The 119452-nt window shown below is 40.4% G+C and overlaps 2 protein-coding genes across 8 annotated transcripts; one reads left to right on the forward strand and one right to left on the reverse strand.

Moving 5' to 3' along the window:
- Positions 1-638: 638 nt before the first annotated feature.
- LOC309817711 (BCL-6 corepressor-like) lies at positions 639-60416 on the forward strand (the record flags this gene model as incomplete). Its single annotated transcript, XM_082646973.1, is given in 13 exon segments — positions 639-895; positions 10285-10420; positions 18484-20981; positions 20983-21289; positions 22357-22540; positions 26016-26255; positions 27105-27418; positions 27755-28013; positions 38966-39131; positions 56655-56800; positions 58534-58611; positions 58827-58983; positions 60128-60416. Coding segments are annotated over 13 exon segments (5031 nt in total).
- A 10144-nt stretch (positions 60417-70560) lies between these two features.
- LOC309817678 (lysine-specific demethylase 5D-like) lies at positions 70561-115148 on the reverse strand. Of its 7 annotated transcripts, none has more exons than XM_082646945.1 (28): positions 114947-115148; positions 114652-114820; positions 113414-113491; positions 112283-112405; positions 111665-111835; positions 110716-110850; positions 107178-107301; positions 106888-107072; positions 105137-105295; positions 104622-104741; positions 104348-104506; positions 103632-103748; positions 92935-93116; positions 92678-92840; positions 79788-79907; positions 79471-79665; positions 79017-79198; positions 78810-78934; positions 78537-78684; positions 77315-77411; positions 76395-76753; positions 75831-75969; positions 74975-75154; positions 74686-74820; positions 73917-74507; positions 73560-73638; positions 73231-73430; positions 70561-73119 (listed from the first exon to the last, which is right to left on the reverse strand). In XM_082646945.1, the coding sequence occupies exons 2-28, from the start codon at positions 114799-114801 to the stop codon at positions 72748-72750; spliced, it is 4788 nt and encodes a 1595-aa protein (XP_082503071.1). In that variant the 5' UTR covers positions 114802-114820; positions 114947-115148; the 3' UTR covers positions 70561-72747. The 7 variants fall into 7 exon arrangements, with proteins under 7 accessions (XP_082503071.1, XP_082503072.1, XP_082503073.1 ...); XM_082646946.1 differs by having other exon boundaries at positions 110716-110847; positions 114939-115148; XM_082646947.1 differs by having other exon boundaries at positions 106888-107051; positions 114939-115148.
- Positions 115149-119452: the final 4304 nt, after the last annotated feature.

The raw sequence follows: 119452 nt of genomic DNA on the forward strand, positions 1-119452 counted from the left end.
GGGTGAGGGCCTTGCCCTGGCTCCGATGACTTGGCTCTGATCGCAGCTCCCTTGCCAGACCTCGCCTGGGGTTAATGATTGATTTACTGGCTCCACGTGGCTGGCGCCATCCCAGCTACTAGTCCAAGCAAGAGGAGCTGTTGGCGAGCAACAGAAAGGCCGCGAGTGCTGGGGGGTCGCCCGGGGAAAAAAGCAGTGGTGCAGACTAAAACTAGCGGCCAGTTGCCCGAATGTGGGTCGAACCCGCTGGAGAGAAAGGGAGCACCGGGTAGCGCCACACGTGTTGGCAGCTGGTGATTAGGCAGCCCTGACTTGAGTCCTAATATGCCTCCCAGTGGCCCCTGCTTACTGTGGACGCAGCGCGGCGGGGCCCGGGAGATGTACAGATCTGGGCAGGACACATGGCAGGATATCCTGGGGTAATCGCACTCCCCTTATTTCTCACCAGAGGCAGTACAAACACCCTGAACTCTTTCCAACAACCGAAAACTGCAAACATGAGGCATCAATAAGGAGTTCTCCGTGCAACGAACGAAACACTTGCTTTATTTTTATGCAGATTATGCCCCCCAAAAGATCTCGCAGGTGGGGAAAAGGGGCAGGGGGATTAGAGAAACCGAACCCCCAGCTAAGAAGAGATGACAGGGTCGAAGTTGCCAAACCCACACTCAGAGACCGTCACGGCCTCGGGCGAAGCAGTACTCAAAGCTGCAGGCTCTGGCCAGGTCCGACCCGCCTTATCTCCCCACCGGAGCGGTCAAAACTGTGGCGCCTCAGCGTGCCAGCAGAAGTGTATTAGGGAGGCAGCGAAGCGACCTAAAATGGAGCTCCAAGACCACGTGCGATTGCCAGGATCCATATTAGCAGCGGAAAGGCACACTTTGCTGAATAGCAGGTGGCGCGCCAGGGTAGAACGCCGCTGGAGGGCTCCGACACCCCGGCCCTGGGCTTGCCGTCTCTTAGATGGGGAGACTGGCTGTCACTCCCCGCAGTTTGTAGAGTCGCCCCAAAAACGTCCTAAATGAATGTGGATGATATGATCCAGCCCCGAAAACTAGTTTTCATCTTCTTTCTCCTTTACACCTACATTTCCTTCTCTGGGTACTATAAAGGAGGCAAGTGCAGTTGTGGATGAAGAATGCCAACAAATCCTTAAAATCATACACCTGAAACCCCTTTCCATTGGCAGATACAAAACCGGAGTGTCCGTTACCCTAAATAGCCAACATATCTTGAGAAATAACAAAGTTGGAGGTCTCACACTTTCTAATTTCAAAACATACTGCAAGCCTACAAGAATCAAAATAGGGTTTGACTGGCATAAAGACAGACAATAGATTAAGAGAATAAAAAGTCCAGAAATAAATTCTCACAATGGTGGTAAAACCCGTGCAATGAGGAAAAGACGGTCTATTCAACAGTGTTGTGAAAACTAGATACCTAGGTGGAGAAGAATGACATCGGACTCCTACCTTACACCACACCAAAGATTAATTCAAAAGGGATCAAAGACCTAAATGTATGAGCTGAAACTATATAAATCCTAGGGGAAAAGTGGGGAGAAAGCTTTATGACATTGGATTTGGCAAGGGGTTTGGGCACATGACACCAAAAGCATTGTCGACCAAAGCAAATAGACAAATGGTACTACCTTACACTTAAAAACTTAGTGCATTAAAACCCCACAATAATCACAGTGAAAAGGCAAGTCACAGAATAGGAAAAAATATTTGCAAATCATTTATCTGATAAGGGGTTAATGTCCAGAATACATAAAGAACTCTTACAGCTCGACAACAATAAACAATCACAACAACAAACGATTAAAAATAGGTAAACAGACATATCTCCGAAATAATATAAGTCAACATATGAAAAGATGTTGTACATCACCAATCATATGGGAAATACAAATCAAAACTGCAATGAAATTAGGATGGCTAATTTTTTTTTTAATAACAAGTGTTGGTGAGGTTATGGAGAAATTGGAACCCTTGTGCGCTGTTGGTGAGAATGTAAATTGCTGCAGCTGTTATAGGAAACAGTATGGGAGATACCCTGGTGGTCCAGTGGTTAGGACTCCACACTCCCACTGCATGGGGCCTGGATTCAATCCCTGACTGGGGAACTAAAATCCCAGAAGTTGTGCGACACAGCCAAAAAAAGAAAAATGAGTAGAAAACAGTATGGCAGTGGGGGGAAGGGATAGTTAGGGATTTGGGAACTGACATGTACACACTGCTGTATTTAAAATGGATAACCAACAAGGACCTACTGTGTAGCACAGGGAATTCTGCTCAATACTGTGTAACAACCTAAATGGGAAAACAATTTGAAAAAGAATAGATGCATGTATATGCATAACTGAATCCCTTTGCTGTACACCTGAAACAAACACAACATTGTTAATCAACTATACTCCAATATAAAGTAAAATATTTTTAATAATTTAAAAAATAAAACAGTCAAAAAAAACTAAAAATAGAATTATCATATGGTACAGCAATTCCACTTCTCAGTATATATCTAAAGGTATTGAAAGCAAGTTTTGAGGAGATACTTGTAAAGCCATGTTCATTGCAGCATTATTCATAATAGCCACAATGTGGAAGCTACCCAAGCATCCACTGATGGACGACTGGATAAACCAAATGTGTTTCATACATATATACAATGCAATATTATTCCCCGTTAAAAAGAAAGGAAATTCTGCGATATGCTACAGCACGGATGAACCTCACCCATGACATTATGCTAAGTGACATAAGCCCATCACACACACACACACACGCACGCACACACACACTCATACACTACTGTATTATTCCTCTTATACAAGGTACTTAGAGTGGTTAAAATCATAGAGACAGAAAGTAGGAATAGTCCATCACTAGAGGATGAAGAAGAGGGGGGAGGGGGTGCTTCCCTGGTGGTGCAGTGGTTGGGGGTCCAGCCTGCCGATTCAGCGGACACAGGTTCGTGGGCCGGTCCGGGAAGATCTCACATGCTGCGGAGCGGCTGGGCCCGTGAGCCATAGCCACTGACCCTGTGCGTCTGGAGCCTGTGCTCCGCAATGGGAGAGGCCACAACAGTGAGAGGCCCGCGTACCCCCCCACCACCACAAAAAAAAGAGAGGGGATGGGGAATTACTGTTTAATGCGTTTAGAGTTCCTAGTTTACAAGATGAAAGAGTTCTGGAGTTGGATGGTGGTATGGTAGCACATTATGAATGTATTTAATCACTCTAAGCTGTCCATTTTAGATGTTATATGTGCTTTTCCACAATAAAATTTTGGATAAGTAAATAAACATTTATGTAAACAACATATGTATGTACACACACACATAAGAGTTGAGATTTTAGGACATGATTCTTCGTGACATTCTGAGTTTAATTCTTCTACGATCTCCAATTTGCTTTGGTTGCACAACAATGTGAATATAGTTAACACTACAGAACCCTATACTTAGAAATGGTTTAGATGGTAAATTTTGATATGCTTTAAAGAAAAGAGAAACAGTTAAAACAAAAAACAAACAAAAATGAGTGTCAAAAATAAAGATAGGTATCAGCTGCAGAGATTGAGATCACCCAGTGCCCAAAACTGGATGCTGACTGACACAAACTGTGGGACTCCTTTTACTGGTCACAGTTCCTCAGGATTAATTTGCTGGGCCACTAAGACTTCTGGAGGAGAGAGGGAAAGAGGGAGGAAGTGAGGGTGAGTGGCAGGTAGGAGGGTCTGTTAGTTTGTGGTTCCCCCCAATTTCTGCTGTGTTGCTGTGCAAATTTCCCTGACAAAACTTTGGTTTAGGAGACATCAGTACAAATGCAGATGTTCTGTGTAGAGTACAAAATAATAGTGAAAAAGATGTGTGAAGCTGTGGAAAAGTGGAAAGCAGGGTGTTAAAATTGAAAAGTCCAGTTGGGCTGGTGGCAGGCAGTTGCTGCAGTCTCTGCCAGCATCTCACCTGCCTAGAAATAGTCCTCCTCCATGCTGCCTGGCTGTGTGCACTTACATTAGTGTAAAGAGGGTTGTCTATGTTGAACTCCCCCAGTTCTTCCCATCCAGGAGATCAGGGATGGGGTGGTAGTAGTGTGACAGATAAGACAGGGTGTGCAGTGAAGGAATGAGTGAGGATGGGGAATGTACCCATTAATATTTTTCCACTGGTAGCTGATTGTTCTGTGAGGGTGTCAGCACCACCAGGACCTAACGAAGCCCCATACTGAAGGTTAGTTTGAGGCTGAGGTAAAAATGAATACTCTCGTTTGCAGAAATAGAAGGCTCCCACAGCAGGTTTCTGCCTACTTTGTCTTAAACAATGCCCTCCTCTCTTGTAGCCTGATACTGAGGCGGCACGTCCTCAACCCTGGGAAGGATACCTGGACCGCTAGCAGGCAAACCGGCTTGGAGCTGGATAACCAGACAGAGAAGCCAGAGGCCAAGATGGGTCGTGCTTCACCTGGAGCTTCAGAGCTCCATTTTCTCTTCCACGTCTGGGCAGTTTTTCCTGGCTGTGCATCACTATGTGCAATGCTTAGGAGCTAGTGTTCCATGACATGAATGCAGATGCTCTGCGGCCCTCGCCTCCTAGCCCCTCCTAGCCTGGAGCTTGATAGAGGGGTTGTATGTTGGGGTGGGGAGGTGGGGAGTAAGGTGGAGAAGATGCCTGGTCCAGTAGCAGAGAGAAGGCTCCCAGCTTAGATGGTTTAAACGGGAATTGGGCTGTTGCCTGAGGCCAGGGTGGGGGGGTGCCGTGTGGCTGACCTGAAGGCCAGCTCCTGGTGGCACAAGAGCTTATGGTTTCCTTAACTGTGGCACATCCCTGGTTCCGTTCAACCTCAGTAAACAACAGTCTTATCCCCCAGGAGAACATCTGAAACCCAAACCCCGTTGCTGAGGTGCTGAGTGGATTTCCTTCTGACTTCATTCCCTCTCCCCAAACATATCCTTTTTTGAGCAAGGCTGGGAGACATGACATGCTGTAAAATGTAAAGATATATGGAAGGGTCTGCAGACACTTAAAAAAAATTTTTTTTAAAGATGAATGATTTAAAAAATTTAAAAATCTTATTTTGGAGTATAGTTGATTTACAGTGATTTGTTAGTTTCAGGTGTAAAGCAAATTGATTTAGTTGTACATAAACATATATCTATTCTTTTTCAGATTCTTTTCCTATATAGTTTATCACAGAGTATTGCATAGAAGTACCTGTGCTAATAATGCAAACACTTTTTAAATGGTGTTTCCCCGTCTAAACTGGTATATTTAAACACCAGAGTGAATTGCATTTCTTCCCATTCAGTTTTTTTCCTGTGTCATCCACAGGCCTTTAACGGCCAGACTTCCAGGCGCTGTGCATTATGTGTTAGCTCCTCCTTTGATGCACACAGTGTTCTGTCCAGCCTCTAATACAATAATCTTGACAACCCCTGACCGCCATCCACTCCCTGCATGAGCAAGAGCTTTGCTCTTGGCTTCAGACTTCCTGAGGTAACCATCCTGTGCCACTCACTTCTGTTGTCTTTTGTGAGTGAGTTACTTGGAGACATGCCAAGGTTGTATTTGCTGGCTGCTAACTAATTCCTAACCCAGAAGAGGTTAGGAACATGGACACAGGGCTGGCAGAGTCGTCTGTTTTTCTCCAGTCCCAGAATGGTGCTGACTAAAAGTCTAGGGATGGTGCCTCTTTGAAGAGACCCTGCGGAAGTAGAAGAGCAAAGATAGGTATAGTTGGCCTTAGTTGCCCCGTCTCCTGAGGTTCCCATTTACTGCCCCCAATACAGTACAGGAGTACTGGTCTGAGCACAGCAGATTCCAGGGGCTGGGTTGAGCAAAGAGATCACCTCCTGAGTCGCCACACTCACTAAATTCCTGTGCAGCCTGTATTTACGTCCACTGAGCTGACACTAGAACTCTTGCCTGACTCTGCAGTATAGACACCAGCTCACCCACTGGTGCCTCAATTTGGGGGCACTAAAGGTCTGACATTAAAGTAAGCCCAGGCCGGAAATTCTGAGACAATATTACTGATACTATTTTGGGCCTGCCCTTTAGGGCCTCTTTCCTAAAATGCTCAATAATCCTTCAAAAAGGACAGACAGAAAGATTAGCCTTCTTCTCCCTAGTGACCCCCTGATTCCAACAATTTCATTCTCTGGGCCCCAGATCCAAGCTCTAGACTAGGCTCGTTTCCCAGGAAGACAGTGACCTTAGATACTTCCTGATACAGAAATCCCTGAGAAAGACTAAGTCTTCAGATATTATTTCATTTACCAGGGAAAGGAAGGCAAACAAAACTATGCTTGAAGGTAGCTGGCAGGTGGAGAAGAAGACCTGGGGTCAATGGATCTTTTAGTGCCATTCAGTAGCTGCTTACACTTCTTTTACAAAACGACTGCAAGACTTTCATTGTGTTTGTCTTGTTGTCTTATATTGCTGTTTCACATGAACAAGCTACTTTATACTACGTAAAGTAGAAACACAATATCTGTAGTTACCCAAATCCTCCTGATGAAGTACTGGTATCTCCGAGCCCAGAGCAAAGCTTCTGGGAAGGACCACCGGACAAGCCTGTGAGGTTGCCTATCACAGATCAACCCCAGGACAGAGTTGGGAGCCACCGGTCTCCAATATAACCAGGGTAAGGGCCTTACCACAGGTGTAGTGGCCTCGCCCTTTAGCCTGAGAGGAGCGAAAGGGTCCTGGCTGATCTTGGCAACATCAGTGTGGTATGAAAGCAGTAACTAGGATAGAGAGGCCTGCATACAGTAGCATCAAGCAGAGTGTAAGAGGGTTAGAGACTGAATAAGAATCTGCATGAGGAAAGTACCTTAGATGGAGCCATGTTTTATAATCACAGGATCTTTTGCCTGTGGAACCTCACATCTTTCTTTTTTCCTCTGCTATCTGATGCCCTCTACTCCCTCCACCTTGCTGATTGTAGTTCTCTAGTTCTCTCTGTCTCCTTCAATTTCATGAGAGTTTCCCCTTTGCTGAGTGTCAAGTAGAGCAGTCTGACTACCCTCTCAGTTTTTAAGGGGCTAGCAGAGAGTTAGGATGCAGAGAGAGAAAGGGAGAAGAAGGGTCTGGTGATGCTGCACAATAAGCAGTCTATAAGGCCATCGTGGAGAAGATCAGCCTCAGTTCCTTGACAGTGGCAGTCGTCGGAGATGGCGTATAAATTGTATAAATTGTTCTTTTGCAGCTTTGTGACTGACTTCTCTCAGTTTCACCTAACCAGATGCAGGACTAATAGCAAACTGTAAATATCTCAAATGGATAAAGAAAATCTCACATTTTAATTTCCATTAAATCCCATTCAATCCTTTTTAGAATTTCTCTCTCTCTCTCTCTTTTTTTTTTTTTTGCCACGCAACGCAGCATGTGGGAACTAAGATCCGACCAGGGATCTGACCAGGGATTGAACCCAGGCCCCCTGCATAACCATGGAGTCTTAACCACTGGACCACAAGGAAAGTCCCTAGAATTTCTCTTAAATCATTCCAAACTCTTTAGAATGTAGGATACAGTTGGGTTTCCTTATAATAATGCTTTAAAAAGTCAATGGAATTGGAAAATATATTCCTTTAGAGATGAAAAGGAAACACTTTTAATTCCACCAGCCTGTGCAGAATACAATGGAGCCAGGTTCACTTTTTTTTTTTTTTTTAAATTCTTGGCTTATTTATTTATTTATTTTTGGCTGTGTTGGGTCTTCATTCCTGTGCGAGGGCTCTTTCTAGTTGTGGCAAGCGAGGGGGGGGGGCACCCTTCATTGCGGTGCGCAGGCCTCTCCTCCCCTGTTGCGAAGCACAGGCTCCAGACGCGCAGGCTCAGTAGTTGTGGCTCACGGGCCTAGTTGCTCCGCGGCATGTGGGATCTTCCCAGACCAGAGCTCGAACCCGTGTCCCCTGCATTAAGCAGACAGATTCTCAACCACTGCGCCACCAGGGAAGCCCCAGGCACACTTTTAAAAAGGATGGCTTAAAGAGCAAATTACCTCAAAGGCAAATCTACTGGCCTGTTTGTCTCCAGCAACAATTTATTTTTCCATAGTCAGCCCTCCTTGCACGCTTGCCCTCTTTAAAATACTCCCTTCCTACTCATATTACCTCCAGAACTTTGAAAGGTAGACAAACAGGCCCTTTTGTCAGCCCTACCCCACCCTCACTGCTAGAGGCCCTTGGACTCAGAGAAGCAGCAGGCTCCAAGCTCTTGCTCAGTTCTTGGTTTTTCCTATTGTAATTCTGGGGAAAGCCTGTAGCTTGAGGAGGAGTTGAGGAAGCGAGGGGTGGAGGAAGAGGTTTTTGCATGCGCATAGTGCAGCCTAATCCAGCTGGAAGAGGCTGGCATGACCTGTGCTCACCCAGGTCAGCGCTCCTCAGCAGCTCAAAGAGGGATAGCGCTTCCTTACCTGGAGGCACATTCAGAGGATTTCCTCAGAAATTCCCAACTCAGTCATCTGGTTATTTTAGACTTGTTTTGAATAAAAGGAGATGCTTAAAAATAAGTGATGTTATATAATACAACAAGAGGCCTTTCTGCGTCTGTAACTCGCATTCGGTCTAAGAACTTTTAATATTTGGACGAAAATGTCTTTACAAAAATTAGCTGTCTTTCTGCTTGTTACCAGGGATTTAAAAAGAAAAATGCGTGGGTTAGCTTTCAGAGACATCCACCCCGCCAAAAGAAAATAGAAAGGTATGTATTCTCTTTTGCCTCCTAGGTGAAAGTGTGCGCAGTTGCCTGCATTGGCAGTCCAGCCCAACTTGGGTACTGGTCGGAGGGCAACTGCCCAACTGTCTTGTTTGTTTGTTTGTTTAATTGGGGTATAGTTACCTTACAATGTGTTAGTTTCTGCTGTATAGTGAAGTGAATCACCTATGTGAATACATATATCCCCTTTTTCGGATTTCCTCCCCATTTAGGTCACCGCAGAACACTGAGTAGAGTTCCTTGTGCTATATATATAGTAGGTTCTCATTTTGCATCAGTGATTATAAGCAGGTTTGGACTGTGAAGGTGTAGCTGTGCCTTAAGTTTACGGTTTCAACAGACAGAGATGTTTCACTTCTAAAAGACCTGTTGTTATAGCTATGCACTGAGAAGTAAACAGAACGAATACTATCTAACCTAAATCCCGCTGTGAATAATACTTCGAGTTTTTAAAGGTAAATATGTGGTACGTAGAGCTGGTTTCAATCTTGATCTTGACTTAGGAGTCAACTTACTATTGATTGTTTTTAGAATGAGGACACGCCCGGGTATTTTAAAACTTTCAGTGTGGATTCACAAGTTACTTCCATTTCAAATTGATATTCTCATCGACCCTGCATAATTCTGTCCTTAGGCAGGAAGAGAGTTCCCGACCCCGGCATAAAAAGACCTTCAGGAGGAGATGACTGGGACATCTTTGTCAGCGATGTCCTTGTCTGCAGCCTTTGAGGCTTAAACTGGAGCACTCCTCCCCGCGCGGAGGAGGTGGGAGCTTTGCCTCCCTGCTTTGCGCTGCCGCCTACCGGCTCTCGCCCTTGCTCCGTCCCCGGATCCCTAGCAGCTGAGCAAGAGGGTCTCAATACGTGCCAATAAAATCGATCCGCACAGTGCAGGCTACGCATGGAGCTCAAGCACAGATCAGCACCACCATACAAGACGAAAGGTTATTAGAGAACACTGTAAGCCAAAAATTGCTCCGTGCCAAGAAAAAGAAAACGCTGAAGAAAATTTCCCAAGGCCGGGGATAGGAAGCAGGGCAGATCCAGCAACCATCTGAGGTGCCTGCGAACGGTGAGAAATTAAGGCGGATTTCCTCTACTCTGTCATCCGCTCACCTAGTGCCCCCACGGGTATTCCCCCTTCTCCTCCCCACTCTTTAAATAATTACTGTACGATCAAAACATCCCAGGAATTCGGGCGTTGAGTTCGGGGCACCGGCTACTATTTTCTAGGTAGTGTTTTCTTGAGCACTTGATAGGGAAATGCGAATGGGCGCCACTGGGAGGAAATGGAGATCTGGCGTGAGGCTTGGCGTTGACGAGCACTCGCCAAGTTCTGTGTAGTCCCAGAGAGGACTCGAGGCCTGGAGAAAGTAGCGCAGGTGACAAGAGACTGCTGCCGATGGTATCTGGTAACTCTGGCTGAGTGGAGTACTAGGTGAGTTACGGCAGCTGTGGTCCTCTACAGGCCTTCTGGATAGCCAGGGGATCCTTGGAGCACGGCTAGGAATGCGCCCCACTAGTCCCCTGCTCAGGCGCCGAGGGGCAGCTCTCGCCGCAGTTGCGTACGCGTGCTGCCTACTTTGCCTGGTGGGGGAGGGGAGAACTGGGGGAAGAGGAGGAACGCCCCGGAGTGGCCGGGGATTGCGATCAGAGATACTAAACGGGTCAGGCTGCCGACGTTCCGGGAAACTCAGGTACACCTTCCCTTGTGAATCACCCGTCCTGAAAACCCAACCACCGAGGAGGCCGAAGTGAGGGAAGGCTGGGGGAAGATCAAAACTGCAACTGGAGGGCTTCCCTGGTGGGGCGGTGGTTGGGGGTCCGCCTGCCGATGCGGGGGACGCGGGGTCGTGCCCCGGTCCGGGAGGATCCCACGTGCCGCGGAGCGGCTGGGCTCGTGAGCCGTGGCCGCTGGGTCTGCGCGTCCGGAGCCTGTGCTCCGCAGCGGGAGAGGCCAGGGCAGTGGGAGGCCCGCGTACCGGAAAACAAAACAAAACGAAACAAAACAAAAGAAAAACTGCAACTGGAGGCGGTGGCGGGAGGGCTTTTGTCTCTCCAGCTACGTTTGCCGGGGCGGCGGGGGTGGGGGGAGGAGAGAGGGCGTGGGAGGGAGTGGCTAGTGGGAAAGGAGGGCTGGCGGAGGGAGTGCAGTTAACCCACGAGGAAGACGCAGTGGGATCGAGGGGTGCAGCGGCCGAGTGACTGAACTCCGGATCTTAGCAAAAAGGTGAGGCAGAGATGCACTCCTCGTTGAAGGCAGGCGTAACTTCGCGGCCTCGCGGCAGAGGCGCTGGGGCTCGGACAGCCACCGAGCGCTGGAACGAGGCAGAAATCAGAGGGGAAGCTGATGCGGCTTCTGGGGCCCCGCCTAGTCGCTGGGTCCTGCAGGGTCCCGTAGGGTTAGGTCACTTGCCTGAAGTGGCGGAGCCCGCTGCCTCCACCTCTGCCCAGAGCCCAGCCCTCTACTAGTCGGACCTGACAGCACCTGGCTAAAAACAGGTGACAGGGGCGAAAGCAACGTCGGGCACTCGGAGATGGCAAACTTTGCCGCTCCCGAAGCTTCCTCAGCCGGACCCCCTTCGCTTCTTAACATACCCCTTTCCATGACCCAATTACGCAACTTCCCTCTCGACCCACTTTTCGCCAGTCCCTAGTTGAGGACTTCAGGTCAGCGCCGGAACCCTCTCACTCAGGAGGCCGTAGCTTCATACTCTTTTTAAGGCGCTTCGGGCTGTAGTTGGCTGCCTTTCCTCGGACTCCCGCACCGGTTTCTTCGCGGATTCTTTCACGCATCCTGTGAGGCTTTCTCCTTCGCGCGTCCCTTTGGCTGCATTGTTCGCTCTCGTTTTTATTTCATAGCTAGAAGTAATTAAAACTGCAGCCAACTTAAGCAGCGCCGCATGGAAACCGGGGAAGAACGGGAGGGTGTGAAAGGGGCCCCGCCATTTGCCTGGGGACTGCGCTGCGGAAGACGTTCGCCTAAGGGGAGAGAGCTAGGCTGGAAGCTCTGCTGCATTCTCTCGAGAGCAGGAAAAAGAAGGCGGCGGATTTCCACGGTTTTCTTTTTTGGACTTGGTTCTCTGAAGACACGCCGCCTCCCCGGCCTTACCTCTTGGCGGATGGATAGTTCCCTAGAATTAGTGCCACGGCGGGTGCGTGTTTTAAGATTACGTAGCGAGCGTCCAGGACGCGGCGGAGCGAGACCTAGGGCAACGGTAGCGCTCGGCGCGGCATCTCAAACCAACTGCCAGGAAACAGAACAAAGTAAGGGGTTCCCATTCGGTTGATCCGCCGTCGGGTTAGACATGTTGATAAGTAAATACAGTTTAACGGTTGTCTCCATTCTCAGGCGTTGCTGTTCTGAATTTTTGGTTATAAGTTCCTGGGAGTGGAAGAAGAATATCCGTGTGCGGCGTGAGGTCGTGGGTTGGGGTTTGCGGGTGGCTACTCGGTTCCCCTGTTGTGTGCAAGGTGTGCGGCTGGACGCGAGCGTTGTTCCGGCTGGCTCACCGCCTGTCGCTTGCCAGACGGCACATTCCGGGGCTCTGGAGACAAACACCTTCCCTGGCTTGTAGGCTCAGGGTAAATTTACCATTAAAGAGGTTTTTCCAGAAAGTTCGCGATTTGCAACTAGACGCTGAGTGCCTGTATTGGCGTTCGGCGTCTTAAGGGTGGCGGTTGCAGAATGGATGAGGGAGGGGGAAGAGGAGAGCAGAAGGAGAATTATTTGAAGAGGTGTATTTAAATACGCGAGGGCTGTATTTTAAAACAAAGCTCAGAGAGGAATTAGCTCGCTTCAAGTAGGTATTTGTATAGAGTAGTGTGAATGAGACAGCTCTGTGTTTTAGCTGCATTTGTCCCCTTTTGGGGATGAGGCTAGGGCAGGACAAGTGGTATTGCGTCCCTGGAGAAGCTTCTTGACATGGGACTAAAAATGAGGAAGAAACAGCATCATCCCAGAAAGTGTGCTGAGTGGCCAGCACAGATATATTTATTTCTGACACTTGCCCTACCCTCTGAAAATGGACGCTGCGTCTGTTGGATTTCTTTTGCTGTGACAGAATTCCGTATGTGGAGGGCATTTAAATGGTAGGTCATTAAATAGGTGCTCATACTCGGAGATTTCAATTATAACTAGCTTCTCCAGCCTTCGCACTACACTCCCACCCGTTGTGTGGTCTGGATTTTCTCATGTTTCTTATCGTATTTACTTCGGACACTTACTTCACTGCTTAGAGGAGCGCAGGAGATGGCGATTATTAATAGGTGGTTGATGTTTATTCCTAGACTGGTCGCCCTTGTGTAACTAACTATATGCCTTCCTAAGCCGGGATTTCCTGCGTTGGGAAGTAGGTCCTGAGGCTTTTTGGCGCTTTTGGCTGGGACTGTGTGGGGCACATTGAGGTCCTTTGAGGCCCTGGGTGCCTGAGAGTTAATAAATGTTCTGATGAATGAATTCGACAGGTCATTGGCCATTCTCTCTAGACTTTTGAAGTGAGGGCCAGTTCTGTGCCTCCTGGGCTGTGTCCCTGAGGCACCGGTTGAGAAAAGCTCCGCTGGCAAGTGGAGGGTTACTGGCAGTGAGGACGGCCATGAGGGTAGCATAACTTATCCCGACTGACGCGTTATACGCTGCGCGTAAAGGCCGAGCACTCAGCCCTTTGTTCCCGCTCTTTGTCGCCTGGACACATGTCTAACTTGCTCTGCTTCGCGTCGCTGCCGACCAGCTCCTCCTTGCCTCCCTCCCTAAACTCTTGTCGAAGCGCTACGCCTGTGCTCCTTGCCCGCTTGGGGATTAGGCAAGAAAATAAATAAGTAAACAAACTTTATACATAGACTACATACGTGTGTGTATATCCTAGAATGCAGCACTGTGACTGCGCAGGCAGCCAGGCTGGCCCGGGAAGGAACACCTATGCACTAGTGCCTTCGGGTGCATGTATGTCCCCGACCCCCACCACGTAGGCGTCATCAGGGTTCCTTGGTTGTGTCCGCCGTGGACTGTACTGCGCCCTCGAGGGGATTGTTGGTGTGCTTGTAATAGATTGGTTCGACAGAAACGGACACTCCTTCTGGCTGAAGAAGGGGGAGAGGAGGAAGACTGGTAGCTGGGGGAAGGGTGGGATGCAGAAGCGCTGGCCAACACCCACTAGCAGGATTGTGCAACCCAGCCTTACAGGTCTCATGGAGCAAAGTGGAAGGAAGGCTTCTGGGTTTTCTTTGCTCTTAACCCTGTAGAGGTACTGGAAATTATATAATGGACAAGGTGGTGGAACAAAGTCTGATGGATATTCCTGGAGGCAGAGTATCCTCCATAGGGAAAGGATGGCAGTCTTGGCCTGCTACTTTCTTTTCTTTTCTGTTCACATCCAGGTGCATGGGGTTTAATTCTTTGACGTACCAAAAGCAGGTGCTAGAGTGTCTAGTTTTACTTGGTCATTCTTAGTGGGGTAACAGTGAACATACACAATAGGCATGCTCCCTTAAGGAATGGAACTTGACGTACTAACCCCAGTATTCAGAGAAAGGATTCATGCTGGTCTTCAAATACAGGAAAGTCTGCGTAGAGCTCTGTGGTTGCGTAGAGACCCTGACCAATGTTTATGCAGAAGGAAGACCTAAGCCTAAAATACCAGAGCAGTGTGTACAGGTAGCCACTGGAGAGAACAAAGAGGACCTTGAGTCATATGTATAAATAGACACACCTTCAACCATGACCTTTTGGGGGAGACAGATGAGAAATGGGCAGGGAGACAGCCTCCAAGCAGGAATTGGAGACTAATATGTGGATGCTTTGGAGCCAGTATTGGATTGGTCTAAAAACTTAATATACTGATGCAGGTATTTGTCTAGTTCTTTCCAAAACTTGATTTGAGTGGGTGGGTTACAGATAACACATTTTACACCCTGGAAATAAAAGTTGCTAATTCTTGAATCTACTGTCTCTTTTTCCCTTGTAAACCTGTGTTGTTCTGGCTTGGGAATGTGTAATGTTATAGGCAATAGGCGGAACAAAAACGCCATAAGGACCTAGAAAGCTGTATATGTTAGGAATATTTAGATTAAGAAGTTCCCCTGATTAACATGTGCTGGAACAAATCAAGACAGGTGGACTCGGATGATGTACCAAACTAGAGATAACTGGCCAATTGAGAAGTAAACATGGGTATGTAAATACAGAGGACATAAGGTATTGCTGCATTCTAAGACGAGATACAGGATTTTGTTGAATTGAAAACTGGGCAGAATTTTTATAAGATGTTTCTAGAGACAAAAGTCATTTAAAAAATGTGAAGAGGGTCACTTGGAAACAAAAATAATTCAAATACAAATATTCATGGTTAGATACACAGTCTGAATGACAAAAATTCCTCAGTGCTTGACAAAAACTTTCCTGCTCAGTGAAAGCAACACAGGCAGCGAAGCCTGGGCCCAACTATTCATTCACAAACTCACTTACAGTGAAGTAGTGCATCTTTGGCCAGGAAGGGCAAAGTGTTCTAGCTAAGTAGGATGGCCCTCAATTGCTCCTGGTTATATTTTCTTCTCTCAAGCTGGGGATAGGGTATGTGTTAAATATAAAGGAACACTTCTAAGAGATTTTGAGTTATTGACCTTTAGTGGATGGATGGTGGTGGAAAAAGAGGAATATCTTTCTACTTTGTGGTCATGGGGAGTGTATATTGCTTGTGGTTCTGTTGCTTAGGTGGAGCAGGGCCTAGTGGACAAGGACAGAACTGAAAGAAGTACTGCTTCTGGGAGGAATAAATGGTAATTATTGCCTTTTAATTTGGGATGCTTTAATTTTTTTTTTTTTTTTTTTCTGGAGGAGACCAAGGGAATATGGCACTTGTAGGGTGGATTAGCAGGTGCCTGACAACCCTAGAGGCACACTTAAATTCCAGCCTGGTTTGCCTGCAGAGTCTGTTTGCCTCTGTTTGAGCCCATCCCAGCATTCCAGTTTTTATTGGGAGGCTCACACATGGATGAAGCTTGTGTGGGATCAGGCAGTGCAGGGAACAGTGGGATGCAGTGCTTCCCAAACTCCAGCATTGCCGGGATGGTCCTCATGACATTGCTTCATGGAGGGCAGTGGGTTGACTCTTCTCCCACTGTCCTAAGGAGGAAAGGCCCTTTGTTTGTTAGGCGTCAGGTCAGATTGGTGCCCTGGGAGCCTCAGATGGGAAGGAGGGTGGTGCTTTCAGCAAATACACACCTTCTCCTTGCTTCAGGGCCCTAGCCACTCCCTCACATGGTTAGGGCCTGGAATGGAGGCAGATGCTGACTTGGGCCACCCCAATTTCTTTGCCAATGTTTATGGCCTCTGGGAGTCTGTCTGTTTGCAACTGTGTACCTTGCTGACTCCTAGGTTGTGGCCACCACAATGAGAAGCAGCTGGGGCTGGAGTGATGGACTCCTCAGTTTGCCCAGGGGAGTGAGTGATCCATTGACCTCTCCAAAGTCAGGCCAGGCTTGCTGGTTGTCCCCAAGGTGTTCCTTGGGAGGAATATCTGATTTTTTGTTGAGTAAGAGTTCATTGAGGGTAACAGAAAGTAGAATGTTCTTCCTTTATTTTTTTTTAAATTAATTATTTATTTATTAACATCTTTATTGGTGTATAATTGTTTTACAATGGTGTGTTAGTTTCTTCTTTATAATAGAGTGAATCGAGCTGTGTCTCCCAAGCTAACACTGGCACTCGGCACCTCTGTGTTGCACACCCGGTGATCAGGTGTGGGAAGTCAGGTTGGAGAAGGTCCTAACAGGACAAAATATAATTTGTGAGCCAAAAGACAGGAGGCGAACAGTGATCAGTTTACCCTGATTTAGGATTAGGGGACGATTTAGATGGTGATCGTCATAATTGATTTACATGCAGTGGTCATGCTAAAATTAAAGACCATAAGCGAAATTAAATTTGTTTAGGTGCAAACAGAGGGGAGTGGATAATTCAGGTCAAGATGGCAGGGGCAGAGCAGGTGAGAGGTCCAAGAACTTCTGGTGGTCACAACTTTGGGAGCAGTCTTTGCCCTGTGCAAATGTGGGGGTGGTGTTGTAGGGGATGTTTATAGGGTCCTAGGATGCGTCTTTTGGCAAGTGTTCTAAAGTGAGTCTCTATTAGACAGCATATAGTTAGATCCTGTGTTTTTTTTTATCAAGTCAGTCAATGTATTTATTTTGACTGGAGTTTAATTAATTTACATTTGAAATAATTACTGATAGGGAAGGATTTACTGTTACCTTTGCTGTTTTCTGTATGTCTTGAGTGTTTTGGTCCCTTATTTCTTCTTTTAATGTCTTTGTTTTGTCAACTTTCTGTAGTGATATGCTTTGATTCCCTCCTTATTTCCTTTGTGTATATTCTATACATATTTTCTTTCTGGTTACCGTGGGGATTATATAAAACATCTTTCAGTAGTAATAATATATTTTAGATTGGTAGCGTCCATGGTGTATAAAAACTATGTATTTTTAGGTTCACTGTCTCCATATAGGTGTCAAAAATTATGTCTTTATATATATTGTATCCATTAACATAGATAAAATTTTTTTGTTTCATAATAGAGTTAAAAGATGGACCCACATTACAGTGGTACAAGGTCCTTTATTTACCTGGGTATTTAACTTTATGGGAGAATCTTGTAATCCATGTAACTTTGTGTTGCTATAGAGCATCATTTTGTTTCAACTTCAAGGACTCCCTTTAGAATTTCTTCTAGGGAAGTTCTTGTGGTAATGAATTCCTTCATCGTTTTTGTTTTGTGTGTGTGTGTTTTTTAATCTGGGAAAAGCCTTAATTTTTCCTCCGATTTTGAAGGACAGTTTTGCAGATGTTGTAATGTTGTATTCTTGGTTAACAGTTATTTTCTTGCACACTTTTAATATTATCATCCACTGCCTTTTTGCCTGCAAGATTTCAGCTAAGAAATTGGTTAATAATTTTATAGAGGTTCCCATGTTTGTGATGAGTCACTTTTCTCTTACTGCCTTTGAGATTCTGTCTTTGGCTCTGTCAGTGCCATCAGCTGGATACATTTCGAGCCTTTAAGTAGACCCTTACGGTTTACCTTTTACCAGTAAAATATGAAACACAGGACTATCTTCAGATACTAGGGAGAGGAAATCAAAAGATGCAACCACAGTTTGACCCTTAGACTCTTCATTGATTTAGAAATGAGACAGGTAATATGCCATGTTCCAGTTGTCCAATGGAAGATTGTTTCTGGTTATATTGATTTGTGCCTTCCTATATCCAGGAAAGAATCCCTCCCACAACCCTGACAGGGCTGGGGAGGTTTAGTGTGAGTTCTGAATCCCATGAGGGTAGTGCAAAGTGGTGGAGATGGTGTCCTCTCAATTGTAATATAGAATTTTTGCCAAGAAGGTGAACTTCTCAGAGTTAATAGATGACTTAATTAATGTATATTAACTCTAAAGGGGTAAACATTTCACATGCTTTTAGAATGCTAGTTGAACGGAGCAGTGAAGAAAGCAGGCAGCACATTTCACTGCCATGAGATAGGATTTATTTGTAGTAGTGGAAAAAGCAAACCCTGTGAGTATTTTTTTTTTTTATTTTTTTTTTATTTATTTATTTTTTTTTCCCTGTGAGTATTTTATTTTTAGTTCATCTTTAACCATGGATGCTCTAATGTTAGGCTGCTGTCATAATAAATTAACTTGCAGATTTTCTTTGGGGTGGGTACTGCTGCTTTGAAGGAATGGTAAGTAACACCCATGTTCTTTTTCTGTAAAGGTGGATGTGACTACTGCCCACTGGATTGATGGCGTGGCAGTGGTGAGCATGGACCGCAGTGGCCAGATTCCAAAAGAGCTCTGTGTACCTGAAGGCATTATATCTTCTGGCTTGTGTGAACTGGGCTCAGAGAAAGGTCAGGAGGCTGCCATGAGCTCTTTAGGTGGCCCTGGGTTTTCTTCAGAAAGAAGTCCAGAGATGCAGTTCAAACTGAATATACCCGAGACAGTGGAGGCTTCTGCTGTCTCTGGAGAACCCCCAGATAGCTTCAGTGCTGTTTACAAAACACCACCTAGTATACAAAAAAGCGTTATACCTACAAGAGAAACATTGGGCTTAGATAGCTCTGCCAGTGCCAGATACAGCCCTTTCAACATCAGGGGTGCTAATTACCAGCAGATGCCCTGGGTCAGTCCTTACATGGAGCAGGCCATGCCAGCCATCTCTCCTTTCCACAGCTCACCAAATAAGTATTCACTGTTCAGTGAATACAAGACCTTGCCACTTCAGCAGTCTCACAGCTTAGCCCAGCCGCTGTATTCTCCAGTTTTCACAAATGAGCGAAAACTGTCAGTCCCTCACTCTGTCAGTCCCTACATCCCATCATCTCTTGCTTCAGCTGTGAGGCTCCCAGTGCCTTCAGACTCTCCACCTGTCCCGCCTCTGGTCCACTGTGCAGACAAAAGCCTGCCCTGGGAGATGGACGTCAGTCCTGGGAACCTGTTTAATTCCCACTCACATTTCCACGTTCAGAACAGTGAGCACTCTAGGGTGCTCTCTGCCAAGGTAGTCACCCATGGCCAGCTGGAGGACACAGCTCCTCTACTGCCCCCCTCACCTTGGCCTTTACCAAGAGTCCGCTTTCCTTCCCAGCCCAGTGCAGACACCTACTCTGAATTTCATAAGCACTATGCCACGATTTCCACCTCGCCCTCCATTTCCCTGTCAAAGCCATATATGACCGTCAGCAGCGAGTTCCCCGTGGCCAGGCTCTGCAGCAGCAAATATCTGAAGACTCCAGAAGGAGGCAGAAGTACTCAGCCAGTTCCTGAGCACATCTGGAAAACAGCAGGTGAACACAGAAAAGCTGTCTGCTCACCTCCTGTGTTGGAGAAGCAGATGGTTACCAAAGATGTCACTAATAAGCCCCTAGACTTGTTTTCTGAAGTGGTGGGCGTAGATGCTTCCACAGCTGACCACATGAAAAAGATGGCTCCCAAGGTCCTGGTTTACAGCAGAACTGGAAGTGGCCAAGTGCTCTCCAGAAGTGAGATTCCGAAAGAAACACTGTCTCCTCCAGGAAACAGCTGTACTGCCTGTAGATCTGAGATCACTAACATGGCTACCTCATCCTGGGTGGTGCCTGGACCAAGGTGTAACAAAGAGAACAATGGCAAAGGCCTGACACTGAAAAACAAGGCCTTGGACTGGGCCATCTCGCAGCTGCACAGTTCTTCACGTCTCCAAGTGGGAAACACAGGTACTGCAGTCACTAACGTTTCGGGGTCAGTGCTGAGCACGGGTCACCCAGCCTTTGTGTTGCCAGTCCCAAATGCCAGTGCAGATGGCAACAAGACTAGCAGGAGCTCCATGGATTCCATGGCATGTTTTAATCAACACATGGGCCAGCCCCTGGCCACAACTGCCAAGCATGGCAGTGGCATCAGCAGCAAGGGCACCAAAGCCAGCAACCCAGAATCGAGTTTCAAAGCAAATGAGAATGGCCTCCCACCAAATTCAATATTTCTATCTCCAAATGAGGCGTTCAGGTCCCCACCAATTTCTTACCCTAGGAGTTACCTCCCTTACCCAGCACCTGAAAGCGCGCATCTGAGTCGCGTCTCCTTACATGGTGAGCGACCTATCTACCCTCACCCAGTTTTGTTGCCAAACAGTACTGTCTTTCCCGGGCACCTTGCCACAAAACCTAGATTGCCCTACAGGGTACCCTTGGGCCAGCCAGAGTTTGTGGCCAACCAAGATGTGTTGGATATGGTGCAGCCCATTATGCCCACTAAAGAAGAGAAAACAGAGAAGTTGTCCTGGTCCCACGACAGAGCCTCCTATGAGGACTCAGCCGTTTGGAATCAGTTTCCTGAGGTGTTGGAAGCTAACAGCACCACGTTACATCCACAAGTCTCCACTGAAAAGAACCTAAATGCAAGCCTTATCTGGAATCAAGGGAAAACTCTCATCAGGAGTGACAGTCTTATCTGTGTACATCTTCTCAAGGAAGAGCCAGGTGCGAAACCTGATGCAGACCTATCCAAAGCCAGGTTCATGGCTGAGAGTGTTGGCCAGAGTGCTGAGCCCACTAAACCCCCAACTGGCCCAGCCCTGCAGCCACGCCAGGATTTTATTGCCCTGAAAGAGGAGTCGGGGCAGATCAGTGACTTTCAGGAAGCTTGTACTTTCAAACAAGCTCCAGGCCAGTCTGTCTTCCGTTTAAGCACGGAGAATATTCCAGTGGGAACCAACAAGGAGAACCTGGCGATGTCGGTCTTTATTCCTGGAGCCAAGCCTTGGGAATGATGGCCCTGCGGTAACTTCTGGTGAAACCCAAAAGGATCCCAAACCACTTTGCTTGGGCAGTGCCCCACCGAGCGTGGACATCACCCCCATTTATACCAAGGATGGAGTTGATGAGGCAGAATCAAACAATATCAAAGTTCTGAAACCAAAGCCATCTAAGCTGGCAAAGAGAATTGCAAACTCTACTGGTTATGTGGGTGACCAGTTCAAATGTGTCACTACTGAACTGTATACAGATTCCAGGCAGCTCAGCCGGGAGCAGTGGGCATTGCAGGTGAGCCCCCCACCCAAATTTCAGGAGGTTGAGTAGTTGTCAGTGTTTTAAATGTATGAAGAGGATTGGGGGGACATGGTAGGGCAGGACAGTAGGCAGATTTAATTAATGAAGCTTATGGTAATTGAAATGTTTGAAAGGTCTCCAGTAAGGGGAGTACATGGTAGGACTTAGGAGGTTCGTGTATCTGCATACTCCAAATTATTGTGTAGACTCTAAAAGGACTTCACTCAAATGCTAATATCAGAAGTTTTAATAATTGCAAAGATTGTGTGATGTTTACAAGTTGCTTTAATTTCTGTGCTGTTACTGTATGTTAACAGTTATACCTAGAATTGCTGTTCAGAATGCCCTATGTGGTGATAGTTGGTGGAAGTGTGTGGGAGCTGCATGTCTGTGGCATTCGTGCAGCCTTCACACACACCCCTTGTATAATGAGCTATAGCCTGTTACTAAACTCAGTAGTGAATTATCATTCATGCAGGAATTTATCAAGATTTTTAGCATTATTTAAAAGATGAATAAAGTCAAATTATTGCTGTAAAGTCATGAAAAAAGTTGGCACATGTTTATAAAAATGGATAAAGTTATGTAAATGACTCATTGAATGCCCACCTTAATTACATGAATAGAAGGATTGCAAAAGGACAGTATTACATCTACCTGGCTCACCATCAATTCTGCAATTTTCTGTTTTTCAAATTATTTTTACTAGAATATTACATAAACTTTTAGAATTAAATTTTATTACAAAATATTTGAAGGGAAGCTTATAGCTTACGCCCATCTTTGTTCATTGTGCATCTCTTCTTACTACTGTTTTATCTTTGTTTTTATCTCCAAAAGAGAATGTATTTTTGCAATAGTGTGTTCATGAATATACATACATGCAGCATATGTATTTGCATGCCAAATTTTATGAAAAGGATACGGTAAAACAGCTTTATTTCATAAATTGTATTTGTTTTCAGGCAAACCGTTTTTTGGAGATACTTTCCTTTAAGATAAGGCAACTAAAACGTCTTTAATGGTAAGCTGTACTTTTTCCATATTCATTCTCTTTCTAGCATGCAATGTTGCGCTTCTCAGAGATGGAGAGGAAAGAGAGAAAATGTGGCCACCCTGCAACCAAAGACTCTGAGGTGTGCAAGTTCAGCCCTACTGACCGGGAAAGGCTGAAAGGAAATCAGGGCAAAAAGCGGAAAAAGGTAACCCTGGAGGCCATTGACAACCAGAATGATAGTGAGAGAGGTAAGTAGCTTGAGTGTGGTACCACATCTATGAGAATGGGGTTGAGTCTATTCTCAGAGTTGAGAGGAAGGAATTCACTCTGCAGTTTGGTGGCTGCAGGGGGAAATAGGCTGCTCTTTCAGTCTGCAGAGTGAAGGGTTGATTGTCCTTTTGAAAGCTGTGGCATCCAAGAAAGAAGCACCTAGGGTGGGTTATTTCTTGGGACATATATCCTTTTTCAAAGAAGCACTGGCCCTGAATTTAGAAATACTCTAATATGGTACGTCTCTGGGTACATCTCTGTGGCAGTGGCCTACAAAAAGGTGAATTAACTTGAAAATGTGGTGGTCAAGATTTTCATTTACTCCATGATAGTATAGGCAGTTGAGGTAAATTTTCACTTTAGAAGACAACATATGAGTTAGGTTCTTAAAACTAGGACGTGCATAAATAGGAACCATCAGTGGGAAGGACAAGGAGGCATTCATCCCTTCCTTCTCAAACACGCAGTGACGGTCTTCTTTGCCAGCTGTTTGGCTGGGTCAGACTTAGGACCTGCTCAGTGGAAATGGCTGGGCAGGAATTGGAAGAAGGCTGAGTCAAAGAGCTTCATGAAACTTTTTAGGTCAGGAAACCTCTCTTACACTACAGCATGTGTATGTTTTGTAAACTACTTTGAGTTTTGAACAGAGATTCCCAATGCCTCTTCTGTAGAGGAAATAAGTTTTAACAAGGTTAGCTTTTGCTGGAGTTTCCATAATTACCTGCAGAGGATGGAATTTAGATCATTGGTAAGTCTTAAACAATCAATACTTCCCCATTTTGTTTAGTGCTAACTGGGCATGGCTCAATAGTAGAGAGGTTGCTTTGTTGCTGTGATGACTTGTAAATGTTGCCGTGGTGATGCTTTTGTGAGGAAATACTGTGGTACAACATGATATATTATGGGACATATGTGCTGTGAATCATATGACCGTGGTGCAGGAAGCAAGTGTTAAACATAGACATGGGGCTTCCCTGGTGGCGCAGTGGTTGAGAGTCCGCCTGCCAATGCAGGGGACACGGCTTCGTGCCCCGGTCCGGGAGGATCCCACGTGCTGCGGAGCGGCTGGGTCCGTGAGCCATGGCCGCTGAGCCTGTGCGTCTGGAGCCTGTGCTCCGCAACGGAGGAGGCCACAACAGTGAGAGGCCCGCATGCTGAAAAAAAAGAAAAGAAAAGAAAAGAACATAGTCATGGTAACATCTGCCTAGACTGCAAGACCAAGGACATGTGACTTTCTGTTTTTAGAAAAGTAGCTACAATGGCAGATCCTCATGGTCAGTGCACCTACATATCTCTTTGTCTGTCTTCTTTGTCTTCAAGGGTAGTCATTTGGATAGGCCTTAAAATGACCTCAATTGCAAAAGACTAAATTGATATCTGCAGGAATGTGCTGTATAGCTTCTCTCCCATGTAGGTTGTATAGCCTGTGTATCTTGCACAGTCATAGGTGTTCTTCAAGAGCCCTCTTGAGAGGGCTTCATTTAAGAGAATCCAGATCTTTGCTGTGAGAGGCAGCACTGAAAAGGTCTCAGTTGTTCTATTTTTTTTTCTTGTAGTGTCTTAAGTGGGTATTTGGGGAAAGGGTGGATGGACCTAGTTTGGGAAAAGATCCTCTTGTGAAAAGCAGAAGAAAACATAAACTGTGTGTGTGGATGAGTGATTTCAGTGAACCATGACTTTAGCAATGGAGCTTTCTGATAATAGTTCAGAATGAGGCGCCACAGACATCACACTTTGGGGTCCCTGGGGACAAGGCATGAGGAGACTGTAAGTTCAGGCACAGGAGTCCCATGCCTGGCTGAGCGGGAAGGGCAACACATGGGCTGCATGCTCCCAGACCTGGTGGGTGAAGGGGCACCCTCTGCACCCAGGCAGGTTTTACCAGGTGGGAAGCCTAGAGCCTGTCAGGAAAGGGCTCTTTCTGTGGGGGTGCTGTCATTCAGTGAGGAGCAGGGAGATGAAGTTACCAGTGAATCACTCTTTGCCAGCACATGTGAAATAAGTCATCACAAGTGTTCTGGGTATTTTCTGTGGGCAGAAGATGCCAGCCAAAAAATCAGGTGGGTGAGATATAAACTAATATCACTTTTACGAAGTTTGCATGAGGGTGAAAACTTAAGTAGAAAATATTCTCCTTGAGAATGATGCCTGTTTAGGAATGGTTGAAACTGTTATTAGAGATACAGGTGATTACATGACACCTGAAGTTAAAATGTAAAATTTGGACTTGGAATCTGAAACACTTGTGCTGATAAACTGATTCTTAATCTGATGATAAGTTATATGACAAGGAAGATAGGGTCCTGTCTATTCAACAACTGTTTTGTTGTTCATCTGGAAGACACAAAATATCACCTAGCTAATCAGTCTTCAAACCACCTGTCTTGAGACATCCGTGAAAGGCATACGTGCCAATGAAAGGGATAGAAGTACATAGTGTCACGGGGGTGCTGAGATATCAAGGACCTTTCTCCTGGACAGGAAATGGTAACAGTTACATGGTTTCAGTGATACAGTTTTCACTTTAAGTGTGATGAGAGGACAGAGAAGGATTAGCAGTAACTAGATTGATTTCTTTGAAGTTGCCTCTGAACCTGTACATACACTAATAAACTTTGCTAAAGGGTTCCTCGTCCTAGTGCCATTGGTCTTCTCAGGTTCCCTGCATTCCTCTGCTTATCTTGAAGGTTGCAGTAGTAGCCTGGGCTGTAGGCCCAGAACATATAGTAGAGACCATATGCTTTGTCCCATAAAGGATGTGGGCTGTCTTTCACCACTTTGTTTACTGTCCCTTTTCCTTCATCATTTTTCCTGTTGACCCAAGTGAGTATTAGTGTTTTTCTTTCTGTAGGTGATATTTGGTAGATACTTGGTCTGTTTATTATATCAGCCTTCACTTAATTGAAAATATGGACATATGTTTTCATAGAGGTTTTCAGGTCAGTCTTGGCTTGCTTAGATTTTGCTGCCAAAAGAAAGGACCATGTATGCTTAAAAGGACTGCATATGCTTCGTGCCTCATTTTGGTTGTTTCCTTCATGCCCCCAACTGTAAAAGCATGAAGTTACTAGTCCATTCAGTATAGAAGATAAGGCATTTGTATTTTGAACAGTTGTAGTGGAAGAGCTCTGTTCTCATACCACCTCCAGGGCAGTATAGTAATGATTACATACAACCTACAGGCCCTTGGAAAGGTGCTCGTACCTCCTCTTCCCGGTTGCTGGATACTTAAGCCCCAAGATAGCTAAAGACAGAGAGACAAAGTCTCCCAAGACTTAAGTTCCAGCAAAGAGAGTGACCACACTCCTCCTCCCTTCCTATACTCCCATTACTGATGTGTAAGACAGGCTAACTAACCCACCCCACCAGGGTACTTTTTGATTAATTTGTAGTTATTTCTCCATTAGATGACTGGCCTGAGAGGGAAATGACAGGTGTGCATTGAATTAACAGGGCTGCATCCCAAAAAGCAGCGCTACTTGCTGCATCTTACAGAACGGGAGCATCAGGTGTTGGCGGCAGAGAGCAAACCTGCCTGGCAAGGCAGGAAGGAAGTGACTCAGGCTGTTAAGCCTGAGGTCATTGCCCAGAGCAGTGAAATCTCTGAAGAGAAACCCAGCAGAACGAGTGCAGAGGCCAAAGGCAACAGAAGCTGGTCGGAGGAGTTCCTCAAATCCAGTAACAATGATCAAGGTACACGGGGGCCTCTCCTGGAGGGTGGGTCACCTGTCGTCTGTGGCAAAGGGCCCTGGACAGGACCTGAGCACCATCGAAGTTGGCTGAGTAGTACGTGGTAGGTGGGGAGTTCTCTCCTGAGGTCCTGCTAGCCTCCATACTTCTTCCTTCTGCAATGTACAGTGAGGAGCTCAGTTGAAAGGAGGGAGATTTATTTCTTGGGCTTTTCTTACCCAGACCATGGCTGCTCAGGAAGGTAAGTCTTGTTGACCCTGTGGCGTGACAGTGCCCTCATTCCAGCACCTTAGTATGTCAATTTGGTAGTTCCTTAGAATGTAGGCTGGTTGTCCTTGGTTGGGAAGGTCCTGCATCTGAGCCCACTAGGTGGGGGTGTAAAATCATGAAGAGCTGACTCTTGCTCTCTTGTCATGGTTCTTTGAACAAACATGACACTCATTTTGTGGGTTAACTTATTTGCTGTTTGAATTTGAGTCATTAAAATATTAAGGCTTGGGCTTCCCTGATGGCGCAGTGGTTGAGAGTCCGCCTGCTGTTGCGGGGGACACGGGTTCGTGCCCCGGTCAGGGAAGATCCCGCGTGCCGCGGAACGGCTGGGCCTGTGAGCCATGGCCGCTGGGCCTGCGTGTCTGGAGCCTGTGCTCCGCAACAGGAGACGCCACAACAGTGAGAGGCCCACGTACCGCAAAAAAAAAAAAAAAAAAAATTAAGGCTTTGAAATGTAATTAGTATACCTTTGAAAACTGAAGTGATCAGTGTTAACAGTAGTTTTTTCTTCCTGTACCAGCTAAAACTTGTAACGCACGTTTCTGCCTTCCCTACACCTCACCCCTCCACCCCCCCTTTTAGACTTTCCTGTATCCTCCAGCTCCGTGCCCACGAAGAGGCTTTTATCTACCATTGTGGGCAACCAAATGCAGCCCCAGCCAAGCTGCACATCAGGCTTGATGTTGCATACCAAACAGCAGAGAATTAAACAAAGCCATAAGCCAGGTGTACTGCACAGAGATGATCAAGAGGATTGCCAGGGTGCCATGCTGCTGCAGAAATACACTAATGGCACTGAGAAAACATCTGGGAAGAGACTGTGCAAAACCAAGCATTTGATTCCTCAGGGGCCCAGGCGGTGCACCTCACTGAAAAGCGACAGTGCAGATAGCCAGGTACCTTTTGACATCTCCTCCTGAATCAGGCTTGTGCAGGCACTCCATAAGTTATTGCTTGCCTACCTGTTTCCTGCTTCTCAAAGAACAAAGCTTTCCTTTTCCTGATCTCATTCCCCAAGTTGACTCACTTGTCCTAGCGACCATATCTCCTAGGTGGTGATGAAGTTTCAAACTAGTACGAATGAAATCCTTTCCCCAGTACCCTCTGACACCCCTCCCTCCTCCAAACACCTGAAAAGGAAAAAGTGCCTCCTTCTCAGGTTTGTAAGTCAGGGCAAGAATCAGCTGTTGGAAGATGGCCTTAAATGTTTGTACTGCCTGGTTTTGTGATAGGTGAACATCCAGAGATTCCGAAATCAGCCTGAGCTCACATCTAACTGCGAACAGTCACCAGCCAAGCAGGACCAGAAGTACTTCAACAGTGTGCAGCAATTGCTGCCAGCTTCACAGACCTCACAGCTGCTATACTCAGGGTCATCTCCACAGACAACCCAGTGTCGCCCTTTGCACCCGAAAGCACGGAGACTTTCTGTCAATAAGAATACTGGAGAGACCCTCCTGCAGCGGGCTGCCCGACTTGGCTACGAGGTGGGTGTCCTCGTGTGTGTTTTTGTGGGTTCCTAGATTCAGAAATCACTGGCCACTCCTCCGTGACATGCGGTAGGAGGGTGCACTGCCTGGGACCAGGGCAGGGGAGGAGATGGCATTCAGAGCCCAGCGCCCTTCGCATTAGGAGCTGGGCTTAGGTATTCTCCCAGGATGTTTATATTAGCCCTGCTGGTGCTGCCCTTCTTTTGGTGACTTGTTCAGTCAGGGTGTGAAAAGAAAGGCCGCTCTGATATTTACTTTGTTTAAGCAGGTAGCTTGGTTTGGCATCCTCTAGGCTTGCTCACTTACATCTGCTATCAAATTTGACATAATTCAGGGCTTGTGGAAATAAGCCTTTTGGATTCTGATTAGCAAGGGGAAGAGAACTTACTAGCCCCATTTTGGCTTGTTTATGAACAGATACACATGGGGGTCAGCTGTTGGTCAGTGTCTGCAGGGTAGGTGCTGAGGCAGCAGGGTTGTGGAAATGGAGGGGGACAGACCTCTATTCCTGAGAGGGTAGGAGAGCCCAAGGGCAGATGAGAGGAGGGACTTAGACTTTGCTCCGAACTCCCTGCCCATTTCACCTGCATTTCCCCACCTAGCATGGCTGATGTCAGTGGTAGATTGTATTGTCTCAGCACTCGTTCTAAGCCCACAAGATCATGGTAACGCATTTCATCGTTTCAGCCTTTTCGTGTGGTAGTAACAAGTATTATCTTGACTTCAGATGAGGAATTTGAACCCCAGAGGGGTTAAAGTGCTACTTATGCAGGTAGCAGTTCACCAGTATGGCTCCAAAGCCAAGGCCCCCCATCTTCCCTTCTCTCCCCTACCCCACTGCTCTCCAAGGACTGTGTCACATTGGAATTGCCCTACTTACAATTTGAAATATCTGTGAAATAGATTACTGCCACTGTGCATCTTTACCACCACACAGGATTTAACTGAAACTGTGTCTCCTTCACCTTGGCCAGATTTGTGCTGCTGTCCAGTGTCCCGTGAGCCCTTTCTGAGTGCCCAGTTGTAGGTCTCCCATTGACCCTGAGCACACTTCATGAGTGGGTGGGAAGTTGTAAGTAAGCTAGCACCCTGTGGGACAGTCCTTTGAAACAGTAGCATTTTCTTAGTCTGGGATATTTTTAATTTGTGCCAACAAAAACAGTTTGATTTTGTTTGGGAATGGGTGGGGTACCCTTCAGACATTCCCAATTTCTAGTGTTAAAAAATAAACCAGAAATGTATTGTATGGGAGACTTGCCTGGCCTCATAACCATTCTGACTGTTGGTGACAGCAGTTATCATTTGTTTAGAAGCCACCATCCTTAAAAATTAGGATGCATGTATTTAACCAACTTGCCTGCAACAGAGAAGGGTTTTCAGGTGGTTATCACATTTAGGTTACATTTCTCTAGCCGGGGCTATTGATTTGACCTTTTGACTCTCAACACTAGACATGAGTTCTAAGTTTCATAGGTCATGTAAACTTGAAGTTGGGGTTTGACCTCTCTTGTCTGCAATTTCCCCAGGTGTTGAGTAAGAATAATCCTGTTCCTGGTATCTCATAGGTATTTCTGTGGGATAACATAAGATACATTCATTTGCAGAAATGAAAAGTACTATGTGATAGTAACACAGTTGAGTTGACAGTTGATGGCAGAAAGTCTGACCTGGTTACTGCTGCTTTGTTGCCACCCTCCACATGAAGAGAGTTGAAATACCCATTAGCTATCATGTCTTTTTATTTCTGTGTACCCTTGAATTAGCTGTAGTAGTGATGAAGATCTCCAGATGAAGGCCATAATTGTCAGAGCAAATAAACCCTGGGTTGATAGGATACCAGGTGGGCTGCCAAGATCTGGGTAAATTCATCTGTACAGAGCAGTCAGTGCCTTTCAGAGCCTTGTGACAGGGCCTCACCCTGGCTGGAGCACAAAACTCATTAGCTTTGCAGGTGTTCACTCGAGTCTGCCTAGTGAGGGCCTGCTAAAAGAGCAGCTTCATGCGGTATCCCAGTTCAGTAACCAGGGCTTCGGTGCAGGTGGCCTGGGAGTCCAGAGGATTGTGGGCTCTCTGGCAGGTTAGGATCTGAATGAAGGAATCCATTTGTGGGCGTGCCTTCTCTCTTTCTTCTCTTGTTTTGGGAGGGAGCTGCTGCAGTGACCCAAAGTAACAGGGTGCTGATGGCCAGGTTTGCCAGCATGTCACATTAGGTTCATGGGATGAGCAAATGGAATATCCTAGTTAGCTCCCAAGTGGGTGGTCACCTTTGGTTGATGTGTCCTTGAAAAGTCATAAAAGGCTTCTCACAACCCACCTCACTTCTGTGAGTGGCTGGAATGGCCCTTGTTTTAAATTTAGCAGGTGAGTTATTTAAGAGTTGTCACAATGAGGCCTGCTGTGACTCCAGTGAGCTCCCCCTTAACAAGTATTGGGTCCCCTGTAGTCTCCATCTACTTTGTTTCCTTTGTTGTCAGAACATGATAGCTCTCTGCTGAGCATGCCTTGTAGGAAAACAGTGTAACTTGTTTATTGGTGGCACATTTCTTAACCAAGGTGATAAAACATTGAATAAGTTGCTTCTCTTGTGTAGTGGGAGTATATCTGTGTATATATTTACACATTTTTAATAAACTATTTTTTTTAATAAACTATTTTTTAGCAGCTTTAGGTTTTTAGAATTGAGCAAAAATACAGAGTTCCCTGTATTTGTACAAACTTCTCCCCCCCCCAAATTCCTATTATTAATGTTTTGTTACAGTTGATATGTTGATAGTGACACATTATTAGTAACTAAAGTTCATAGTTTACATTAAAGTTCACTCTGTTTTCTACAGGCTCTGGTTTTGATTAACTACTGATATTATAACATACCAAAGAAATGAAATTAGTAACAGTGATTCTAATACAAACTCTTTATATTCTGTTCACATTCTGAAAAGTAGGAGGGATTATACACTTTTACTTAATACGTGAAATGCGTAGGTTGATTCCTGTCACCAACATAAGTAAATATGAAATATTACATTGATTCAACCCCAACTGGGATGGAGAATGAAGCAAAATACAGCACTTTATATAGTCCATGGGGAGAGCCTCTTATTTTTTTCTGTATTTTTTTATTGCAGTATACTTGCTTTACAATATTGTGTTAGTTTCTGCTGTACAGCAAAGTGAATCAGTTATACATACACATATATCCATTGTTTTACATTTCCTTCCCATTAAGGTCACCACAGAGCATTGAGTAGAGTTCCCTGTGCTATACAGTATGTTCTCGCTAATTACCTGTTTTATACATAGTAGTGTATATATGTCAGTCCCAAACTCCCAGTTCATCCCACTCACCCCCCATCCCCCTTGGCATCCCATATGTTTGTTCTCTATGTCGGTGTCTCTATTTCTGCTTTGTAAATAAGATCGTCTATACCAGTTTTCTCAGATGCCACATATGTGAGTCAATATACGATATTTATTTTTCTCTTTCTGACTGACTTCACTCTGTATGACAGTCTCTAGGTCCATCCACGTCTCTACAAATGGCCCAATTTTGTTCCTTTTTATAGCTAAGTAATATTCCATTGTGTATATGTACCACATGTTCTTTGTCATTTGCCTGTAGATGGGCATTTAGGTTGCTTCCTTGACCTGGCTATTGTAAATAGTGCTGCAATGAACATTGTGGTACATGACTATTTTTGAATTATGGTTTTCTCAGGGTGTATGCCCAGTAGTGGGATTGCTGGGTCGTATGGTAGTTCTATTTTCAGTTTTTATAGGAACCTCAATACTGTTCTCCGTAGTGGCTGTATCAGTTTACATTCCCACCAGGAGTGCAAGAGGGTTCCCTTTTCTCCACATTCTCTCCAACATTTATTGTTTGTAGATTTTTTGATGATGGCCATTCTGACTGATGGGAGGTGATATACCTCCTTGTAGTTTTGATTTGCATTTCTCTAATAATTAGTGATGATGAGCATCTTTTCATGTGCCTCTTGGCCATCTGTATGTCTTCTTCAGAGAAATTTAGGTCTTCTCCATTTAGGTCTTCCACCCATTTTTTGATTGGGTTGTTTGTTTGCTCCATGAACTGTTTGTATATTTTGAAGGTTAATCCTTTGTCCGTTGCTTTGTTTGCAAATATTTTCTCCCATTCTGTAGCATTGTCTCTTTATCTTGTTTATGGTTTCCTTTGCTATGCAAAAGCTTTTAAGTTTAATTAGGTCCAATTTCTTTACTTTTGCTTTTATTTTCATTACTTTAGGAGCTGGGCAAAAAAGATCTTGCTGTGGTTTATGTCAAAGAGTGTTTTTCCTATGTTTTCCTCTAAGAGTTTATAGTGTTCTAATTTACATTTAGGTCTTTAATCCATTTTGAGTTTATTTTTGTGTATGATGTTAGGGAGTGTTCTAATTACATTCTTTTACATGTAGATGTTCAGTTTTCTCAGCATCACTTATTGAAGTGGCTGTCTTTTCCCCATTGTATATTCTGGCCTCCTTTGTCATAGATTAGGTGACCATAGGTGTGTGGGTTTACCTCTGGGCTTTCTGTCCTGTACTATGGATGTATCTTTCTCTTTTTCTGCCAGTACCATACTGTCTTGATTACTGTAGCTTTATAGTATAGTCTGAAGTCAGGGAGCCTGATTACTGCAGCTCCATTTTTCTTTCTCAGGTTTGCTTTTGCTATTTGAGGTATTTTGTGGTTCTATACAAGTTGTAAAATTTTTTGTTCTAATTCTGTGAGAAATCCCATTGGTAACTTGATAAGGATTACATTGATTCTGTAGATTGCTTTGGGTAGTACAGTCATTGTCACAATGTTGATTCCTCCAATCCAAGAACATGGTATATCTCTCCATCTGTTTCTGTTGTCTTTGACTTCTTTCATCAGTATCTTGTAGTTTTCTGTGTACTGGTCTTTTGCCTCCTTAAGTAGATTTATTCCTAGGTATTTTATTCTTTTTGTTGCATTGGTAAATGGGAATGTTCCCTTGATTTCTCTTTCTGATCTTCCATTGTTAGTGTACAGGAATGCGAGAGATTTCTGCGCATTACTTTTGTATCCTGCAACTTTACCAAATTCATGGATGAGCTCTAATAGTTTTCTGGTGGCATCTTTAGGATTTTCTAGGTATAGTATCATGTCATCTGCAAACAGTGACAGTTTTACTTTTCCAATTTGGATCCCTTTTATTTCTTTTTCTTCTCTGATTGCCACGGCTAGGACTTCCAAAACTATGTTGAATAACAGTAGCGAGAGTGGACACCTTTTTGTTTCTGATTTTATAGGAAATGCTTTCAGTTTCTCACCACTGAGAATAGTGTTTGCTGTGGGTTTGTCATATCTGGCCTTTATTATGTTGAGAAATGTTCCCCCTATGCCCACTTTCTGGAGAGATTTTATCATAAATGGCTGTTGAATTTTGTCAAAAAATTTTCCTGCATCTATTGAGATGATCATATGGTTTTTGGGTTTTTTTTTTTTTTTGGATCATATGGTTTTTATCCTTCAGTTTGTTACCATGGTGTATCACAGTGATTGATTTGCATATATTGAAGAATCCTTGCATCCCTGGGATAAATCCTACTTGATCATGGTGTATGATCTTTTTAATGTGTTGTTGGATTTATTTTGTTGAGGATTTTTGCATCAGTGTTCAAAAATTTGATATTGGTCTGTAATTTTCTTTTTTTTGTGCTTTCTTTGTCTGGTTTTGGTACCAAGGTGATGGTGGCCTTGTAGAATGAGTTTGGGAGTGCTCCTCTGTGTAATTTTTTCCAGAGTTTTAGAAGGATAGGTGTTAGCTCTTCTGTAAATGTTTGATAGAATTAGCCTGTGAAGCCATCTGGTCCTGGACTTTTGTTTGTTGGAATATTTTTAATCACAGCTTCAGTTTCATTACTTGTGATTGGTCTGTTCATATGTTCTATTTCTTCCTGGTTCAGTCTTGGAAGGTTGTACTTTTCTAAGAATTTGTCCATTTCTTCCAGGTTGTCCATTTTATTGACATATGGCTGCTTGTAGTAGCCTTTGATCCTTTGTATTTCTGCGGTATCAGTTGTAAGGTTTTTTTCATTTCTAATTTTGTTGATTTGAGTCCTCTCTCCCCCTTTTTCTTGATGAGTATGGCTAAAGGTTTATCAATTTTGTTTATCTTTTCAAAGAACCAGCTTTTCGTTTTATTGATCATTGCTATTGTTTTTTTTTCATTTCTATTTTATTTATTTCTGCTCTGATCTGATCTTCTGATCTGATGATCAGATCTTCTGATCTTTATGATCTTTCCTCTACTAAATTTGGGTTTTATTTGTTCTTTTTTCCCTAGTTGTGTTAGGTGTAAGTTCAGTTTGTTTGAGACTTTTCTTGTTTCTTTTTTCTTTTTTTTTTTTTTTTGTGGTACACGGGCCTCTCACTGTTGTGGCCTCTCCCATTGCGGAGCACAGGCTCCGGACGCGCAGGCTCAGCGGCCATGGCTCACGGGCCCAGCCGCTCCACAGCACGTGGGATCTTCCCAGAATGGGGCACAAACCTGCTTCCCCTGCATCGGCAGGCAGACTTGTCAACCACTGTGCCACGAGGGAAGCCCTTTTCTTGTTTCTTGAGTTAAGAGTGTGTTGCTATAAACTTCCCAGTTAGAACTGCTTTTGTTGTGTCCCATAGATTATAGACAATGTTTTCATTGTCATTTGTTTGTAGGTATTTTTTTGATTTCCTCTTTGGTTTCTTCAGTGATCTCATTGGTCATTTAGTAGCATATTATTTATCCTCCATGTGTTTGTATTTTTTACAGTTTTTTTTCCTGTAATTTATTTCTAATATCATAGCATTGTGGTTAGAAAAGAGGCTTGATATGATTTCAGTTTTCTTAAATTTACCAAGGCTTTGATTTGTGACCCAGGATGTGGTCTGTCCTGAAGAATGTTCCATGAGCACTTGAGAAGAAAGTGTATTGTGCCACTTTTGGAAGGAATGTCCTATAAATATCAATTAAGTCCATCTTTTTAATGTGTCGTTTAAAGCTTGTGTTTCCTTATTTATTTTCATTTTGGATGATCTGTCCATTGGTGTTAGTGGGTTGTTAAAGTCCCCCAGTCTTATTGTTTTACTGTCAATTTCCCCTTTTATGGCTGTTAGCAGTTGCCTTATGTATTGAGGTGCTCCTATGTTGGATGCGTATATATTTATAATTGTTATATCTTCTTCTTGCATTGGTCCGTTGATCATTATATAGTGTCCTTCCTTATCTCTTGTTACAGTCTTTATTTTAAAGTCTATTTTTCGTGAAACGAGTATTGCTACCCCAGTTTTCTTTTGATTTCCATTTGGATGGAATATCTTTTTCCGTCCCTTCACTTTCAGTCTGTATGTGTTCCTGAGTGAAGTGGGTCTTTTGTAGACAACATATATAAGGTCTTGTTTTTGTATCCATTCAGCCAGCCTATGTCTTTTGGTTGGAGCGTTTAATCCATTTACATTTAAGGTAATTATTGATAAGTTTGTTTCTATTACCATTTTCTTAATTGTTTTGGGTTTGTTATTGTAGGTCTTTTCCTTCTCTTGTGTTTCCTGCCTAGAGAAGTTCCTTTATTATTTGTTGTAAAGCTGGCTTGGTAGTGCTGATTTCTCTTAGCTTTTGCTTCTCTGTAAAGCTTTTGATTTCTCCATCGAATCTGAATGAGATGCTTGCTGGGTAGAGTAATCTTGGCTGTAAGCTTTTCTCTTTCATCACTTTAAGTATATTCTGCCACTCCCATCTGGCCTGCAGAGTTTCTGCTGAAAAATCAGCTGATAACCTTATGGGGATTCCTTTGTATATTATTTTTTGCTTTTCATTTGCTGCTTTTAATATGTTTTCTTTTAATTTAATTTTTGTTAATTTGATTAATACGTGTCTCGGCATGTTTCTCCTTGGGTTTGTCCTGTATGGGACTCTCTGCACTTCCTGGACTTGATTGACTATTTCCTTTCCCATGTTAGGGAAGTTTTTGACTATAGCCTCCAAATATTTTCAGACCCTTTCTCTCTTTCTTCTTCTGGGACACCTATGATTCGAATATGGTGCATTTAAGGTTGTCCCGGAGGTCTCTGAGATTGTCCTCATTTATTTTCTTTCTTTTTTCTTTATTCTGCTCTGCAGCAGTTATTTCCACCATTCTGTCTTTCAGCTCACTCATTCTTCTGCTTCAGTTATTCTGCTATTGATTCCTTCTAGAATAGTTTTAATTTCAGTCATTGTTTTGTTCATCTCTGTTTGTTCTTTAGTTGGTGTGTTTTGGGGTGTCTGTGGGCTTAGTACTTTAGGCAGCCTGTCTGCTGGTGAGTGGGTTTGTGTTCCTGTCTTGCTTGTTGTTTGGCGTGGGCCGTTCAGCACTGGAGCCTGCAGGCAGTTGGGTGGAGCTGGGTCTTAGAGTTGAGATGGAGACCTGCAGGAGAGCTCTAGGAGAGCGGTTTAATATTCCCTGGGGCTGGGAATTGTCTAGTGTTCCAGCATCCTGGACTTGGTTCTCCCACCCCAGAGGCTCAGGCTCGACCTCCAGGCTGGGAACTAAGACCCAGCAAGCCACACAGCTTGGCATAAAAGGGGAAAAAAAGAGAAAGGGTTGAATGAAAACAAACATTCAACCCCAAGACAAATAGCAATGACAAAACAAGCAAACAGCAACAACAATTAAGAACAAACAAATGAACAGACAGACAAGACCCCAGACAGATGGTAAAAGCAGAGCCAAACAAGAACAACAACAAAAAAAGAAACACGCAAACATACAAAAAAAGAGAAACAAAAAAACAGGGAAACCAAAAAACAAGAGAAAAAAACAGAAACAAAAGAACCCCAAAATGAAATCAAACAATTAAAAACAAAACTGACAAAAACAAAAAAGAAAAAAAGGCAGAATGCAAACTGAAGGAAAAAGGAAAGAAAACAAAGCAAACAGAAAAATGATTAAACAAAAAATAAAGATGAGAACAAATAGAACATAGAAAAAAACAACAAAATAGAACAAAGGAAAGGAAAAAAACAAGGAAGAAAAACAGAGCAAGAAAAAAGTAACAGAGAAATAGAAATATAAAAACAATTTTAAGAACCTGAAAAAATTTAAAAAACTAAATGAAAAGAAAAACAAATAAATTTTTAAAAACCAACAGAACAGAACAAAACATACACACATACAAAATAAGAAACAAAAACAGAGAAAACAAAAAACAAGAGGACAACTAGACAAAAGTATCCCAATATGAAATCAAACAATTAAAAACGGAAATAAGAAATACAAAGAAATAAAAAATACAAAAGCAGAATGCAAACTGAAGTAAAAAGCAAAAACACAAACACACAAATAAAAAAAGTAAGAAAAGATAAGAACAAATTGAAAAAAGGAAAAAGATAGAAAGTAGAACAAAGGAAAAGAAAAAACACAAGGAAGAAACAGAACAAGGAAAAAGTAACAGAGAAATAGAAATATAAAAAATTAAAAATATATGGAAAGTATAAACAATAGAAATAAAAATAAAAACAAACAACAAACAAGAGAACAGAACAAAACATAAAAAATAGTAATAATAATATTTTCCTGGGTCTCAGATGTCAGTGTCCTTGCCTCCACCATGAGGCACGGCGAACCTCCACCTCGCCAGGAGGCCCTCCAAAGCCTCTCAGTAGGTCTCTGTTTCCCCTGTGGGCACTGTGGAGGCAGCTCGGACTCTGTCCTGGCCCAACTCCTGCATGTACTAGTACCCAGAGTCCACAACTGCTTAGAGCTAGACCAGTGTCATTTGTGTGAACACTAATCCATTCAGTTATTCCATAGATGCAGGGTTTACCAAGCTGATTGTAGGGACTTAATCTGCGACTTGTGCATTTGCTCAGAAAGATTTTTTTTCTTGTTCCTTAGTTGCCCTGCTCCTGGGGCTCAGCTGTGGTTTTAGCCCCACCTCTGTGTGTGGGCCACCCACAGGGTTGTGCTTCTGAGACTGCCCTGGAGCACTCGGGTCTGCCCCTGTGAGGGCAGGTTGTGGAGGTGGCACAACTCCCTGGGTTGCGGGAACCCTGGCAGTGACAGGTGCATGAGAAAGCTGGAGGCCATGGGCACAATAGATGTAGCCCTAATACCTGGCTGTCTGTGCAAGAAGGTTAGCCCTGGAGGGGGCTTTTCTTAGCCCTAGCTGCAGGCACAAGAAGCTCAGCCCTGGTGGTGGCTTTTCCTTGTGCCTGCGGCAGGTGTGACAAAGTCAGCCCTGGAGGAGGCTTTTCTTAGCCTTGGCCGCAGGCATGAGAAGATCAGCCCTGGAGGGGGCTTTTCCTAGTTCCTGGTAGCAGGCCTGAGAAGGTCAGCCCTGGTGGGGGCTTTCGTAGTGCCTGGCGGGGCATGGGGCCAGCACATGGAGAAAGAGGCTGTGATAACAGGCTCCACTCCTGCGTGTCACTCAATGGTGGCTCCTTGCTTCTGTGACAGTCTGGGTTTTCTCTATGATCATTTTCGAGAGAGACTCTTCTTTAATATAAAAACAGAAGCATTTGCTTCCCAGGTTCTGATCTTTACAGGAGCGTGAGGACCTGGCTAACCTCCTGGGTTTCCCTCCCTCTTTAAGGTTAGGGATGTTCTTTACCTCATTTACTCTCTTCTTGTGTGTTGGTTTTCTATATTTTTATCTAAACTTGTATTGTCATCCACTACCACCTGCCAAGTATACCCATCAAATGGGAGTGCTTTTGTACTTACCAATGCATCGTCTAAGGTATTAGCAGCCCTTGACAACACTGTCTCCATCATCAAGACTTTCACACACACACCTTCCACCAAGATGGATATTGCCTGCCCATGCTACAGTGGTTCTCAGGCCTGAGGGTGGACGTCTTTGAAAATGGATACTACCAAGCTATGGAGAGATCATTATTATGAGGTTTATTGTGTGCAATCTGATGGCATCCCCTTTTCTCCTCCACGTAAGAATTGGTCTTGTACTGCCTGAAAAACAAGATTTGTGACATTAATCATCAGGACAATGCAGGTTACTGTGCTCTACATGAAGCTTGTGCAGGAGGGTGGCTCCATATTGCTGAACATCTTCTTAAATACGGTGCTGACGTCAACTGCAGTGCCCAGGTTGGAACCAGGTTAGTGTTGTGTCTTGCTAGGGCACTAGCAGTGGTCCTCAGGTATGTGGGAAACACTTAAGGAAATATGAGTAATCACATTGATGACAAAGTACTCCAGAATTGAATCAAATGTATATTTCTGGCCAAGTTGAGTATTACTTCAATTTTTCTTATGTTTTTCAATTGAAGTATATAGGTGATTTACAGTGTTGTGTTAGCTTCAAGTATACAGCAAGGTGATTCAGTTATACCTATAAACATATGTATATTTTTCTGATTCTTTTCCATTACAGTTTATTGCAAGATATATATAGTTCTTTGTGCTATACATTATAAATCCTTGTTGATTGTCTATTTTATATATAATAGTGTGTATATTCATCCCAAACTCCTAATTAATCCCTTCCCCCCTTTCCCTTTTGGTAACAATAAGTTTGTTTTCTATGTCTTTGAGTCTATTTCTGTTTTATAAATAAGTTCATTTGTATCATTTTTTAGATTCTACATGTAAGTGGTATCATATGGTATTTGTCTTTGACTTTACTTACTGTGACAATCTCGGAGGTCCATCCATGTTGCTGCAAATAACATTACTTCATTCTTTTTTATGGCTGAGTAATATTCCATTATATTTATGTGTCTCATTTTCTCTATCCATTCATCTGTCAGTGGACATTTAGCTTGCTTTAGTGTCTTGACTATTGTAAAAGTGCTGCTGTGAACATTGGGGTGCATGTATCGTTACTAATTAGAGTTTTCTCCTTATACATGCCTGGGAGTGGGATTGCAGGATCATGTGGTAGTTCTGTTTTTAGTTATTTTTAGAAACCTCCATACTGTTTTCCACAGTGGCTATACCAATTTACATTCCCACCAATGTGCACAAAAGTTGTCCTTTAATTTTGTGGTTGGTTTCCTGTACTGTACTAAAGTCTAATTACGTTCTGTTTGTTAATTTTTGCTGTTGTTTCCTTTACTTTAGGAGATAGAACCAAAACGATATTGCTGCAATTATGTCAAAGAGTGTTCTCCCTATGTTTTTCTCAAGGAGTTTTATACTGTCCCACCTTACATTTAGGTGTTTAATCCATTTTGAGTTTATATTTGTATATGGTGATAGACACTATTCTAATTATATTCTTTTACATGGAGCTCTCCAGTTCTTCCACCATACCTTATTGAAGAGGCTATCTTTTCTCTAGTACATATTCTTGTCTCCTTTGTCATAGAGTAGGTGACCATAAGTGCATGAGTAATTTCTGGGCTTTCTACCCTGTTCTGTTGATCTCTTTATCTGTTTTATGCCAATACCATACTGTTCGGGTTTTTTTTTCTGGGGGGGGGTTAAATTTTTTAAATTTTTATTTATTTATTTTTATTGGAGTAAAATTGCTTTACAATGTTCTGTTAGTTTCTGCTGTACAAGGAAGTGAACCATCTATGTGTATACGTGTATCCCCTCCCTCTTGGACCTCCCTCCCACCCCCCTCATCTCACCATCTTGGTTGTCACAGAGCACCCAGCTTAGCCATGTGCTATATACAGCACGACCCACTAGCTATCTGTTTTACACATGGTAGTGTATTTATGTCAAACCAAATCTCCCAGTTTGTCCCACCCTCCCCTTCCCCGCTGTGTCCATATGTCCATTCTCTATGTCTGTGTCTCTATTCCTGCCCTACAAATGGGTTCATCTGTATCATTTTTTTAGATTCCACATACATGCATTAATATATGATATTTGTTTTTCTTTTTCTGGTTAACCTCACTCTGTGTGACAGACTCTAGTTCCATCCATGTCTCTGCAAATGACCCAGTTCATTCCTTTTTATGGCTGAGTAATATTCCATTGTATATATGTACCACATCTTTATCCATTCATCTGTTGTTGGACATTTAGGTTGTTTCCATGTCCTGGCTATAGTAAATAATGCTGCAATGAACATTGGGCTATATGTGTCCTTTTGAATTATGGTTTTCTCAGGGTGTATGCCCAGTAGTGGGATTGCTCGGTCCTATGGTAGTTCTATTTGTAGTATTTTAAGGAACCTCCATACTGTTCTCCAGAGTGGCTGTATCAATTTACATTCCCACCAACAGTGCAAGAGGGTTCCCTTTTCTCCACACCCTCTGCAGCATTTATTGTTTGTAGAATTTTTGACGATGGCCATTTTGACTGGTGTAAGGTGATACCTCATTGTAGTTTTGACTTACATTTCTCTAATAATTAGTGATGTTGCACATCTTTTCTTGTGCCTCTTGGCCCTCTGTATGTCTGCTTTGGAGAAGTGTCTGTTTAGGTCTTCTGCCCATTTTTGGATTGGGTTGTTTGCTTTTTTTAGATATTGAGCTTCATGAGCTGCTTATGTATTTTGGAGATTAATCCTTTGTCAGTTGCTTTCTTGGCAAATATTTTCTCCCATTCTGAGAGTTGTCTTTTTGTTTATGGTTTCCTTTGCTGTGCAAAAGCTTTTAAATTTCATTAGGTACCATTTGTTTATTTTTTTTATTTTCATTACTCTAGGAGGTAATCTCCCAGCACCACTTATTGAAGAGGCTATCTTTTCTCCATTGTATGTTCCTGCCTCCTTTGTCATAAATCCATGCACATATGGTCACCTAATCTATCTCTGGGCTTTCTGTCCTGTACCATGGATCTGTATTTCTGTTTTTGTGCCAGTACCATACCGTCTTGATTATTGTAGCTTTGTAGTATAGTTTAAAGTTGGGGTGCCTGATTCCTCCACCTCCATTTTTCTTTCTCAAGATTGCCTTGGCTATTCGGGGTGTTTTGTATTTCCATGCAAATTGTAAAATTTTTGTTATAATTCGTGAAGAATTCCATTGGTAATTTAATATGGATTGCATTCAATCTGTAGATGGCTTTGGGCACAATAGTCATTTTCACAATATTGAATCTTCCAATCAAAGAACATGGTATATTTCTCCATCTGTTTATGTCATCTTTGATTTCTTTCATCAGTGTTTTATAGTTTTCTGAGTACAGGTCTTTTGCTTCCTTAAGTAGGTTTATTCCTAGGTATTTTATTCTTTTTGTTGTGATAGTAAATGGGATTGTTTCCTTGATTTCTCTTTCTGATTTTCCGTTGTTAGTGTATAGGAATGCCAGAGATTTCTGTGCATTAATTTTGAATCCTGCAACTTTACCAAATTCATTGATTAGCTCTAGTAGTTTTCTGATGGCATCTTTAGGATTTTCTAAGTGTAGTATTATGTCATCTGCAAACAGTGACAATTTTACTTCTTCTTTTCCAATTTGTATTCCTTTTATTTCTTTTTCTTCTCTGATTGCCGTGGCTAGGACTTCCAAAACTGTGTTGAATAAGAGTGGCGAGATTGGACATCCTTGTCTTGTACCTGATCTTAGTGGAAATGCTTTCAGTTTCTCACCACTGAGAATAGTGTTTGCTGTGGGTTTGTCATATATGGCCTTTATTATGTTGAAGTAGGTTCCCTGTATGCCCACTTTCTGGAGAGTTTTTATCATAAATGGATGTCAAATTTTGTCAGAAGCTTTTTCTGCATCTATTGAGATGATCATATGATTTTTATTCAGTTATTTTTTGGGGGGGGGCGCGGGGGCGGTACGCGGGCCTCTCACTGTTGTGGCCTCTCCCATTGCGGAGCACAGGCTCCGGACGCGCAGGCTCAGCGGCCATGGCTCACAGACCCAGCCGCTCTGCGGCATGTGCTATCTTCCCGGACCAGGGCATGAACCCGTGTCCCCTGCATTGGCAGGTGGACTCTCAACCACTGCGCCACCAGGGAAGCCCCTTCAAAGTTTTAATATGGTGTATCACACTGATTGATTTGTGTATTGAAGAATCCTTGCATCTCTGGGATAAATTCCACTTGATCGTGGTGTATTATGCTTTTAATGTGTTGTTGGAGTCTGTTTGCTAGTATTTTGTTGAGGATTTTTGCATCTACATTCATCAGTGATGTTGGTCCGTAATTTTCTTTTTTTGTGATATTTTGTCTGGTTTTGGTATATCAGGTGGTTGGTGGTTTCGTAGAATGAATTTGGGAGTGTTTCTCCCTTTGCAGTTTTTTGGAAGGGTTTGAGAAGGATCTCTGTTAGCTCTTCTGTAAATATTTGATAGAATTCACCTGTGAAGCCATATCTGGTCCTGGAGTTTTGTTTGGTGGAAGATTTTAAATGACGTTTTCAATTTTATTACTTGTGATAGGTCTGTTTATATTTTCTAACTCTTCCTGGTTCAGTATTGGAAAATTGTGCCTTTGCAAGAATTTGTCCATTTCTTCGTGGTTGTCCTTTTTATTGGCATATACATGTTTGTAGTAGTCTCTTATAATCCTTTGTATAATCCTTTGCATTGTCTGGTGTGATTTTTCTTTTTTCATTCCTAATTTTATTGATTTGTGTCCTCTCCCTGTTTTTCTCAATGAGTCTGGCTGAAGGTTTATCGATTTTATCTTCTCAGAAAACCAACTTTTAGTTTTATTGACCTTTGCTATTGTATTCTTCATTTCTATTTCATTTATTCCTGTTCTCATCTTTATGATTTCTTTCCTTCTCCTGACTTTGGGTTCTCTGGTTGCTTTACATGTAGGGTTAGATTGTTTATTTGATATTTTTCTTGTTTCTTGAGGTGAGATTGAATTGCTATAAACTTCCCTCTTAGAACTGCTTTTGCTGCATCCCATAGGTTTTGCGTTGTTGTGTTTTCTTTGTCATTTGTTTCTGTGTATTTTTTTATTTCTTCTTTGATTTCTTCAGTGATCTCTTGGTTATTTAGTAGCGCACTGTTTAGGCTCCATGTATTTATGTTTTTTAGTTTTTTTCCTGTAATTGATTTTCAGTCTCATAGCATTGTGGTCAGAAAAGATGCTTGGTACAGTTTCAGTTTTCTTAAATTTTCCAAGGCTTGATTTGTGACTCAAGATGTGATCTTCCTGGAGAATGTTCCGTGTGCACTTGAGAAGCAAGTGTGTTTTCACACCTTTGGGTGGAATATCCTATAGATATCAATTAAATTTATCTGGTCTGTCATGTCATTTAAAGCTTGTGTTTCCTTACTTAGTTTCTGTTTGGATAATCTGTGCATTGTTGTAAATGGTGTTAAAGTCTCCTAATATTATTGTGTTACTGTTAATTTCCTCTTTTATGGTTGATAGTATTTGCTTTATGTATTGAGGTGCTCCTTTGTTGGTGCATAAATATTTATAATTGGTATATCTTCTTCCTGGATCGATCCCTTGAGCATTATATAGTGTCCTTCCTTATCTCTTGTAACAGTCTTTATTTTAGAGTCTATTCTGATACAAGTATTGCAGCTCCAGCTTTCTTCTGATTTCCATTTGCGTGGAATCTTTTTCCATCCCTTCACTTTCAGTCTTTATGTGTCCCTAGGTGTGAAGTGGGTCTCTTGCAGACAGCATATATATGGGTCTTATTTTTGTATCCATTCAACCAGTCTGCGTCTTTTGGTGGGAGGTTTAATCCATTTACATTTAAGGTAGTTATCGATATGTATGTTCCTATTACCATTTTCTTAATTGTTTTGGGTTTGTTTTTGTAGGTGTTTTCCTTCTCTTGTGTTTCCTGCCTAGAGAAGTTCCTTTAGCATTTGTTGTAAAGCTGGTTTGGTGGTGCTGAATTTGCTTAGCTTTTGCTTTTTTGTAAAGGTTTTAGTTCCCCTGTGAAATGTGAATGAAATCCTTGCTGCGTAGAGTGCGGTAAGTTTTTCTCTTTCATCACTTTAAGTCTATCCTGCCTCTCCATTCTGGCCTGCAGAGTGTCTGCTGAAAAATCAGCTGATAACCTTATGGGGATTCCTTTGTATGTTATTTTTCACTTTTCCTTTGCTGCTTTTAATATTTTTTCTTTTTATTTAATTTTGATAGTTTGATTAATATGTGTCTAGGAGTGTTTTTTCTTGGATTTATCCTGTATGGGACCCTCTGCGCTTCCCTGACTTGATTGACTATTTTCTTTCCCATGTTAGGGAAGTTTTCCACTGTAATCTCTTCAAATATTTTCTCAGACCCTTTGCTTTTCTGTTCTTCTCTGGGACCCTTATGATTCGAATGTTGGCATGTTTAGTGTTGTCCCAGAGGTCTGTGAGATTGTTCTCAATTCTTTTCATTCTTTTTTCTTTATTCTGCTTCTCGGAAGTTATTTCCACCATTCTGTCTTCCAGCTCACTTACTCATTTTTCTGCCTCAGTTATTCTGTTATTGATTCCTTCTAGTGTATTTTTCATTTGTTATTTTGTTGTTCATCTCTGTTGGTTTGTTCTTTAGTCCTTCTAGATCATTATTAAACATTTCTTGTATTTTCTCAATCCGTGCCTCCATTCTATTTCTGAGATTCTGGGCCTTTATTGTCATTACTCTATATTCTTTTTTCAGGTTGGTTGCCTATTTCCTCTTCATTTATTTGGTCTTGTAGGTTTTTGTCGTCTAATTTTTTTTTTTTTTTTTGGATGGATGAGAATGTGTTCCTGTCTTACTGTTTGGCCTGAGGCTTCTAGAACTGGAGTTTGTAGGCTGTTGGGTGGAGCTGGGTCTTTGTACCGAGAGAGGATTTCTGGGAGACCTCACCCTGAGGAATATTCCTTGGAGTCTGAGGTTTTCTGTTAGTCCAGTGGTTCATACTCAATGCTTCTACTACAGGAGCTCTGGCTTGATCCCTGGCTCATGAACCAAGATCCCAGAAGCCACATGGGGCGGGGAAAAAAAAAAGAAATAAAGGAGCAGAAGAATAACAAATAGTAAAAAAATAAAATAAGATTAGATAACTAACAGATATGTTACAAAGAATTAAATAAAAATATAGATGACAAAATAACCGTAAGATAAAACAGAACCACAATAGTGAAAAAAAGAGGAGTAAAACCAAACAAAAAGCCGGAAAAGACCTTGGCTGTGGGGGGTGGGGCTTAGGCAGGGGCGGGGTTTAGGCTGTTGTGGGGAGTCTACGCTTAGGACCCACAGGGCCGAAAAAGGCCCTGGGGGGCTGTTGGGGGTGCGGCTTAGGCTCAGTGCAGGAAGAGGGTCCCAGGAGTGCCTCTGGCCTTGGAGGGCAGAGGACCAGGTCCAGGACCCAACAGGCTCATCACTGGGCCCAAGTGGGCATGGGAGACACTAGGTGTGTTCCCCCCGATCCTCCGATCCCAGAGGGCCCCTTCCCCTTGGGTTCTCTTCTTGCTCCTTCCTCCTATGCCCCCTGGGGCAGCTAGAGGGGGCCCCAGAAGGCAGAGGACCAGACCTGGAAGCCCAAGAGGGTTCCTGGAGCTGAGTGGGTGGGGGAGCGCCCGCTTCACCTCCTCTGGTCTGGTCCATGTAAATTTAGAGTAGTTATTGATATGTAGGGACTTACTATTGCCATATAACTGTTTTCTGGCTGTTTTGTAGTTCGTCTTGTTACTTTCTTATTCTTTCAGTATGTTTCTTTGAACTATTGATTTTCTGTGATAGTTTGCTATGATTTCCTGTCTTTATTTTTGTGAATCTACAGTTAGTCTTTGCTCTGTAGTTGCCATGAGACTTACATTAAACATCTTTTAGGTATAACAGTCTATTTTATGTGGTTGGCAACATCATGTCTATGCCTTACAAACACATTATCCTTTCATGCACTCCTTCAAGTGTTTAGAGTTGCAATTTGATTTTTATATTATATATTCTTCAACAGATTATAGTAGCCTGAGTAATTTTTGATACCTTTGACCTTTTTAATATAGTTAATTGGTTTAACACACCCTCATGTTACAGTATTAGAGTTTCACAATTTGACTATATATTTGCATTTACCAGTGTGTTGTATATTTTCATATGTTTTAATTACTAATTAGCATCCTTTCGTATCAGCCTGAAGAACTCCTTTCAGCATTTCTTTTAAGACAGGTCTGGTAGTGATGAATTCTCTCCTGTCTGTTTCTAAAGGATAAGTTGGCAGCTTTTCTGTTTTGACACTATGAGTATATTATTCTGCTTTTTTGCCCGGCCTATAATTGTGCTCAGAAATCTGTTGGTAGCCTAATGGGATTTTCTTGTAGGTTACAATATTTTTTTCTCTTGCTTCCTTTAGAACCTTTGATTTTTGACAGTTTGCTAGAATGTTTCTCAGATAAGAACATTTTGAACTGAAATAATGGGGGGGATATATATCTTCACGATTTTTGGATTCCAAGTCTCTCCCCAGGTTTGGGAAGTTCTTGGCCTTCCATTCATTCATTCATTCATTCATTGAATTATAGTTGGTTTACAATATTATATTAGTTTCAGGTGTACAGCATAGTGATTCAATATTAAACTTTTCTGTTCCCTTCTCCCTCTCTTTTCCTTTTGGATTTTCGGTGATTTGGATGTTGTTGTTGTTGTTAGCTTTATGGTATCTCTTTTCCTTTCATTGACTCTATCTCACTGATTCTGTATTCTATTTGGTCTGTTCTGATATTGGTGCTGTCTGTTGCATTTTTCATTTCATTTATTGAATTCTTCAGATCCAGAATTTCCCTATGACTCTTTTTATGATTTCTGTCTCTGTTAAATTTCACATTTGGATTGTGTTTTGTTTTATTTCATTGAATTGTTTTTCTGTATTTTCTTGTAGCTTATTGAGTTTCCTTAAATAGCTCATTTGAATTCTTTAATTAGTAAATATAGATGTCTGTGTCTTTGGGTTGGTTACTGGAAGATTATTGAAATCCTTTGGTGATTTTATGTTTCCTTGAGTTTTCAAGTTCCTTGGAATTTTGTGTTGCGGTTTTCATGTTGGCACAGTCACCTCCTCCACTTTTTAGCTAATTTCCTTCAGGGTGGAAATACGTTTAAGTCAGTCCTGCTACAGATTCTGAGGCTTTCTTAGACCTTGTATAGATAGGCCATACCTGATCCATGCTTCTAGCACTCTCTTGAGGCAGAATTCTTGAGCTTGTATGCATTCTCCTGATCCTGCAAAGCTGGGCCATGAAGTTTGGAAGTGATCCCGCTTTCCATGTTTTTAGAAGGAGTTGAGGGGTATGTTGTTAATTTGACTTTAAATGTTTGGTATTTACCAGTGAAGTCATTTGACCCTGGGGTTTTCTTTGTTGGGAAACTTTTGATTGCTTACTCATTACTCGTTCAGATTTCCTGTTTCTTCACGATTCAGCTTTGAAGTGTTTCATGTTTCTAGGAAATTATCTTTTTTTCCAGGTTATCCAATTTGTGGAAATTCAACTGTTTATATTAAATAATTACAGAGCAAATTATTTCTCTCCATTTCTATAGCATCAGTTGTAACATTTCCTCTTTCATTTCTGATGTTATTTGAGTCTTGTTAAAGGTTTGACAGTTTTGTTGATCTTTTCAAACAACTAGCTCATTTCATCCATTTTTCATATAGTATAAATTGAAGAGGTAAATAATTCACATGGTAACCACGAAGAAAAAACAATACGACATGAATAAAGGAACTGAGGTCATAAGAGTAGGACCCTAATACAATAGGCCTGTGGCCTTATTAAAAGAGGAATCTCTTTTTCTTTCTATCATATGAGAACACAGTGAGAAGGTAGCCACCTGCAAATCAGGAGGTGAGTCAATCACTAGGAATCTTTATCTTGTACTTGCCAACTTCCAGAGCTGTAAGAAATAAATTTATCTTTTTTAAGCCACCCATTTTGCTTTATTAATTTACGGTAGCCTGAACAGACTAATATAGCATCCAAAGAATACCTCTGTCCACTTCAGTGTTCTGAGTCAGGCATATAGACTCAGTCCCTCAGTCAGTCCCTCAGGTAGACCCACTGCAATGCTAGAACATTTGCTACACATTCCATTCTTGCCTTTCCCTCTCTAGGAAGAAGCTGAGAACTTTTTCCTGATTGTTCCTGCATTGTGCTAAGTGTAGGGGGTGGGAGTCCCCTCACATGTAAATGGAACAAATATTCTTACCTGCTTCATTGCAGCTCTTCTTGATTTTGCACTTGCTTGGGTTGCTACAGCTTCTTAACCAGTTTCTGGTATTATCATAAAGACAATTTAGTCTGTATATTGTTGTTAAATCAGTGTCTCTTGGTTGGGGAATGATGGCCTAAGGCTTCTGATTCCTTTGTCTTGTCAATGTTACTCAGTTCTATGATTTTAGTGCAGTCTTATGAAAGTACCAACAGTATTTATTGAAGAGAGAGAAAAATCCATCTTACAATTCATGTTGAATTTCAAGGAGCCCTGAATAATGTTTAAAATCTGTTTTAAAAGGCAAGGTTTGTTTTTTTTTTGTCTTGATTTGTCCTAACTTCAACATTTAGTACAAAGCCACACTAATGAAAGCGGCATGTGAGTAGCATAAAGACAGTCATATTGTCCAATGGAATAAAATAGAGAAATAAACCATTGTGTATATAGTCAAATGAGGCTCTGCAGGTGTGGCCACATTGCTCATGGGATGGACAAATTTCTTCATCCACAGTTGCAAGTAAACCTACACGTCCGCATGCAAAGCAGTGAAGTTGAATCCCTACCTTACTCCATATACAAAAGTTAACTTATGATGGATTAAGTATGTAAATGTAAGACGTAAAACTATAAAACTGCTAGAGGAAAACTAGGGATAAAGCTTTATGACATTTGACTTGGTATTGATTTGTTGGATATGACATCAAAAGCAGAAGCAGTAAAAGCAAAAACAGACAAATGGGATTATATAAATTTCTACTTGTCAAAGGATACATTCAATAAGAGGGAAAACAATGGGAGAAATTATTTGAAAATTTGTACCTAAGAAGGTGTTAATAAAAAGGGTTCGACAAGCCTCTTAGATAGCCTCATCCACCAGAGGGCAGACAGAAGAAGCAAGAAGAACTACAATCCTGCAGGCTGTGGAACAAAAATCACATTCACAGAAAGGCAGACAAGATGAAAAGGCAGAGGACTGTGTACCAGATGAAGGAACAAGATAAAACCCCGGGAAAACAACTAAATGAAGCAGAGATAGGCAACCTTCCAGAAAAAGAATTCAGAATAATGATAGTGAAGATGATCCAGGACCTCGGAAAAAGAATGGAGGCAAAGATCGAGAAGATGCAAGAAATGTTTAACAAAGACCTAGAAGAATTAAAGAACAAACAAACAGAGATGAACAATATAATAACTGAAATGAAAAGTACACTAGAAGGAATCAATAGCAGAATAACAGGCAGAAGAAGAACAGATGAATAACTTGGAAGACAAAATGGTAGAATTCACTGCTGCGGAACAAAATAAAGAAAAAAGAATGAAAAGAAATGAAGACAGCATAAGAGACCTCTGGGACAACATTAAACGCACCGACATTCGCATTATAGGGGTCCCAGAAGGAAAAGAGAGAGAGAAAGGACCCAGGAAGATATTTGAAGAGATTACAGTCGAAAACTTCCCTAACATGGGAAAGGAAATAGCCACCCAAGTCCAGGAAACAGAGAGAGTCCCATACCAGATAAACCCAAGGAGAAACATGCCGAGACACATAGTAATCAAATGGGCAAAAATTAAAGACAAAGAAAAATTATTGAAAGCAGCAAGGGAAAAACAACAAATAACATACAAGGGAACTCCCATAAGGTTAACAGCTGATTTCTCAGCAGAAACTCTACAAGCCAGAAGGGAGTGGCATGATATACTTAAAGTGAAGAAAGGGAAGAACCTACAACCAAGATTACTCTACCCAGCAAGGATCTCATTCAGACTCGATGGAGAAATCAAAAGCTTTACAGAGAAGCAAAAGCTAAGAGAATTCAGCACCACCAAACCAGCTCTACAACAAATGCTAAAGGAACTTCTCTAAGTGGGAAACACAAGAGAAGACAAGGACCTACAAAAACAAACCCAAAACAATTAAGAAAATGGTAATATCGATAATTATCTTAAATGTGAATGGATGAAATGCTCCAACCAAAAGACACAGGCTTGCTGAATGGATACAAAAACAAGGGCAATATATATGCTGTCTACAAGAGACCCACTTCAGACCTAGGGACACATACAGACTGAAAGTGAGGGAATGGAAATGATATTCCATGCAAATGGAAATCAAAAGAAAGCTGGAGTAGCAATACTCATATCAGGAAAAATAGACTTTAAAATAACAAATGTTAAAAGAAACAAGGAGGGACACTACATAATGATCAAGGGATCAATCCAAGAAGAAAATATAACAATTACAAATATATATGCATCCAACATAGGAGCACCTCAATACATAAGGCAACTGCTAACAGCTGTAAAAGAGGAAATCGCCAGTAACACAATCATAGTGGGGGACTTTAACACCTCACACCAATGGACAGATCATCCAGACAGAAAATTAATAAGGAAACACAAGACACAATAGACCAGATAGAATTAATTGATATTTATAGGATATTCCATCCAAAAACAGCAGATTACACTTTCTTTTCAAGTGCGCCCGGAAGATTCTCCAGGATAGATCACACCTTGGGTCACAAATCAAGCCTCAGTAAATTTAAGAAAATTGAATTCATATCAAGCATCTTTTCTGACCACAAGGCTATGAGATTAGAAATGAATTACAGGGGAAAAAAGTCAAAAACACAAACACATGGATGCTAAACAAGACGTTACTAAATAACCAAGAGATCACTGAAGAAATCAAAGGGCAAATCCAAAAATACCTAGAGACAAATGACAATGAAAACACGATCCAAAACCTATGGGATGCAGCAAAAGCAGTTCTAAGAGGGAAGTTTATAGCTATACAAGCCTACCTCAAGAAACAAGAAACCCCTCAAGTAAACAATCTAACCTTACACCTAAAGGAAATAGAGAAAGAAGAACAAACAAAACCCAAAGTTAGCAGAAGGAAAGAAATCATAAAGATCGGAGCAGAAATAAATGAAATAGAAGCAAAGAAAACAATAGCAAAGGTCAATAAAACTAAAAGCTGGTTCTTTGAGAAGACAAACAAAATTGATAAACCATTAGCCAGACTCATCAAGAAAAAGAGGGAGAGAACTCAAATCAATAAATTTAGAAATGAAAAAGGAGAAGTTATAACAGACACCGCAGAAATACAAAGCATCCTAAGAGTTACTAAAAGCAACTCTATGCCAATAAAATGGAAAACCTGAAAGCAATGGACAAATTCTTACAAAGGTATAACCTTCCAAGACTGAACCAGGAAGAAATAGAAAATATGAACATACCAATCACAAGTGATGACATTGAAACTGTGATTAAAAATCTTCCAACAAACAAAAGTCCAGGACCAGATGGCTTCACAGGTGAATTCCGTCAAACATTTAGAGAAGAGCTAACACCCATCCTTCTCAAACTCTTCCAAAAAATTGCAGAGGAAGGAACACTCCCAATTTCATTCTACAAGGCCACCATCACCCTGATATCAAAGCCAGACAGAAATACTACAAAAAGAGAAAATTACAGACCAATATCTCTGATGAACATAGATGCAGAAATCCTCAACAAAATACTAGCAAACAGAATCCAACAGCACATTAAAAGGATCATACACCATGATCAAGTGGGAGTTATCCCAGGGATGCAAAGGATTCTTCAGTATACGCAAATAAATCAATCAGTGTGATACACCGTATTAACAAATTAAGGAATAAAAACCATATGATCATCTGGATAGATGCAGAAAAAGCTTTTGACAAAATTCAACACCAATTTATGATAAAAACTCTCCAGAAAGTGGGCATAGAAGGAACTACCTCAGCATAATAAAGCCCATGTATGACAGACCGACAGCAAACAACATTCTCAGTGGTGAAAAACTGAAAGCATTTCCACTAAGATCAGGAACAAGACAAGGTTGTCCACTCTCACCACTCTTATTCAACATAGTTTTGGAAGTTTTAGCCACAGCCATCAGAGAATAAAAGTAAATAAAAGGAGTCCAAGTTGGAAAAGAAGAAGTAAAGCTGTCACTGTTTGCAGATGACATGATACTATATGTAGAGAATCCTAAAGATGCTTCCAGAAAACTACTAGAGCTAATCAATGAATTTGGTAAAGTAGCAGGATACAAAATGAATGCACAGAAATCTCTGTCATTCCTATACACTAAATGATGAAAAATCTGAAAGTGAAAGAAATCAAGAAAACACTCCTGTTTACCATTGCAAGAAAAAGAATAAAATATCTAGGAATAAACCTACCTAAGGAGACAAAAGACCTGTATGCAGAAAATTATAAGACACTGATGAAAGAAATTAAAGATAATACAATTAGATGGAGAGATATACCATGTTCTTGGATTGGAAGAATCAACATTGTGAAAATGACTCTACTACCCAAAGCAATCTACAGATTCAATGCAATCCCTATCAAACTACCACTGGCATTTTTCACAGAACTAGAACAAAAAATTTCACACTTTGTATGAAAACAGAAAAACCCCCGAATAGCCAAAGCAATCTTGAGAACGAAAAATGGAGCTGGAGGAATCAGGGTCTCTGACTTCAGACTATACTACAAAGCTACAGTAATCAAGAGAGTATGGTACTGCCAAACAAAAACAGAAAGATAGATGAATGGAACAGGAAAGAAAGCCCAGAGATAAACCCATGCACGTATGGTCACCTTATTTTTGATAAAGGAGGCAAGAACATACAATGAAGAAAAGATAACCTCTTCAATAAGTGGTGCTGGGAAAACTGGACAGCTACATGTAAAAGAATGAGATTAGAACACTCCCTAACACTATACACAAAAATAAACTCCAAATGGATTAGAGACCTAAATGTAAGACCGGACACTATAAATGTCTTAGAGGAAAACATAGGAAGAGCAATCTTTGACATGAATCACAGCAAGATCTTTTTTGATCAACCTCCTAGAGTAATGCAAATAAAAATAAACAAATGGGACCTAATGAAACTTAAAAGTTTTTGCACAGCAAAGGAAACCATAAACAAGACAAAAGGATAGCCCTTGGAATGGGAGAAAATATTTGCAAATGAAGCCACTGACAAAGGATCAATCTCCAAAATTTACAAGCGGCTCCTGCATCTCAATATGACAAAAATAAACAAGTCAATCCAAAAATGGACAGAAGACCTAAATAGACATTTCTCCAAAGAAGATATACAGATTGCCAACAAACACATGAAAGAATGCTCAACATCACTAATCATTAGAGAAATGCAAATCAAAACTACAATGAGGTATCATCTCACACCAGTCAGAATGGCCATCATCAAAAAATCTACAAACAATAACTGCTGGAGAGGGTGTGGAGAAAAGGGAACACTCTTGCACTGCTGGTGGGAATGTGAATTGGTTCAGCCACTGTGGAGAACAGTATGGAGGTTCCTTAAAAAACTACAAATAGAACTACCATATGACCCAGCCATCCCACTACTGGGCATATACCCTGAGAAAACCATAGTTCAAAAAGAGTCATGCACCAAAATGTTCATTGCAGCTCTATTTACAATAGCCAGGAGATGAAAACAACCTAAGTGCCCATAATTGGATGAATGGATAAAGAAGATGTGGCACATATATACGATGGAATATTACTCAGCCATAAAAAGAGACGAAATTGAGCTATTTGTAATGAGGTGGATGGATCTAGAGACTCATACAGAGTGAAGAAAGTCAGAAAGAGAAAGACAAATATCGTATATTAATGCATATATGTGGAACCTAGAAAAATGGTACAGATGAACTGGTTTGTAGGGCAGGAATTGAGACACAGATGTAGAGAACAAACATATGGACACCAAGGTGGGAAAGCAGCACGGGGGATGGGGGTGGTGGTGGGATGAATTGGGAGACTGGGATTGACATGTATATATGTATAAAATGGATAAGTAATAAAGGACTTGCTGTATAAAAAAATATAATAAAATTCAAAAATTGAAAGAAAAAAGGCATTCTGTAAGTAGTTACCCTCGTAGGATTGATTGTGGTTTCTAAGTTGATAAGTGTGTGTATTTGTGTGTTCATGTGTGCACGTGTGTGCTTGTTCAGCCCAGTTAGGGATGCGTCAGTGATGGACTCTAATTTTGTTGTTCTGATTTTATAATATTATTGTTTACTGTTGTTTTTAAAAACCTTGATCATTTCCACTTTAGTTATTGGCCTTTCAGTTTTTTTCTTTCCAAAAGTCAGTAACTAAATTATTTCACTGTTCAAAACCAATAAAAAGTAAGATACAGTTCAGTTCAGGGCAACGAGACATTATTTTGACCACTTTTTTTCCCCCCCGAATTTATGTAGCTTTCCACTGTGTCCAGCAGAAGAAACTTTCTGCTCCATGAGGTATGCTTGGCCTCCATAATCCTTCTCCACACTTTATGCCTCTTCTCAGTAATTGCAAGCTCCTACTCCAACGTTCAGTACCAGCCTTTGTTTTGGGGCCTCCTCTTGCACATTATTGGCAATTTGCACTATTGTTTCTTCTTAATTTTCTGTGTGTTTATTTCTTCTCCTCAGATGGCTTATTAGAGTCAAGGCGTAAAACATTGGTCAGTCGTACAACACCCCGGTAGGTTAGTCCCTGAAATAATCAAGGGTTATATGAATAAATAGTAGTGCTAAGTTTTAAGACACTGAACTCTTTAATCATTTCTTTAAATCACTGTGTTCAAAAAATATATGATCTTCAAGTCCCAATAGTACAGAGTACAGACCTGTGTTGGCTTTGTGTACAACCTGATGTCATAACCCACATCCTCAGACCTGGCCCCATCCCCAACATGGTCACAATTTATTGGCCTGAGGACCAAGTTTGTGCTTGTGTCCACGAAAAGCTACCAAGAGGCAATGTACTAGGGCTCTCCTCACAGTTATAAAATAAGCAAAATTGAAATGTTTGTGGTATTCTATAGTTTCAAATTACTACCCATTCAGGTTGGGAATGCAGGCAATGTTTCATTCCCTAGTGCAAATGGATGGAGGACTCTGTATCCTCATGAGAACTCATCGTAATGACTCTGGTTCTGGGCTGACTCTGGACCCTGTTTCTTCTCTCCCCTTCAGTCACTGAGGTTCTGAGGCAGAGAGTTCATCATTAATGTCTATAAGTTCCTAGAGCCCAGCTTCCAAGAGAAATTTTCACTGATACTGATATTTGTACCCTGGTTCTTTTTAAAATGGAGTAGGTATTTTAAAAAATTGTGTAACAATTGATACTTCTATTGGCTTCCATAACGATGGGATTTTTTTCTCTCTGATTTATCGTTATACAGTCTGTCATTAGTTAAATTCCTTCAAAATATTTTCATCTTTGTCTTGAATTAGGTCTTGGACTAAAATAGATTTTCATTTGAGAATTATTTCTGAAATTGTTTGTTCACCTGTCTTATAAATGACTGATACAGAACTAACAGTAATTTATCATTTCATCTTGGGTCAGTTATCATGCCTCAGTTTCCCTTTGTGTAGAATGGTTTGAAAGTACATACTTTCTTGGTGAAATATTCCATGTAGGAGGTTTATCACACATAGTACACACACCGTATTTTGCTTATTGTTAAATGAAACTACTCCAGAAGCAAGTATGTGTACACAAGGTTAATCCCACTGCACATCTCTTCCTAGGCCTCTTCATGATGCAGTTGAGAGTGATTTCTTGGATATTGTTCGCCTGCTTCTCTCCTATGGTGCTGACCCCACTTTGGCTACATATTCCGGTAGAACTGTCATGAGTATGACTCACAGCAAACTTATGGAAATGTTTCTGGCAGGTAGGTAACTTCAAAGAATAGGAATGACAAAGTTTAACAAATGTTTTAAATTAAAAATTAGATGGTAATTTGCAACACTTCTAATTTCTCTAGATCCTCACTCTCACTGTTTTTTGTTCTAATTGATGTGAGGTGGTATCTTACTATAGATTTTATTTGCTAATTAATGAAAACGTGCTTATTGGCCATTTATAGATCTTCTTTGGAGAGATGTTTATTCAGGTTCTTTGCCCATTTTAATATTAGTTTATTTGTTTTTTGTTGACTTGCAGGAGTTCCTTTTATATTCTGGCTATAAACCCGTATCAGACTTGCAGTATTTTCTCCCGTTCTGTAGATTGTCTTTTCACTGTATTTCCTTTGATACGGAGAAATTTTTTAGTTTGACGTAGTCAGATTTATCTGATTTTGCTCTTGTTGCCTGTGTTTTGGTGTCATATCCAAGAAATGTTGGTCAAATTCAATTTCCTGAACCTTTCCTCCTATGTTTTTATGGTGTTAGGTCTTATTTATTATATCCATTTTGAGTTAATTTTTGCATTTGGTGTAAGGTAAGGGTCCAGCTTCATTCTTTTCCCAGCATCATTTTTTTGTTGCTGTCGTTTTGTTTTCTTGGCCACACCACATGGCTCGTGGGATCTTAGTTCCCTGACCATGGATTGAATCAGGGCCACCGCAGTGAAATCACGAAGTCCTAACCACTAGACCGTCAGGTAGTTCCCGCAGCACCCTTTGTTGAAGAGGCTTTCTCCACGTGTAGCCTTGGCACTCTTGTCAAAGATTATTTGACAGTGTATTGTCTTTATGCCAGTGCTGTATTGTTTTGATTACTTTGTTTTGTGGTGTGTTTTGAAATCAGGGAGTGTGAGGCCACCAACTTTGTTCTTTTTCAAGATTACTTAGGCTATTCAGAATCCCTCGAGATTCCACGTGAATTTAGAATAGACTTCTCTAATTTTGCAAAAATATAAAAAAAAGGCTGGGATTTTGAGAAAGATTGCCTTGAATCTGTAGACTGCATTGGGTAGTATGGACATTTTAACAATAAAGTCTGCTTAATCTGTGAACATGGGATATCTTTCCATTTATCTGAATCTTCTTAGATTCCTTTTAGCTAAGTTTTGTAGATTTTAGTGTACAAGTCTTTGTCTCTTTGTGTTTTGTTTTTACATCTTTATTGGAGTATAATAACTTCACAGTGTTGTGTTAGTTTCTGCTTTATAACAAAGTGAATCAGTTATACATATACACATGTTCCCATATCTCTTCCCTCTTGCATCTCTCTCCCTCCCACCCTCCCTATCCCACCCCTCTAGGTGGTCACAAAGCACTGAGCTGATCTCCCTGTGCTATGTGGCTGCTTCCCACTAGCTAGCTATTTTACGTTTCGTAGTGTATATATGTCCATGCCACTCTCTCACTTTGTCACAGCTCGCCCTTCCCCCTCCCCATAACCTCAAGTCCATTCTCTAGTAGGTCTGTGTCTTTATTCCTGTCTTACCCCTAGGTTCTTCAGAACCATTTTTTTTAAGATGTCCCTTCGTTATTAAGTTTATTCTTAAGTATTTTTTCAATGCTACTGTGAGATTGTTTTATTTCCCTTTTGAATTGTTTATTGTTAGTATATAAAATTGCAACTCATTTTTGTATGTTGACTATCATGCAACTCTCCTGAAATCATTTATTACTTCTAACATTTTTTTAAAAACCTTTTTATTTTGTCATCTCTCTAGATTATTTAAAGGACCTACAGGGTCACAATGATGATAAACTTGGTGGCCCTTGGGAGTTCTATGGAAGCTCTGTATGTGGTGAGAAACATTTTTCCTCCACATTTTTCTTTCAGCGGGAAGTGAATGAGTTACAGAATATTTCTCTCTGGTATGGGTGAGGGGATGATGGGTGATGGGTATTGTAAGCAGGGATCATTAGGAAATTATCTGTTTTTATTCAGAATTGTTTAATTATTGAGAGCTGAAATGTGGTAGAGCCTACTGACTCCTTTCTTTCTTTTTACCTGCATTAGAACCAGATAAAAAGGCTGGACTTAATGTTTTGACAGATCCTCCAGGACCAGAGGATGAGGATGATGAGGATAAGGCTTTCAGCGATGTGTTTGAATTTGAATTTTCAGATAGTCCTCTCTTACCTTGTTATAACATCCAAGTGTCTGTTGCTCAGAGGTAAGGATGTATATATCATGTAGTTGAAAAATAGCTTGCAGTAGTTTTCTTGGGGAAGCAGGACCTAAAACCCCTTTTAAGCAGATGAGGGTGGGTGAATGATTTCTAATTCTCCATGAACCTCACTTAATGAAAATTTCTGGAAAAGATTAATTATACACAGTGGGGATCAGATTCATAGCACAGTATAAACTATCCTCAATAGTTTATTGAGGATAAACTATTGAACACCACCAAGGCAAATAAGACGCTGGGCCCAAAGTGTTGAAGCTGTCATTCAGTGGAATTTCACAGAATAGTTGCTCCCTTGGAGACTTTGGTCACGAAATCTTTGGGAAAGAGTCCTAGGAGCTCCCAACATAGGGGACTCCTTAGGCACACGAAGTGTGTAACAGTGTATTGATAATCTGCCTTCTCGTGTAGGATTAGAAAAATCATTTATTCATGGGCTTTTATATATCGTATACACATAAGAGATTAATCCTTTGCTGTGTAAACAAAGGTACTTAATAAATAAAAGTATATATGCCATTAAAACAGTGAAATTTTATAGTAACAGAAAACATAAAGTTGTGTTGCACTGTGCATGTAAGGAATGTTACAGTTTGCTTCTAAAAACCATCAATCCCGAAAGAGATGAAATTTAGTGTGTGGCATGTGTGAAAAGAAATGTGGTGTAATGTGTGTTTAAAATGTATTCTATTGTGGGGGTAGGAGGAGGGATCAGAAAAGGTGTTTGTAATCAATCCTCTTGGGTTGGGATACAGACTTCCCTCAGTGAATATAGTGGAACACACAGAGAGTTATAACTTGAATTGTGGTAAGAGCTGAGTGAATAGGAATTAACCCATTTGTTAGCAGTGAGAGCAGTGAAAACACATTTGATGAATCTCATTAAGATGTTCCTTCTGCTTTCTAAAAATCAGATGGCCTTCTCTAGATGTTCTCTTAAAACCAGATGAGTTCTGAGTTACTCATACTAGAAGTAAATACTTTCCCTTACTTTGATAAGAGAGCATTGGTCAATGATGGGTATAGTTAGAAAAAGCTATTGGCTCTTGTTATGGCTGTAGATGGGTTTATTCAGGATAGTAGTCAGTAATTTTTGCCAGAAACTTGAACCACTTTCTTTTTTATTTTGTAGGCCACGAAACTGGTTATTGCTTTCAGATGTGCTTAAAAAATTGAAAACGTCCTCCTGTGTATTCCGCTGCAATTTTCCCAATATTGAAATTGTCACAGTCGCAGAGTCAGAGTTTTACAGGCAGGTTTCTGCAAGTCTCTTGTTCTCTTGCCCCAAAGACCTGGAAGCCTTCAATCCTGAAAGCAAAGAGCTACTAGATTTGGTTGAATTATCAAATGAACTTCAGACTCTGCTCGGCCCCTCTGTGGAGTGGTTAAATCCCAGTGATGTGGCCCTGGAAGACCACTGAGCAGTTTAGTTTCACTGTATACAAAATGTGTTGTGGTGTTAATCCTGTGCATTATTGTTTAAATACAGCTTTGTCTGTAAAGAAGGGACATTATTACATATGAAAATATATATCTGCTTTATCTAAAACACAATTTGGAAAACGTACAAGATTGTCTTTCTTTTTAGTTTTTATGAAGTTGAAGTGTTTTACCATTTTATTATTATTATTTTTTTACATCTTTATTGGAGTATAATTGCTTTACAATGGTGTGTTAGTTTCTGCTGTATAACAAAGTGAATCAGTTATACATATACATATGTTCCCATATCTCCTCCCTCTTGCATCTCCCTCCCTCCCACCCTCCCTATCCCACCCCTCTAGGTGGCTGCTTCCCACTAGTTATCTGTTTTACGTTTGGTAGTGTATGTATGTCCATGCCACTCTCTTACTTTGTCCCAGCTTTTTGTTGTTGTTTTTATACAGCAGGTTCTTATTAGTTATCCATTTTATACATATTACTGTATATATGTCAATCCCAATCTCCCATTCATCCCACCCCCCTCCCCCCAGCCCTGCTTTCCCACCTTGGTGTCCATATGTTTGTTCTCTACATCTGTGTCTCTATTTCTGCCTTGCAAACTGGCTCACCTGTACCATTTTTCTAGATTCCACATATATGCGATGATAAAAATAGGTTTCACTACATGCAGGAAAGTAAGCTGTTAATTCTACTGGATGCTTTCCCATGCTTTTCTCTCAATTGCCTCCAATTTTATTGCAATTTATGCTCACTCTTGGTATCCCATCTTCATCTCTTTATACACTATCTTTAGTCTGTAATCAGCTCCATACAAACTCAAATGTTAAACGTGAATGGTGAACCAAACACACTTCTTCAAAAGTTTTCCTCTAGTACGCACTGTTTTTTTTAACATCTTTATTGGGGTTTAATTGCTTTACAATGGTGTGTTAGTTCTGCTTTATAACAAAGTGAATCAGTTATACATATACATATGTTCCCATATCTCTTCGCTCTTGCGTCTCCCTCCCTCCCACCCTCCCTATCCCACCCCTCCAGGCAGTCACAAAGCACCGAGCTGATATCACTGTGCTATGCGGTTGCTTCCCACTAGCTATCTACCTTACATTTGTTAGTGTAGTACCCACTATTTTTAAATAGTTTTGAAAAGCATACTTCCGCACCTATTTTAAAGTCACCACCCAAAATGTTCATATGCTGAGCCCTGGCAAATCATTTCATTATCAGCATATTATGTATGGATTATACATATATCAGGTATATTTCTGGAGAAGTACTGGACCAGCAGATTCAGATATATTGATGGAAAAATGTGCAGTATATAATGAAACTTGTAAAAACCAATTCCCAATCCCCATGGTCTGATCCAAAATCCAGATTAGACCTATTGTCTACCAAAAAATGGGATTCCACTTTTCAGTTCAAATAAAGGTGTTGATTTTGTGAGGGAGCAGTGTCATTCTAAATTCTGAAAGGTGTTTGATCAATGAGGCGTTTTATCCTTGGATGAAATAAAACACTGCCACTAGGAGGGTGGAGCAAAATGAAGATAACGAGTTGCTTGGAGAAGGATGACCAGGTGTTGATGCCCTTTCTGTCATATGCATGGCACTTGGGAGGTGACTAGAGTGAGTATCTGTCACAGATCGTTCCCCTGAAAGACGAACCTCCATTGCCACTGATTCCATCTGGATGTCCCGTTGGCCCTTCAACCTACATCGTCCCCTGGGCATTCCTACCATCCTATGGCTACCCTGACATCAACAAGAATAGCCCAAGCATTACCTTGGCTAGATAGTCAAGGTCAAGTACAAGATCAAGATCATTGCCAGTGATAAGTCAGGTTGCTCTTCTGTCCCCCATGGTATGAAGTGAACAGAAGGACCCTTCACCTTGTGGTCTTCAACCTGAAGCCCTTAACCCCTATCTAATCATGAGAAAAACTTCAGGAAAACTCGAAATAAAAAGTGTTATACAGGATACCTGCCCATTACTTCTCAAGGCTGTCAAAGGTTTGAAAAACAAGGAAAGTTAGAGAAATGGTCACAGAGCAGAGGAGACTAAGGACAGAAACACGGAATTAGGGCTTCCCTGGTGGTGCAGTGGTTGAGAGTCCGCCTGCTGATGCAGGGGACATGGGTTCATGCCCCGGTCCGGGAAGATCCCACATGCTGTGGAGCAGCTGGTCCTGTGAGCCATGGCCGCTGATCTTGCGCGTCCGGAGCCTGTGCTCCGCAACGGGAGAGGCCACAACAGTGAGAGGCCCGCGTAATGCAAAAAAACAAACAAAAAAAATACGGAATTAGTGAAATCCCAATAATGTACAGAATTTAGTTAGCACGAATATACAGTGTTGGCTTTTTAGTTGTGACAAATGCACCATAGCTATGTAAGGTGCTGACACTAGAGAAATGGGTGAGAGGTACACACTGCACTATCTTTGTAACTTTCCCATAAATCTAAATGTATTCCAAAATTAAAAGTTCATTTAAAAAAAAACAACAGGAAACCTTGACTCTGAGGCTTTTGCATCAGTTTTGCAGCTGTAGCATTACTTCTGTTTGGGAGGTGTTTCTCTGGCTGGGTCATCAAATCCTCAGTTGAATTCCCACCCATCCCTTAGAATATTTGTTCTCAAGCTTCACTGCCACTCTGAGCTCCATGAATGCAAGGATAAGTGGGATTTTGTTTTTTAATTTTGTGTGCATCCAATGATACGCTCTTTTTTTAAAAAATTATCACCCAAAGTCCATAGTTTACATTGGGTTCATCTTGCTATTATACCTCGTATTATACCTAGGACAAATGTATGACATGTATCCACCATTATAGTATCATATAGAGTAATTTCACTGCCCTAAAAATTCTCTGTGCTCCACCCATTCATCCCTCTTTCCCCCCGAACCCCTGGCAACCACTGAGCTCTTCACTGTCTCCATAGTTTTGCCTTTTCCAGAATGTCATCTAGTTAGAATCGTACAGTGTGTATCCTTTACAGATGTACAGATGGGTTTCTTCGCTTAGGAATATGCATTAAGGTTCCTCCATGTCTTCTCCTGGCTTGATAGCTCATTTCTTTTCAGTGCTGCGTAATATTCCATTGTCCGGATGCTTTACAGTTTATTTATCCATTCAGCTCCTGAGGGACATCTTAGTTGCTTTCAGGTCTTGGCAATTAGGAATACAGCTGCTGCAAGCATCCACATGGATGTAAGTTTTCATCTCCTTTGGGTAAATATTAAGGAATGAGATTGCTGGATCGTCTGGTAAGAGTATGTGTAGTTTTGTAAGAAACCACCAAACTGTCTTCCAAACTGTCCGTACCATTTTGCATCCTCTTTGCTGTTTTACACACTTTTATCTTTAGGACCTTGAATGGCATCTGGTGCACAGAGGATACTAATAAATATTTGTTCAGTACTGAATGATAAGAAGCACCTGGGCCGTGTATTTAAAATGTGCATTTTCCCAGCCAAATCCGTAGAGACTCTGATTCAGTGGGTCTGGAGTGGGTCCCAGGAATCTGCCTGTGTATCAGTGCCAGAGGACGCTAGTGTGCCTGGTCTGAAAACCACGCTTTGAGTATCACTGCTTTCCGAGCTCGCTCTGGCGAACTTCCTTCTGCTGCCTAGTCGAAGAGGAAGGTTTTCCCCACTTCTGAAAAAGGTTCGTTCCTGGTTTATGCCATTCATACGTCACTGTGTTCTGAAGTTGCTGCTAGGTTGTCTTGAAAATAAACCAGGCTGCTACGATGGGAGATGGAACTGTGCTTCATTACCAAAAAATATTTAGTTGAATGAGAACTGTTGCATATAAATGTGAATTCAGAATGGAGAACTCTGGGAAAGCATGGGAGACTGCAAGGTTGGAAGGGATACATTTTTCAGACATAATATAGACAGTTGAATCCTACAGAAGTATTCAACAGCACTTTCCTGCAACACGTTCAAAACTTGCGCAGGTACAACACGTTCAAAACTTGCGCAGATAAGAGCAGTAGGAATAGTACACTAAAACGAGGCCTTGTATTAACGTAACCACAGTGCAATGATCAAAATCGGTAACCTAACATGGATCTAATACTATTGTCTCTGTGGAGACTTACTCAGATACTGCCAATTGTAAGAATAATGTCCAAGTTATCCTTCAGCTGTCCTGTCTTTTAAGCTGGAATAACTCCTGAATCTTTCCTGGTAATGTAGGACTTTGACACTTTTGAAGAGAGCAGGTTAACTCTTTTGCAGAATGTCTTTAGGCTTTTTTGATCTCTCTTTAGGTTCAGGTTAGGCTTATTTTTTTTAAATAAAAATTTTAAGTTTACAGGGGATATACTTATCTCCATAGTGCAAGGTCCCAATCTTAATGGAAGACGGGTGGCCAAAAAATGTTGGAAACCTTTCAAGATGAAATTCTGATTTTCTATAAGATGAAAGATTTCCATGAGGAATAAAAGAACTGTGTACAGTAAGAACTTTTCTTCATTTTATCTGTATTCCAAACTGGGAGCACAGAGACGAACACATTGCTGAAATGTATCTTTTTGTTATTTAAACTTTTATTGCCTCCCCCTCTGCCTTTTTCCGTGCCACCCATTTGTTGGGGAAGCCAAGCCATTTACTGTAGAATATCCACATTCTAGGTTTTGAAGGATGTTTTTTCCTGGTGCCTTTTTACATGGAATTCCTCTCCATAGACTAAATAGTACATGAGTGACAGAAGTATCAAGAAAAGTGTGTGGGTTTGTACCAGTGATTGCCTGTAGGGGTGAATCACTTAGACTTTATCTCTAGCTGTGGTAGGTTGAAGATATGGTCGCACGTTTTTGGCAGTTCCCAGGAGATGGAAGCTCTTTCCCTACCCTTTCCATTGGGACTGGCCTCATGGTTGGCTTCCACCAATAGAATGCCATGAAGTGATGCTGTTAGAAATCCAAACCTGAACTTCTAGAAGCTACATAGCCTCCCCTTCTGCTTTCTTTGACCCTGTTATAACGTGAACAAGCCCGGGCTACCCTCCTGGAGGAAGCGAGACCCTAAGGACAAGGGGCAGAGCTATTTTACCTGTCCCAGCCGAGGCCCCAGAAATAAGATACAGAGATCCCACAAGCCACAGACTTGAGCCATGTCCTCTGAGCCCCACCCAAATGATCATCCCACAGTATCACGAGAAAAATAAACAATGGCTGTTTTGAGCCATTACATTTTGAATGTATGATTCTGCATCTCTATAGAAAGGAGACAGTATCCCTCACCAAACATGCCCAAAGAGTTCATTACAAAATGAAAGTAGGCAAAGGCTGATCAAAGATAACAGCGTTAATTCAGACCTCAGTTGATGTAGAAACCGCAATTATGTGCTAATATTTGCTCTGTTCTTTTTGCAGTAAGGTGAGGCACAAAATTGTCTTTTTTTATAAGGTTGATCAAGGAAGCAAACAAGTTTGTCAGATAAATTTTCTCTTTCTGATGCCAGATTTTAAGAGGGATTTGTCTCATGGGCAGTTTATATAGTAGCTATGTTAAAGAAAATACAAAAAAATGTTTTTATATGTCTCATTCTAAAAACAGATGCTTACTAATCAAAGGGAGATAGTCTATTGTGAGAGGGGTGACTATTTCTGAGGACACATTTCGATAAAGGAACCACTTAGAAAGTATAAAGGTTGTGTGCGATAATATGCCACTTAAAATACTTTCTCCAACAGATGCATAATTTCAGTTGTGTTTTTGTAAGAAGTTGTATACTGAATTCCACATTGTCCAGTTTGTCCCTGAATTAATGCCTCTAATAGAATTATTCTGTGGGTGATGGAGTTGATGTTTTATTATTGTTATTGAAAGAAAGATCTTTACTTACATGGTTGTCAAGAAAGAGAATCAATCCCAGTTTTGTCCGCACACCGGATTTTTATCAATATGTATCTCATGAAACGGTAGCGGTTCAACAGTGCGTGCACTTACTCACTCGAGACTTCTCCCTTCTGTGACTTAGAGCGAGAAGGTACTATTTTGGCTTAGATAGTATTGTGCGTGGGCTACCCGTGGATCGTTACAAATGTAGAAGCGCAACTGCGTCGTGCTTTGGTGGTTCCGGTTTTGTGCATCACAGTGTCCCAAGGCAACTGCCAGGATGAATTAGGTATGGGGTCCGCCCTGGTTTACCCGCACTCCTGTTGAATTAAACTGTGAGAAGCATCTGCTCTAAACAACGTTTTGTAGGGTCTACATAGCTGTTCTTTCTAACAGTTATGTTGCACCATATTCAACTGTTCCTTGAGGTATAGAGATTGCATGAGCGCCCTGATCCGTCATCCTTTCCTGCCGACACACCCTTCACAATGGGAGTTTGTGGCTCCTTCTAGCACAAGGTGGGAGAGAGTTCTGCACCGCTTGGTAATAAGTTTGCCCCGGTTTACATGCTATAGCCAGTGGGTGTCCACACTTGTGATATAAGCAGAGGTTTTGAAAGGGCTTGTGCTTTTCGGTTTGCTGCCACTGCTCACCCCAGTCCTGAGAGCGTGCCTGAGCAAGCTTGTTGGAAATAAGACATCTATGGTGACATTTCTCAGCTGACAACCAGACCTAGGCAGACCCTGTGAGTGAAGTCAGTAGACAGCAAAGAACCCAAATGAATGCAATCTAAAAATCCACCCTTCTGCCTCATTAGCTAAATAACTGTACTTTAAGCCACTGACCTAAGGGATGTTTGTTATGCGGCTTTATGGTGCTACTAGATAAGTGATCTTTTCTTCAGCGTGCTCTTGTTTGATTGGCAATACACTGAAATCACCCCCCCTAGAATAGAGTATGTGCATCTTATTTTTTGCCATGTATGCAGGCATGCGGTCAGTCCATCTTTTGGTTAAATTAATAAATTTATTATGAGTTAATATAACATCCTCCAGCCCTCATATATTAACGTAATGTGTTAATAATTATAACAATTATGTTACTACAAGAGGGGCAGAGTTCCATCGTTTCACACCATTATGAGGTTAACAGCTGTGTCACTGAGATGAAAAGTGGGTTTAGAGGTTATCACTTTTGAGGCATGCTGGTACTACTGCATCCTGGTGTCCTATGGAGGAAATCAACTAATAAAGGGGGAAAACCTTCAAGATATATTCAGATATCCTTAAGAACACCAGGAAATTGGCTGCTTAATCAAAGCCGATAGAGAACCTGCATTTATGGAACTTACATTCTTGCCCGAAAGATAAAGCAATAAAATGGACATTGGCTGTCGAATCCCATGGCAGTGTGGCCTGCCTTTCTCTGCAGCAAAGGAGCCCTGTGTTCAAATCCTGGCATGATCATTAATTGGTTTGGAGAAGGTGGATAAGATTCTTAAATTCTCTACATGTCAGCTTTCTCATAAAAAAAAATCAGGCTATTAATATTGCTTCCATAAGAGTGTTGCTTGGAGAATTGAATCAAACGGCATATTCAGAATGCTTAGCAGAGCACCTAGCAGATAGTTAACTGTTCAGTAAATTGTAGTTATTATTATTAAGATGGCTTGCTGCTCCTATGAACCTGAAAATTCAGGAGCAACAGTTTATTTGGAACAAAATTAGTGTAGCATTCTGATGAGCTGTGCAGAAAAGCAATGAATCACAATATTTGTGATATAGAGAGTTGCCTCTCTTTGAAAATGGGGCAGATTTTTAAAAAAATATTTCATCCTAAGGGACCCAGGCCCAACGGGTTAGAAGAAGCACGGCAAGGATTGAGGTGTCTCATTGGAAACCAGATGTGGACACATCTGGAGAAAAGAGATCATCCAGAGCAATGCTCAGGTAGGTTATTCATCATACAGATTAGAATGGACCCTGCAGACAATGTTACTGATGCTCCCAAATCATTAGTGATTTTTGGAATCCCACGAAGACTTTAGGAACTATGGAATCACCAACTTTGGTATATGTTAAATAATCACAATGATAAAAATAATTATCCATTAGGAGAAATGCAGAAAATGTAGAAAAGTGAAAACAAGAAGAAAAAAACCCCAGAAACCTCTTTTTTCAGAGCATCAACGTTACGGTGTTTTGTCTCCCAGTCTTTATTCTTCTTGACATTTAAAGGAGAGCCACAAACTAAATTGGAAATTACTCCACAGAAACAGAACACTTTTTTTTTTCCCCTGAAAACAAAACAGGTGTTATTTCATTGTCTCTGACAGAGAAAGCTGAACAATGAATCTCAGACTCCAAACAAAGCATTTCAGAAAAATATCAGAGTTACCGTTTGCGCCCTTAAAATTGCTGTAATAGACCTCGGCATTTTTGAATCTGTGTTCTACTAAAAGGTGAGAGGAAGATGTGCACAGGTGTCTGACATAAGCAAGATGGTATTGAACGGCCCTATATTAGTGGGTGGGAAATACGCTGATGAAATAGAACTAACACAATACCTTGACTAAAAAAGAAAAGTACTTACTCGGGTCTCTCTGTTAGAAACAAAGCACAACTCTGAAATGTGCTTCCGCTTTGAGTTTATGGGCACTCCAGCTAATCTCTTTTCTTCCTTAGTGTGTTTGAAAATGATCCGAGAATGCTTCCCATCAGCAAAATCCATGGATCATAGTGGTAGAAGTTTATTCGATTCCCTGATAGCCGTTCTAATTAGGCACATGAGACTATAGTGGTTGCCTCAAAGTTCTGTCCGGATCTCTCATAGGTTATGGATCCAAAAGGAGGTGGGATGCAGTACAGATTGACCCGAGCTGGGAAGGCTGTTGGAAAGCTAACAGGGCAATTGTTCTTTTAGGATTTGAGACTAACTCAGTGGATATTGGGTGGAAATAGATGTCCTGAGCTACAGTGACTCGCTGGGACCTTATAAAAACAGCATCTTGCCCCGGAGTGATGTAACTTGGGTCATGCCGTATACTCCTAGGTCTCCAGCTTGATGGACATCCGCCCAGCATCTCGATTAGCCAGCTCTGTATGGGCACACGTGCTTCTGTGGTTCTGAGTGCACAGCCCAGAACACTGAGGACCAAACAAACCTTCCAGTACATACTCGATTAGCCAGCTCTGCATGGGCACACGTGCTTCTGTGGTTCTGAGTGCACAGCCCAGAACACTGAGGACCAAACAAACCTTCCAGTACATACTCGATTAGCCAGCTCTGCATGGGCACACGTGCTTCTGTGGTTCTGAGTGCACAGCCCAGAACACTGAGGACCAAACAAACCTTCCAGTACATTGCTAGTGAACCACTTCTGTGACTGAAGATTTAAGCCATATGAAGGCAAGAGATGCCTATTCATCATCCCCACCCCTTCATCCTGCAGAGGCAACGCAACAACTGAAGAGAACTTTTCAGTGCATGTGCTGAAGACGTGAATTTCTCTTTTCATTCTCTGTAGGGTTAATTTCCAAAGATACAGCAGAATGTAACAGAACAATGAATCAGTGCCTGGAAGATCCATAAGTCTTAACGAAGAGGCCTGACTGGTCATCTGCCAGATGACAGAGGAATCCCTCTTCCAATCATTGCCTTAACTCGATTTACAAAGAGATGTTAAAAGTACTGAAGGGAGGTTCCAAATCACCGGCTTTAAAAGGGAATATCCGGAGCACTCATAATCTTGTTTTTTTCTAGCCAGTACCTTGTTTTGACCATATATTAACTGAGTATCTACTTGAGTCCTTCTGTGTCTTTTCTATCAACACACCATGGTTTTGCACTTCTTAATCTGTGTCCGGTCAGTAAATTTGTTTTTCATTGGGGTATAGTTGCTTTACAATGTTGTGGTACTTCCTGTTGTACAACAAAGTGAATCAGCTATATATGTACACATATCCCCTCCCTTTTGGACCTCCCTCCCACCCCCCATCCCACCCATCTAGGTCACCACAGAGCACCGAGCTGAGCTCCCTGTGCTATACAGCAGGTGCCCACTAGCTATCTGTTTCACGTGTGGTAGTGTATATACGTCAAACCTAATCTCCGTATTCGTCCCACTCTCCCCTTCCCGCACTGTGTTCACTCCGTTCCCTACGTCTGCGTCTCTATTCCTGTCACGCAAATAAGCTCATCTGTACCATTTTTCTAGGTTCCACATACGAGATAATGTTTCTTTTTCAAAAAAATTTTATTGGGGTATAGTTGTTTTACAATGTTGTGTTAGTTTCTACTGTACAGTGGAGTTCCCCATGCTACACAGTAGGTTGTTATCTATATTAGTGTATATATGTCAATCCCAATCTACCAGTTCATCCCACCCCTCACTCTCCCACCTTGGTGTCCATACATTTGTTCTCTACACCTGTCTCTATGCCTTGCAAACTGGTTCATCTGTACCACTTTTCCAGATTCCACATATATGTGTTAATATATTGGTTTTCTCTCACTTCCCTCTGTAAGACAGTCTCTAGGTCCGTCCACATCTCTACAACTGAGCCAATTTCATTCCTGTTTATGGCTGAGTAACATTTCTTTGTGTGTATACACCGCATCTTCTTTATCCATTCGTCTGTCAATGGACACAGACATTAGGTTGCTTCCATGTCCTGGCGATTGTAAATAGAGCTGCAATGAACCCTGGGGTACATGTGACTTTTTGAATTATGGTTTTCTCAGGGCATTCCCAGCAGTGGGACTGCTGGGTTGTATAGTTCTACTCTGCAGGCAGAAGCTCAACTCTTTCACTACATTATCAGTATTTTCCATTAAATGGTAATTCTCAAAACAGTGAGCTGCATATGTAAACTGTGAGAGAACAAATACAGGGAGCAGATGCTGTATTTAGAAGACACTCTTTAGAAAATACAAAATTTCTGAGGCCCATGGGGAGTCATAGGTCCTTTTGCCACATTGCAGAGGAAGAAGAAAGACACAAAAGCTTAAGAAATAATTCTTTTACTTCGATAAAATATCACAAGACATTCTATTTTACCTGATCCTTATGCTGCAAGAGGATATCACTTTTTTTTTTTTTTGGACAAGTGAAAAAGATAAAACTGGGGGAAAGAGACTATGATTAGGTTTCCCAGTAACAAAGCTATACTTTAGGATCACCTGCTGGAATAAAGAAAAGGGAAGAGAATAAAGAGGGTGGCAGTGATTACAGGCATGGAATTTCATAGAAAAACAAAGAAGTCTACACTGGCTGGGGTCAGCAGGAAGAGAGGGAGCAGCATTGACTTAAGACATTCAAACCAGGTTGACAGAATTAGATTACTGGAAAGGAGTAACAGTACAACAGCATCTATATGACTAGACCCCTTAGAGAGAAACACGAAAAACTGATTAAAGGTCTTGTACTGGTGTTGCCCGAGATATTTACACATTGAAATCTTACAAAAAATACTATTAGATGAGATGTTATATTTATCATTTGAAAGCACAGGAAAAGCTTAACAAGTAACATTTTCAACTTCAAATCTATATGAAACAGAACTCATAGCCAACTGTATATGGAAAAACAGATTGGTTCTAGGCTACTACAACGATTTGAAAAAGAAAGAAGTGGGAGGAACCACTCTACCTTAATGTAAAACTTTCTAAAAGCTACATTAATCAAGACAATGGAATATTGCCAAAGGGACAGACATAATGGAATAGGTCAAAACACAGACACACAGTAGAAGCAACGTTTCTGACATAATGATAATAAAACAAGAAAGAAAATAACTTTTCAGTAAGTGGTGCTGAAACTGGCATCCATGAGAAAAAAAGTGAACCTTGACCAAAGGCTAACACCTTATACAATTAACAGTCCTCCACCCCTACCAAGAAAGACATTATGCATTTTAAAACTAAATTTTTACATTTCCAAACCTCAGCCCTTCACTTTTCTTGTATTCCCAAAAGTGCTAAAAAAAAATCTGCAGTTTCAAAACACACCTGGTGATGTTTTATTTCTAAGTAAATAAATTAAACATAGACAACAGCTCTAACCAACAATTTGTTTTGCTCTATTCTTTTTTGCCTTACCGAATAATTACATCATAAATGTCTATTACAATGTGAACTAAGGTGAGAAAATAAAAGGAGGTAGAATGAAGTTGGAAAAAGACTTCAAGCACCAAAATATTTTAAAGATATAAGAGGAAAAAAAGAGGAATACAGGAAGAGAAAAAAAAAAAAAGAGACATTTGCCTTTCTCAAGTTTTATCTGCACCAGTCTAGGAAAAAAAGTGGCTTGGGAAATATCTCCTTGTATGCTAGTCACAGTAACGTTGCTGGGAAAAGGTGCTATCCATAGGGACAGAGCTTAAAAAACATCACCTTTAGGAGTTAAGATTTGAAAACTATCTGAAGTGACAAATCCCAGATAGAAAAGAAGGTATAGAACCTACAAAGGTCCAGGAGGCAGTGGTATTAAATAAAAATCTTTTGTGTTACTGTCACACTTTTGCTGCTCAGGGTATGGTGTTGTAGAAGTTGAATCCTTCTCTTGTAAGTTATTTTGGATCCCTTTCAAGATAGGGTTATGCTCTGCAGGAGGTGTCATGAATATATTTTCACAAACTGTTCCCTCTTCAAATTCTTTTTCCTCTTGGCCCTCCTCAGGCTTTATCTGTGAACTCCGGGCCTTTTTTGACTCCAGCTCTTCGTGAACAATACGCTCACTCTTTCTACCCAGATCTACTTTCCGCTGCCGCCGCTGTCGCTTCTCAAGTACCTGGCTCCTTATCTGACTTCCTTGGTGCTCAGGCTTCTCCAGCTAGAATAATACACAGACAAGCAGAAAGGAGTTGTGGGTCAGTGGCCAGGCCTGGAATTTCTGCCTACTTGGTCTGCTCTCCTGGCCCTGGCCATCACCCCACCACATCACCTCCAGAAGCGTGCGGATCCGTGCTAGGTCTGGAGGCTGCCCAGCTTGCAACAGCTGCCAGATGCTGTGGTTCTCATCCAGAGTCACCTCAAGGAGATCCCCCTCCAACATGAGCTCCTCCAGCGGGGCCCTAGTTGCCTCAGGCAGTTCCAATACGGGGCCAATCAACTGAGGCAGTACTGAGGAGAGCTGTTCCAAGTCTGGGGCATGCGGAGACAGGCTGCGTTAGAGTGTGCCTCTGTCTGATCCACAACACCTTGACAAAGCCAAGGACCACATGGATTACTCTGGTAGTATCTATTCAACAGCTTACCCACACTTAGACATACCTGTCTTATGTGAGTCATAACTGGCAGCTACCTTCTCAGGACTGCTTACACTGTCTCTGTTCTCCAGCAACCCCTGGACCTGCAAATGAGAGCAAAGATGAGTCACAATAACAGAAGAACCAGGCCCTATTGTTCCTCCCCCAACACCAAGCATGGGATCCTCCACCTCCTGGAACAGGAAAGCAGACACAAGTTTATAAAAGTGGGAAGTCTAGGGATCTGCAGAACATGAATGGGGCAGGGAGGCTAGACCAAGGGAGACTGAAAATTCAAGAACAAAAACAGGGATGCATAGTAAATATGGGTAGTGAGAGGAGACTGAAATTTAAGAACAAGAGCTGGCACTCGGCTGCTAACCTTGGTCATCTCCTTGCCATTGTCTTTTCTGAGACAGTCAGAGACAGCAGCTGAAGAGCAAGTATGGGGATCCTTGGGTGTGGGTTCAAGCTGCAGCTGCTGGTGAAGCTCAGCCAGCCGTTCCAACAGAGCAGTCACATCCTTAGACGCCAGAGCTTCTCTGGCACGGCCTTGCCACCGAATGGCCCTCTCTGTGAGGCACTGCAGGGCCTCACCCTCCGGCAGCCGCACAGGCAGTCTCTGCAGTGCTACCAGCAGTGCCAGTATGGTCTCCAGGCGTGGGCGCCGTGAGCGCATGCACAGTGGACACAAGAATTTGGTGTCCCACTCCCACCAGGCCAGCAGTGGTGATGAGGTGACACTGGGTCTCAGGGAGCTGAAGAGGTGGGGTACTGACACACATCGCCCATGGAACCAGTCCTGACATAGGTCACACTGCAGAGCTCCCACCCCGGCTGGCACCTGCCCACACACACAGATGGAGGTTGCAGAGGAGGCTGTAGCTGATGGACTGAGCTTGGCGGAGTTGGTGTGACGAAGCTGCAGGATTCCCTCCTTCTCCTTCTGTTCCCCCTCCTTGAAGGCCATAATCTGCCAGGCCCAGGACAGAAGAATGGTAGATCAGCACTCTACCCCCTCCCTCTTCTGGTGCCATTAACACCACAAACCACGAGTACTAATGCTCAGGGAGCAAGTGGTCTACCTACAGTCACACAGCTGTGACACTTGCAGGCAGTTTCTTCACCCCATCTGTGCCCAAGTTCCTTACCACGGATCCTGGGTCCCTGAGGTCCTTCGCAGAAAGTCCCAGCAGCTCTGTATCAGATTTATATAACCCCATCTCCTTCTCCATCCACCGGCGCTTGGTCCTGTCTGAACCAGTGTCTGCACATGGGCAAAGCACCTGAGGCACACAGCAGAGAAGTCAGGATTTCCCCACCTCACACTCACTTTCCTCTCCTCCCAGGACCCTCCAAGGTCCCATGTTCTCATGTGAGTCATGTCACAATAGCAAGGCCAGGGATATGACTGGTGTGGTTCACGGTCACAGGACGCACCTCCAGCAACGTGTAGCATGAATTCTTCTTCAGGAATATCTTGGAAGCCTTCTCTCTCCACGAGTGTGCTGTCAGTACCTGCAACTCTAGCTGTCTCAGCTCTTCCAGCCCTACTGGTAGGTCCCGGCCCACAGCTACCAAGCCCTCCAAATCATCCAAGCATGGGTAGTGGTCACCATTCTGGGACAGGGGCAAGAGAAAAGCTCAGGTGAGTCATGTCAAAAACTACTAAGTGCATGGGGGCCTCCCTGGTGGCACAGTGGTTGAGAGTCCGCCTGCCAATGCAGGGGACACAGGTTTGTGCCCCGGTCCAGGAAGATCCCACATGCCGTGGACCGGCTGGGCCCGTGAGCCATGGCCGCTGAGCCTGCGCGTCCGGAGCCTGTGCTCCACAGCGGGAGAGGCCAGGGCAGTGAGAGGCCTGCATACCGCAAAAAAAACCAAACCAAAACAAAACAAAACTAGTAAGTGCAGACATGCTGACCAATGTTGAGTTTCAAGCTGCATAGTCATGATAAGACTCTATAGACTATTCTGGAGGAAAAAGAGGGATAGCAACAACTTTTCTAACAGAACTCCTAGTTTCACCAGTTCAGGAAAAAACACCTACTTAACAGGCCACTTGTTCTGTTCTGCTTTGCTTTGTCTGGCACTTTCCACATTGATACTCTCTGCTCTAGGCCCATGCACGTGCTTCCCCCTTTCACCTGTTCTCATGCTGATATCCTTAGTTCCTTAAGGGTGCCCTTCAACCTGCAGCTTCCACTTTCTAGCACAACCCAACTGAGTTGTCTAAGACCAAAGTGTCCTTCTTTCAGCTGAATGTTTGAGGTAGGAAAAGAAACAAAGTTCTCACTTGTATCTCATCCACATCAGCAATCCAAGCCTGTGCCTTGGTCAGAGCCTCTTTGAGTGCCTGGATGTTAGGCAGGTGAACAGGGATGTTTTCTGCCTCACGAATTATGGCTTCCAGCGTAGCTGGTGGATGCTTCTGCCTAAAAATGTTTGGGGAAAAAAGAACCAATCCTTAAATGTATACATATACTGGGTTCTTTTCTGGTCCTAGATTTCTTTGGCAAAATCAGAGGTTATGAAAACTTTGACAGAGAAAGTGAGCAACAATTCTCCAATTCTTAGGAACTCTCTAAACACTGAAGTAAACATGTGACTCTTTTAGAAGTCATGTCCAGTGTCTCTCATCCGAGAACAAACTCAGGCCAGGAGTATTTCCTCAATTATTGCCTTTAAACAGTAAAGTATCTATAGGACTGTATGACATGTCATATTAATCGTTTATAGTTTACTGGATGGGTAACTGGGACTCTGGTACCAGAGTCGTGCATTAGAAGCCATACTTAGGATCATCCCCAAACTACAAAGACTTTGAGTCACAGTAATATGAAAAAAGTGCGGGCTCCACCTGGCCTCCAGGCAGAAATGAGCCTTTTCTTCCCAGCGCTCTGCAATGGTCAGCAGTTCCTGAAGCTCAGCCCGGGCCTTGTCCACAGAAGGGCTAGAAGCTACTTTGGCACCTGTAACCAACAGCCCCTGCATGATGACCAGGGAGCCCCTTTGGGCCGAAGGGTCCAGTGCTTGCTTTACTTCATCTAGCCATCGTGCTTGCTCCACTTGCTGCTGGAGCTGACGGGCTTCAGGTACTTCCACACCCAGCTGCTGCCCCCTTTCCAACAGGGACCGCAGTTGCCCCAGACTGGCTGGCAGTGAGGCCAGGGTTTTCCGGGCCTCAGCTTGGTAGTCCTCCACCTGCTGCAGGAAATCCTGCAGAGAAATTGAATAACAAACATATTCTTTATTCATCCTGATAGTCAACCAGCTGGCCTTATTGTGCTCCCACTTATCTTCAGTGATGTCCTAAGACATGGCCTGCTTGATATCAACTCATTTATTTACCATAAATACTCCTGCTTCTCCTTTAATTATTTGAAATTTTGTTTGGCCTTTGTTTGTTTGGCCTACTTTAATACCTACTTTTGTTTGGCCTACTTTAATACCATCTTACTCTTCTAGAAAGCTTCCTGACACTTTAAAGTGAAAAAAAAAAAAAAAATCTTCCCACCCCCTTCAGGTTCTCCAATGCCAGGAGTAAGACTTTCATGTAGCCCTCTGCTTAGTATGTACAGTAACTTTTGTTTGGAGGATATCACCTTGTACTGTAAGCTATCAGGATAGACATTGTTGGACCAGCCATCTCCGTAGCTTCTAAGAAAGATGTATTATAAGGAGCTACTTAGAACAATCAGTTCTCACACCTTCCTATAGCATCTTAGACTTTGCTAGTATCTGATGTTAACAAAGATGCCACGCCACATCCCTCTTCACCTTGACAAGCCCCATCTGACGCATGGCACAAGGGAGGCTGCCCATCTGCTCAAGAAGGACCCGGAGCTCAGTCAGGGTCAGTTGTGGTGTTTCAATCCTGCAGGAGTCAGGCAGAAAAAATTCACTCAATAAACCTGCGAAGTCCATACTTCATGCATTCATGAGAAACCCATCATCCTTATTTCTCTTCCATGTAATAGTAATGCTTCCAAAGTCATTTTCTAAATTGGTACTGTGAACCAATAAGTTAAGATAAAAAAGACTTGAGGACAATTGACAGCTGACAGAAACTGTTAACGAAGACTGGAGATAACCTAAGTGAGAGAATCTAACTTTTTGAGGAAATTTAATAGTTTGGGGTCTAGGGTAAGTGTCATTAGTTAGAAGAGTGAAAATAAATACAGAGTTTTTCTGGACATAACAAAAATATGAGATGGTCCCTAGGTAACTTATTTGCTGTAGTATTCAGTTAAGACATATAAGGAGACCTAAATGTAGAATAAGTAAGACATAAAAGTAAACAGCCAGCAGGATATGAGCAGTAGTCAAGGCCACTGACCATGAGTATCCCTTGTCAAGGTGCGAAAGTTTTTATTTCTTTTGAAGTAGAAAAAGAAAACAAGTTATCTACAAGAGGGAATCACCTCTACTATTTTAACTGTTTAAAAACTTCAAGTTAAAAAAAAATGACTCTGACATTCTGATTAATAGCTCCTATTTTTCCTTTACTTAAAATTTATAAAGCATATATATATAAATAATAAGTTAATTTTTCAGTCAGAGAAGCAGGCGTGTATCAGTTAATCATATACTCCTGCAACCAATTATGTAAACACAATGTGAGGATTTCTTCCAAATTCTAAAATTTTGTGGAAATTCCAGTGGTTGAATATCTTCATGAAATTTGCTGATAGGTCAGGACTACAATTTTTCCATTCATGACATATTATGTTTGAAGTTGCCTATTTTCAATGGTTTGTTGTTCATATCCCACTGTTTTCATGTCTTAATAAGTTCTCACTGTAAGTTATCCTATGTTGAATCCATGCCTTGTCAACTAGATTATTAACTATTGGTCACCAATAAATATAACTGATTATATATACACAGATATAGAACATATTAACTTTTGTTACATGGATTCTTCACTTACAGTCTACCCATTTCTTCTTACCGATTTTCACATACTGCCCATCCTTTTTGGGTCTCTTCTCTAACATACCTGACCTCTTGGTCACTGACCAGACCCAACACTTGGGTGACACAAGCCTCTGCTTCATTCAGGCAATTCGTCAATCGCTGAAGCAGCTCACTGTTAGGGAACCTTCTTTCACGGGCCTCAGACTCCAGTGCCCTTAGCTCTTCAAAGCCTGGAGAGACAGTTAAAGTTTCAAGAGGTAGGCAGTATTATGAACAGCTGGAGAAGAGGGACTGGGAGTGCTGAAGAAAAAGAAACAGTGCTTGCCCTTGGGTTGTTCCACCTCTTATCACTTACTCCGCTTCCGGCCATCCTCTACCTCTAGGGCCTCTCGCACTTTGTTAGCCCAGGTGTCAAAGGACTCGGCGCGAACCTTCAGCTTATGTAGCATGGCGGGGAGCTCATCCAAGGTGTAACGGTATCTGGGGGAATGGTGCAAAGAAAAGCACATCTGGCCCAGTTCTATAAACTGCTCTGTGTCCTCCAAGTAGGCCCCATGCTCACCGCAGGTACTGCCGGCTACTGGAACACTTGCAGAGGTCATTGATGTGGGAAAGGCAGACGAGGCCATCTGGGCAGTCATAGCAGGCCAGGGCTGATAGGAAGCATGTGGTCTTGCACTTGATGCACTGGCGTTCATCATCTGGGAGCAGCTCAAAAGCCTCTCGCTCAGCCTCCGTGATGCCCTGGGGGTGTTCAACCCACATATACTGTAAAGACTAGGAGCAGGGTTGTGGACACCCCACCTCAGCCAACACCGAGCCCTGCTGTGGGCTCAACCGTGTAAGGACAGCTGTAGAGAAATCGGAAGAAAAAAATATAAACAAATATAGTTTTCCTTCATCTTCAAAATGTGTGACTTAGAGATGAGGAACAGAATTCTTACTCAATTTCTGTCTATGTCTCCCATCCATAGTCTACTTCACTGAATCCCTGAGTTTTGTTCTCCACCACGCACCTTGTCCAATAGGGACTTCCGTAAATGTCGCTCCTCCTGCACCATAATGAACATCTCCTTGTACACAGCCACAGCCAGGTTCAAGTCTAACTTCTCTGGAAAAGCAGCCATTTTGCATATGAGCTCCTCATGGGAGAAGACACAGTAGCGCCGAAGTCGGCGGTAGTGTTCGATGCACTGGCGTCCAGAAGGCAGCTGTAAGCAGTTCAAGTCTTTGTTAGAGAATCTGGAGACCAGAGTGCTTACCTTCTCCACAATAACCTCTACTCATATTCTTTACACTTTTCTATCTGCAAACCCATCCATTCCAGACTCACCCAATCAGCAGTACAAAAGTTGACAGCCTCTGCAAAGTTGTAGCCTTGGTTAAAGCCGCTGTGATAAGCTCGAGGGAAAGTGATGACAAATTCTCCTGCACACTGATTTGTACGCACAACCTGAAAAGAAGAGACAGGAGGGTGTGGGTCAGGACTAAGGATGGGATGTAGAGTCAAGAATGCCTTTCACATAAATTCTACTTCAGCATTTATGTGCCCTAAAAGAGAAAATGAAGAGTGTGATGGTTAAAAGTGATATTCAGACAGAAGTACAGATGAAAATAATGCACAATTCAAGAATTAAATACATCAGTCATCCATAAACGAGAAGAAAATTCGTAACATCAACAAATAAAGAAATGTCAATTTCAAAGGTTGGGAAATAATATCAGCACGAATGATGGAATGGGAACTCCAAACTTTTCTCCCTCTACCAATGACTAGGCTGGCAAAAAGTTTCCTAAGCATTTTCAAAATTCTGCAGTAAAATCACAAACTACAAAAACCATAAATTAAAAAAAGGAAGAAACAAGAAGAAATTTTTAAACTGTCACAAGTACACCATGGTGTCATAATTTCTCAGTCTATGACCCCTTCACCCAATCTCAACAGCTACCTTGAGGACAGCAGTTTTAAGATCCTGGTGCAGCCTGCTGGTGCCTGCAGCACAATGTAAATCTTGTTTTCAAAAAACTGATGTGTATTTTGACCTGTCACATGGCTCCCTGAAAAATCAGCTCAAGTATCTCCCCTTATTTCATCTGCCTGAGGGTTTCCCCTCACGAATAGAAGCGGCTTCACATGTTCTGTTTGTTGAAAGCATGCAAAGAAAAATGTATTACCCGCTGTCACCTTTACTATGATAAAAAAAGGCTGACCAAAAAATAAATTCTAAAATGCCTGGGAAGTAAAAGGCAAGGGAAAGAGGTATTTGGGGAAATAAGGGCTCTGAAAACCTCCTACTTATTTCTGAAAATTGAGAAGGCTATATGAATACTAAGGAAAAAAACCTGTGAAGACCCTAAACTCCAACCTCTGGCTGATTTTTTGGCTACAATCAGGTGGTGACAGTTTTAAACAGCTTTCACTAATCACTGAAAAAGAGCCCCCAACCAGAGCCAACCTGGGAAGACTGGGAGGATATATTTTTCTTTCTCTCTTCTTGGTTTAAGGAAAAGTCTCACTGATAGATGACTATCACTCTAATGGAACAGAGAAAAACAACAGACTTTACAAGATTACTTCAAGCCCATAAAAAAGACACTCAAAGTCATTAGTCATTAGGGAAATACACATCAAAATCACATGAGATACTTTTTACCACTGTGATGGCCAAAGATTTTTTTTAAAGAAAATAACAAGATGGGGAAGATGTAGAAAAAAATGGAACCTGTCAGTAGGAAAGTATACTGGTGGATCCACTATGGAACACAGTACGGAGGTTCCTTAGAAAGATAAACGTTGAATCATATGATGCAGCATTTCTGGCTATATAACAAAGAATTGAAAGCAAGCGCTCAGGGACTTCCCTGGCGGTCCAGTGGTTAAGACTTCGCCTTCAAGGAAGACCTTCAAGATAGCGGAGGAGTAAGACATGGAGATCACCTTCCTCTCCACAAATACATCAAAAATACATCTACACGTGGAACAACTCCTACAGAACACCTACTGAACGCGGGCAGAAGACCTCAGAATTCCCAAAAGGCAAGAAACCCCCCATGTACCTGGGTAGGGAAAAAGAAGAAAAAAACAGAGACAAAAGAATAGGGACAAGACCCACACCTCTGGGAGGAAGCTGTGAAGGAGGACAAGTTTCCACACACTAGGGAGACCCTTCACTGGCGGAGATGGGGGTGGCGGTGAGGAAGCTTTGGAGCCATGGAGGAGAGCACAGCAACAGGGGTGCGGAGGGCAAAGTGGAGAGATTCCCACACAGAGGATCGGTGCCAACCGGCACTCACCAGCCTGAGGCGCTTGTCTGCTCACCTGCTGCAGCAGGTGGTGGCTGGGAGCTGAGGCTCGGGCTTTGGAGGTCAGATCCCAGGGAGAGGACTGGGGTTGATTGCGTGAACACAGCCGGAAGGGGGCTAGTGTGTCACAGCTACCTGGGAGAAAGTCAGGGAAACAGTGTGGAACTGCCTAAGAGTTAAGAGACCACTGTTTCAGGGTGCGTGAGGAGAGGGGATTCAGAACACCACCTAAACGAGCTCCAGAAATGGGCATGAGCCGCGGCTATCAGCACAGACCCCAGAGATGGGCATGAGACGCTAAGGTTGCGGCTGCTGCCACCACCAAGGGGCCTGTGTGCGAGCACAGGTCACTATCCACACCTCCCTTCCAGGGAGCCCGTGCAGCCCACCACTGCCAGGTTCCCGGGATCCAGGGACAACTTCCCAGGGAGAACGCACGGCGCGCCTCAGGCTGGTGCAACGTCACGCCGGCCTCTGCCGCCGCAGGTTCGCCCCGCACTCTGATCCCCTCCCTCCCCCTGGCCTGAGTGAGGCAGAGCCCCCGAATCAGCGGCTCCTTTAACCCCGTCCTGTCTGAGCAAAGAACAGACGCCCTCCGGCGACCTACACGCAGAGGCCGGGCCAAATCCAAAGCTGAGCCCCGGGAGCTGTGAGCACAAAGAAGAGAAAGGGAAATCTCTCCCAGCAGCCTCAGAAGCATCGGATTAAAGCTCCACAATCAACTTGATGTACCTGCATCTGTGGAATACCTGAATAGACAACGCATCACCCCAAAATTGAGGTGGTGGACTTTGGGAGGAACTGTAGACTTGGGGTTTGCTTCCTGCACCTAATTTCTTTCTCGTTTTATGTTTATTTTAGTTTAGTTTTTATCATTGTGGATTAGTTTATTGGTTTCGTTGCTCTCTTCCTCTTTATTTTGTTTTTCCTTTTTTCTCTTTTCGTGAATGTGTGTGTTTCTTTATGTGATTTTGTCTGTTTAGGTTTGCTTTTACCACTTGTCCTAGAGTGTTTTTGGTTTTTTTTACACTTTTTGTTTTGTTTCTTTTTATGAGTGTGTGTGTGTTTCTTTGTGTGATTTTGTCTGTTTAGTTTTGCTTTACCATTTGTTTTGGGATTCTTTTTTTTTTTTTTCTTCCTTTTCTTCCAAGCTGTGCAGCTGGCAGATATTGGTGCTTACGAACAGGTGTTGGGCCTGAGCCTCCAAGGTGGTAGAGCCAAGTCCAGGACACTGGACCAGCAGAGACCTTCCAGCCCCACATAATAACAATCAGTGAGAGCTCTCCCAGAGATCTCTGTCTCAACACTAAGACTGAGCTCCACCCAACAGCAAGCAAGCTGCAGTGCTGGATGACTCATGACAAACAACAAGCAAGAGAGCAACAACCCCACCCATTAGCAGAGAGGCTGCCTAAAATCATAATAAGTTCACAGACACCTCAAAACACACCACCAGACGTGGACCTGCCCACCAGAAAGACAAGATCCAGCCTCATCCACCAGAACACAGGCACCAGTCCCCTCCACCGCGAAGCCTACACAACCCACTGAACCAACCTTACCCACTGGGGGCAGACACCAGAAGCAATGGGAACTATGAACCTGCAGCCTGAGAAAAGGAGACCCCAAACACAGTTAGATAAGCAAAATGAGAAGACAGAGACATACACAGCAGATGAAGGAGCAAAGTAAAACCCCACCAGACCAAACAAATGAAGAGGGAATAGGCAGTCAACCTGACAAAGAACTCAGAGGAATGACAGTAAAGACGATCCGAGATCTTGGAAACAGAATGGAGAAAATACAAGAAACCTTTAACAAGGACCTAGGAGAACTAACGTGCAAGCAAACAATGATGAACAACACAATAAATGAAACTGAAAATTCTCTAGAAGGAATCAATAGCAGAATAACTGAGGCAGAAGAACAGAGGAGTGACCTGGAAGATAAAATAGTGGAAATAACTGCCACAGAGCAGAATAAAGAAAAAAGAATGAAAAGAATTGAGGACAGTCTCAGAGACCTGGGACAACATTAAACGCACCAACATTCGCATTATACGGGTCCCAGAACAAGAAGAGAAAAAGAAAGGGACTGAGAAAATATTTGAAGAGATTATAGTTGAAAACGTCCCTAATATGGGAAAGGAAATAGTCAAGTCCAGGGAGCGCAGAGAGTCCCAGATAGGATAAATCCAAGGAGAAAAAACGCCAAGACACATATTAATCAAACTATCAAAAAAGAAATACAAAGAAAAAAATATTAAAACAGCAAGGGAAAAGCAGCAAATAACATACAAGGGAATCCCTGTCAGGTTAACAGCTGACCTTTCAGCAGAAACTCTGCAAGGCAGAAGGGAGTGGCAGGACATATTTAAAGTGATGAAAGGGAAAAAACTACAATCGAGATTACTCTACCCAGCAAGGATCTCATTCAGATTCAACGGAGAAATTAAAACCTTTATAGACAAGCAAAAGCTAAGAGAATTCAGCACCACCAAACCAGCTTTACAACGAATGATAAAGGAACTTCTCTAGGCAGGAAACACAAGAGAAGGAAAAGACCTACAATAACAAACCCCAAACAATTAAGAAAATGGTAATAGGAACATACGTATCAATAATTACCTTAAATGTAAATGGATAAAATGCTCCAATCAAATGGTAGAGACTGGCTGAATGGATACAAAAACAAGACCCATATATATGCTGTCTACAAGAGACACACTTCAAACCTAGGGACACAAACAGACTAAAATTGGGGGAATGGAAAAAGATATTCCATGCAAATGGAAATCAAAAGAAAGGTGGAGTAGCAATACTCATGTCAGACAAAACAGACTCTAAAAGATTATTAGAAGAGACAAAGAAGGACACCACATAATGATCAAAGGATGAATCTAAGAAGAAGATACAACAATTAAATATTTATGCACCCGACACAGGCGATCCTTAATAGATAAGGCAAATGCTAACAGCCTAAAAGGGGAAATCGACAGTAACAGAGTAATAGTAGGGGACTTTATACCCCACTTTCACCAGTGGACAGATCATCCAAGTGAATATAAATAAGGAAACACAAGTTTTAAATGACACAGATGGACTTAATTGATATTTATAGGATATTCTATCCCAAAACAACAGAATACATTTTCTTCTCAAGCGCACATGGAACATTCTCCAGAAGAGACCATATCTTGGGTCACAAATCAAGCCTCAGTATTTAAGAAAATTGAAATCATATCAAGTATCTTTTCTGACCACAATGCTATGAGACTAGGTATCAACTACAGGAAAAAAACTGCAAAAAAATACAAAAACATGGAGGCTAAACAACACACTACTAAACAACCAATGGATCACTGACGAAATCAAAGAGGAAAACAAAAAGTACCTAGAGAGAAAGGAAAATGAAAGCATAATGATCCAAAACCTATGGGAAACAGCAAAAGCAGTTCTAAGAGAGAAGTTTAGAGCAATACAACCCTACCACAAGAAACATCTCAAATAAACAACATAACCTTACACCTTAAGCAATTAGAGAAAAAAGAACCAAAAAAGCCTGAAGTTAGCAGAAAGAAAATAATCATAAAGATCAGATCAGAAATAAATGAAAAAAAAATAAAAGAAACATTAGCAAAGACTGATAAAACTAAAAGCTGGCTCTTTGAGAAGATAAACAAAATTAATAAACCATTAGCCAGGCTCATCCAGAAAAAAAGGGAGAAGACTCAAATCATCAGAATTAGAAATGAAAAAGAAGTAACACTGACACTGCAGAAATACAAAGGATCATGAGAGTCTACTTCAAGCAACTTTATGCCAATAAAATGGACAACCTGGAAGAAATGGACAAATTCTTAGAAAGATATAACCTTCTAAGACTGAACCAGGAAGAAACAGAAAACATGAACAGACCAATCGCAAGTAATGAAATTGAAACTGTGCTTAACAATCTTCCAGCCAACAAAATTCGAGGACCAGATGGTTTCACAGGTGAATTCTATCAAACATTTAGAGAAAAGCTAATAACCATCCTTCTCAAACTCTTCACAGCAGAGGGAGGAACACTCCCAGGGTCATTCTACAAGGCCACCAATGCCTTGATACCAAAACCAGACAAGATGTCACAAAGAAAGAAAACTACAGGCCAATATCACTGATGAACATAGAAACAAAAATCCTCAAAAAAATACTAGCAAACAGAATCTGACAGCACATTAAAAGGATCATACACCATGACCAAGTGGGGTTTCTTCCAGGAATGCAAAGATTCTTCAATATGTGCAAATCAATCAATGTGATACACCATATTAACAAACTGATGGAGAAAAACCATGTGATCATCTCAACAGATGCAGAAAAAGCTTTTGAAAAAATAACGATTGCAACAAAAAGAATAAAATATCTAGGAATAAACCTATCTAAGGAGACACAAGACCTGTATGCAGAAAACTATAAGACACTGATGAAAGAAATTAAAGATGATACAAATAGATGGAGAGATATACCATGTTCTTGGATTGCAAGAATCAACATTGTGAAAATGACTCTACTACCCAAAACAATCTACAGATTCAATGCAATCCCTATCAAACTACCCCTGGCATTTTTCACAGAACTATAACAAAAAAATGCCACAATTTGTATGGAAACACGAAAGACCCCAAATAGCCAAAGCAATCTTGAGAAAGAAAAACAGAGCTGGAGGAATCAGGCTCCTGGACTTCAGACTATATTACAAAGCTACAGTAATCAAGACCGTATGGTACTGGCACAATAAAAGAAATATAGATCAATGCAACAGGATAGAAAGCCCAGAGATAAACCATGCATCTTTGGTCACCTTATGTACGACAAAGGAGGCAAGAATACAGAGTGGAGAAAAGACAGTCTCTTCAATAAGTGGTGCTGGGAAAACTGCACAGCTACATGTAAAAGAATGAAGTTAGAACTCTTCCTAACACCATACACAAAAACTCAAAATGGATTAAAGACCTAAATGTAAGGCCAGACACTGCAAAACTCTTAGAGGGAAACACAGGCAGCTCTCTATGACACAAATCACAGCAAGATCCTTTTTGACCCACCTCCTAGAGAAATGGCAATAAAAACAAAAATAAACAATTGGGCCTGATGAAACTTAAAAGCTTTTCCACAGCAAAGGAAACCATAAAGAAGACACAAAGACAACCCTGAGAATGGGAGAAAGTATTTGCAAATGAAGCAATTCACAAAGGATTAATTTCTGAAATACACAATCAGCTCATGCAGCTTAATATCAAAAAAACAATCAACCCAATCCAAAAATGGGCAGAAGACGTAAACAGACATTTCTCCCAAGAAGATATACAGATGGCCAACAAACACATGAAAGAATGTTCATCATTCATCATTAGAGAAATGTAAATCAAAACTACAATGAGATATCATCTCACACCGGTCAGAATGGCCATCATCAAAAAATCTACAAACAATAAATGCCGGAAAGGGTGGTGGGAATGTAAACTGATACAGCCACTATGGAGAACAGTATGGAGGTTCCTCAGAAAACTACAAATAGAACTACCATATGACCCAGCCATCCCACTACTGGGTATATAGTGTGAAAAAACCATAGTTCAAAAAGAGACATGTACCACAATATTCACTGCAGCTCTATTTACAATAACCAGAACACTCTATGACATAAATCACAGCAAGATCCTTTTTGATCCTGTTGCAGTTTATCTTATGACAGGGTTTCCGAAAGCAAGCTCATCACATGGGATGAACTGTGCCGAAGCACAGCAGTAGAGGGCTGCCGCTGGCTCAGGCAGAACAGCGCCGTCTGTCCTGCTGTGGTAGGTTTTATTTAAGCATTATCTATGTTTACACCTTAAGACTTGTTTTCTTAACATTCCAGAAATGCCAAAGCAGCAACATATGCTTTTATTGATTATAGGCAACAATGGGCTTTCTTGAAGACATGCCGTGCTTCGTCCTTGAGCTCATAAGCAGCACAAGGACATCTCCTCATGTTCCCATCATTCTGATTATACTAAAGTAACACAAGGACGTTTCCTTGTGTTCTGATTATACTGAGGTCATTTCATGGATCAGTGCCCAGAGTATCCAGGACTGCCTGCAGTCCTGGCTTATTCGCCCGCCCTCGGTTTGCCGAGGGCTGCCAGCCCCTTGCTTTGCAGAGGGGTTCTGGCTTATGGGTCACGTCTCCTTTCCATGTCCTCAGTTATTCCACTACAGATCCAACTCCTAGATTAATTAAAATAAAAACAAAAGTAAACAAATGGGACCTAATGAAACTTAAAATGTTTCGACAGCAAAGGAAACCATAAACAAGACAAAAAGACAACCCTCAGAATGGGAGAAAATATTTGCAAATGAAGCAACTGACAAAGGATAAATCTCCAAAATATACAAGAAACCAAACTGAGTTATTTGTAGTGAGGTGGATGGACCTACAGTGTGTCATACAGAGTGAAGTAAGCCAGAAAGAGAAAAACAAACACCATATGCTAATACATATATATGGAATCTAAAATAAATGGATGTGATGAACCTAGGGGCTCAACAGGAATAAAGATGGAGACGTAGAGAATGGACCTGAGGACACGGAGGGGCGTGGGAAGAGTAAGCCGGGATGAAGTAAGAGAGTAGCACTAACATATCTACACTACCAAATGTAAAATGGATGGCTAGTGGGAAGCTGCTGCATAGCACAGGGAGATCAGCTCAGTGCTTTGTGACCACCTAGTGGGGGGGATAGGAAGGGTGGGAGGGAGGTTTAAGAGAGAGGGGATATGCGGATGTATGCACACATATAGCTGATTTGCTTTGTTATACAGCAGAAACTAACACAACATTGTAAAGAAATTATACTCCAATAAAGATGTTAAAAAAACATCTTTGCTTTCCAATGTAGGGGTGCGGGTTTGATCTCTGGTCCGGGAGCTAAGGTCCCAAATGCCTCTAGTCCAGAAAACTGAAACATAAAACATAAAAGCATAAAACATAAAAAGAGGTAATATTGTAACAAATTTAATAAAAAAACTTAAAAGAAAATGGTCCACATCAAAAAAATCCTTAAAGAAAAAACTGCTCAAACATTTTTATAGACAAATGTTGAAAAGCATTATTATTCACAATAGTCAAAAAGTGGAAAAAACCTAAATGTCTATGGAGAGAAGAATGGATAAACAAAATGTGGCATACATATATAATGGAATACTTTTAGGCCAAAAAATCAATGACAAACTGACATGCTACAACATGGATAAACCCTGGAATTATAGTAAGTGAAAGAAAGTGAGACACGAAGGCCACATACTGTACAATTACATTTACAGGAAATATCCAGAATAGGTCATCTGTACAGACCAAAAATAAGTCTTTGGCTCAAGGACTAGGAGAAAGGGGTGAATGGAGACTGACTAGATGGCCAAAGATTTGTTTTTGGAACTACACAGAGGTGGTAGTTGCACAACACTGTGGATGTACTTAACCCACTGAATTATTCACTTTTAAATCGTTTATTTTCTACAGTGTATTTTGTATTATGTATTTGTATTATGCATTATCTCAAATGACAACCCCCAAATTAGTTCAGAAAAGTCACTAAACAACAACGCTACCACAAAAGCAGTAATAACAAATACTGAGAGGAGGTGGTAATGACATAATCTGATTTCTGGAGCTGCCACAATACAATACTCAGAAGTCCTATTTTCAAGAAAATATGTATAACTGATTCACTTTGTTATAAAGCAGAAACTAACACACCACTGTAAAGCAATTATACCCCAATAAAGATGTAAAAAAAAAAGAGAAAATATTAGAAGGCAAATGAAAAAATAGGAAAGTATGGCCTATTCAACAAAACTATCCCTGAAAACTGGACCTGACAAAATCTGAAAATCAACTGTCTTAAATAAGCATAGTTAAAATACTGTTCAAAGGACTGAAGAAAAACAGGGGAATGGTGTCCCCTGCAAATAGAGAATTTCAATAAAGAAAAAAATTACAAAAAGGAGACAGAGAAGTATTCCTAAGCTATAAATGAAAATAATTAAGGGGAGAAAGTCACTGGATGGTTTCAACAGATTTGGGTAGGCTAAAGAAAAAATCAGCAAGCTTTAAAATAGGTTGACTGAGATTATTCAGTCTGAGAAGCACTGGAGAAAAAAGAATAAAGAAAAATAACCTAAAACACCTGTGGGACACCAATAACAACATCAATACATGCATTACGGAACTCCAGAGAAAGAGGACAGAAATAAAATGGCAGAAAGACATTTGAAGAAATAATGGCTGAACAATTCCCAAATTTTAGGAAAAAGTGTGCACATCCAAGAAGCTCAATCCACTCAATCCACTCTAAGTAGAATAAATTTAAAAACTTTAACCAAACTCTCAAAAGCCAAAACCAAAGACAGAATCTTGAGAGTAGCAACGGAGAAGCAATTTATCATATATAATGAATCCTCAATAAGACTATCAGCAGATTTCTCATCAGAAATCAGGGATGTCAGAAGTTTGCGATAACACAGAGTGATGAAAGAAAAAAGAATGAAGAAGAAATAAAGATAACATTGCTTATATGTGGAATCTAGAAAAACGATACAGATGAATTTATTTGCAAAGCAGAAACAGAGACACAGATGTAGAGAACAAAACATAAGGACACCAAGGCGGGAAAGGAGGGGTGGGATGAATTGGGAGATTGGGATTGACATATATACACTACTGGATTGACGTATATACACTACTATGTATAAAATAGATAACTACCAAGAACCTACTGCACAGTACAGGGAATTTTATACTCTGTTGTGACCTAAATGGGAAGGAAATCCAAAAAAGAAGGGATATATTTCTATGTATAACTGATTCAATTTGCTGTAGAGCAGAAACTAACACAACACTGTAAAGCAACTGTACTCCAATAAAAATTAATTTAAAAAAAAAGGAAATTAAAAAAAAGAGAGCTATTCCTAGAGAATCAAAAGCTGAGGAAGTTTGTGTCTAGCAGATATGTGTGCTCTGTAAGAAATGTTAAAGGGAGTCCTTCAGACTGAAATTAAAGGACACTAGAGTGTAACCAGAATCCATACAAAGAAAATAAGAACACTGAAAAAGGTATCTAAATTGGCAAACACAAAAACCAGTGGTGCATTTTTTATGACTCCTATTTTCTTTATAAATGACAAGTGCATGGAATGAAAATTTTAATACCATGTCCAAGGGCAAACAAGTAATTTGTGACAATAATAATATAAAAGAAGAGGGACAGACCTACATAGGAACGAAGAATTTTGTTTGAAACTTACTATTGAAAATAAATTGGTATTAATTCAGACCAGATTGTTTTAAAACAGTAATTGTAATCACCAAGGTAACCATTAAGAAAATAACTAGAAAATAAACACCAGATAAGGGCATTAAGTAGAATTAAACTGGAATAAACCAATTAATCACAAGGAAGGAAGTAATGGAATAACTGAGGAATAAAAAAGATTCAGAAAAAAAAAAAAAAAAAGATTCAGGACATGCACAAAACAACAAATGGCAGAAAGAAGTAAAGTTCTTCCTTACTGACAATTATATTAAGTTTAAAATTAAAGTTTCAAAAAGCAAAGACTGGCAGAATTAATAAAAAACTTCATTCAACTATTATCTTCTTTATAAGAAACTCACCTACAAATAAGACACAAGTGGACTCAAAGTAAAACAATGAAAAAATAGACTACAGGTAAATAGTGATGAAAAGAGAGTAGGAGTGGTTGTAGGAATATGAGATGAAATTAGACTTCAAGTAAAAAATTGTCAAGCAATGAAGACGGACATGATATATTTATAAAAGGGTCAATTTCTTAACAAAATAAGTAAAATAGAGAATAGAAAACCAACAGAGAATCACCAAAACCATAACCTAGTTGCTTGAAATGATTAACAAAATTGAGAAACCTTTAAGAAGAGTATGACAAAGAGAGACAAGACAAATTATTAAAATCAGAAATGAAAGTGGATTACTGCTAACTTTACATAAATAAAAAGGATAATAAGAAAATACTATGAATAACTACATCAGCAAATTAGATTACAAAAAAAAAAGATGATGCACAAATTCTAGTCCCGAATATGAATGGTAGTCCCCAATATATGTGGGGGAAAAAAAGTAAGAATCATGAGGCAAGAAAAATGGTAAAACTAGATTAGCTGTATGATCTCATTATAATCAATATTCAGGGCTATGTTTTTTAATGAAACAATAGTGATGTTATTAGGAAGAAAGAAAAAATTCAAGAACTTGTAAAATGTCAGAACTGGAAGAGAGTACTGGAGGTGTCAAGTCCATTTTATGTGGATGGAAAAACTGAGGGAGATGGACATAAAAGTTATGAAAATGTTTTGTGGAGGTTAATCTAAATCTAAAAGTGTTCAAATGAGAAAATGTGTAGTGTGTTGCAGACAGAGAGAGTGTGCTATTTTATCTCCTAGAAATTCCTGGCTTAGTAACCTTTGCAAAACAGGGTGATATAAATGAATCCTGAAAAATTTGAAGTCTGAAACCACCCCTCCCACCTCTGTTTAAGCACTATAAAATTAGAATCTATATCCAGTAATGTTATCAGAAAACCTATTACAGACTATGAGGCAGATTAAAAGGCCAGAAACAAGGTTTTAGGTTTTATGCTGTTCAATAATTTTCTGATTTTTTTCTCTTCATCTTAAGGATACCCCACACCCTGGTGGTCTACACAGGATTGCAGCTTGAAATAGCATATAAAGGGAAAGAGAGATGCATTGCTAAACCCAGTCTCCAAAACTTTTATTTCCTCCAAAACTAAGTTTTTCATTCACTGCCATTCACTTCATGGCAAACATTAAATCCATTTGTCCCCTATTTCCAGGTACTTACTGGCACACCATGAGACATGAGGGTGTTGGGATTCATGAGGGTGACGAGCTGATGTAGGAGGTCAGGCTGGCTATCAAAGAGCTCAGGTGTTAGCCTCTTCATCACCTCCTCCAAATGCTCTGCTGCCAGTGAGGGTACACCATACCAGGTCTTCGGCTCACCCCTGCTCAGGTAAAGAGAGACACATAAAGACTGGAAATATCCTTGCATACTGAGGGAATCTTGATATCCATCCCAGCCATTTGGAGCCTGCTCACCAGTGTAGGTAGTTAATGGAGTAACTCCAGTGATCCTCAATATGCCAACAAAATGCTGAGAATACCATGCCTACATAGAGCCAGGGAACCTTCATGCCTGAGATATCTGCATTAATGTGGCAGAGAACAGACTGATCCAGCACTGGCATCACATTCAGGTTCCATCCACTGTTTGCATACTCCTGTCAGGTCAGAGATTTACCAGAGTGAGTAGGGAGCAGGTGGGTGAAGAAAGATAACTGCTTGCTCTAGTTTGGGAATAAAAACCTAGTTTTCATGGGCCCACAGAAGGTCCACTGTGTTTTCTGAATGCAAATCATTTTTCTGCATAGAGAGGGAAGACTATGACTCAAAATATTAATTATCTATAATCCAGTTAAGATTTATCTGCCCCTGAAATTAACACTCTTCATAAATGTTCTTTAAAATCACTTTATCTCAGTTACACTCCAGGTATGCTGTGCCCCTAATGAAAATTTACAGACAACGATGTTACTCCTTAAATTACTTACATCTTCTAAATATCATCATATTTTTCTTTTCTTTATGCCTTTCTATTACTTGTCCAAAACAAACACACACAGATATATTATTCTGGAAGTCTTGCCCAAACCTTAGTACTACTCTGGGTAGTTTCCATAGGATATTTTAGGCTGTCTCTTACTTCCAAACTACTAAATTATTAAGTAAATTATTTATACCATCTCATTTATTTCTTGGTTGTGTTTGACACATTGTTATTAATTCATTTTTTGGAGTATCAAAGTCACTGGTGAAATCTCAGAGTAGGAAAAAGCGGTTGGGTGAAACAACAGATACTGCAGTACACTTGGGAGGAAAAACTCCAAAACTCCTGCTTTTGAAAGCTTCCTTATATTTCAAGGAATACCACCTCTTGCTATACCTCCAAGCTGTGCTTAAGTGATGAGTTGTAAATATCTATGCATTGAAAGGTCATACACAGAGCCAATCTGCAAAGAATTTAATAAGAGTATTCAGAGATCTAACAAAAAATTTTTCTTTGCAAAATCCTTTAAAAAAAGTCATATAAAACATACACACTACACAATCCCAAAAAATAGCAACAAATACCCCAAGGGAAGGAGAATATGATTTCCAGAGCTGTCACATTAAAATACTCAAAATGTTCAGCTGTCAATAAAAAATTATGATGCATGCAAAAAAAAAAAAAAAAAAAAACCCAGAAAATATGACCCATTCAATGACAGGGGAAAAAAAAAAGAAGAGAAACTGTCACTGAGAGAGCAGAGACACTGGACTTGCTAGAAAAAGGCTTTCAGCATCTTAAATATGCTCAAAAAGCTAAAGGAAACCATTGACAAAGAACCAAAGGAAACCAGGAGACCAATGTCTCCTCAGAAAACTCGAGAGACAGAAGAAAAAAAAGGTCTCAAATAGAAATTCTGGAGCTGAAAAGTATCATATTTGAAGCAAAAAATTCACTGGAGCAGTTCAATAGAATGAAAAGTCAGAACTTAGTATCAGGAAATCCGAAGACAGGTCAATTGAGATTATTTACACTGAGGAGCATAAAGAATAAAGGAAAATGAACAGAGCCTTTAAGTCAGCTGTGGGAAACATTGAAGCAAACCAACATACTCTTAATAAGAGTCCTAAAGGGAGAGAAGATAAAACAAGAAATAGAATATTTGAAGAAATAACAGCTGAAAACTTCCCTAAAGATATTAATCTACACATCCAACAAGCCTAATGCAATCCAAGCATAGCCAAACTATTGGAAGCTGATAGTGATTCTTACAAGCAGCAAGAGAGAAGTGTTATCTCTCCTACAAAGTATTCTCAATATGATTAGCCTATTTCTCACTAGAAACTATGGAAACCACAGACAGTAGGCTAACATATTGTAAGTTATAAAAGAAAAAATAAATAAGTCAAGAATTCTATAACTGATAAAAACTATCCATCAAAACTGAAGGACAAACTGACATTCCCAAACAAAAATGAGGGATCTGCACCACAAGAAATAGTAAAGAGAGTTATCTAGGCAAAAGTTCAAAAATCACTAGATGGTAACTCAAAGATTTATGAGAAAATATGATACAGGTAACTACATGTATAAATGTAAAAGCTCAATACTATTGCAGTTCTGATTTGTGACTCTTTTTACCCTTATGATATAAACACAAATGTATTGATATAAAATAATAATTATAAGTCTATGTTAATGGGCACACAATTTATGAAGATATAATTTACCATAATAACAAAGGGATAGAGAAGACTCTGTGCAGGAACAATGTTTAAAACTAAGGTGGTATTAACCAAGTGTAATATATATTAGTTGTATAAGGTAACCACCAAGAAAATAACTAAAAAATATACAAAAAGGGAAATGACATACTGAGGAAAAAAGTCAATTAAACAATCAATTAAACACAAAAGAGCAATGATAAATGAGTAATAAAGGAGAAAAATAATCAATTAAAAATTAAACCCAAAATGAAGGAGTAATGTGGGAATTGAGAAGAAAAATGATTAACGACGTAAGAAAAAAAGAGCAGAATTAAGTTCTTCATTATCAGTAAATACCTTAAATGTAAATGGATCGAAGAGGAATGCCTCTTCAATTAAAAGGCAGAAACTGGCAGAATAAGAAAAAGACCTGATCTATTATGTCTTGAAAAGACTCAAAGCCTTAAACACAAATTAAAAGGGAAAAAATCTGAAGAACTTATTTTGTGCAAATAGTAACCAAAGGAGAGATGGGGTCATTGTATCACTATCAGACAAGATAGATTTTGAGAATTATTCAAGATAAAAAGACATTATACATTGATAAGAATGGTCAATCCATCAAGAAGACAAAACAACACACACCTAAAAACTAGCCCCAATATAAATGAAGCAAAAATTGACAAAGTTGAAGGGAGAAATAGAAAATTCTATAAAAATAATTGAAGGTTTTAATATTGCTAAGACAATAATGGCCAGAACACCACCAGAGCAGATATGAATATGAAAATAGGAAATGTGAACAACACTATAAATCAGCTTAAGGTAGACACAGACAATCCCATCCAGTAACAGCAGAATTCATATTTTTCACAAGTGTAAAACAGACCATTCCCCAGGATAAAACATGTTAGGCCATAAAACAAATCCCAATGAAGTATAAAAAAACTAAAATAATAAAATCTTTCTGCACCACAAACAAATGGAACTAGAGATCAATATCCAATGAAAAACCAGAAAATTTACAGATATGTGAAAATTAAACTACACACTTTTAAAAACCATGGGTCAAAGATGAACTCACAAAGGAGAAATTAAAAGATACTTTGAGACAGATGAATAACAACTGAAAAAGCTTAATCTAAGAGAAAGAAGTTCAAATGACTAAAATCACAAAAGAAAATGGGTATAACTGAAAACTTCACAGAAAAAGGTATTATATAAGAGGACAATGTAAAAACTGTATACCAACAAATCATATAATCTAGATGAAATGAACAATCTACTAAAAACAATCTCCCCAAACTGACTCAAGAAATAAAAAATGTGAAGACTGATAACACATAAAGAGATTTAATCAGTAATCTAAAACCTTTGAACAAAGAAATGCTAGAATGAGATGGCTTCACTGGTGAATTCTACCAGTGAAAGAAAAATTACAAGAAAAACTGCAATCTGACTCAAACTCTCTGAAAACCAGAAAAGGAATGCATCCTTAACTCACTTTATGACATCAAGTCAGACAAAGACAGCACACAAGAACTACAAACCGCTATACATTATACACTGATACAAGGCACTTCAGCAAATACTAACAAACCAAGTCTAGCTGCTTATTAAAAGGATTATACATCATGATCCAGTGAAATTGTCCCAGGAATATAGAGGATGGTTCAAATATAAAAACCAGCCAATGTACTACCCTATATCAGTAAAATAAAAAGGGTTAAAAAACTCATGATCATCCTAACTGATGCATTTAACAATAATCAGCACCCTTTCATGGTAACTATCCTCAACAGTCTCAGATTAAAAGAGAACTTTCTCAACCTACTAAAAGCACTTGTGAAAAACCCACAGCTAATATCATACTCAATGATTAAAGACTGAAAGCTTTCCTCTAAGATCAGGAACAAGACAAGGATTCCAACATTTTGCCACGTCCATTCAGTACTGTAGTGTAAGTTCTATGCAAAGCAATTTAGCAGAAAAATTTTAAAATATTAAGTAAAGTAGATGTATAGCTATATTTGCATACCACATGATCTAATACACAGAAAATCCTGAAGAATGTACCCATAAAAAACCGAGCTAGTAAAGGAATTCAGCTAAGTTACACAACACACAATCACACAAAATTCAATTGTGCTTCTTTACCTGAAAAGAAAATTTAAAAAACAAGTCTGTTAAAAACAGCATTATAAAGAATAAAATATTTAGGAATAAATTTAATCAGAGATGAAAAACTAATACAATGAAAACCACAAAGCTCTGCTGACAAAATTAAACAAGACAAAGAAATGGAAAGAGATATGTGTTCATAGGTTAAAAGTCTTTATTTATTTATTTATTTATTTATTTTTGGCTGTGTTGGGTCCTCGTTTCTGTGCGAGGGCTTTCTCTAGTTGCGGCGAGCGGGGGCCACTCTTCATCGTGGTGCGCGGGCCTCTCACTGTTGCGGCCTCTCCTGCTGTGGAGCACAAGCTCCAGACGCGCAGGCTCAGTAGTTGTGGCTCACTGGCCAAGTTGCTCCGCAGCATGTGGGATCCTCCCAGACCAGCGCTCGAACCCGTGTCCCCCGCATTGGCAGGCAGACTCTCAAACACTGCGCTACCAGAGAAGCCCTGGTTAGAAGTCTTAATATCATTAACGTGGCAAAAGTACTCAAAGCAATCTACACATTCAATGCAACCCTTATCAAAATTGCAATGACCTTCTTAGCAGTACTGGTAAGCCAATCTTAATATTCAAATACAATTACAAGTGATCCAGAACAGCCAGTCTTGAAAAAGAACAAAGTTGAAGGATTCACAGTTTCAAATTTCTAAATTTACCACAAAGCTAGAGTAATCAAAACAGGGTAGCATTTAGACTAATGGAGTAAAAATGAGAGATCATAAACAAAGCCACATTTCTATGTCAATTTTGACAAGGATGCCAAAACTACTCAGTGGAGAAAGAGCAGTCTCTTCGAGAAATGGTGCTATGACTACTGGATATTTAACTTCAAAAGAATGAAGCTGAAACTTTATTTCACATTGTAAGGGAAAAGTAAAACAAAATGGGTCCAAGACCTAACTAGAAAAAGAAAACACAGTGGTAAATCTTCACTGCTTTGGATTTGGTGGATTCTGAAAATAACACAAAAAGTACAGGCGACAAAAAAAAAAAAAAAAAAAAAAAAAAATTGCACTTCTTTAAAATGAGCACTTTTCAGAACACTATCAAAATTATTTTTAATCCTGTAATACGACAAAAAACTCTTTTAAGTCACGTTAAGTCATGTATCTGATAAGGGTCTTTTATTCCAAACATACATAAGAACTCAAAGTCAACAATAACCTCAACAAAGTATAATATGAGCAAATCTAATTCAGCTACACATTAGAATACTACACCGCTTATAAGTGGAAGTGGAAATTCCACTTGTAACTGGAATTTATTCCCGAAATGCAAAAATGGTTCAACATACAAAAATTAATGAATGTAAACTTTTCATTAATAAAATGTAAGGGAAAAAGACACACAATCCTCTTAAGTTATTCAGAAAAAGCACATCTGACAAAATTCTACAACTTTTCCTAATACAAACAAGAAATGGAAGGAAACAGAAATTTCTTCAGGACGATAAAGACTACATATGAAAAACCTCTAGATGACATTATACTCAATTCAATATTAAAAGACTGAAGCTTTGCCCCTAAGATCAGAAACAAGTCAAATGCCTACTTTCACCATTTCCATTCAACACGGAATTGCAAGTTACAGTCACAACAATTAGTCAAGAAAAAAAAAATGCAATCAAAATTGAAAAGGAAGAAGTAAAATCATCTGTTTGCAGATGACATTATCCTATACGTAAAGAACCCTAAAAAATCTACCAAAAACCTGTTACAACAAATAAACTTAGTGAAGTTGCACGCTACAGAAATCAACCTACAAAAAACAGTTGCATTTTTAAAAGCTGACAATTAACAATCCAAAAAGAAAATTAAGTAAATAATTCTACTAACAACAGTATCAAAATGAATACCAAGCAGTAGAAGTATACAAACATTAAAAACTACAAAACATCGCTGAAAGATATTAAAGACATAATTAATGGAAACACATCTGTGTTCATGAATTCTAAGACTTAAGATGTCAATACTACCGAAGTATTCTACAGACTCAATCTTTATCAAAATTCAAACAACAATGGAGAAGTGAAAAAATCCATCTAAAATTTTCCTGAAATAGAAAAATCCACCCTAAAATTCACATGGAATCTCAAGGACACCAAATAGCCACAAAGTACAGTTGAAGGTATTACGTTTCAAGAAGCTACAGAAATCAGTGTGGTACTGGCATAGGATACATTAGAGACCGATGGAATAGAACAGAAAGCCCAGAAATAAATTACTGCAAATACAGTCAACTGATTTTGACAAGGGTGTCAACACCACTTAATGGGGAAGGACAGCCTTTCCAATAAATAGGAAACTTAGATATCCACTACAAAAGAATGAGGCTGGCCCACATACAAAATTTCAACTCCAAGTAAGTCAAAGAGATATACAAAAGAGCTAAAGCTGTAAGACTCCAAAGTCGGCAACAAGTACATGAAAAGATTCTCAGCGCCTCATCATTTAGGGAAATGCAAATCCAGATGGAAGATAATAGTTTACTTTCACACATTAGGAAACTGCTATTACCAAAACAAAAAACCAGCCCACAAACTGACCAAAAGACAAATAGCAGAAGACATGTGTTGACCTATACATGGAGAAATTAGAAACCTGGTGCGCTGCTGGACAGAATGTAAAATGGAATCGCTGCTGTTGGGGTTTCAAATTATATAATCTAGTAATTCTAATCTAAGCCTATACCCAAATAAAAGCAGGAAGTCAAAAAGAAATTTGCTACACCAATGTTCACAAAAGCATTATTCACAATGGCAAAAAGATACAAACAATCCAAATGTCCAACAACAGAAGAATTAATGAACAAAATGTGCTATATATATATATATTATTCAGTTTTAGAAAGGAATGAAATTCTGTTATATGCTACAATACTGATGAATCTTTAAGACACTATGCTAAATGCAATAAGCAAGACACAGAAGTATGACTCCATTTACATGACATATCTAGGGCAGTCAAATTCATAGGCAGAAAATAACAGTGGTTACTAGAAGCTGGAGGGAAAGGAGAATGGGAAATTATTTAATGGGTACAAAGTTTGTGTTTGGGGTGATAAGAAAGGATGATGGTGATGGTTGCATGACCTTGTGACTGTACTTAATGCCACTCAAGTATATAATTAAAAATAATACAGTAAATTTTATATTATGCATATTTTACCATAATTTGAAAAATATCAACTACAAAAGTCAAAAACTTCAATTAAAATATGAAAAGGACCTAAATAGGTATTTCTCCAAAGGAGTTACATAAATGGTCAACATACACATGAAAAGATGCTTGACATTAGTTATTATAATGAGATGACTACAACCATGTAACAGTCAATAACAAGCATTAGTAGCCATGTGGAAAGCGGAACCCTCATTTGCTACTAGTGGTGTGGTAAACAGTTTAACAAATTAAACATAGATTATCACGTAATCCAGTAATTCCATTCCTAAATACATACTCAAGAAAAATGGAAACTGGTGTTCAAACCAAAAGTGTACAGGAATGTTCACTTAACAAATTCAATACTCTTTCATAATAAAACATTAACAAACAAGGAAAAGAAGGAAAATACCTCAACATAATAAAGGATATACATAAAAAGCCCACAGCTAATTTCACAATCAATAATGAAAGATTGAAAGCTCTTCCTCTAAAGAATAAGAAACAAGAAGAATAAGGAATAAGTCTGATCATTCTTCACAGTACTATTCAGAAAAAGGTACTGGATTGCCTTTCTGGTGGGAGTGTAAAATGACAGAACCACTGTGAAAAATGACATGGTTGCTCTTCAAAAGATTAAACTTCATGTTTCAGGAATTCCACCTCTGGGAATACTATATGCAAAAGAACTGAAAAAGGGTCTTGCACAGATATCTGTACATCTGTATTCATGAAAGTATTATTCAATATAGCCAAAAGGCAGAAGCAACCCAAATATCCATCAACCAATGAAAAGAAGATCAAATGTAGGAAATTATGACACATGCTACAAGATATAAACCTTGAAGTTTATAAACTCTGAAAACAGTACACCAAGTGAAAGAAGCCAGCCACAAAGGACAAATACATATAAGGTACCTAAGCAGTCAAATTTAGAGAAAGTAAAGTTAGAATCATAGTTGTCAAGAGCTGGAGGAAACACTCCCATTCACCACAGCAACAAAAAGAATAAAATACCTAGGAATAAACCTACCTAAGGAGGCAAAAGACTGTATGCAGAAAACTGTAAGAGACTGATGAAAGAAATTAAAGATGATACAAACGGATGGAGAGGTAGATATATCATGTTCTTGGACTGGAAGAATCAACACTAAAATGACTATAGTAAAAATGACTATACTACCTAAAAGCAATCTACAGATTCAATGCAATCCTTAACAAATTACCAATGGCATGTTTTACAGAACTAGAACAAAAAATGTTAAAATTTGTATGGAGACACAGAAGACCCTGAATAGCCAAAGCAATTTTGAGGGAAAATGTAAACAGAGTTGGAGGAATCAGACTCCCTGACTTCAGACTACACTACAAAGTTACAGTAATCAAGACAATAGGGTACTGGCACAAAAAACAGAAATATAGATCAATGGAACAGGATAGAAAGCCCAGAGATAAACCCATGCACCTGTGGTCAACTAATCTATGACAAAGGAGGCCAGAATATACAAGGGAGTAAAGACAGTCTCTTCAATAAGTGGTGCTGGGAAAACTGGACAGCTACATGTAAAAGAATGAAATTAGGACACTTCCCAACACCATACACAAAAATAAACTCAAAATAGACTAAAGACCTAAATGTAAGATTGGACACTATAAAACTCTTAGAGGAAAATACAGAAAGAACACTCTTTGACATAAACCACAGCAAGATCTTTTTTGACCAACCTCCTAGAATACTGGAAATAAAAACAAAAATAAACAAATGGGACTTAATGTAACTTAAAAGCTTTTGCACAGCAATGGAAATTACAAACAAGATGAAAAGGCAACCCTCAGAATGGGAGATAATATTTGCAAACGAAATCAATGGACAAAGGATTAATCTCCTAAGTATATAAACAGCACATGCAGTTCAGTATTAAAAAAACAAAAAACCCAATGAAAAAATGGGTGGAAGACCTAAAGAGACATTTCTCTAAAGAAGACATACAAATGCTCAAGGACTACATGAAAAGATGCTCAACATCACAAATTATTAAAGAAATGAAAATCAAACTTAAAATTAGGTTATCACCTCACACCAGTTAGAATGGGCATAATCAGAAAATCTACAAACAGCAAATGCTGGAGAGGGTGTGGAGAAAAGGAAACCCTCTTGCACTACTGGTGGGAATGTAAATTGACATAGCCACTGTGGAGAACAGTATGCAGGTTCCTTAAAAATCTAAAAACAGAATTACTATATGACCCAGCAATCCCACTACTGGGCATATATCCAGAGAAAACCATAATTCAAAAAGACACACGCACCCCAATGTTCATTGCAGCACTATTTACAACAGCCAGGTCATGGAAGCAACCTAAATGCCCATCGACAGATGAACAGATCAAGAAGATGTGGTACATATATACAATGGAATATTACTCAGCCATAAAAGGGAACGAAATTGGGTCATTTGTAGAGACGTGGATGGATCTAGAGACTCATACAGAGTGAAGTAAGTCAGAAAGAGAAAAACAAATACCGAATATTAATGCATATATGTGGAACCTAGAAAAATGGTAGCGATGAACCGGTTTGCAGGGCAGAAATTGAGACACAGATGTAGAGAACAAACGTATGGACACCAACGGGGGAAAGTGGCTGGGGGGTGGGGTGGGGGTGGTGGGATGAATTGAGAGATTGGGATTGACATGGATACAGTAATATGTATAAAATGGATAACTAATAAGAATCTGCTGTATAAAAAAATAATTTTCAAAAAATAAATAAAAATAGAAAAAAAAGTAGAACATGTTGCCACTTCTTCTGTGATAGTAAATGCTGCTGAAACATCTGCAAAATGGAGGAAAAAAAAAAGAGAGAAAGATCCCGCATGCTGCAACTAAAGATCCCACATGCAGCAATGAAGATCCTGTATGCCAAAATGAATATCTGGCACAGCCAAATAAATAAATAAACAAATAAATAATTTTTTTTTTTTTTTTAAAGAGAAGCTCTGGGTGATTTTCTTCCTTTTCATTTATATTTTTCAATTTGCCACAATTGATGTAAATACTATTAAAAAAAAACTGGGGGGAAACAGACTCTTCAAGTGTTTCTACATACACACAAACATATATACAGTAACACAGTATACATACACAAAAACTGAATGTGCCTTGCTGAATCTCTATCTTCTTAGAATCAGTACTTCTTAGAATCCAGACTTTTTTGCGGTCTGGATCAATTGTCACATAAGGCTTAACATGTAGGACAATCTATATAAAAAAACCAAACACTAATTTTCTTGGTTGTAACTAGCATGGCAAAACAACAATTATTATAGGGATAATTCATCAATAACACATGAGATGGATTATTTTTTTAGCTTCTTCACCCCAAATAAGGTTGCTTCATCCATCGTATTTTTTGGTTCTGCACTGAGGGAGAGATTGCTAACAAGATTTAGTCAGAATTTAGGACATCTAAATTGACCTCTGAGTAGGTAAGAGATCTCCTTGTATTAAAGAATAAAATGAAGCCATTTCTTGATGCCCTCCTAGTTCTTTCAAATCATAAATGTGTGAACAAGTTAGTTGTAGCATTTGTGTTTTTCTATTATGCAGGTAACTAAAAGGTGGTAACTTCCAACAATTACATGTGGGGAAAGAGGAAGGACTACTGTGGATTCTAACAGATAACTGCAAGGTATCATGCTATTCCTTGTGCCTATCCCCAGGAAAATACCAAAGAGGAAAATGTGGTAGTAATAGTGGCTATCCAAATTCTGGGTCACTGACAAGATTTTCCAATGGCATTAAATTTTATTGGCCTGCTCCCCAGTCACAGTGTAAATATGAATTACCAACCACATTACCTCCTCCTCAGGAGACAGGTTTCCTTTGCTACTGCTAACAGGAAAACCACTGCCAAATTCTTTGGAATGAATGTCTGCTCCATACTCAACTGTCACATCCTCCTCAATGCTGCTCACCAGCCTCCAGAATTCCTTCTCCACAAGTTCCGTAGGTACCATCTGTGATAACAGGTGTAAAAGATGATCGTAGCCCACTATATTTTGGCCCCACGTGTCCATGAGCACTAAGACTATCAGACACCAATCCCTACATCCGCATTCCACAATCACATACGTGAACAGGCATGTTGAAGTAGTCCACCTTGAAGGAATCAGCCATTTCACCAAAGCTCTGCAAAGTGTACTCCTGGGTAGCCTGCTCAAAGCCAAAGGCTTCCGGGGGTCTCTTACACTCCTGAAATAGAAAATATTTCAGTAAGACAGAGGCAATAGACAACAAACCCCTTCAAAAAACCAGCTAGAGATATATCTTATGCTATTCCTCCACTTTAATTTTCCAGGTGGAATAGTTTCTTTAATATCTACTAAACTTATTTCCTTTTGTTCCTTTGGTTCACATCATCTGGATTACAGTCCTTCCTGTCTGTCTTAAATTTCTACCATCCTACAGCTACTCTACCCAGCCATTCTCTCATTTACTGTGTCACTGATAGCTAATTATAACCTAACAAAAGTTATTAACTTAGAAAAATGGAGGAACCTACTTTACTCTTCCCTAAAACCAGGAGTCTGTATTAAAAACAATTACCAAGAACTAAATTTAAAACATCTATGGTGGACAGCCCTTACCGCCATGATACACTTTGGGCACCTCCAGACCCCTCTGGGGATTTCAGGAAGGGGTGGCAATAGGCAAAAGATGTGATAATTGTCATCACAGACATCACAAAGAAGAAGTTTATCATCTTCATCCCCTCTAGAGCACATTCGGCAAACATATGAGTCAATCTACCAGGAAAAATAAAATAATATAAGCTGCTTGTTCAAGGAAACTTTATCCTAGGCTTCCAGACCATTCATTCTGAACAGCCACCACCAGTCAATGACTATGCATTGTTCTACTCATGACTTCACTCATGACTTTTCACTGTCTGGTGAAAAATATGACAACATAAATAATTACTATGCATGTTAAGAAATGAACCATAATTAACGTGTGTTGGAAGAAACAAAAAGTAGACTTTATTTAAGTTTCACGGTACAAACCCAAAGCATGAAGGTACATACTAGCATAGATCATTCAGAGAATTACCTATGTTAGTAATAGCTGGTATAGACTGCAAGTTGAATATAAGTAGGTCCAATGACCCACTATCCAGTTATACCTGCTATTCTAATGTGAAGTTTAATAGGTTTCCATTTCATTTAACTGTCTTCAGTTTAGATAATGAATTAGATAGGTCATAAGGAGAGAAAGATTAAGGCAAGGTCTAACAACTTGGATCCTTAGCTACTACAGAAATAATTTATTATTAAGTACACTTTAAAAAGAAGAGACACTAGTAGACTTTTACCAGGAAGGATTCATTACTAAAAAATTACTTGCAGTGAGGATAGGCTACATTGGGAGAATGCAGAAGTAACAAGATCAGTAAAGGGCAGAAAGACACAACTGAGAGTGGGAAAAAAAAATCTGCTGAGTATATGGAGGTAGACACACACACATAAATTCTCTTATTAATCTGTAGATATAATAATTTGTCAAGAACATGTATATGTAAATATATGTATTTACACACATACATAAATATATGTAAATTTATAAAATATACACGTTTATACACAGATATATACATTGGCATATACTTACATATATGTATGTAGGCAGTTACCCTCAGTCACAGCAATTCCAATACTATATATATACACCACGTAAGTGTCTACATAGCTTACCTAAAGTCATGTAATTTAATAGTATTATCTATAGTAGCCCCAATCTGGAAAGTACTAAAAACACAGGGTTAAGTGGGGACACAATCCCAATGGTGGTAGTAACGATAATCTCTCAGTGGACATGATTAAGAGGAAGGAAAAAGCAAATTTATCACTTTATAAAAATGTAGCAACTCTAGCATACTAAAGAGATTATAAAATCTTTCAGATGAGGTGGAAGAAAAGGTGAAAAGAAAGATTTATATACATAAAAGACTTAAGTAAAGCAAGATCATAGGAGAGGCACTACTATGTAAAATGTGATTTTTAGAGCCCTGAAGCATTTGCCAGAAAACAGCTCTTTCACATAATTTATATTTAATCACATTGTCTCCTACTACATTAAGATGTAAAAGTTAAGAATGTGCTTATCACTGGAGTTGAAAAGACACAAAAATTTGGAGGAAATTTCTGATATAGAACATAGGATATGAACTTTGCTCCTGACTACAATACTTGAGTATGTTCTTTCTCCCTCCTGGCCGTCACTGTCTTCATATTTAAAGGGCTTAGAAGTAAACTGAAGGAAGGAGAAAGTAAGGTGCGATAAAATAATTTTAGCTTCCACCTCATCCTGATAGTTCATAAACAGTGTTAAGAGTCCTTACAAACTGGGTATTGCTTTGATTCTTCCGCAGCTGCATGGTCATCTTGGTGCAGGGCTCTAGGCTGTTACTCGAATCCTCCTTGGGCAGTGCCGACATCACTTTCCAGTTCCCACTCGGTTCCTCCTTCATTGTAACAGTTGAGGGGCATATGACCCCTTCTTTATCTAGGGGAGTCAGAAACAAACCTGAAAACAAACAAATCCATCTGCCATCAGGATTAACAAACTGTCTCCCCCATGGTACTTTAGTACTTTACCCTTCACTTTGCCTCATAGCCTATTAGGCTTCACCTTTCTTCCGTAAAGTCTTATCCTTGGCTACAAGGCCCAAGCCCATCATCTTGGGACCTGCCCCATAGATTTGTAGCTTCTTCAGCTCTGGGTTTTTCTCAATGTCTTCTTCTGTGGGTTCTGGCTGTTGAAAGAAGGTTCAGAGAAGGAAGTGGTTTTATATAAACGGGCATTATACTTAAGATCTAGACTTTCAATTCGCAAAATATTCCAGCAGTATAAATGGAAAAGAGGTCATAAAAATTCAAGTCAGTCAACAGCCTCCACCTTGTTTACTGATGGATGTATTTTTATCTGTGGGTAAGGGGTGACCAGGGATGGACAAACGAAGACAGAAATTTGAGAGGTAATAGTCTCGATTTTTTTCACACTATAAAGGATATGGTACAGTACTCCAGTATGTTAAGCTTAAGTATCACAAAATATATAACTTATACCAAAGAGTACAATAAATAAATTATAAAAAAGCCCCTTTCTGCAACTCAGTTGAAGACGCAAATGGGAAGATAAGAGGACTCCTACTATTCTACTGTTCTGTTTGAACTCAGATAATAAGAAATAATTCCCTTCTCCTGACAATGTATTTAAAGACCTAGGAAAGCAGAAATGTTATGTGTCAAAAAATACACACATTGTATGCCATTTTCAGTACATCTCTTTTTAGTGAACACCACGAAATGTATTTTATCGACTGTATCAGTTTTGAACAAAAACAAATTTAAGCTCTATTACATTTCTTCTTTCCATCTAAAATCTGACGTTATCTAACTTTTATTCTACATATATATAAAAACACATATGATAGCCGATTTCCTGGTTTTATTTCCAAAATAATTTATGCAAACAGTATATATATTGTATGACCATATCCATGACAAACACAGCATTAACTAGGGACACAGTGGTAGCAAAGATATCACTCAGTGATTAGGCAGAAATGATTAAAAGAAACGAAACACAGGAGGCTTGAGTTTAAAAGGACCATCAACATATATATCTGTCCCCTAGCTTATTATTCTATTATTATGGCATCAGGAAAGATTCAACCTACTCTTTTATTTTATTTTTTTTGGTATTATAAACAAATGATGTAATTACTTATACTAATCATGTTCTAAATTTTTTATATTTTATGTTTTGACATCTTTTGAAGGGCCTTGCTGACTGGGGAGACTGTTCCTCCCAGGTCTAGCTAATTTCTAGAGGCAACAAACAACTGTCATATACAAACTAACTAATCCCAAGTCCATACCCCCAACCACCTCCTTATCTAACACTTACAAATGACGACCATGGTTTGGTTCCTGGCCAAATCAACCTCTGGCCAGGAACCAAACAACTAGGAAAATTCCCTAGGCCCCAAAGCTTGCTGGGATTATTCAAACTAGCCAGTTAGTTCTAGGATGTTTACCCTACTTTGCCTTGCTTTCCCTGAGGATACGCTGATAAAGGCTGTGGCCTATGCCTTCTCCCTACTCTTTTCTGCCCCCCACAGACACTAATGTTTCCTTCCTCCTGTCGCCCCATGTGGCATGGTATTCCTCTTGCTTCTAGGGGCACTGTGAGTAACATTAAAACTTTTCTTTCAAAGGCACTGAGATCTCCCTGTTGGCATTCAGGCATTTTTATAAATTAAGTCCTGGGAACAAATTATAATACTCATATAATGGCTGCATGCTATTATGAAAGATTAATTGAGTTAAAACAGGAGTGCATGCACATCTAAAATTTGAATTAAAAATTTTAATTTTAGTACAATCTTTCACCCTACCAACAATATACTAAGATCCCTAGTTCCTTATCCTTGACACATTTTCGCTTTTTGGCCAATTAGTTATTGTAAAAAGAAATATGTAACTATTTTATATTTTCAATTTGTAAGGTAAAACATTTAATTATTTAGTAAGGTTAATGTAAGAGGAATCTTGAAAACACACTGTGAAAGACAACTGCATCAGTTTGTAGGCATGGGACTCCTAGGTGCCTTGTACGTTTATAATTTCCGCTTATATCATATTAACTATACCATGACATATTCCCTTAATATACTCTATAGGTGATGGCTGGCAAACCAAATACCTTTTAAAAGACCTAATACCTGCTTGTCTTAAAATATGAACTAACACAGTACTACTCTTAATCTTTCAGACATCTTACTATTAATTCCTATATTACATACACTTATGTATGAAGTGGAAAAACGATGTACATGTTAGTCCTCACAATTTCTTTGTCACTAGATTTACTTGTTTTCTTTTCTGCTTTACTTAGAATTTATTTGTATTTTTTCCCTGGTAATAATGTTTTGGAAATACAACTCCTTTCTTTATTTTAGTAACCATATGGTTTTCAAGAATTTTTAAAACCTTTCCAGCACAGTGGACAATCCCATTCGACTAAAGATCATTTGATTGTGAAAATTTTTTTGCTTTTGACTGGCACTGACAACTTTCAAACGTATCTGTTTCCAAGTTATTACCTGCTCAGTTTTTCTTATTCAACTCATTTTCAGACACCTGTCTCTATAAAGAACTAAAGTATTAATGCAGAATCCATTTCAATTTCAATAATCTGAACATCACTATTACTCATTTCTTCATTCTACATTACAGTGTTAAGTATTTTAAAACTTAATAGTACTAGGATTATTCACAACATAACTAAAGATACACACAACCTTATGCTAAGATATTTCAGAAGTAGACACATTCAAAATTTTATGAAAATATACGCAGACATACAAAACAGGCTAAGCAAAACAGGCTAAGCCAAATAATAAGACTGTACCTATTCATATTTAAAATTTTCTGTACATTATGATGTGTGACATCTTGAAAGGTTTTCTGGCAGTGGAGAGACTGCCCCTTCCAGGCTAGCAAATTCTTCAAGATTGGACTCACCAGAGAGCACACCTTGATAAGCAAACTAACCAGCCCAGAGCCATATGTCCTGTGTCTGGCTCCTGCACCCCAGGAGGCAACATTTCTCTGCCATAATCATGCAGGGTCAGGTGTCAGGAAAGTAGGGACCACCCTGCAAGTCAAAGCTCGCTGAAATTGTTCAAAGTAGCCAATCCCAACCTGCCCTTCCCCTGGAAACCTAAATAAAGGCTGTGGTTTAGGCTCACCCTTCTCTCCTGCCCCACACTCATGTTTCTACTATATTTTGTTTTCCTGAGCCTTTCTTATGTCACCTCATCTGACTGCCCATCTCATAAAAGAACACATAATGAAAACCAATGGTTTAAAAAATAAACTATATAGTATGCTTAATAAAAACATCACAAGATTCACAAAAGTTCACCCTTAAGACAACAATAGAAGAATACACGTTTGCTTTTAAAATGTACAAAAGGAAAACTACAAAAGAAAAATACTGCACACCATACCTATGAAACAACTCATTCACTTTCAATTAATTCAACCGTGAACCAGCTATAGGTTAAAAAAGAAAAATGTCTTATACAAATGGACTGTCCCTAAAAGGGAGTCCTAGATGACCTTTGGCAGTTTGTAGGGAAAAACAACCAGGCACTCACATCAGGCTGTAGTCTTTTTGCCCGCCGACTATAGCTGCTGAACTTGGAAGGCTGCACAGACTGTCTAAGAGGAATGCTGTGGGGTTTGTATTCCTTGTCTTTCTCCTCAGTGTCAAATGGTTGAGTGTTACACTGCTGGGGATATAGGGAAAAGTGAAGTATCAGGAAATGTGTAATAGTCACAATCAGCAAATAACTGATTCTCTCATCCTAAATCTCTGGCAAGAAAAGCTGTACTTCTTGGTAAATTATAGAAATCTACCCTTCTGTTCTTTGGAATGACAGAACACATCATGAAAATTCCTCTACATCTTTGCATACATATAAGCAGTAGTGAAGGCCCACAGTCTTGGACCAAGGTTTGAACCTGGACTTCCCCCCTTACTTTCTGTGTGCCTTATGCACTTCAAATCTAATAGAACCAGGTAAGCTAAATTTAATATGTTTGCACACATACATGATACACACGTAGTTTTAAAAAGTGTTCTGGAGGTAATAAAACTTTAAAAGTTATTATTTAAGATAACCAGCTAAATCAGTTGCCACTCCTTGTTAAGCCCAAGTCACACCATGGTTTTATTCCTAAACTCTTTATACATGAACTATCCTCCGAAAATTTAATAACTCTTAAGAATTATCTTTTTCACAGAGGATGACTAAAATAAGAACTGCTTTTCTCTAACTCCTACTTTAAGACCTTGTCCATGAAAACCCTAAGACAGAGGGAAAGGACACTCCACTTCCCATGATCTAACCTAGAAGGTGTAAAACCTCTTCACACATGATACAAAATATTTTACAGGGCCAATTCTTGGAATTTCTAATTTTGTCAATGAGCTTAAAACTCTCTAAACCTTGACTATTCAGAAGAAATCCCAACCAGAAAAGGGAAGGTAAGAGGAAAAACAGCAAAATCACATTAGGCTCCAAACCAGCTAAGGGACCTCACCAGAAGGTTAGCTCCAGACTGAAACATTTCATAAGGATAAATGATACGTTCATAGTGAGATCGTAACAGGGAGCCAATGTTTTTGCCTGCTGGGTAGTTGAGGCGCTGGGCAACTCGGGCCCATCGTCGGTCCTTACAGATGGCTTCATAGCCACCTTCCTCCATCACAATCTGAAAGGATAAGAAAGGGTATAGATTAACTGTGAACACATTGGAAAAACCTAAAAAATTGCAATGAGGCTTAAAATGAGTGCTCTCTGCCCCCCAGTACCAATGATTCCAGGTCTCAAATATTGTGTCAAGCAATGTTGGCAGGACTATGAACCAAGTGAAAGTTAAATTAGGGTTTTCATCTTGAAGACTGAGCCCTAGTTTACCTGCTCTAGTACTAGTTGGTATAGGAAGTCCCATCAGACTGAAAATCTGCATACAAGTGACTCTCTCTAAGTCCTGGTTTCTATGAAAATCTAATAAATCACTGCTGGAGCACTGAGGGAAAAAATGTTGGCGGACTCTTGTCTTCTTTCCTTTCCTGTCCAAAGACAATGTTCAACAACAGATGTGTCCAAAGTAAGGTTTTTTATTTGTTTTTCCTTTTAAAAGCAGAAGTACTCTTACCTTACTAAGACTGTAGAGGTCCAAGATCCTCCGCTCCACATTGGGAATTTTTAAAGAAGAACCTTGAATTTCCCAGAATTTTGCAATCTGGTCCAAATAATTCAGTTTCACTCTGGTCTGAGCCTAGAGAATAGAGAGCCCTATGAGTTTGTCTTACTCCTTATCCGAACTTTGGTGCAGTATGAAATGGATGAGCAAGTATCGTTCTGTATTTTCTATGGTTTTCTACTAGGCTAGAATCTAGGCTTCACTGCCTTTAACACCACTGTTGTCCATAAAAAGCTCAAATAAACTAATTCTTTCACGTGAGAGGAGGAACTCAGAAAGTGATGCCTCAAAGTCAAAACACTTCGTGCCTAAGTTTAAAGCGTTATCTTTGGGCTTACTGAATGCTGAATAAGAGTATTTAGGCTCAATCTAATATCTTCCTCCAGATAGCCATCTAGAGTCTACAGAAACACAACTGAAGGGAATAAAGTAGTTTTCCTTTCCATGTCAAAAACTTAAGACGTGAGACCAGTTTATGAACTATCATTCTCTTACCCTAAGTCATTTTGGTGCTTTTAGTCACCAACCACAGTCAAAACTTCTAACAGACAATGCCAAACCATTCATATACTTTCCAAAAATAATACTAAACCGAATATGGACACTCTTGAGTACTTTAAAAAACAAGATTTTCCTCTCCTACTTACTCTAACCCATTCTTAAATACAGTCATACATACACCACCACCAGCCTTAAGGTAGAAATTCAGGAGGCCAGATTTTTGCTCTGTACTTTGCTTTTGTTAAAGAAATCAGGGAAAATCCAAAATAATAAAATACGAAGGTATGGGGGAAAAAATGGGAAAGACAGTATCTCTTTTCTTGATAGGTCTAGTTTTAGCCCATTTATGGCAGAAAAAAATATGTGATTCATCTCCCTAAATTTAAACCCTCTATATGTCCTGCCATTCTGCACAAGACTTTTTGCAGGATCAATATTGTTGGAAATAATGAAGCTGGTGTTACAATCAAAATATATTTACTTCAAAACCTAACCTCTTAAATGCGTTGTTATCAAACTACAAGCAAAACAAGATTACAGCTGAGATTCCACTCTAAGAGGGTGACTTAAATATTAAAATACCTCTAGTTCATTTAGCCTCTGGATGCGTGGAGTAAATTTGAAGTTGTCGACTTCTACTGCGAACGGAGGCTGCCAGTCCTAAAATAAAGAGAAACAACTTGGTTATTATGGCATAACAAAGGATAAAGATAGAACTAGAACCACCTGTTTCTATCTTAATATCCCTCACTTTTAAGACATTACTATTTTTGCCTCTAAAAGCCTCAAGCTGTTGCATCTTTAACACTAGGTCACTGGGAAAAAAAAATCTACTAATCCAAAGGTCTGCTTGGTATGTCTCCTCCAAAAAAAGACAACAAACAGAAACAAAAGAAAAAAGTCCCAAATTCTGACAAAATGAGGCCTAAAGCTCACTTTAAGAACAAAGGACAAAAAGGCTGTGAGAAAGGTCCTTACTGAAATGAGGATAACCCTATTATGAACAAGAAACTGTTTAATTTTCAAACTTAGACCATTATCTTTTCCTACTCTTGGTGGTCTGGAAAAGATCAACCAACGCAAAACTACTATACCGAGAAAAGTACTGCCATTGAAATAGAAAAAAAGAGAATCTGGGAGTCTGGCTCAGCATGTAACTAATGAGCAGCATGCTGTGCAGTAAGTGGACATCTACTCTGGATGTCATATTAGTTGTTTAAACTGATGGCCTAGGTTCATTTCAATTTGCATTCAAAATTCAGTCAAATAACGGTTTCAATTAGCAGTTTTAAGTATCCCAAAACAGAAGAGAAGACTCTAAGTGAAATAACAGTACTTCGGTTGGTGGTAGGGGTTCCATATCCCTTCCCATTTTTAGGTATGTTTATTATACACATCGCAGGTCATATGAGAAAATGTAAACAACGGAGGCTCAGTGGCACAAATTCATGCAACTTTTCATCGGTTCAATTACATATCAAATAACTTGGAATGAACTAAATGTCATTTAAAGAAAGTATAAAAGACACATATCCCTATAATAGAGATGGGTGTAACACTGGCACAGTTGAGAATTGGTACCGATTCAGGTTTTTTAGTTATTCACATAAATTTTTTGTTACTCCACGAAGTCTAGTGATAGGATATTAGTTTTCCGACACCAGCGCGTTTTAGTCAAACATTTACAAGGGGAGAAACTAGGAGCTACCTGGAGGATTCAATTAACTGGTTCCGAATCTAAGGCGTTGTTAAAGTAGCACAGTGGTCCTGCGGTCACTGCAAAAGTCACCTTCAGGCCAAATTCTGCTTTAGAGGCTTACCGCGGGTGGGCGAATCTTGCAAATACCCGATTTCTCGGCAATGGGCCTGATTTTCGCGATGTAGCCTAGGGGGTCTCGAAATTCTGCCCAACTAGGCTCGAACACCGGACACTCTGGCGGCGGTAGGAAGTCGTCCGTCTCCGGTTGCATGTCGGGCCCGAACGCTAATCTGTAAAATACGATTTTGCTGTTTTTTTCAATAGCGCATGGATCCTTACTACATAAAAAGTAAGTGCCACACAGCCTTTATTTTCTAGTAAACTCCCGAGTTATTTTAACGCATTTACCTGCTTACCAATCGTCAAGGACGCGTTTTAACAACCACCATCTTGAACCGCCAGCCGTTCCGGTCTCTTTGCGTGCCGTGTCACTCCGCGCACCGATTCTTCAGCAGTTATCTACAAACCTGAACGACGTTCTGAACGCCAGGTAAAAGCTGAGATTGCAGAAGCAAGTTCACCACCGTAAAATCACCACAAATTAGCCGCTAGCGTGATATTAAGTAGTTCTTTAACGGAACAGAGGGGTAGAGTTACGACCAGAAGCACCGGATCTTTTTTTTAATGTGCCATTGCGCATGTTACGCCTGCGCATTAGCGAGGAAAAAAAAAAATCTGAAAAATCACCAGTGTGGCTGAACACTGAAACTGCAGCCCAAATGTTCCTCCGTTACTCCACCAGTGTAAACCACAGCAACGTGCATGCGTTTGCCAAAACGCAGTTTCTCTAGACACTTACCGAGTTATCTGTGACAGGCCAGGCTTTATGGGAAAAGAACCCGTTGCAGGAGTTTTACAAACCTGGAACCATGATAGAATATAAATTATTTACGTTCATGTACAGTACTTCACTCACGACCCACTTTCCATGCGCACGTTTATTATTCCATTTATGCAAACTGCAGATTGGATTCTTAATAGCAAAAAAAAAAAAAAAAAAAAAAAGCAAAAAACAAAAGTACCGTGAAAACACTCTGACTACAACTTGTCCCGCTTATTTCTACGTTATTCTTTCAGTGGATGGAATAACTATGCTCAATTTTGCGGTGTCGAACACTTCACTGTTTTCTCAAAACAAATTCTATTTGTTCGTGAGGTTTTATGTTAAAACAAGCTGTTAACACTTTGCTGTCCATAACATTATTTACAGTTTTTTACGTCTTTGTTAATGAGTGAAATTTCCCATAATTGGTGTTCTCCACTTAGCTTGAAGTCAATTTTACATTTGTAAAATTTATTTCATGGTATCTTCTTAGCGCTATATTTTTTAACATTTTGCAAAATTTAGGAAGTATCCATTTCTTTTAAAAAATGCTTTAAAAAATTAACTGTTAGGCCCCGTTTTAAAGGGAACTGGAAATAAATCTTTGATTCAAAGTTTGTTAGTCTGACTTGAATATTGTTTTATTTAATTCTATTCTTACCATTTATGTTTTTCCAGAACTTTATCCACTTGATCTGTGTTATCAACATTATTTTATTATGCTAGATTAAACATTATTTATATTTAAATGTTTTTATGTTTATTTTGTTTCTATCGTGTGGGACTTTTACTTTTTTTTGTTTCATAAAATCAGATTTGCCATAGTTTACGCAGTATTATTAATCTTTCAAATGATTAGGTCTTTCAAATGGTTAGATCTACTTCTACTCCACAATTTTTTAATGCGTATATTTATTGTGTATTGAATTTGTTAATTTCAAGAGTGTTTGCACTGCCAAACCATGCCTGAGAATTCAAACAAAGAAATGGTACAATGGACAGCCTTATCCACCCATCATACAGCATGTTAAAACTTCATTCATGTGTATTTTGACAATATCACAATCTTCTTTAAAAAGTTACAACAAGGGTTGGAATTTTTAAATCTCCTGCAGGTCTTCAGATTTCTAGGACAGTATGCCATTAAATACCAGTTCCACATATTCATATTAGTTCATTCTTCAATAACATAAACCCCAGCAAAATTTTGCTGGAAAAAAAGGCATACTTTTCAGGGGAAATATGTGGCTAAGGTCCAAGACATTATTAAGAGTTTTGGTTGCCAAATGAAGTCTTCATATTAACCAAGAATGCTTTGTTTCTCAATCATACAACCTCTCCTTGCCTGGCTCAAATACTCACCCAAGTATATCAGAACGTAGGCATCCTCCCTGTCACGTCAAATAATGCCAACATTATTGCCCAGATGTTGTTTGCAGGTCCTGTCAGGTGATTCTGTAACCCTCCTAGGAGTAGTATTGACACTTTTATCAAGACTGAACTCCTAGAGGAAAACATTCCCACATCAGGATAGTTTTGCTTACCCATTTGCTTCACTCTCACCAGTAGCAAGTCTGCAACTCCAACATTTGACAAACGGATTTATTATGGACAAACCCAGACTCTGAATCAAGTGGTCACATGACACTTTGAAATATTTCTACTGAACCAAAGATACAGAACTAGGAAACTACTAGACTATCTCATTAGATGGAAAGACTTTTCGGTAATCCTGGGTAGCCTTTACATCAAAGGCTGTTTGGTTCCACTCTAGAGATTGGCAAACTCATGAGGCATTTCATAATTCCAATGCATATTTCATGTTACTTAACCAAGCAATATGCTCTGCCAAAAACTATTCCAAGTCAAAGAAAAAAAAAAGCCTTAACATGGAACACAGAAAAGCACTACCAAATTAAAAAATTGCTAAAAGAAATAAGATTATTTCCTCCCCCACCCCTTTTCCCACTTGGTGGACTCAAGTTTGGTTGAATTTAGTTTGTGGTTACCTCAGGAGACAACTCAAAGTTTAAATTATGAATCACAGCCCTACACAGATTATCTGAACACATCAGTTCTTTTGAGAGTAGCATGGTCCAGGAAGTCTAATAAAGCCACCGTCCACTACAGAGTATTCCTTAGGGATGGAGCACAGGACAGGGTAATTAAGGTCACTTAAATTTACATCTTTTATAGCAGATCAGAGCCAAGATGTCTGACTTTCTGCAGGATTTCTGATAGGAATCCAGTAGAGCTACTTTCAAATTTCACTTCGACACAATAGCTGTAAACTTCTTATCTAGAAGTTGTGATCCACAATGAGTGCAGCAAATCTGAGGTAGTCAACCCTTATGAAGCCTCAGTATCTGAATATAAAAAGATTTTGAAATGATCACAGGCTGCAGTTTTTTATTTTTTTGTATATGCAGAGTAATTATGAAAGAACTCTGCTGAATCTAGTTTCACACATTTATATAACAATGAAAATCTCCCTAAATCAGTGAAGAGCAGTTTTGATACTTTAAAATAGTTTTTTATACAACAGCTTTATTGAGATAAACATAAAATTCTCCATTTTTAAAGTACACAACCTAGTGGTTTTAGTATATTTAGAGTTGTGCAACTCTCACAGAGTTGTGTCAAATATCAGATAATTTTTTTCCTTCAGAATTTTCTAATTTTAAAAAATTTCTACAGTGAACATATGTTGTATTTATAGTAAGAAAAAATGGTTGAAATAAATTGAGAGGCATGAAACAAAATATAGTGAAACTTCTTTTCCTAGAAGAGTACAGGTGCCTGAACCTTATCCAAAGTATTAATTACTATATTAAAATTACTATTATTATAATATATTATTATTTCTCCATTGACTTCTTGGCACATTTGATGACAATCAATAGTCCATAAATATATTTTGCTCTATTTCCAGAGTCTCAATTCTTTTTTTTTTTTTCCTTTGCAGTACGCGGGCCTCTCACTGCTGTGGCCTCTCCCATTGCAGAGCACAGGCTCTGGCGCAGTCCCAGAGACCATGGTTCACAGGCCCAGCCTCTCTGCTGCATGTGGGATCTTCGCAGACTGGGGCACGAACCCGTGTCCCCTGCATCGGCAGGCGGACTCTCAACAACTGCGCCACCAGGGAAGCCCCCAGAATCTCAATTCTTTTCCATCAATCTCTATATATATCTTCTTGTCAATACCACACTGAGGTCCAAAATGGTCAAGTGACTTGCACAAATCTAAGTCTTCTTATTTTATGATCAGAATGTATTCCTTTCAAGGGGAGGATTTTGCCAGAAGGATTGGGTAGTGGCATTTTTCGTGGATAGGACAGATTTGTGAAATAAGTGAAAAATCTGATAATAAGCATCCAACACCTCTTACACAACCTCACAGGCCCTGTGCTGGTAAGCTCTTATCTGAGATCTGCCCTGCCTGACCATCCTCCACTGTCTTCCCACCACCCCTTCAAACACCAACAATTTCTTACTGCTTTGTTCCCTGTTCTTCTCTCCTTCAAATGAAATTTACCCATTCTTCATTAGAAAACCTGAGCTAATATTAATGGAAAATGAGATAGTACTGAATATACTGATATCTTCTCCCAAATGAAGACTGTCTCTTACTTTGTTAACAGAAACAAACAAACAAAAATCAACCAAAAATTTTCCTAGTGGTCTGAGTTTTAAACCAGAGAGAGAGGAAGCAAGACCCAGAATATTTGGGAGAAAATCAGGATGTTGGCAAGCTCCCATTCACATCATGTAAACAGCAAACTATGCACCCAGTTCAGCATCAACCTTGATTTGAAGTGATTCAGGGTATGGAAGAAGATGGTCATGAAGAACCAAAACAAAATAAAAACAACGCAATGTACCATAGATGTGTTCTGGGATCATTTTTACTGCTCAAATATAGGGAAAGACTGGGCCTCTGCCTAACAGGAAGATGCTGGAACACACAAAGGCCTCTGATTGTAAAAATCCTCCTTTAACTTTCTCCCAAGAAAGGGATATCAAAGTTTAAAATTTACCAA

The sequence above is a fragment of the Grampus griseus genome (assembly GCF_964374135.1).
Source record: "Grampus griseus genome assembly, chromosome: Y".
Taxonomy (NCBI): Eukaryota; Metazoa; Chordata; class Mammalia; order Artiodactyla; family Delphinidae; genus Grampus; species Grampus griseus.

What these genes read in the sequence shown, in the direction of transcription:
- LOC309817678 (XM_082646945.1), bottom strand. Translation starts at nt 114,801, where the DNA reads ATGCAACCGGAGACGGACGACTTCCTACCGCCGCCAGAGTGTCCGGTG. An exon ending in ACCTCTACAGTCTTAGTAAG is followed by an intron (nt 111,836 to 112,282) that starts GTAAGAGTACTT and finishes TTATCCTTTCAG; the next exon opens with ATTGTGATGGAGGAAGGTGG. An exon ending in TCAGGGACCCAGGATCCGTG is followed by an intron (nt 74,508 to 74,685) that starts GTAAGGAACTTG and finishes TGGGCCTGGCAG; the next exon opens with ATTATGGCCTTCAAGGAGGG.